Here is a 109,647-nt window from a genome sequence, read left to right on the forward strand (position 1 = left end):
TTCCTTCTGACAGTGAGCGTCTGTGTTCTCTCCCATGCAAAATACAACTGTCTTCACAAGGAATTCACAATGTTTGGATGTGCCATAGAGATCAGGCACATTAGGAGGAGGCAATGGTCCTCTGCAGAGAGTTCTGGTCTCATGAGATGCTGATGCCAATCCTGAGACTTCAGTCTGTCAGTGAGCCAGTGTACCTAATGAGGTAGTTGCAGCACAGTCTCTAGATATCATTAACATAGAGGAACAGGCTTGAAGCAGGCATTCCAAGAATGTCCTCTTTCATTTCTTAAAGTTTCTGTTCTCCAAATTGTTAGAAGTCAGCTGCAAAGTTCAGTCTCTGTATTGGGAGAGAAGGGAACAATCACCTTGTTATTAACTCAATAACCTTCTGAATTAGACGTGAAATGATAGCACATGCTCTGGAAACAGAACTTGTTTCCACTTAGTTTGCACACACCATCCCTATTATTTAAAAGCAAGGCCTTCTACTGCAGCAGTGGTAAAACCAAACTGCCTGTCCACCCTGTCTTATTTCTCCTGCTGGCCTGTTGATTCAACTCAAATTATTTCATTCTGAAACCAGTGTTTCCTGTGCTTTTCGAAAACTTATTCCTGAACAATTTTGCTTAAAGGCAGGAGCAAAGCTTTTTCAAAACTGCGTTTAATCACACCACAGTGCAATGGTAGTTGAAATGGCTTAACTGCAGTTCTGAGATCACACACATATAATGGGATGTGGGAGGGAAGGAATATTCTCAGTAACAAATCAGGAAAAAGGCTGATCTGAATTTTAGTAGACCAAACTTTTTGCTTGCAGGTCATTAATGCTTTTAAACACTCTACTGTCTGGTTTCAGTGAAAAGAAATAGGTAATTTTTGCTATTACATTCAGTGATGGTGAGTAGAATTCATCCTTGTCTGACAGACTTTCTTCAAGGATGGTATAAGCAGGGCTGAGGCCATAGTCAACACTAACATGACATGAACACAACAATAAACACAGCCCAACACAATGCAATTCAACTCCGAAATGCCTGCTAGACACACTATTCCAAATACATATGTTCAATCTTGTATGCAAGAAGCAGTTTGTGGTTATCTGTTACATCAAAAAATTATCTCCAAATCACTGGCCCCTAAAAATGTTGTGAGCTGTGCTGGCTTGCATGAAAAACCCTGATAACGTAGAAGGCTCTTGAGGTTGGTTTGTTAATGGAACGTTTCTGCTATAGCTCATGTTTCTTATCCTTGTGTTTACCAGCAAAAAGTATCCCAGAAGAGGATCTAAAACTAATTTTCATTTCAGTTCAGCGATAATGATATCAGCACATGTAAACTGAATCCTTCACCCTATCATGGTTTAACCCCAGCTGGCAACTAAGCACCACACAGCCACTCGCTCACTCCCACATAACCAGTTGGGGGAGAGAATCAGAAGAGTGAAAGTGAGAAAAGTCGTGGGTTGAGATAAAGACAGTTTAATAGGTAAAGCAAAAGCCACACACAAGCAAGGCAAACCAAGGAATTCATTCAGTACTTCCCATCAGCAGGGAGGTGGAAAGCAGGACTTCACCATGCATAATGATTACTTGGGAAGCCAAAATGCCATTAATTCCAAGCATCTCCCCCTTCTTTCTTCTTCTTTCTGCTTGTTATTGCTGAGCATGATGTCATATGGTATGGGACATCCCTTTGGTCAGTTGGGGTCAGCTGTCCCAGCTGTGTCCCCTCCCAGCTTCTTGTGTACCCCATCCTACTTGTTGGTGGGGTGGTGTCAGAAGCAGAGAAGGCCTTGACTCTGTGTAAGCACTGCTTAGCGACAATGAAAACATTCCGAGTGTTATCAACACTATTTTCAGAGCAAATGCACAACATGGCCCCATACAAATTACTATGAAGAGACTTAACTCTATCCCAGCCAAAACCAGCACACCCCCCCAAGCTTTTTCTCAAGTTTGGCTTACTATCAGTATTGTGATTATTCCTAGAAAGGTCTGTTGTGGGTAGTGCTCCCTACAGCCACAGACAGGATTTCCTATTAAGTCTTCCAAAGTGCTGGAAATTCACATTCTGAATCATGTTTTTCAAATAAATGCTAATTAATGTCTTGCTTTAATACTAGTGACTTCGGACCTATAATGATTAGCAGCACCTCTAGATTTCACCAAACCAAATGAAGAGACACGTGTTATAGTGTGGCACTGTTCATCAGGTTCAGGTATTCATTCATTAGGTTCAGGTTTTCAAAGCACAGTGGACACATTGCAAACATGTTATCTGAAATGTCTAGGTTATGCTTGATTCAGTGATGATCCTAGAGTATTTCTGGCCTCATTTAAAACCGGACTTTTACTCTTGATCTTGGGTTCCATTTACAGTGGTTGCTGAAAAATACAGTGCCAGTGGTTGCTGGAATGAAAAACCAAGCATCTTCAAATAACACAATCTTGGCAGTCTCTGACAAAATTCACACAAGTAATGTTTTGTGGCCAAATATGAGTAAATATTTTTTTTAAAGTATTCAGCATGTTCTAACTGAAGTAGAACATGTAGTAGTAGTAGTCTACTAGGCTAAACATTATGATATTAGACTACATTCTTTAAATGAGAGCTCTATTCCTGTGGTGTTCTATGCCAAAATAGTCCCAATAATTAAGATATTTAGTTTGCATGTCAAGGAGTATGTTACTGAAGCTTATGTTTACTCTGACTCCTCGTGTGACTGAAAGTTCAACTGAGTTCAGGTTCTAATTTTCTGTTTACCTTGCTAAAGCTTCTACACCACTTTGAGTAAGCTTAGTTTTCTCCAGTTCCTTATGGTAAGTAAAATCTTTGATGAAGTTTTAAAGATGACAGCACTGCAGATCAGGTTTGAATACAAAATTTTATAGCACATCTCTGTATTTTAATTACCCATGCCTCCTGAAGGGAGTTTCCTTTCGTTCATTGCCTCTGTGGTCTTTCTGGTGAATTTGCTATCTTGACTCTTCTTTTTAAAGAAAGATGTCCAACTTCTCATTTATCCCTGTTACTAATCTTTTATCCCTACAGTATGAAAAAGAGCAGAAAACCCATACAAGACAGTGCTTTTCTAAAGTTGAGTATTTATTGCAGATTAAAACTACGCTGTGACAAGTGAATTCTACTTTACAAACCGACATTTTACTCAGATGAAATGACACTGAAGTCTCTGAAAACTGATGCCTTTCCCAGTGTGCTGAAGTTCTATGTAGAAATTTTTTTAGAACTGGTCTTCAGGTATTTGCTCATGGAGGTACACAGAGTCCACACGCTTCCAGCAGTTGGCTGCTGTAGAGGGTGTGAGTGACATTCTCTAATTTGGGTTCCCGCCCAGCCCCTCCAAGGGCCATTGGATCACCACAATAACAGGCTTAGAGATTGAGGCATACAGAGCTGACCAAAATAGACATCTACATACATGTAAAGACAGTTGACTGTATTTGCATGAAAATCAAATTGACAGTTGGATGCAAATCTAAACTATTCTTTAGGACTTTGCCTCTAACTTATAATGAAATTCAATCAGCAGACAGATGTCGTAGCAGTTTAGCTATACTGGCGTATTATGATTTACACTTGTAGCTACAGTATTTATGTTTATAACAATAAAAATGCATTATGGTCTTATGCCATAGATATGGGGGTCCCTATTTTAACTAATGCTGAATTTCACAGCCCTTAATTTTGTACCTGGAACTGAGTTTATTAGTATATGGGCAAATCCATTGAAAGCAACAAATCTGGGCCTACATTTCCTCATCTTCTGACCATCAAGGAGATCAGTGTTATACAGCAGTGTTATAGGCTCCTTTTGATCGTACCTTGTAAATTCCTACACTTTTTTTTTTTTATCTTCTCACTGTGCCACCTAATCCAGTATAATAAGTTACATGATACATAGATATAACACACTGGAACACCAATCAATCTGAATTTATATACATAAAACACACTAACCTTAATGCAAGTAAAGTACTCCCACAATAATGTGACATCATTACTCTGAAATTATTACTTTTAAAATAAACAACAGGTTTGTAACATGTAATATAGATTTGAAAGAACCAAATTAAGTTCTAAATTTTCCAATTACTGTATTTGTGCTATAGAGGTCACTGTGAATAAGTGGCTGCACCCTTTCATTACATGGAATAAACTCTTCTATTTCTGACCTACTTGCTAGTACAAACTTTCCAAGCATGGGTCACTGTCTAAAGAATCATGCCCATGTTTTACTGGAATATTTTATACAATCAAATCCCAGAACAATTCCATTTGGATACAAATGGAAAATATTTTTAAGGGTCTTGATATTCTTCTTGAAATTTACATACAGATACATCTTGAAAGAAGAGACAACTTCATTGACAACTCTTACACAACTGAACTGGGACAAAAATAAATGTTTGGTTTTTTTCTTTTTGTATTTTTGATTTTGTGTGTTAGAGCTGAAGAAATTAATTTACTTTATTAAATCACATCTGACTATGAGAGAGAAGAGGAACAAAAAAGATACTGCCATTATGACAAAATTCCAGAATTCAAGAGCTTTCAGGTCATCAGAAGTCTATCATATCCCAACTTTGTAATAGCAAGACAAGACTTTCAAGCTTTTGATGTCTCATTTCCCTACACATAAACTGTGCTGGAAAATGGGGTTCTGACCTGACAGGGATACTAGAAAGCTCTAAATTAATTATTCCAGACTGTCAACGTGTTATTCTCATGGTAGATACAGAAAGATCTGGAAATACAGATTGTGCATTCCTTCCAACCACAGCACTAGGGAGTAACTGCTAGAGTAAGTTTCAGGTTTCATTCTCCCCAAAACAACAACGGAGAAAAAATCTAATATAACATTGTTGATGTAACAAGTTCTGGATTTCACCTTGCCACAACTTGGACCGTGAAATTATATGATCTCCGGCAAAACATGTTTTTCATGCTGTCACGAGCTTAACTGGCCTGTCCAGAGAGGATTGTGGAGGTTCTGTGACTCCCTTGGGCTAAACTAAGGTGAAACAACATCAAATGATCAATTAAACACTTCAAAGTTCTGAGGGAATTGGCTGATGTAGTTGCCAAGCCACTCTCCATCCCATTTGAAAAGTCATGGCAGTCAGGTGAAGACCCTGGTGACTGGAAAAAGGGGAATGTTGTGCCCATTAACCTAATATTACCAAGTCCACACTAGACCTATTAAGGGTAGACTAGACTAAACCATGTCCCCAAGTGACACGTCTACACGTTTTTTGAACACTTCCAGGGATGGTGACTCCACCACCTCTCTTGGCAGCCTGTTCCAATGCTTGACTACCCTTTCCATGAAGAAATTTTTCCTCATATCCAATCTAAACCTCCCCTGACACAGCTTGAGCCCATTTCTTCTTGTCCTATCACTAACCACTTGGGAGAAGAAACCAACACCCACCTCACTACAACCTCCTTTCAGGTAGTTGTAGAGAGTGATAAGGTCTCCCCTCAGCCTCCTCTTCTCCAGACTAAACAATCCCAGTTCCCTCAGCCCCTCCTCATAAAACCTGTGCTCCAGACCGTTCACCAGCTTTGTTGCCCTTCTCTGAACATGCTCCAGCACCTCAATGTCTTTCTTGTATTGAGGGGCCCAAAACTGGACACAGCATTCCACGGCCTCACCAGTGCTGAGTACAGGGGGCAAAGTTCTACCTGAAGCCATTCAATGCTTAAATGACCAACAAACACCCACTGGGTGCCCAGTGAAATGAGCTCATTTTCCAACCATCCAACCCCACAAAATCTCCAGACAGCCCACTGTCAACTTGTCTTTTTTCTCAGGGTGACATAGTTCTTATTGACCACTCTTCAATGTGTAAAATCTGTCACTTTACTCTCTCCCCAAGAAAAAGGCATATGGATAGCCATTTCCAAATGGGCACTCTCTTTCACTATCACTGAGGCTTGTGTAATCTTCAAAACTGGATAATCTCTTATGCCTTTCAGGTAACAAATTGTATCTGGATGGATTTTTTGGCTTGCACAAGACTAGAGAGCACACAGGAAATCATAACCTTAGGATGCCCATGACATCTGTGGTACTGTGCTTATCCATATGTGTATGTTGTTTTTCCTTATCCCAAGAATGGAAAAATAATCCTGTCATTCAATTTATGAAAACAGTTTCTTAATTAGATAAAGTATCAGATTGCCTACACCACCCTCAATCATTTCTTTGGGTGATTAGCTGAACCTATTTCTGAAGCATCTTGGTATCAACTAAATTTGGCACACTTACTCCCCAACACTCCAAATTATCAACACCAATCTTTTAAGGCACATTCTTATGACAGAGCCTCATGGTGCATTAGAATGCCCTAGAGCACAAATTCAACCTGGGTGGGAAAAACAAGCAATTGTGATTACAATCTGTATTATAATCAAACCCAAACATGGTTTTAATTTAAATGTAACACAGTATAAGCTTGTATGGTGTCTGACCTGAAACACTCATGGACCTGGAATAACAAGTCAGCAATAATAAATTATCATAGTTTTGCTAGTCTAAAACTCTGGAATCTTGCACAGAATACTAACAATAAAAATTGTGACAGATTCTACTATTTCAATGGTCCTAATTAAACGCATGGTCCAGGTCACACATCTGGCTGTTTAGGTTACTACTCCTTTTGGATAATCCTATTAAGCCAAACATGCTTAATGAAATTTGATTGTCCTTCCTATCCATGCTGTTCACTTTGCCGATATTGCAAAAACTGCTGGCAAAACTGGAGACCTACCATATTGACAACCGAATTGTTCTGTTTGTGCAGCACAAGTGCCTATAAAAATCTGCCACCACAATGGGCAGGTACATGTCTTGCTCCCTATGTATTTCAATTAAAAAAATTAACTTCTACATTTTTATGCAACCATTATCTTGTACACAATAAGTATAATGTGATTAATTCCTTCATAGAAAGACCAGCCAAATTCCACCAATTTATACACGTATTGTTTCCAACTTTGGGTACTGTTGAACTTGAAACATCTATTGTAAATATTTCTGCTATGCTTGTTATCCAGAATGCTACTGTATAAGCTTTAAAAGATTTGCAATCTGAAATTTACTCACTTTATGTAATAACAAAGCTCTAATTATAACTACAACTTTGTGGCCAGTTCTCTTTCTACAAAGGATTCTTAAAAGAAGCTGTCCCTGTTGTGTTGGGGAGTGTTGGGTGACACACACCACACGGTCAGATGCCCAACCAGCAACCCCAAGACTGGGAGATGCTTCCTCCTGTGGCAGGAGGTGCTGTCACTTTTTCCTTCTAAGCAGAAGTAGAACTGTGAGGTGGTGGGGGAGGTGGCACTAGAACCAAGGCTCAGGGGTGCCTGTTGGGATCCCAGCCCTGAAGCTCATCCAGGGCTGGATTCCAAGTGAGCCACAGCTTTGGAAGGCCTGACTAGCTCTGTAGGGCCCCAAAGCAGCTGGACAGTGGCCCAGGTCAAAGAGGACTACCAGACCTGTTGGGTTCATAGCATGCTCCTATAGTAGTGTTGCCCTGCACAGGCATGGTGGCAAAGCCCCTGAGAGAACAGGGAGTGGAGACAGAAGCCCACAGAGGCAGGGTTAAGATCTTAGCTTCATGGTAGGACCTGGCTGAGACCCCTAACATGTGCCCAGGCTTTCCTCAAGTCCAAGCTGGCAGAGCATTCCCTGGCACTGGGAAGTGGCAGCTGCAGGTTGCCTGAATGGAAGCTTCTTAACTTCATCAAGGAATACATGGCCAGAAACTGACTCAGGCAGGTAATCCACTCCATGGCACTCTCACATACAGCTGCTGGCTGTAACTCAGTGAAGGGCAACAGGACCTGGGAAGAGAGAAGCTGTCAGTTTGCTCTGCAAACTGACAGCTGCTCCAAGAGGCAGCTCTGCTAAGGGCCTGACCATGTTTATAGTTTGTCTCCTTGGAGCAGGGGCAAAGCCTGTAACCCAGTTCTCACCTCCAGAGTTGCCGGCAGCCATGGGGGAAAACCCCCAGACTGACCTGCTATGGCCAGACAGAGAGGTAGACCCCATTCCTGCTGCAATTTTTGCTCCTTTCCAAAAATGGCCCAGGGCCAGAAGGTTCTGGGGCAAGCACACCCCTGGTGAATGCAACTCTAGGCCCATTAGGAAGACAAAGGAAAAAAGCATCAGGGCTGGGACAGGCAGGTCCCAGTTGCTGCCCTGCTCAGACCTGGGGAGGAAAGTACAGTGGAGAGTGGTCAGCAGTGCCAATTGCCAGCTGTGTGGGGCCAAGGAAAGAGTTTCCAATGCCTTCCCTGCTTTGGTGGAAGGGAAGGGTTTGGATGAGTGTTGGCCTGAAGTGGTAGAGGGCAGGGCTTTCCCCTTACACTGCATGGGTAGGGTGGAGGGAGATGGGACTCTTACTGCAGCTGGGGGACACTAGATTCACAGATGAGCAGGGGGACACTAGATTCACAGATGAGCATGGTGGGTGTGTTGGGTCTGGCTGGGATGGAGTTAACTTTCCCCATAGCAGCCATTATAGAGCGGTGCTTTGTATTTGTAGCTAGAATAGCATTAATAATACATCAGTGTTTTGGTTGTCAGTGAACAGGACTCGCACAGCATCAACACTTGCTATCCAAACCCTGCCCAAAGGCTAGTAGGCTGGGTGTGGGGCAAGAGTTTGGGAAGGGACATACCCAGGACAGCTGACCCAAACTGACCAAAGGGATATTCCGTGCTGTCATGATCCAAACTGGGCTGCCCAGGGAGGATCATGGCAGTTCTGTGATTCCCTTGGGCTAAATTAAGGTGAAATGACACCAAACGGTTGATTAAATACTTTATTGATAGTAAAAACCAACCTGAACCTGGCAAGCATAACAGTAGGCAACCTGAACTAGAAAAACGTAATGGTAGGTAATGTGGGTTCTAATTGAAATACTTACAAGAGGAAAGGAAAAAGGAAGTGGGGGGGGGGGGGGGTGGGGGGCAGAGAGAGAGAGATCACCACCCTTGGATCCCACAATGTCATTGGTAAATGTGGCAATCCTCTGGTAGTGGGCATGCATGTGGCTCCTTGGAGTTGTGTCTTTTATAGGCCAGTCTCTGCCCCTTGAGGACTTATATGGTTCTTTTTCCAGAATGTTCTTTGCCTTCTGTGCAGGAGCCATTGGGGGGGTTGGTTGCAAGGGGTCTTTCAGGTGGTCATGACCTCCTTCCTCAAATGAAGTCTATATGACCTCTGACCATACATAGTGAGTGAGTTGCAAGGCACATCAGAAGGCAGAACTGTGCAACCTCGGACAGACCCTCCTGGCTCTACACTAATAGGCTTCTCACCTGTGGCTCAGCAGTGCTATGCAGACCCTAATTTGTCGCTATAGAGACCTTAACTTGTCTCTATGCAGACCTTAACTTGTCGCACCACAGTATTTGAGACATCAACGTACATTAACTCTTTCAGTCTCTCACACATGCCATATGAAGTTGTGTTTAGCAATAAAACAAAATCTAAGGGTGGAGGGAGGGATTTGTTATTAAGGCGTTGGTCTTCTGAAGAAACCACTATGCATACTGAGGCCCTACTTCCCACGAAGTGGCTGGACGTTGCCTGCTGATGAGAAATAGATAATAAATCTTTTTGCTTTGCTTTGCTTCCATGCATGGCCTTTGCTTTTCTTCATGAAACTGCCTTTATCTTGGCCCACGAGCTTTTTCATCTTATTTTCTCCCCTGTCCTGTTGAAGAGGGGGAGTGATAGAGCTGCTTGGTGGGCACCTGGCAGCAAGCAAAGGTCAACCCACTACAGTCCTTTTTCATGTCCAACATGTGGCTTGAGACAAGAGGAGGTTTTAATTGAGCATGCTATAGCTCTAGCAGTTATTAATTGGCAGGCTCCTGTGTCTGTGGAGTTTGCTTTCTGCACTGAACACCCCTTTATTTTGCTGAGCTTGGGAACATGTTCTTACAAACAATGGCCACATGCTTGGTCCTGGCACTGATGCACTTACTGTGCTGGTGGAACTACATTCTGAAGAGGATGAGACAATACACCACCCTCTTCTCATCTGACGTTGATGTGGGTGGTTTTATTGCACAGGCTCCTGAGGTCCTTGTTCACCGTTATTCTGAGCTGTTTAATACTACTAACTAACATTGTTGGCTTGTTGGGTTTGTGACAAAAACAGCCTATTGTGGCCAGTCATGGAGGCCCCATGTATCCTTGGCATAGACTACCTGAGGATAGTGTACTTCAAGGACCCAAAAGGGTACCAACGGGCTTTTGGTGTAGTCACCATGAATAAAGAGAAGATTAAACAGCTGTCTAGCTTGCCTGGCCTCTCAGAAGAGCCCTCTGTTGTGGGCTTACTGTGGGTTGATGAACCACAGGTACTGATTGCTACCATGACAGTGCACCAGCAGTGACATTGCACCAATTGAGACTCCCTGGTTCCTACCCATGAGCTGATTCACCCATTGGAGGGTGATCAGAAAGACTCCGTCATCTTTTAAATGTCCCATATGGCCAGTGCAAAAGTCTGATGGAGGGTGGAAGTTAACAGTGGATGATTGTGGCCTGAACAAAGTCACGCCACTGCTGGGTTCTGCTGTACTTGATGTGTTAGAGCTCCAGTATAAACTGGAGACAAAGGCAGACAATTGATATGCTACAACTGATATTGCCACTATGTCTTTCTCAATTCCTTTGGCAGCAGAGTGCAACAGTTTGCTTTCATGCGAAGGGGTGTTCAATACCTGTGGAATTGACTGCCCCAGGTGTAGAAGCACAGTCCTCCATTTGTCATGGACTAATTCAAGCTGCACTGGAACAGGGTGATCCCCCTGAGCATCTACCATACAATGACATCATCATCATGTGGGGCAACAAAGCAGTGCTAGGTGGGCAGCAGGGTCTAGGGGTGGGAATCTGGGATTTGATGTCTAAGGAATTGAGTAGCAGGGTCTCTAGGGGCTGGTGAAGCAGCCAAGACACCTGGGTTCTTTTGGTACTGGGAAAGCAGTTGGGGCTATCAATTAGAGCAGAGCAGGGGTAGTAAGCAGCAGCATACCCAGGCTTCCTGGAAAGCAGCAGGATCTAGTGTTCCTCTCCCCAGCCTCTCCTCTCACAAGATGGGGATCTCCTCCCACAAGATGGGGATCTCCTCCCAGTCATACCTGTGCTGATGGTTGAGGGTTATGCTTGCTTCCCTGGTGTTGCAGGTAGTTTTGCATCTAGATCCCATCACTCAGATGAACCTGGAGCTTCAAATGGCCCTGTTGAACCGTGGCCCATGGAGGAGCTGTGTCCCCAGGACAAAGAGATTCCGGATGTGGTGATCCTCCAGTATGTCAGCCCAAGAGACCTGGAATGGGGCTGTGGGGAAATCTTCCCTCTTCCTGCACTCACTGCCCAGGGTGTGTCTCTACATAGCCCCCAGTTGTGCCACAGAGAGACATAGGGGCAGGGAACATGAGGATTCAGGGATGTGGGGGACAAGACAGGGGCACATGAGATTAGCAGAACGAGGGTCAGTGCCTGTAGGAGGGGCTACACCCCTGGAGGAGTTTCCTTGTGCTCTGCCCCTACATCAAACCAGGGCCCCTGGTTCACTGCAGGTGAAGCCTGGGGAAGTTCAGTCCTTACAGGGTCAGGAGAGACTGAGCTTTCTCCAGCCCCTTCCCCTCCAACCCAGCAGTGTCCTGGCCTATCCCAGCTTGGAGACTGTGAACAGTTCTGGGCAGAGCATGCAGCCCTACCCACTTCAGCCCCTCCAGAGTCTTGAGGGCTGCAATGTCTGGCCCCATCAAGACCAAATGGACTGGGAGCAGCCACACCAATCCAGGCTGCTCTGGAGTGGATGATATAGATTAAAAGACAACATTTTCATTCTTGCATGAAAACTTTTTTTTTTTTTTTTTTAATTTTCCAAAACGGAAACCAAATTATTTGGCATTTAGATTTGCGTGTTTCCAGTTGGTGGCAAAAGGAGGAGGAATGGGAAATTAAGATAAGGGAAGGAAAGGAGAAAGGCAACTGGAGAGACAAACTGCAAAAACTGAAATGACCACAAGCAAGCTAAAGAGTTTCTATTTCCTCGTTGCTGTTGTCAAAATAACCAAAATGCTAGGATTCTGTAACAAGAAAACTCAATATGAAGAAAAAACTGGAATAAGATGAACATTAAGTTAACATTAAGCTTTAATTTAAAAAAAAAAAAAAAAAAATCCCAGTAGTCCCCGCCATAATTGCTCTGGGCTTGGTTAATGTGTGGTTTCTTTAAAAGCAGGAAACTTCGTTTTGCACGTGAACCAGCCTCACTCTTCAGCCGCTGGGTGGCACCGGCTGTAAACTAGAAAAGTGCAAACCGTGAAGAAAGGATGCACACTTGAGTAGCCAGCGGCTCCACGTTGAAAAAAACCACGGTAGCTCCGCAGCTTTGTTGATCCCAGAACGATGTCACAACGCGCGTTTTCAGGAAGGCTTTGGGCTTTGCAGAATGTGAAGGTACCTAGAGCTGCGCCTAAGAACTCTACGGAACCAGTTTGCAGTATGTCTGATGATGGGGGGAAGGGCTCTGTCCTGCAGCTGAGGTGGTGATTGATGCTATGTTGGTTGTTCTGTGCGTTCCAGCTCTCTGATAACACCACCTTCAGTCCTACATAGTTCTGGAAATAACAACAACCACACACACACACACACAAAAAGAAGAAACAAGGCAAAAAGCAGTGGACCCTAATTTGCATGATTTTAGTTCAATCTCACATTTAAATAACTAAAGGTATGATTCCCTCTCATTTGCACAGAGTTGAATCAGGAGAAATTGAAGCTAATGCAGTGAAATTAAAAAGGACAAACACAACTCAACAGGGACCCAACAGACATGAAAGGAGCCAAAGTTCAATTTTCAAGGTCAACAGTTTTGTGTTGAGCCTCTCATCTGCTGAATGCTTATTTCTGCATTTGGAATTTGACCTGAAACAACCTCCATGTAACAGACAGATACTGGCAGAATATAGTTATCCATTTGAAATAATTGCTTAGGGAAGCTCTCTTTAAACGAGCAAACAAACAAGCAAGCAAACAAAACCCAACCAACCAACCAAAACAACTTCACAATTTGCAATTACAATAATTGTAATTCTTTTTCTCAGTCTCGTAAAACTAAACTTAGGAAACATTATAACAGGAAAATTAGCACTTCACATCATCCTTCTTGAGCAGAATTTCTCCCTGCCTAGTTTTCCACCTCCCCGGAATCAGTGATGTGAAAAAAAAAAAAAAAATTTGAACAGATCAGAAACACCACTTCACTAGAATTGTTCTAGGCTAACTGAGGACACACAGAAATATTGTTTCTGGTGCCACCAGAAAAATTACAGTAGTTTTCACCAAGCCTTACCTGCAAACAGGAAGGAAGAACAAGGCAAACTTAGAAGGATGCTTGTACCTCCCAGCTGCATGTGAAACGGCTATTTCATAGAAGTGTATTAATCTTTACTGAAATGTGATCACACATCCAGGAAAAGCACCTCTACAAGTGATCTTGTTCAGGTCGCAGTTACAGTCCCATAAAAGAGAAGTGAGTTTCTGAGTTGGTGAAGTTGAACTGGATCCAGCTCTAGAATTGCAAGTTACAGCACAGCAGATTCTGTGAGTGTGGATGGGCTCAAACCATTGAAAACAGAGAATAAAAACAGCTGGCAGGAGAAAAAGGAAAAAAAAAGATAGAGAACTGGCGAACCAATTAATGGTAATGAAGGCTGCCTGAATACCTCTTTCCTGCTCAGCAGAGTGCGCTCACTGCAGTCCAGGGTTCCAACAGCATGTTAAAACTTGTGACATATTTTCCGGCTCCCACAGTTGCCTTTTTAGACAAGATTTCCTGTTTTCATGGCTGAGCCCTGCTACCCTACCATGGCAGAGGATTGCAGTGACCAAGATGGAGAACATGCACAGGCCTGTCATTTATCTTGCTCTTTCACGCCACTTTCTTCCAACTCTGCCACAGCAGCACGTGATGTGTGTCACATGTCACAACGCCGTGACAAGCAGCAAACCCAGGTGCCTTTTAACTCACTGTCTTGACACTGTTTCCTTGAGCTTCTCTCCACCCCTCTGACTTTGGTCCTGGTTTCTTTGAGCCCTCCCCGCCTCCATCCCCTTCCAGGTCAAGCAAGCATAATAAACAGACTGTGCCAACTATGCCAAATTATGCCTTTCTCACTGCACAAAAAGGATAAGGATTGGGAACCAGTGCAATGGGGATGGCTACAGTGCTGAAATCTTCTCTGTCAGTGCACAAAGAACCGTTTGTTGAACATGGATGGAAGACAGGGCATTGTATGGAATTAACAATGAGATTTTCCATCAGAAGTTCTTCCTTTCTCTTATGGCTAGATTAACTCTTCAAGTGCTACCAGGAAAAAAGTGGGGGAAGCACTATGGCAAAATTAAAATCTTTCAGACTTATAGTAAGAAAGACAACCTCCTTATCTTGTTCTCATTGAACATCCTTCAATACAGCCAAAATCCAGAAGTTGCTTTGGACCAGATTTTCTGGGGAGGCTCAATGTGGGATAAAGTTCTTCCTTCCCTCCTTGCACAAACACAAGAATATCAGCCTCAGATCTCTGTTTCTGGTTTCTTTATGGGAAGCAAAGCTTAAATAAAATTTTAACTACATTCACCACAATTTCCTTTTCCAAACAGGCTCAGATTTAGTGCAAAATATTTATTTCTGCAAGTGAACTGTAAATTTAGATTTATGTAAATATGTGTTTAATCCCATGTAAATAGGACTTAAGGCTTTTACAGAAAGCTTGCTGTTGATCTGGCTAAGTACTACTTAGCTGTTCTATCATCCAGCACACTGTTGTGGCTCCTGCAGAATATCATATATGTGTATCTTGATATACTTGTAGTAATTTAGAAAAATATTATTTATTGCCTTGGCCTTGTTCATAAATCAATATACATTGAAGTGATTTTTTAAACTCAAGAAACTTGTCATGGATGTAACAGGAATCCTTCAGAGTACAAAGCCTAAACATTCAGTAAAACAGTGGTGATCTTCAGCCAACTAGAATGAAAACTATTTGCATGGCTGTCTTCATTCTATAGTGATTAGCAGGAGCTGCATAAGTACTCCTAACTACAGCTGAAGTCAAGAGGAATTCCACACCTTATGGGTCTAAGCTTGGTAATTATGCAGAGCTCTGCAGCAGAAAAGATGAACAATCAACACCTCTCCCACACAATAACATAACAGTATAGTGGCATTTTGATCTGATGTCAGTATTCAGCTCAAAGATTCAGACTAATCATTCCAGTCTATGGGTGTTCCACAGAGAGGAAACTGTAAGGGAAAGTCTAGGACAGATAGACTACTTGCATAAAGAAATATTGCAGTATTGAGCCTAGACATATTTGGAATACATTTTCCTTTGAAAAAAATTAATCTAAACACCACCAACAATTTTCTCTCAGCAGAGAATATTCTCAATTTTTCCACTAGAAGATGTAAGGATATTCTAGAACTGTATCAATATCACAGTCCTGCCCTGTTCTCATTATTTGGGATGTGGTCTCAAATTCAGAGGGGGGTGGATGCGGGTAGACAGAAGATTCATTCCTCACCCACAATTATTCATGCAAATTTTTATTTCAGCCTTTTAGACTGTGGATACTTTTTCAGATATTCTATATATCCAGTTCATCAGCAAGAATGAAGAAAACAAGAAATTCGTATGCAGTCAGTTTATGAACCAAGTATTTGGGAATTAATGTAAAGAAACAAAGGTGATCATATGCATTTGGTTTATGTGGCAAGGTTTTGGTATCGGGGGGCTACAGGGGTGGCTTCTGTGAGAAGATGCCAGAAGCTTCCGCCATGTCAGGTGGAGCCAGCTCCAGCCAGCTTCAAGATGGACCCACCACTGGCCGAAGCTGAGCCAATCAGTGAGAGTGGTAACGCTTCTGTGATAAGCATATTTAAGAAGGGGCTAAATCTGCTGTGCAACAGCAGCCAAGAGAAAGGAATGAGCGAAACAACTCTGCAGACACCAAGGTCAGTGAAGAAGGAGGGAGAGGAGATGCTCCAGGCACTGGATCAGAGATTCCCCTGCAGCCCGTGGTGAAGACCATGGTGAAGCAGATTGTCCCCCTGCATCCCATGGAGGTCCATGGTGGGGCAGATATCCACCTCCAGCCTGTGGAGGACCCCACAAGAGAGCAGGTGGATGCCTGAAGAAATCTGTGACCCATGGGAAGCCCACACTGGAGCAGGTTCCTGGCAGGGCCTGTGGCCCTTTGGAGAGAAGCCCATACTGGGGCAGGTTTTCTGGCAGGACCTGTGACCCTGTGGGGGACCCATGCTGGAGTAGTCTGTTCCTGAAGGACTGCACCCTGTGGAAGGGACCCACATTGAAGAAGTTCATGGAGGACTGTCTGCTGTAGGACCCCACACTGGAGCAGGGGAACAGCATGAGGAGGAAGAAGCGGGAGGGACGATGTGTGATGAACTGTCCACAACCCTCATTCCCTGTCCCCCTGTGCCACTGGTGGAGGAAGAGTGGCAGGAGGTAGAGAAAATCAGGAATGAAGAAGGGATGCCCAGGAAGAAGGGATGGGTAGGGGGGAGTTGTTTTTCAATTGTTCTTATTTCTCATTATCCTACTCTGATTTAGACTCGCAATAAATTTAATTTCCCTGAGTCGAGTCTGTTTTGCCTTTGACAGTAATTGCTGAGTGGTTTCCTTGTCCTTATCTTGACCTACAAGCATTTCATCATATTTTCTCCCTCTGTCCCCCTGAGGAGGTGGAGCAATAGAATGGCTTGTTGGGCACCCGGCGGCTAGAAAAGGTCAACCCACCAAATCATATCAGCAAATGGAAATATATCTCTATAGCATAAATTGCCAAATAAAAATCAGGATGAAGTAAATTGTTTGTGCGCCAACTAAATACCATGAATAAATGCCTACATATTTGAAGAACAGGGGAACAGAAAGAAAAGCATGCTCCAAATTACATCTTTGCCACTGTTCTACCTTGTTTGCTATACTTTTTACTTTTCATGCAATAGGCCTGGAGAAGTCCTAAGTAATCCATGCAGGTATTAGTGTACATACTTCAAAGTTCGGTTCATACCACACTGCACAGGCAGGAGAAGAGCTCCTCCCATATATTTATGCTTGATGTGTTTCCTATGGAAAGGCTCCACAGCAAATTAATCTGCTCAAAGTTGGAGGTGTCAGGGCCCACTCCTGCCTTCCCTTGTCACATGTTTCCACTCCTCTCTTGGTCTGCTGGTGCAAGGAGAACCATTTGTGAAAACTCTCCTTGCTGAAAGCTCACCTGTAAAAGAGTGATGAGTTTTGGTTGAATTGCCTTCCTCAGGCAGCTCAATCCATGATCAGACCAGTACCAGTGCCCTGTTCAGGAAGGGTTGGCACCAGCAAATGAGGTATGAGGGAGCACAGGGTCACACAAGCTCTAGGTCTAATTGTCCAATTCTATCATGGAGCCACCTCCTGCATTAAAAACTGCAATAGCAGAATGGACCTTTTGGCAACAGGATTCTTGGGGATGCAACCAAATAATGGAAAAAAGTACTGTGTATAGCAGATAAACAGCTGAACACCTGAGGAAGGAAAAAGTGCTGACTTTGTGTTTTCTTTGGATGCTGGGTTTATCTAAGTTAAACTAAGGAATGAGGGGATGAAATTTTAATTCCTACTAAAGAGGTAGATATGGTCCAGCCTTCAGCCATTGTAAACTGACTTTCAAAGGAATATAATAATTTGTAACATAAAAAGTTTGATGTTGTGTGTACTACTTCCTCCCTTAAATATTAAAATATTTCTTTGCTTACATTACATGTGGAATATTTATAGTCATAGAACCCCTGCTTGAAATTCCACATTAATTTTAGCACACTGTTCTTCAGGATTTCACAGGCATATATATTAAGATACATAAACTTTTAACCTGTCACAGGATTTCATGGACTTTTTCTTCAGCTTGTCTTAATAAGCTGTATCAAGGGTTGTAGGAAGACACAATCAGCGTAGGATCCTGATGACTAGAAAAGGGTAAGCATCACACCTTCAAGAAGGCAAGGACTGTGGTCTGGGGAACTACAGGCCAGTTAGTCTCATTTCAGTCTCCAGGGAGCTTATGGAGTAAATCTTCCTTGGAAACCACTCTATGGTGAGATGATTGGCTGACTGGAAGGGGAGAGCAGTGGATGTTGCATACTTCAGCAAGGCCTTTGACATTGCTTCCCATAGTATCCTTGTAGCCTAATGGATAAGGCAGGGATTGACAAGTGATGTGTAAGGTGGATGGTGAACTGGCTAGACCACTAGGCACAAAATGCTGTGATGTGTGGTACAAAGTCCAACTGGCAGCTGGGTACAGAGGCATACCCTTAGGGATTGATAATTAGGCCAATACCTTTTAATGTCTTTATTAACAATGGGGGTGATGGGCATAGCGCCCTTGCAGCAAATTCACAGAAAGTACCAAACCTGGTGGGGAGCAGTAGGTATGGAGGGCAGGGCTGCTGTTCAAGAGGGGACATGCTGGGGGAAGGGACAAGCATGAACAAAGGGAGATGTTGAAGTCATGCACAACCAATGGATTGAGGCGCTGTACGAGTATAGATTTGTCACTGAATGGACAGAAAGCAGCTTTGCAGAAAAGAACTAAGGAGTCCTGTGGGACACATGATTGTACATAAGACAGCAATGCACACTTGGCAGCAATGAAGGCCAACTGCACCCTGGGGTCTCTTAACAAGAGTATAGCCAGCAGATTCATTCCAGAATACATTTCCAGAATTAAGGGATTCTTCCTCTCACTCAGCCCTTGTGACACAATATGTGAACATTGTGCCCATGGGGCTGACTGTCCCTCATTAGCTCACTTCCCAGGTTATCTGACTTGCAAATGCCTTTGGGTGCTGTTTTCTTTTTCTGTAGTTTTGATGCCCTTACTCATGTCTCCTCATACCTGTCTGTGGAAAATCCACAGGTATCCAAACGTAACTGTTATTTCAGCAACCTCCTCTCTAGACTATTTGTAACCTGTAGGCTCCATGGGGATGGGCCCCGAAGAGACTACACATCCCATAATGGTCTCCTTAAGCAAGTCAAGGACACAGCTCCATACTTAAGCTTTTCTCTTCCCTAGGACTTGGTCAAATGCAGGTTTCCCACCTAGAGCATGTTGAGTATGGAGACAAGACCAGCCTGAAAGTCTTGTGACACAATTTATGCTTCCAGAAAGCGGTGTGCCTACCTGTGAGCTCAAGGATACACCACCCCGTATGGTGTCACAGCTCAGCTCCTCACAGCTTTTCTTTCACTGCTGTCATTGGAGAAAGTCTTCCAGCTCACACTCTTTCCACATGGGTGGTAGAAAGAGTGGCCAGGAAATGGAAATCAAGTTATCTCCAGCAAAGCAGGCCCAGGCACATGGGGGAAGCCCAGGACCCAGGTAACAATAATCCCAAACATCTGCCCTGCTGAGGTAGAACTAGAGCCTCTGCCTGAGACAGGAAATAAATACTCAAACCCAGGGCTGCTTAGATATTACTGCTCACCTGTCACACTGTCACCCCGTCCCAGGAGAGCAGGAGCTTTCAGCAGGTGTTTCTTAAGTGTGCAGCTGTTTCCTAGACTGCCTGAGCACCAGATCCCAAAGCCCCTTAATGCAGGCAGCTGCCAGAGAAGGGCAAATGGGCTCTGCTCCCCTTCTGTGGAAGAGGTCCCCCTGCCCATGGGCATGTCACTCCTTCCAGCAGGGTGCAGGGCAGGAATATTTCTGTCTACTGCTCCTTGATCTGGTGGGGGTCAAGAAGACAGCACTGCTGGGATGGGGCCTAACTCTTGCTCTTGTCATTTCCCTGTCTTGAATGCACCCTTCTCCTGCCAGGGGTAGCTGATAGTTCTTTGCTTCATCCATGTCTCCCCAGGGGATCTTTTTTGGGTGCTCAAGATGTGGTGTTGAGCACACTAGTGGGTGCTAGCAACATGCTTTACAATGCAGCCATGAAGTGAAAGTCACTGTGGCCAGTGTGGTGAACATGCTTAAGGCCACCCTTTATGTGAAGTATGGAAAACAACCAGAGCAGTGGTGAGCAACAGTGTCTGGTACGAAGCAGCTGTGCTATCCTCTGCCAGGGCATGAGAACGGACAGTAAAACTTGAGTCCTTTCCCAAGGAAGGACACCACTGCTGACAATATCCAACCCCATCATTTCCACATAACCTCTACAGAAACAGAGCCTATAGCTGAAACAGGATGCAGGGTTGGGGTTTTTTTTCAGGCATGATTCTGAGTCAGCAAGTCAGCAAGTCAGTCTCAGTCCAGTGAATGTGACTGACCCAGAGGCTCTGTGCATCCTTGGCGTAGATTACCTTAGGAGAGGGTATTTCAAGGACCCAAAAGGGTACCAGTGGGCTTTTGCTATAGCTGCCTTGGAGAAGGAGGAAATTAAACAGTTGTCCACCTTGCCCAGTCTCTCAGATGACCCTTCTATTTTGGGGTTGCTGAGGGCTGAAGAACAAAAGGTGCCGATTGCTACCACAACAGTGCACAAGTGGCAATATTGCACCAACTGAGACCCCCTGATTCCCATCCACAACCTGATTCGTTGACTGGAGAGCCAGGAAGTGATCAGCAAGACTTGCTCACCTTTTAACAGTCCCATATGGCCAGTGTGAAAGTCTAATGGGGAGTGGAGACTAACAGTGGACTATCACGGCCTGAACGAAGTTACACCGCCACTGAGTGCTGCTGTGCCAGACATGCTAGAACTTCAATATAAACTGGAGTCAAAGGCAGCCAAGTACTATGCCACAACTGATATTGCTAATGCATTTTTCTCAATGCCTTTGGCAGCAGAGTGCAGGCCCCAGTTTGCTTTTACTTGGAGGGGTGTTCAGGGTGAAAACACAGCCCCGTCATTTGCCATGGACTGATCCAGATGGCACTGGAACAGGGTGAAGCTCCAGAATATCTGCAGTACATTGATGACATCATTGTGTGGGGCAATACAGCAGAAGAAGTTTTTGAGAAAGGGGAGAAAATAGTCCAAATCCTTCTGAAGGCCGGTTTTGCCACAAACCAAAGGTCAAGGGGCCCGCACAGGAGAGCCAATTTTTAGGAATAAAATGGCAAGATGGACGTTGTCAAATCCCAATGGATGTGATCAACAAAATAACAGCTATGTCCCCAGCAACTAGCAAAAAGGAAACACAAGCCTTCTTAGGCATTGTGGGTTTTGGAGAATGCATATTCCAAATTACAGTCAGATCGTAAGCCTTCTCTATCAAGTGACCAGAAAGTACAATTTCAAATGGGGCCCTGAGCAACAACAAGCCTTTGAACAAATTAAACGGGAGATAGTTCATGCAGTAGCCCTTGGGCCAGTCCAGGCAGGGCAGGATATTAAAAATGTGCTCTACACCTCAGCCAGGGAGAATGGCCCTACCCGGAGCCTCTGGCAGAAAGCACCAGGGGAGACTCAAGGTCAACCCATAGGGTTTTGGAGTCAGGGATACAGAGGATCTGAAGCTCGCTATACTCCAACTGAGAAAGAGATATTGGCAGCATATGAAGGGGTTCAAGCTGCTTTGGAAGTGATCAGTACTGAAGCACAGCTCCTGCTGGCACCCCGACTGCCAGTGCTAGGCTGGATGTTCAAAGGAAGGGTCCCCTCTACACAGCATGCAACTGATGCTATGTGGAGTAAGTGGGCTGCACTAATCAGACAACGGGGTCGAATAGGAAACCCCAGTCACCCAGGAATCATGGAATTAATCATGGAATGGACAGAAGGCAAAAACTTTAAAATATCACCAGAGGAGGAGGTGACACGTGCTGAAGAGGCCCCACTATATAATAAACTGCCAGAAAATGAGAAGCAATATGTCCTGTTCACTGATGGGTCCTGTTGTCTTGTGGGAAAGCATCGGAGGTGGAAAGCAGCTGTATGGAGTCCTATGTGAGAAGTTGCAGAAGCTGCTGAAGGAGAAGGGGAGTCCAGTCAGTTTGCAGAGGGGAAAACCATCCAGCTGGCTTTAGATATTGCTGAAAGAGAAAAGTGGCTGATACTTTACCTCTGTACTGACCCATGGATGGTGGCAAATGCCCTGTGGGGGCAGTTGCAGCAATGGAAGCAGAGCAACTGGCAGCGCAGAGGCAAACCCATCTGGGCTGCTGCACTGTGGCAAGATATCGCTGCCTGGGTAGAGAACCTGGCTGTAAAAGTTCATAACATAGATGTTCACGTACCCAAGAGTCGGGCCACTGAAGAACGTCAAAACAACCAACATGTGGATCAGGCTGCTAAGATTGAAGTGGCTCAGGTAGATCTGGACTGGCAACACAGGTGTGAACTATTTATAGCTCAGTGGGCCCATGAGACCTCAGGCCATCAAGGAAGAAGTGCAACATCTAGATGGGCTGGTGATCGAGGGGTGGACCTAACTATGGACAGTATTCAACAGGTTATTCATGAATGTGAAATGTGCTGCAATCAAGCAAGCCAAGCGTTTCAAGCCCCTCTGGTATAGTGAACAATGGCTAAAATGTAAATATGGGGAGGCCTGGCAGATTGATTACATCACACTCCCACAAACCCACCAAGGCAAGCGCTATGTGCTCACCATGGTGGAAGCAATCACCGGATGACTGGAAATACATCCCGTGCCCCATGCCACCACCCAGAACACCATCCTGGGCCTTGAAAAGCAAGTTCTGTGGTGACATGGCACGCCAGAAAGAATCAAGTAAGACAATGGGACTCATTTCCGAATCAACCTCATAGACACCTGGGCCAAAGAGCATGGCATTGAGTGGGTATATCACATCCCTTATCATGCACCAGCCTCCAGGAAAATCAAACAATACAATGGACTGTTAAAGACTACCCTGAGAGCAATGGGTAGTGGGACATTCAGACATTGGGATAGACATTTAGCAAAAGCCACCTGGTTAGTCAACGCCAGGGGATCTGCCAATTCAGCTGGCCCTGCCCAATCAAAACTTTTACGTACTGTAGAAGGGGATAAAGCCCCTGTAGTGCACATAAAAAATATGCTGGGGAAGACAGTCTGGGTTACATTCCCCTCTGGCAAAGGCAAACCCGTTCGTGGGATCGCTTTTGCTCAAGGACCTCGGTACACTTGGTGGGTGATGCGAAAGGGTGGGGAAGTCCAGTGTGTACCTCAAGGGTATTTGATTTGGGGTGAAAATAGTCAATGAACTCAATTGTATGATGTTAATTGCTATATAATATTGTATGTTAGCTCTTATTGTATGTTATCTCTTAACTGTATGTTAATATAATAATATAGTATAATGTTAATATAATAATATAGTATGTTAATGTTAAGTATATAATACTTTATGTTATGGTTGCTATATGCCACATCAATGGCATTACAGTAAGAATTGCCCAGCTTAATGAAAATGAACTTTGATGAAACCATGTTGGAATGAAAACTGGCTTCCGCATCAACGATCTAGATGAGGGGATTGAGTGCGCCCTCAGTAAGTTTGCAGATGACACCAAGTTGGGTGGGAGTGTCAAGCTGCTCGAGGGTAGGATGGCCCTGCAGAGGGATCTGGACAGGCTGGACCGATGATGGGCTGAGGCCAACTGTATGAGGCTTAACAAGGCCAAGTGCCAGGTCCTGCACTTCAGTCACAACAACCCCATGCAATGCGACAGACTTGGGGAAGAGTGGCTGGAAAGCTGCCTGGCTGAAAAGAACCTGGGGATGTTGGTTGACAGCCGCTGAATATGAGCCAGCAGTGTGCCCAGGTGGCCAAGAGGGCCAACAGCATCCTGGCTTGCACCAGAAATAGTGTGACCAGCAGGAGCAGGGAGGAGATTGTCCCCCTGTACTTGGCACTGGTGAGGTGGCACCTCGAATGTTGTGTTCCGTTTTGGGCCCCTCACTATAAGAAAGACATTGAGTTGCTGGAGCATGTCCAGAGAAGGGTAACAAAGCTGGTGAAGGGTCTGGAGCACAGTCTTATGAGGAGCGGCTGAGGGAACTGGGGTTGTTTAGCCTGGAGAAAAGGAGGCTGAGGGGAGACCTTATCACTCTCTACAACCACCTGAAAGGAGGTTGCAGAGAGGTGGGTGTCAGTCTCTTTTCCCAAGTAACAAGTGAGAGAATGAGAGGAAATAGTCTCAAGTTGCACCAGGGGCGATTTAGATCGGATATTAGGAAAAATTTCTTCATGGAAGGGGTTGTCAAACATTGGAACAGGCTGCCCAGGGAAGTGGTTGAGTCACTGTCTCTGGAGGTATTTAAAAGACGTGTAGACATTGCACTTAGGGGCATTGTTTAGTGGTGGACTTGGCAGTATTACATTAATGGTTGGACTTGATGATCTTAAGGGTCTTTTCCAACCTAAATTATTCTATGATTCTATGAAAACAAGAATACTCTCAATGTGTGGACACAACAGGCAGATGGCAAAATCTTACAGGCCATTCTCTCCATTAATTGATCTACTAAATGGAGCTAATTAATAAAATTGTTTCAAAGGGAAGTTTACTTCACTTGTGCTGAAAGGAAGTTATGAATGAACAGCAAAAATGAAAAACGTTGTTTAAATGGCCCTTACTTTCACAGAACTGATGATACCCAGGTTGAAAACATGGAGGCAGCAGAATGGGTAGCATCTTCCAGGGCTTCAACTCTGAGTCCATCCTGGCCATGTGAAGTCACTCTCCAGAATCTTTTTTATTCTGAAGATTTTATACAATTATACCACATACATTTGTATTTGATAATAATTAACAATAATTAAAATTAACAATAATTAAAAGTAATTAATTGATAAGGAACTCAGGGCTGGTTGTTGCAATTTAAGACAAAATTGACAGTTCGGACTAAATGGAGTCAAATACCAAAACTCTAGTCATGGATATCTGTGATGTTAACAACAAGTAACATGACTTCCCTGTTCTGCAGGACATATTGTGCAGTCCAGGAGAGAAGTTGCATTGGTCACTATAGCAGTTCCTGACATAACTTCCTTGTCCTGTGTGGGAGGCCACATGGTCTGCAAGAGAAGTCAGGTGGGTCAGTGCAGCAGTTCCAGCCCTGCTGGGTGTAGTTTGGGTGTAAGGATGTGGGGTTCCCTCTGTTTCTCACAAGATATTCCTCTATTATATATATATATTAAAAATATATATATTATATATATACGTACCTCCCAAGGTATTCCATTTTCTCTCCAGGGTTTTGCTTGAGATGTCTTCTGAGTCTCTCTGGATTCTCTCCAGGTTTCTCTAGTCTCTTCCCATATTATCTGCCTCTGGGCTCTCCTTTGGAAGTCTCTTCCAGGTCTCTCTTGAGTGCCTCTGGACAATACCAGTTATAAACTGGTAAAGAATGCCTCATTTCTGATTGGCCACCCAAATTCTCTCGGTGTCTCACACTTGGCTCTTGCCTCACTAGCATTCACAGTCTGCCTTTTCTAAAAGTATCTCCACAAATTCCCCACATTTGAAAAGTTCATAGCAATTAACAGGTTGCTTATTCTTAAATTATTCTTTTATTATTCTCTATTAATTTATAGATAAATTTCAGCCAGGGCCAACACGGAACACCTGCCACACAATCTAGCCCTTATTCTGTACACAATCCTGTAACTCTTCCTACAGATTCATTCCATGTTTTTCCAGTCATCCCCATGGCTTGTGCAACCAAATGAGTTTCCGCCCATCTTGTTGGTATTTCTACCATGGCTGGGACCATTGTTCCTTGGAGGCAGACTTGGGGAGTGGGTTAATATAACTTGCCAACAAGCTTTACCAATTTTCCACATATTCTTTCAGGTGTAGGCAACAAGTAATTTCCTCTGCCAGGCTTCCTTTACTACAGCACATACTTCACAGTCCTGAATGACCTAGGTAGTTATTGCTAGTGGAAGACCTGTCCCTCGTTTTCTGGCCCAGTGACAGGTATCATCTTGGCCTCTATGGCCTGCCATCTCATGGGCCCCTTGGGCCATGATGGATTCTCCTTTGTGTTGCCAGCCTAGGTTCATTGTTGTAGCCAGGACTGTGATATCTCTCTTTGTACATTGGGTGGCTTTAGTGTTTTTGGCACTCTTCTGTGGCCCAGTTGTTTGGCATGTGTGCACTCACATGATACATGAATACTTATCTTTGCAGTAGGCAATTTGTTGCCATACCTTGGTGGCCCAAATGGGTTTAATTCAACCTACCTACGCCTGTTTCTTCCCATGGTTCTATCCATCCCTACTCAGCATTGGTCGCCAACAAAGAGTCAGTGTAAACATACATTGTGGGACACTTTTCCTGTTAGGTATTTTTAGGGCTAATTGCATAGCCTTGGCTTCTGAAAACTGGCTGGAGTGCCATGTTCTACTCCATACAGCCACATAATAGGTAAGGGTACTCCATACTATGGCTTTCTGTGCAGGGTGTTCTTCATTTCCCAAATGTGCTCACTAGGACATCAGGGCAGTTCTCTTGTTCCAAGTACGGGCAGTAGTGTGATGGACGGCTGCCACCCTTTCTTTGAACATCCAGTGCAGTACAGGCAATTGGAGCACTTATGTAAGCAGTTTAATTTATCGTGGTTTCACTAGTTGACTGTATCCAGGAATGTGCAGGTCAGAATACTACTATTCCAAGGGAATGCTTGAGCTTCCTTTTTGTTGGTAGCTTTGGGAAACGTGCTAATGTTTTCTACCACCTCACTGGATATGTCATCTTCCATCCATCCATCTTACCCCTAGTAACTGTATTTCTGTATTAAACTTCAGACTTCTTGATGCAACACCTTGCAGTCAGCAAGACTTTAATGACAGCTTAACCTTTTTTCAAATATTTCATCTTTTGTTTGTCCCCGGAGTATCATGTCATCAGTGTACTGCTGGTGTTCAAGGGCACCGCCCATCTCTAAGGTTTCTTGAATCAGTCAACAGCATATGGTGAGACTGTGCTTTCACCCCTGGAGTAATCAATTCCAGGTGCACTGGATTCCTTCCCAGGCAAAACCAAACTGAAGTCTATGCCCTTCCATTATGGGAATAGAAAAGAACATGTTGGTTATATCAGTGCTGGCGTACCATTTTACTACTCTTGCCTCCAACTCTTACTGCAGCTGGAACATGTCTTTTAAATTACACCCTGAAATTACTCCCCTCTTGTCTACTTTCTTGTAACTAAAGTTTAGCCAAGTCCAACCCAGGTCAACTGCCACACTGGCTGAAAAAACAAAGCTTGTTTTCAAACCTGAATTGTGGCTGGGTCTGTGTAGTGTTCCATATGCCCCCCAATGCTAAACAGAGTGCCTTGCTCCAAGCCCACTTTGATAGGTTGCTCCCTGCTGCCACTTCAAACCAAATGGTGGTGATGAAGATGGGGAAGGTGCTGGTGGTAGAAGATGCCTAAGCAAACTCCCACCCTCCATCAGACTAACTAACAGCAGAAATGTTCTGCTAAAATCCCAACCGCCCAATCCCCCACACTGAGCTTGGAGCACCATAACACCATCACTGGGCTCCAATGACACCTTCCAGAGTTCCAGTGGGGAAACTAGAGAGCAATACAGGAGGGAGAGCTCAAGCCATCAGCAGCCAGAGGTGACGCAAAGCACCAGACTAGAAGTAGCAGCAACATTCCTCTCCTTGTAGGCCAGGTAACCAGGCCCTGGCATACCCCCCTTTTGCCTTGTCTTCTTCTAGCTAAACCAGCCTGATTGCCGCTGCGGGTCCTCACACCTCATGTGTTCCAACCCCCAGACCATCCTAGAGGCCACACTCTAGACTTGTTTCAGTTTGCTGACATCTCTCCCTCTCCTTGGGAAGCACCCAAACCAGGCACAGTATGCAGATGCAGCCTCACCAGTGGTCTGTAGAGGAAATAATAATAATACTTACTTCCACCTGCTGGCTACACTTCCACTACCATCCTGACTGCAGTAGGCCTTCATGACTGCAAAGGCAGACTGCTGACTTCTGTTCAGCTCCTTGTTATTCTTCTCCCACTGGTGATCCTGCAGTCTGTCCTTTTGCAAGGGGTCAGTGCATCCCAATGCAGGAGTGCCTTTATGGAACTCCAGGAGGTTCATGGTGCCCCATTTCTTGTGCCAATCAAGCTCCCTCTGAATAGCTCCCTCTGAATTTTCCTCTAGTTTATCAACAGCTAAAAGTCATCTCCAAAATATGGACCGCCAGATGGAGCCAGTCCAGGATGTCTATTGGAGACGCAGGCATAGGAGAGTCATTGGATTTACTCTTGAATAAAATCCTGGTCTACAAGCTTTGTAAACTTTGTCCTTTAGCTAACAGGTAAACAGTCCCTTTCTGGTGGCAAAATGGTTAGACTCAAACTAGGGTAGATGCTGATATCAGTCCCCCAAAAGTTACTTCTCCGAGTGGTGTGTCTGCCAGTAGGAACCTTGAGATTTTTCTGTGGCTTGATAGTGCTGCAGGCTATGCTGTAGTAATTGCATAGACCCCAGAAATAGAAGTCAGTGACAGAAATACCACATCAGCTTTGCTTATAGGTAGGCATTGAGGGCCCTGTGTGCCACTTGGGGCAATACCAGAACCAAGGAAGGCTCTGATAGTCTGGCATAGAATGCAACATTTTGTTTTTCCTATGCTACTACTGCAGGTATCAACACTTAACTGTTATCTGCACCCAGTACGAGGTCACAGTAATACTAATCCCCAAATCAAGCTTAGAAAGAAAATTGAGCCCTGCAAAGCTGCAATTAAGGTACTGTATTTGTGTCTTGGAACTGTTGTCAGCAATAAATGCAATCCAGGGACCCTGAAAGACAATTGAGAAAACACACACAATGTTTGGATTGATCTTGTCACTGAACTAACTATAAGGTCCAGAGTACTGAGGTCAACACAACAACTCTGAATTGTAAGTGTATGGTTCTCTGAGTAAGCTCAAGGCCTGAGACAGGCAATAACACGCTGCAGAAAATGGGACTGTGCATGGTCATCCCTTGCAACCTATGAACATCCTTTTTCAGTAGGACTGCTATTTGCTTCATTTCAGACCAACAACATTGCTTAGCTGCTGCCATTTCCTTCCTTCCTTTCTTCTTCACCTTTTACTGGGGAATCCAGCAAGAAGGAATAAAAGGAAGTAATTTGCAGTGTTGTATGTGGATCACTGCAGATCATTAAAAAGGAAATAAGGTATGAAAACCAGTTGACTCTCCACTGTTCATTTCCTTCTCCCCTTGCTCAGACCAAGAGTGCAGACAGGTCCGTTTAATTTCTGCTTTGGTTTTCCGCCTCTCCAAGAAGCTAGGGCAGCAGTGTGTTGGATGGGGTTTATTTATTTATTTAAACAAGTGTTAAGACCTTGCTTGTTCTGTTCACCCTAGGTACAACCTGAGGACAGCATGAATAACTAACAGCAGCAGAGGACCACCCGAGTACCCCAGAGTGTAGCTTAGCAGCGCAGCAGGGTGAACATGGAATCAGAGTCTGGATGAAAATTGGCATTTGCAGGCTCCACCAACATTGCCACACAGTGTTTGTGTTGCTAACTTGAGCCATGACAGCAAGAGAAAGGACAAATCCTGAACCTCAATTGTGATGACAAGGAGCAGCACATAAATCTGTCATCCCCCAAGCAGCAACTGGTTTTCCTCAGAACATAGACTCAGGCCATGTTCTTTGAGAAGATGGAAATGCGTGTTTCATACCTTTGCACTTAAGAGAGTCCTGCACTTTGTGTCCTGGCTCTAAAGACTTAATTTCAGAGTCACAGAAAAAACAATTATCAAGTACAGAACCCATGGTAATGACTGTACTTCCACAAACCTTAATAATTTTTCCAATTATGGAAGGAGCTGTGAGATGTAATCTTGGCCACTAAAACTCTCCTACCTATCATACAGATGTTCACAGCTCAGGAGCTTTCATTATGCTGTGAAATACTCATCAAAATAGAAGCAATGTCATTCACACATGCACCTGTGTTGCTTTGGCACAGCCCTTGCAAAGGTGCACATCATCAAGAGAATTACTCAGGGCAGAACGGAGCCGTATGTTTTCCAGACTCCAAACCAGATCATAGCCTAATGATTACTTTCAGTTAAGACACACAAACACAAGTTGTTCTGAAAGGCCTCTTCAACTATTAGCTGTTCAAGACAATCTGAGTACACATTGACAATTAGAGGAAGAAAAGGGAGAGGTTTATAATTTTTTTAAAATAAACTTTTAATGTGCTATATAGGCATGATCACTACAAGATCTCCCACCTATATGCAATACTACACACTGCAACACACCGTGCTTTCACTGTACATTAAAAAGTCTGGGAAGAATATTCTTTCACTGGAAAAATATCATACATTCACTTAAATAAAGACAACATTACAGTGCAAACAAAATCCTTGTTTTATTTATTCTGCAATTGCCAAGTACTTTCTAAAAGTCTTTTTAAAAAATAATCTGAAAAACCTTCCCACAGACACCCATTTTCTGAGATTATTTCCTTTTGCTGAACCAAGAATCCTGATCTAATCCTTGAAGCTGTAATAAACCGTATACACATTTGTATGATGTATATTGACTTGATTTGTATGAAGCAAGGGATCCCAAACCAAAATCTGCAGACAGCAATAAAGTGGCACCTGTTGGCTTCAGCTGACTTTCAACCAGACCCATGACAAGAAGGGTTTGGTACAACAGTCATCTCGATGAGCTAAAGACAATGTGCTTTACAAAAGCCTGGCAAGGCCTTGGTTAACGATAATGTTGGTTTCTACTGGTAACAGCTGTTAGAGAGAGTAGGAGCTTATTTTTCTATTACAGAAGAAGAAAACCAGACCATAGAACAGCAACAATGCCAGATTCTCAAAAATGCACTTTGACATGCAAAATAAGAAATATGACATATTTCTGTCCCAAGGGGCATGATGGAGTTGCCAGAGCCCACCTAGGGAAAGACTCAGACAACAGCAGGTGCAATCTGATTCCTAATCTCTGCAAGGTCTGCCACCTTCATGAACTCCTACTCTGGTGAGAGAAGAATATGCTAACTTAAAAGTGCCTGTATGCTCTTGCCAACTGGGTCATGTTAAGAAGAGAATGAAGAGTTCTCCAAAGACTTCAGGGAAACAAAAGGTGCATGTAGGTGAGTATATGAAAAAGGGGATGTTTGGTTTCACTTGGAGAGGAATTTTGTCTCTTTCTACTCCATTGTGTCCCCCGTGTCTCAGAAAACCAGTAAGAACCTAGTCCAATGCAGCTTCAAATTCTGGGTGAGGTAGGGACAGCTTGACCCACTATGGTCACTGCACGGAATGACACTGGGCTCATCACACATGTGTGATCTACTCCTCTTCAGACTGTGTTGGATGTCATATAAAGAACAAGGCAGGCTTAAAAGGAAGCAGAACATTCATCTCCAGTAATGTTACATGGGACATCCTTGACATTCTTATCAGATTAGACAATACAATGAAGCACTACTTTTACAGGCAGTAAGCGGTTATTCCATTACAATTTTCAAATTTGCATTTCTTTCTAAGCATACATAAAAGGGAATAGTAGGTAAGAAAGCTGAATTAAATAACACACAATTTCACAGTCTTACTGCAGTCTGTAAAATACATAAACTGCATATAACCAGTTTGCTACTACAATAGCTGATGGGTTAATGCACAATATTGTAGACATAGGTGGGAGATGGCACAAAGTGAGGACTACCAGGCTATTGATTCCCCAGTTCCAATTTCTGCACAATTTTTTTTTTTCACTTATCCCATTCAATGAGCATGCAGAGCATGTAGAAAGTATCTCTCAAGTGGATGGGCACTGAGTTGGCAGGACTAAGGTACACAGCCTCTGCAGTGCTTCTGGCTGACAGTGACTGAAATACAGCAGGGGGATTCTGCTCATGGTGAAAATAAACACTTGCCAGAAGGTATGTGTCAAGGGACCATGTTTTAAGAATGCCTTGGTACACCAGAAAAACAAATTCTGCTCTGCTACATACCACAGTTCTCATTTACACAGCTGCAGAAGCCAGCTTATGGGAAGGCACTGTGACACACACTCGTTAGTCTGCTACCTCAGTGGGACAACTGTTTGAGTTGAATGAGCAAGTGAAGATTTTGCCTATTAAAGCTTTATAAAAGGCTCTGACCACGCTCATGCATAAATACTAACCCACATATTAAAATGACTCATTCTCAACTACTTAAAAAATTGTGGTGTAACTGCCCCAAACAGAATTAGCTGCCTGCATCTATGAATGAAACTTGCAAATGAAGACAGTAACCCTTAAGAGATTATTGTACCAAAAAGGATAAAATATATAACAAACTACTTTTTAATTACATTCCCTATGCATAAATAATTGACCATGATTTGCTTTCACAAAATCATTTTAAGATTGTGTGCCTAATAGGAGTTCAACATCTGACTACCCCAAGAAACTGCATTAAAAAACCAAAACCCACCAAGCTAAGTGACCAGAGCCACAGCGACTTGCCTGCTAAGCAGCTCCTTCTCAGGTCCACCAAGAACACCCTAGGGTCCCTCAGAATCAGGTTAATCTTTCGCATGGAGAAGTTTCTCAGGGTAGCAAGAGAATAAAAGTTGCTGGTGTTTTACTGCTGAGAAGAACTTGTTGATTGTGCTGAAAACATGGAGGAAGAACTTTCATTGGGAAGAACTTTCATTCATAGAGAAGCTCTGAGAAGGTTATCTGTTGTTGCACTAAAATAATATTTCTTTCTCTTATGTAGAAGCACAGTTGTAGAGGCATGCTGCAGCATAAGAGTACCATACACACAGTCCCATACACAACTCTGCAGAGCACCTACATTCCCAAGGCTGTCACTTTCCATCACAGACTCAAGCACTGAATTCCGGCAATGAATTCTGTGCAATCCAGCTTACCTCTCACCTCCCATCCATAGGAAGGGGTGGGACTAGGTTATTAGAGTGTCCGCACAGCCACAGGGTAGAGCAGTGACAAGTGTTCTGCTCCTTTGATAGGCAGCTTTTTTGTGGTGTAATAGTGGATGACTTCAGGAACACTGTCGAATGGAGGGCTGTTCTGACCCAGGATGTATTTCTCTTTGGTTTTCATCAGTTTCATGTGCATAAAACCTTGACTGCTCCTGCAAAGAAAGAAGAGCATTAGTTCATGCTTGTGCATAGGGAAAAGGGGAGCAATGCCATGACAGGCTCTCCTTCCTGATGTAGGGGAATATAAGAGAACAAAATGCAAGTAACTGCTAGGTGACAGGCCAAGACAGTGGCCAGACTCTAACAGGCAGTGACTGCTACCTACAAACCCCCATGCACAGTCCAACACAAAGGCAGCCTAAGCTAATATTTTGTTTTCAATACCTGTGCTCTCTGGATCCAGGTGCAAGGCTGTCTTACCCTTGAATTGATGAAGAGGTTTGCCAGAGGACAACTCCTTTCCTTTCCAGTGTTCTCCTGTGAGCACTTTTCACTACAGCCAATCACTACTTCTGGACCAAAAAGTTTCATTGGTTTTGGCTTGTCAGAGGCTCTCTTCATAGACGCATAGGCAGGCCATGAGCCTCACTCAGATAAGGCAAGGCCTGCCCTGTCCTGTAGAGACCTCAGGACAGACCACACCCATTCCACCCTGGCAGCAACTGCCCAGAACATGGCTATGTGCAGAATCTGGTGGCTTCAGCTGGAAAAACTTCCTCATATGAGCCCATTCCCAAGATTAATGGCATAAGGGCTTTCACTTGCACTGTACCGATCAAAGGCTGCTATCCTGCAGCCTTTCTGCAGGCAGAAACCAGTCTGTGTCTTCCACACCAGAAGTGTTCAATTCCTAGATGACCTGCCTGCCTGCACAGCATGCTGCCTCTTTGAGGAAAGGCTCCTGATTACACAGGGAAGAGAAGAGTGGCATGGTAACTACCCTGTCTGCTCCTGCAAAAGCAAGCCATCCAACATAATGCCACTCTGACAGGTAACACCCACACTGCCACACAGTACATTAGGTAGCAGAGCTGACCTCATCTCTTCTCAGCAGTCACCCTTCAGTGTCTGCTGTCTTCAGTATGTCATACCAGCTATTTTAAGAGTGTAGAGTTTAGCCAGGACAAAACAAGAACAAAGGACAGCTCCTACACTTCAAGATGTTAAATGAGGCCTAGAGCATTTTTACCACTTGCTTGATGTCCCACTCCCCAACTTTCTGGCTCCAAACCACTGTTTCTTCGAAGTGTGTCCAGGCACAAAGACAATAGTGTTAAAACTGGAGTTGGTCTATGTCATCAAAGACACCCAGTTTAAGATGACACTGAAAGCTACAGCAGGAGAACAAATCACACGATGTTAAAAGTAGCTTCTCTAAAATATGCCATTTTCTAGTTAGCAGGTGCAGCATTCCCTCCATGAGTGCTTGTAGCACAATCAAGCTTATAGCTTTCAGATATGTTCAACAATTGTCTGATGAAATGACCCTTCCTAGTGAGCAGAAACCACTGTAGGCACTGTAATTACAGCTCTACACACTTAAAATCTTGCTTTAAATATCTATTTCTTAGAGGAAAAAAAAAAATCTCATTTGAATCACAATTGTTCTCTGAATTATTTCCTTTAAACAAGGGTGGTATCTTTAATATTTTATTATGAGCACAGATGTATTGTTCCCTTTCTTTGGTTCACTATGCATCTGCTAATTTCAGGAGTATAGCAAGAACTAGAGAACAATCTGCCAAGTGCACTTTAATGCAGAAAGGGCAAGGACACATGTCCTTTTTAAAACAGAAAGAAAACACATATAATGTAAACAAACTGCTACAAGCCATGTATTCATGACAGACAGCTGTTGCTTCCCTAGTAAGGACCTATGTAGATACTTCGGATTGGGTAGTACATACTCATTGAGGTTACAGTATATGAAATTTAACTAGAATGCCACAAATGAACAAGAAGCATCTCCTCTGTATCATGACAGGTCAGCCTTTTGGGAGGCCGTTCTGTGAAGGTGAGTGAAAAAAATGTGACCTAGAAGTTATGGATAGCCGCCTAATGGAACTCAGCCACAACAGATAGAAAACTGCCCTTGGGATGAAATAAACCCAGGCAGCAGTGCAAGTTGGGGCATGACTGGCCAGAAAAGGAGCTATGGTGGACAGGACACAGAACATGATTTAACAGTCTGCCCATAAAGGCCTACTGCAGCCTGGGCCGTGTAGCAAAAGTGTAGCCAGCGGCTGGAAGAAAGTGACTACTTCCTCTACAGAGTGCTGGTGAGACTGCATCTGTATCTGTAACTGGTGTGAGGGCCCCCCATAAAAAAAAAAAAAAAGAAGCCAACACTGGAGCAAGTCCAGAGCAGGGCCACTAAACATGGTCTGGGGGTGGGAGCACATGAGGTACCAGGAGAGGCTGAGGGAACTGTGTCTGTTCAGTGTGGAGAAGAAAATGTGAGATGGAGTGTGTCAGGTTGCAGTAATCCATTGCCTAAACAGGAGAGTTAGGAGAGTTATAGAGAAGACAGAAGTTTCTCAGAGGTACACCGTAAGTCAATAAGCATAGGCTACAACAGAGTACCCACTGGACATAGCAAAAAACTTGTTCCTCATGAGAGTAGTGCAGCCCTGGGACCAGGCTCAGACAGGTCAGGAGGTCTCCATACTCACAAGTTTTCCAAATTTGCCTGTACAAAGTACTCAGCAACCTGATGGGTGTGTCCTGCTTGGAGCAGGCAGTTGGACTAGACACCTCCAGAGGTCCATTCCCAACTAGATCTCTCTAGGAATCTATGATTAATCTTTACCATTTGTATATTTTCAGAAACCACCAAGTAGAGCTTCTAGTTCAACAAAAATTTTTATTTTAAATGTTTGCAAAAATCTATTATTAAAGAAAAACAATCAAAAAAAGATCAAAGAAACCTGTGAAATTAAATTTCAGGATTCCTAAGTAAAACTTTCCTGAAATTGAAAATGTGGGTTTTGTGCAATTATTTCACAAGAAAGCACAATAAAATCCACCTTTATTTCAAGCTGGGCGCTAAACACTGTTAACAGGAAGACCTACAAAGGGGACAAGTTTTGACACCCGAGGGGTTCAAGAAAGTGAGAAGTCAATGCAATGTGATGGCAGAGATTACAATGTGCAGGCTGCATGGCAGATTGCTCACTTCCTGCTCTTTGGATTTGCCCTTTGCCAACCAACCAGCAGGGGTGACATCGCTGTGCAACTGTCTGTAGAGAAATCTTGCAGTTAATGGGGACAGGACCATAGACAAGCTAGTGTCCTGCATGCAGGTCTATCCTAGTCTGACACAAACGCTGAGGAGCCAGCTCTGGACAGAAGAGTAACTGCTGACTCCTGGAAGCAGGGAACATGGTACTTTCCTGTTCACTTGTGCATTTTAGAATAATGAATCTTCCCTTTTTTTTTTTTTTTTTTTTTTTAGTTTTGTTGGTGCCATCTGCAAATTGTCAGCTCAGGGATGGGAAAGCAAAATCTGATTGCTTGGAGAAAGGATGAAAACACTTCAGCATAATGGGCTTGCCAGACAAATGGCAGTGGAGACCATCTCCATCAATAAGCTAAAGCCATGGCCAGCTGACAGCCAGCTCCTTTGGCCTAAGTAACCTATTCTATTCTATTTGCCGCTTCACCTCCTTTTGGACTAGTGTTCTGGCTTGGCAGTCAGAGCTTCAGACTATTTGCTTACAGATGAGGGAACATTTCTGCTGCTGTTTTTCTTCCTTCACCGCAAAGCAGCTGAAGTATGGCATGAACTAATAGTTCTGTGATCGTATTTTTTCACCAAAGCAGTGTCTATGGCTCATAGTGATGCTTCACAAGGCAGCTCCAGCAGCCCTACTTCTTATCAAAAGAAGAATCTTGCAATTTCTCTTCCTTTGATAAAACATGTTTGAAGAGCAAACTGCAATCACAGAGAACTCCCAAGCAGGTAACACATCTCATTAATGTATGCAATCTTTAATGCAATTCACACCAATGCTGGATATCATTCATTATCAGAACAAAAATAAATTTTTGATCAAGATGACTATGAAATATTGTTAATGAAATTGAACCTAGTAAAAAAATCACCCACTCCTAAAAAGCAAGATATTTAATAATATATTATGCAATTTTGCAGCTGCTGGTGCATATTGCTGGCAGCTAGTATGCACCTTTTACACCTCTTACTTTTCCTGCTAATTGCTCAATGAATTTTTCATGAAGAATATAGGGCAACACTTATACTTAATCAATTCCTGTCATGATAGATAACTTAAAAACACTTGCATACAAAACTGGTATGACTGGAGGTAGAAAGGTCACCCTCATCTCTCATAAACAGTAGTAAGTAATCCACATAGTTTGCATTTCGAGGACCAAAACTCCATCACTGTTTTCTGAGATTTCTGTCTTATTTCATGACAATGGGATGTCACCCCACATCCTTTCTTTTCAGGCAGTTTGCATTACAATTTTTAAGGGGTGTAGTCCTGCAATGTTAAAATCAATACAAATGACTTGTGGGGTAGAAGGATTAAGCTCAACAAATGAAGGACCTCTCACTGCATTCACTGAATCATCATTTTATCAATCACAGCCCTCTGTGACATTTGGCTCATTTAGCCATTGAAAGCTGACTGCCTAAGACTAGCAAACCTGGAGTTATTGTTTGCAAATAGCTTTTCTGTTAAAACCAACTGCTAACCAGGATCTTTGTGGAACATCCCAGATGATTCAACCATCAACTGGCCATGTGCAGATGAAAACCTGTCAGGTTATCTTCATTCAGTTATCAGTAATCTTCAGTCATCTTAATTCTTAGCTATATCACCTGATTAGTCAGTGACATCTCTAGCAGCCCTCAGTCAAGCACTACCTCCCATTTTCTTTTCAAGGCAGTATGTTGGAAAAATGGGAGGAAATGGTGGCCATCTAACCTAGCATTTTGACTGTTGAAAAGTGGTTATATCCCACCTCCATACTATTGCCTAAATAGTAATCCCAAATTCACATATGTGAATGCTGATGAAAGGCAGTGCCTTGAAGAGATGAGACATACACATTTTGGAAAAGAAGATGCTGGGACCTGACCTAATTCATGTGACATTTTTACTGTGTGAGTTCGAAATGTCACTATGGTTTCTCAAGTGTTGCAATAATTCTTTCCCAAGTTTTTGTTCAACTGAGGGAAAACAGTGACACCACAGAAAATATTTACTCCTTCCTTTCCTGATTTGAAACTCATGGGAACAGTTGCAATAGAGAACAGGAGAATTCCTAGTTGCTAATCCCTGCAATAAATTGCTTTGGAACTCTGAAGCACAGATGTTTACACAGACACAATACTTGTTGTATGACTAACAGTCACACCTTGTTTAAAATGTTTTGCAACAAAACCATAAAACCAAGTAACTTTGAATTACGGCTTTCCCACACATTTTAGTTCAGTTTTCAAAATGCAGTGAGGATGGGAAAGGAATTGTGCAGACAGCTCATCAGACTGTGCTTTTTTTTGTTCTTATGCCTGAAGTATGATACAAAAATGTTGAAGAAATATGAACTCGATATTAAACCTAGTATTATTTTCCAGAAAATTTGAATGGCTTTGAAACATCATTGATGTTCACAATCAGAAAAATTAGCCTAGCCTTCCGAACACTGTTTTTGCTGAAGAAAGTGCTGTTTTGTCAGAACAGATTTTCTGCATTCATTTTGATTAAATGTCACTAGGACAAGGTAAAAAGCAACAACTTTGTAGTAACATCAGAAAAAAAACATTCTAGCAATGTAGGAAACACATGTGTTTTTTTGTTTCTCCATTCTGAAATGCCTTTCCATTTCAAAATTTTATTTTATATTATATGCTGTCATTTGAACAAAACCTACAACGTTCATGCCAACCTACAGCAATGAAGAAATAAATTAAAATCTCCTCTGAAAAAGAAAAACTCTTTTTTTTTCCCCCCAGCTGAGTGTTCACTTTGAAAAATCCTTTACTGGAGATATTCAGAGGCTGACTTGTCCTCTGCTTTTCCTGTCTCAGCTCTCTTTTTCAAGGACAGAATACACGACAGTATCATTCCATCTGACAGCCACTGTCTCCATGGTACAATAAACAACGTCTCTTCCCCTACTAGCAAGGGTTAGCAGTGTCCATTTCAACAGCATCCAACATGTGTTAAGACCACTCTATTGAGCCCAGGCTCCGTTCTCTATAACCAATTCCCATCTGCTGCTTTGAAGGTAGGAAAGATGTTTAGCTTGTTGGAGTTCTGTACAAGCGACAGAATCCTTGCTGCCTGCAAACAGCCAGGTCCCTATGATTACAGTTTAGGCCAACAGCAGACTTTATACACTTTAAAATAATTTTATTCAGTAGACAAGGGAAAAGCAACAGATGTCATCTGTTTGGACTTCTGTAAAGCGTTCGACACAGTCCCCCAAAACATCTTTCCTGTAAATTGGGAGATATGGATTTGATGGGTAGACTGTTTGGTGGATAAGGAATTGGCTGGATGGTCCCATCCAGAGGGTAGTGGTCAATGGCTCAATATCCACATGGAGACTGGTCACCAAAGTGGAGTCCCTCACGGGTCCGTACTGGGACTGGTGCTGTTTAACATCTTCATCAATGACATAGACAGTGGGATCGAGTGCACCCTCAGCAAGTTTGCAGACAACATCAAGCTTAGTGGTGCAGTTGACACACCAGAAGGATGAGATGTCATCCAAAGGGACCTAGACAAGCTGGAGAGGTGGGCCTGGGTGAAACCTCATGAGGTTCAACAAGGCCAAGTGCAAGGTCCTGCACCTGGGTTGGGGCAACCCCCAGTATCAGTACAGGCTGGGGGATGAAGGGATTGAGAGCAGCCCTGCAGAGAAGGACTTGGGGGTACTGGTGGATGAAAAGCTGGACATGAGCCAACAATGTATGCTTGCAGCCCAGAAAGCCAACCAAATCCTGGGCTGCACCAAAAGAAGTGCAGCCAGCAGCTTGAGGAAGGTGATTCTGCCCCTCTGCTCTGCTCTGGTGAGACCTCATGTGGAGTACTGCATCCAGCTCTGGAGCCCTCAGCACAAGAAGGACATGGACCTGTTGGAGTGGGTCCAGAGGAGGGACACAAAAATGATCCGAGGGCTGAGGGCTGGAGCACCTCTCCTACGAGGACAGGCTGAGAGAGTTGGGGTTGTTCAGCCTGGAGAAGAGAAGGCTGCGGGGAGACCTTATTGCAGCCTTTCAGTACTTAAGGGGAGCCTATAGGAAGGATGGGGATCTTTTCAGCAAGGCCTGTTGTGACAGGACAAGGAGTTTTAAATGGTTTTAAATTAAAGAAAAATAGATTTAGACTTGATATAAGGAAGAAATTTTTTACAATGAGGGTGGTGAAACACCGGAACAGGTTGCCCAGAGAGGTAGTGGAGGCCCCATCCCTGACAACATTCAAGGCCAGGCTGGATGGGGCTCTGAGCAACCTGATCCGGTTAAAGCTGTCCCTGCTCACTGCAGGGGGGTCGGGCTAGATGATCTCTAAAGGTCCCTTCCAACCCAAAGCATTCTATGATTCTATTCAACTGCTGACTTAGAGAACCATCAAAAATCCTGCTACCTCTTTATGAATTATGTTGACTCTAAGAAACTCATATTTTTTTACTATCACAACAGTTACTTTCCAAGAACATATTACGTGTTTCAAATCAACTAAAAGGTACTAAGTCCAGTATTAACCCAAAACCCAGAACCTGCCCAAAGTTTATGTTCTCAACCTTTGGACCTCTTCTACAGATCAATCCTGCATTTTCATGATGACAAAAAATTTTGCTTGTAGTTCCCTTTGCTATTTAGGGAAAACCACATGGCTGGTTATAAGTCCACAGGATCAGTATGTCAGTAGACACCATCCTCTCATCAGCTCTGTTCTCCCTCCAGTGGCAATGATTGTGCAGAAATTGTGTCACAGAGCAGAAAGCAAAGCCCATTACTGTTTTTACTCACAGTTTGCACATTTAGGTGACTTGTGAAGTAGTCCTCATCTAAAATCGAGAACAGCCACGTTTCCCAAATTGAAATGTGAGTCAGGAAATGAAGTTGTGCAGGCATGGTGCACACTGCTGAAAAGAGCCTTGGGAAGGGGAAATCCTGACTGAAACAATTAGCTATTAGATCCCAGCCTGTGGCTGGTCTTCATTGATTAAGATTGAAACATAATACCCTATACTGAGATGTTTTTCTATTGTTATATTAGGAAGGCACTTCTATGAGCTTGATGTGCAGTGAAGTCATTGCTGAATGCCTAAATCACACTTAAAAGTGAGAGATGGCTCTCCCCTTTGCACATCTACTTCCACTTCCTTCACCAGCCTGCTTGCTAGTAAAGAAGACGCCTAACAGAGGCATTTCAATAGCAGACAGAGACTGGGAGCCCTTGTCATAACACAGTTACCACAAGTATGGATCTCCAGTTTTTACCCAACTTTACGTAATTAAAACTGGGTTTAAGGAATGAGTGGGAGGGTATGAGTGAGCAAAATACCTACAGCCCTGAAGGAATACAGAGAAGAAGAAACACAAGGAACAATGCAGGGCTGCTGGAGGAGGTACAAAAGAATGCATAGCTGCCCCTCAGGCCTTTGGGATCATTTTGTTCTGGGAAGGGAGATCATATTCCTTCCCTCTTCTGCTAGGGAGATTTAAAATGATGCTGACAAGAAGGCCCAGCTCTCTGGATCACAATCCATAGAAAGATGCTTTTTGCCTTGAACACTGATCATCAGCAATAACAATTACTTTTTTCTGAGATGAGCAACACATGAAACTGTACATCATAAAGACCTTCTTTGATGTCTCCAGAGGTAGCCAATCCACATGCAATTAATTTTCCCTGGGTAAACTATGGTATCTCAAAATCACGGATATGGACATGGACATGAGCAACTTAAACTACCCTGATGAATGTTTTATCTACAGATGCATTTTAATTTGGTAATGAAGCAACTTTGATGCTTGTTTCATACATTTGGAATGGTCATTTTTGAAATTTGAGTCAGACAAACAACTGATGTGCAAATTCCCCATGCCATTTAAGCCTGTCTGGCCCTCTCAAAGTCTACAGAACACAGAAAGCTTTCCTGCTATTGGAAAAGATGGTCTTCAGAGACATTGTGTAATATTCAGTTATATTAAGTGGAATTGAACAAGTGCTACCATCTTTTGACTTTTCAAATACAAGTAATATTTGTCTAGATTCTCATTGCCAGGCATTGCTGTGTTTTGGGAAACCTAGTTAGTCTTTTGTTACTAGTGAAAAGAAAACCATAAACCCAAAAAATAGAGTAAGAGCTTTTTTTTAAAAAAAAAAAAATATCTTGCCACATGAAGCTGAAGAATAGACTTTAAAGTGCTGTCACTTAATTTCAATAAAAAATCAGGGTGTCATTCATTCTTTTTCCCTGAATCAGAAATGTATGACATTTAACTGAAAAAGATGTTGACTGACACATGCTGGTGAAGGTCCCTGAGAAGCACAAACACACCTAAAAGACAATGGTGAATATGAATGCCTGGAGGATGTGTGCAACATTTATACAGGAACAGGTGCTGCAATTTTTGTCCAAGAAAAATCTTAGAGACACACAGCTACACAAATACCAGAGCTTACCTCACCCCACAAAGCAATTCCACATCCCACTGACCTACAGATCAGCTACTTTCCCATTTCTATAATTAAGTAGAATAATTTTGTCCTAAACAACAATAATAATAAAGAAAACACAGGGTCATTGATCAAGAATGCAACAACAGATGACAAAAATAAATCACTGGATTTCAGTATCAACCCATTCAGATATCAGAAGCCTTGCTTTAATAAACCAAAATGGAAAAAGGTAGTGCTCCTACATATTGAAACAGAAATGCCTTTGGCTCCCATAGTACTCAGGTAGGCTTGGAACTGCATTTTAGAAAAGTCAGGTTCAGCTGTCTAATTTTGTCCAGTTGTAGCCAGCATTGTCAGTCTCTTGACATCCTATTTCCACAGGGTGATTTTTTTTTTTTAACCTAAATTAAATCCCTATCTTTCTACCCTTTAATGTGATTGATTTATGCAGTTACACAACAAAGACCATTTTATTATTTGCCCCAGAATGTGCCAACAATTTTTACACATTTTGCAGTGAGAGTGCTAGTAGTACAGAGTCAGAAACTTAATATTGGAGTTCATTGCCTTTTTCCAGTCAATCTTCATATATATAAACATACAAATCATCTGCATTCACAGCAGTTTTCTCTCAACACAAATTAAAGAATTTGCCAGGAGATGACAATTTACAGTCAAGTGCTCCACACGAAACAAAGGGGAACTGTGAGTTCATTCCTGTGTATGTGTGTGGGTTTGTATAAATTCAACTTTTCAACAATATTTTCCCTAGATGTTACCTCTCCCTCACAGATACTTCAATAGGCATGACGCTTCATTTCATGTATCCACTCATGGATATACAGATATTCTGCCCACCCCTTACATATCCCTATCACAGGCTGAGGTATGTCAACTATCCCATTTACTGTAAGAGCCAGCTGGAGACTAATGATCTTTTCATATTCATTGGATCATGGGTCATCCATAGAAACATCATATTGCTGCTGTTTCTGTTGCTGATCCACTGCCTTGATCCCAGAGATGTCATGACCTCTTTGCCCTCATCCTCCTGGTCATACAACATACCTGTGCCACTTCTGGCTTCTGGACCTCTCCTGTTGTGCCTGCCTGCATATTATGATGGTAGAGGTGCAAAAGCATCAGTCCCAACACACAATAGAAACAGCAGGCTTCATCAGTTACTGGGGGGAAAGGGAGAGAGTGAACCCCACCACCCCAAAAAACCCACCAAACAGGGGACTTGCACTCAGTAGAGTTTTCCCACCAGTGAATTTAGCGTGTCCCCTGCTCACGAATTGCTGTGGAAAGCTTATATACTGCACAAAACACTGCAAAGGCAACATAGTTACTGTTATTAAACACAGCTTCTCAGGCCTGCCACACTTGTACCAGCTAAACGCATGTAATAAAGTAAAAAAAACCCTACAGCCAGGATGCTCAGCCTGATGGGAGGATGCAGGCTACTGACAGCCAAGTGCTTTTCAGAACACATTAATTAACAAGTCAAAGGTGACTACAGTCATTTGAAAGTACTTCACTAAGGCTTCTACAGCCAGTCATAATTTTTAATTGATGTCTCTAAATGGTGAAGCAATGTCTGCTCAAATTTATTACACTTAAAGAAAGTAACAGCAAGACATCACACTTGAATAGATAACCAAGAACAAATTCAATAATCACTTTAGGACTCTAGTTCAATACACTGTCAGAGCAAGTCTGGATGGCTCATCGCTGTAGCCTCACAGCTTAATCTTCAGCACCACTTTCCCATGTTCAGAGTATGGTCACAGCAAAGACCCATGTTTCAGGGCTCTGTTGCTGCCTGAATTTTCATTTCACCATAGCTAAATTGGGGAGCAGGCCTTAGGGGGCACCCAGAAGCAGCTGTAGTGTTCCTGAAGAAAACACCCAATCAAGCTGGACTCTGGGAAATGCAAATCTAGCATATTTCTTAGTTCTCCTGCTGTAACATGAGCACCTTCAGTTTGGCTGGCGAACATTTGCCTTACACCAACAGGTTTTACTTAGTTTACTGTGCCCAGCTGTGTAGTACTCCTTTCCCTCTTATATATCAGAGTTTTCCAGCCTCTCATGTGGAAGGTCCTAGCTGAAGACAACCCCACCTGCTTTTACAAGTTTGACAACGTCCTTTTTTGGGGGAGTTGGTTTTAACACAACCAACATACATACGGGCCTTAAGGTCCCATTCAGTGTGCCATGAGACTACACAGCTGGTAGAGGACTTGGTGCTCTACCCTGGCAATTCCCTTGCCTAATGAGTAGGGGGAATATTCTTAGGAACAACATAGGAAGAAAAGCAGAAAGTCACAAGGAGATTTGACAGACATGGGGAAGCTGAGAGGTATTATGTCAGATGTTCCTAGGAAGCCTTTATTCTCCTCTCTCTTGCTTCTGACAAGGAACGCAGCCAAGGATGTGTTCTTGTGAATTACAGGCAACTTACTATTTGAACACACACATCAGCCCAAGGACATACAACAGGAGCAGTGGTCCCAAACCCCAGCCCCCTGCCTTTGGTTTCAACAAGCCAACAGAAGGAGGAGCTATGTGCTTTAATGTGACTGAAAAATAAAACAGAACCCAAACGAGTTCATCCCAGGCAAAGGTGTTTAGGACAACCTTGTTCCATAGGGCCTTCACAGCACTGTGCAACAGCCCATGGGAAACGCATTGCCTCTAGTTGCCATTGCACCACCACATGTCCTGGCACTGACAGAAAGCACCAAGCATGCAGGTGCAAAGGAAAGACAGGCTTCAAGTAGAGGGAGAACTGGAAATAGCTAAGGATGGTAGCCCTTCAGTTCTGTCAGAGAGTAAAAGCCCCTGCTGCTTTTATGCTTCTCCAGACTACTTAAGATCTGCTGTGTGGCACACAGCAGCCTCTGACTAAGTAGTGTGGAGAGCCTAAGGATAGGCATGCTTGGGCCTGCTATCATTTGGAATGGATCAGACTGCATGGCACTTGATCTAGAGACCTTTAGTCTCCCATGAGGACACTTACCTATGCGATAACAGGCAGCCTTGAGGCATTGCTGAGATCATTCTGACATTTTAATTTACAAGATCAGAGCTCAGTCACAGCCTGCCTGTGTTAAGTTTTTGAATGTTTTTTTTTAATCAATGCACTGAAGAGGTGGGATTAAATTATGAGATGAAGGCATAAGGAAAGTATCTAAATATGCAAAGCCTGCTGCGGTAGACAGAGGGTAGCCATGGGGCATAAGGAGCCTTACTGGCTGTGATAAGTACCTGTTATACCTGTGGACCTAGCAGCAAGCCAAATTGAGATTCACTGATCTTTTCTGGGAGACTGAGCTATACAGAGCTATAGCTATAGCTAGCAATAAAGGCCTCAGTACTTCCTGTAAAATATACTGCCACGGGGCTGGCAGTCAGGACACCCCTTAATTTTCAGGATAAGAAAAATGCACTGACAAGAAGAGAGAATAAATAGTAAGGTGTGGAGAGTAACATGTTATCTCACAGCTTGTGGAGAAAAAAATCGAATAGAAGTTACTGTAATTGTACCAGAAGCATGGACACTTGCACAGTTTTTGGGAAACAGGGGCAGTATGCCCCTAATCAAAAGGTATCTAAGAAACAGCTATCAAACACCTGGCAGCCACTCCCACAGGACACAACAACTAGAACAGAATCACAAAATGTGGGGCTTGAAGCCATTGCCTATATTCCCTACAACCTCTTATCATCAGCTTCAATTTGTATAGCAATGAATTAGCTGAAATTATGGCAAGAAACAGTTAAACTACAGTCAGCTTCAAAGCCAGTAGTTGCATATTAGCATATGCCTGCACTCTCTAACATTATTGTCACAGAGTGCTTCCCAAGATGTCATTCCATGCAAACATAGGCCATACAGTGCAAGCTAACCAGGGACGCTGTACAGACCGTATCAGAGTGAGATGTAGGACAAGGACTTAGGGCAAGTATCAGCAGAAGCAAGAAGCAGAGTCCAACCAGCATGGACACTCAGGAATTACTCACAGAGAAGAGCTGCTCATTTTTCCCACTGTAGCATCTACCATCTCCAGAGCTAAGATACAAGAACCATATCCTAATTGCACTTATTGTAGGCTAATGAAACAACTGTCAAGGTTGCAAATTTATAACAAGAGTAAATTACACATGGCTGGTCAGACTTAATTTTGTGCTATAACTTTATTAACAAGTATCCCCCATAAGTACCATGTGCCTTTATACTGTGCTACCGGATGCTCTGCAGCCAGTGCTTTTCATTCTACACATCATAAATGCACCAGCAAAATAAAGCAGAAGTTTGATGCTGAAAGGATCTGTTCCAAACATCATTTGACGATGCATATTCATTAGCAACATTCAAAAGCCTCCATCTTTGGTAGGTGTCTCACACCTGCAGAAGACCTCAAGTATCCTCAAGCCTGCCTGTCAAACGAAAAGTGAGCAAAGCCTGCTTTTATACCATCCTATGATGCCAATCCTGATCCTAGACCCTTGTTGCAAGGGGGGCACTGGATTGGTATATCAGCACATGGACAGGTTCTGTGCAGCAGTTGTAGGACAAGTACATTATTACAAAGAGTCTCTTATTCAGTTGGCATTATCACTGCAAAAACACTGCAATGAGGCACCTACACCCAACCCCAACCATGTTCATACCAGTAGCCCACTTCCTGCAGCTCCTTTATGATTTTTTTAAAAGCAAAGTCCAGTTGCATATCCTACTCATATCCTAGTGATCATAATGGAAATAAACTGCCTGCCAGTGACATCAGACAGCAACTGGAGTCTACAGTTGAATGTTTCAGGGGCTCTATACTGTAAAATGAAGTAATTTTACTTCCAGCAGTGGGATCACCACCATGAACTAGGTGATCACATCCTCAGTACAATCTTGAGGAGGGGATGGCTGGTTGCGATTGTGTCTATGGTTAACTCTGCCAACTACCCCATGCATGCCTTGTTTGAGCACTTCTATACAAGCCATACATCTGTCCTGGTGAAAATGGGAGGTGAAACAGGGCATCTTATATAAATATCCCTGAAAGGTGAAGCACTGGGGTCACCTGAATACTGGCTGCACCACTGGTAGACTTCTTACTCTATTCACTGAAGTCAACAAAACTGTGAAAGAACAGAGGCTTAAAATCTCTCTTATTAACTTCACATACTGCTTAAGCTAGAAATCCTCTGGGAAACAAAGTACATCAGGAATAGAATCATAGAATGGTTTGGGTTCGAAGGGACCTTTAAAGGTCATCTAGTCCAACTCCCCTGCAATAAGCATGGATTTCTTCAACTAGGTCAGGGCCCAGTCCAACCTGACCTTGAATGTTTACAGGGCATCTACCACCTCTCTGGGCAACGTGGTCCAGTGTTTCACCACCCTCATCATAAACAAATATCTTCCTTCTATTTAGTCTGAATTGTCCCTCTTTTAGTTTAAAGCCATTACCCCTTGTCCTATCGCAAGAGCCCCTACTAAAAAGTCTGTCCCCATCTTTCTTATAAGCCCCCTTTAAGTACTGAAAGGCTGGAATAAGGTCTCGCCAGAGCCTTCTCCAGGCTGAACAACCCCAACTCTCTCAGCCTTTCCTCATAGGAGAGCTGTTCCAGCCCTCTGAACATTTTTGTGGCCCTCCCCTAGCCCCACTCCAACAGGTCCATGTCTTTCCTATACTGAGGACTCCAAAGCTGGACGCAGTACTCCAGGTGGGCTCTCACCAGAGCAGCAGAATCACCTCCCTTGACCTGCTGGCCCTGCTTCTTTTTATGCAGCCCAGGATACAGTTGGCTTTCTGGCCTGCGAGTGCACATTGCCAGCTCATTTCCAGCTTTTCATCCACCAGGCTTATGTCCAGCTTTTCATACACCAATACCTCTAAGTCCTTCTCTGCAGGCCTGCTCTCAATCCCTTCATCCCCCAGCCTGTAATGATACCCGGGGTTGCCCCAACCCAGGTACAGGACCTTGCACTTGGCCTTGTTGAACCTCACTGTGTTCACATGGGCCCACTTCTTGAGCTTGTCCAGGTCCCTCTGGATGGCATCCCATCCGTCAGGTGTGTCAGCCACACCACTAAGCTTGATGTTGTCTGCAAACTTGCTGAGGGTACGCTCAATCCCACTATGTCATTGATGAAGATATTAAACAGTACTCGTCCCAGTATGGACCCCTGAGGGACATCACTCATCACTGATCTCGATCTGGACATCAAGCCATTGACACACCATGGACACAACATGACACTCTCTGGACACAACCATCCAGCCAATTCCTTACCCACCGAACAGTCCATCCATAAAATCCATACCCCTCCAATTTAGAGAGAAGGATGTTGTGGGACACCATGTCAAAGGCCTTACAGAATTCAGATAGATGACATCAGTAGCTCTTCCTTTGTCCACTGATGTAGTCACTCCATCATAGAAGGCCCTAGGTTGGTCAGGCAAGACTTGGTGAAGCCATGCTGACTGTCTCAAATCACTTCCCTGTCCTCTGTGTGCTGTAGCATAACTTCTAGGACGATCTGTTCCATGATCTTCCCAGACACAAAGGTGAGGCTGACAGCTCAGTAGTTCCCAGGGTCTTCCTTTCTTCCCTTTTAAAAAATGGGCACAGCATTCCCCTTCTTCCAGTCACCAGGGACTTCACCTGACTGCCATGACTTTTCAAATATCATGGAGAGTGGCTGGCAACTACATCAGTTCATTCCCTCAGGACTCTGAGATGCATCTCATCACGTCCCACAGACAGTATGTTCAGGTTCCTCAGGTGGTCTCGAACCTGATCTTCCCTTACAGTGGGAGAAGCATTACCCCCCGGTCCCCATCTTGTTGTCCATGGACTCAGGAGGGGTGAGGAGAGAGGTTGCCGGTGAAGACTGAGGCAAAAAAGTTGTTGAGTACCTCAGCGTTCTACTCGTCTGTTGATATTAGGTTGGCATTCTTGTTCATCAGGGGAGCAACACTTTCTTTGACCTTCCTTTTCTGGCTGACGTGCCTACAGAAGCCCTTATTATTCTTTGTGTCCCTTGCCACATTGAGCTCCAGCCACGTCCTAGCTTTCCTGACCCCATCCCTACACAACTGGGCAACGTTCCTATACTCTTCCCAGGACACCTGTCCCTGCTTCCCCTGCCTGTGCAGTTCCCTCTTGCTCTTTAGTTTGACCAGCAGGTCTCAGCTCATGCATCCTGGTCTCTTGCCTTCCTTTCCTGATTTCTTACACTGAGGATCGAGAACTCTAGCACTTTATGGAAAGTGGTCTTAAAGATCTGTCAGCTCTGTTCTGCTTCCCTGTCCCAGGGGATCCTATTGACTCACTCCCTGAACAGCTGGAATTTTGCTTTCCTAAAATTCAGGGTCCTGACTTTATCCTTTGCCTGGCCTGTATCCCTCAGGACTGCAAACTCCACCATTGCGTGATCACTGCAGCCCAGGCTGCCTCCAATCTTTATGTGTCTGAATAGCTCACTTGCATTAGTGACCATCAGTTCCAGTATCGCATCCCCTCTGTTAGGGCTGTCTATTATCTAGCTTAAGAAGTTATCCTCAATGCACTCCAGAAGTCTTCTGGATTGCCTACAGCTTGCCGTGCTACTTTTCCAGCAGATGTTGGGGTGGTTGAAGTCCCCCAGAAGGATGAGAGCCTGCAAGCACAATGCCTCCTGGAGCTGGAAGAAGAAGGCTTTGTCAATAGGCTCCCCTTGATCAGGTGGTCTGTAGTAAACACCAACCACAAGGTTCCCTTTCTTGCCTCTGTCTGTGATTCTTACCCATAAACTTTTGACCTGCTCATGGCTATTCTTCAGAGAAAGCTTTTCACAATCTATCAATTTCTTGAGGTAAAGGGCAACCCCTTCATTCTTCCTTCCTTGCCGGTCCCTTCTAAACAGCCTGTAGCCATCGATAGCCACACTCCAGTCATGGGATTCATCCCACCAAGTTTCAGTAATGGCAACTAGGTCATAGCTTTCTAGCAGCACAGTGAATTCCAACTCCTCTTGTTTGTTACCCATGTTACATGCATTGGTGTAGAGGCACTTCAGCCGGGCTGTTGGCCATGTCACCTTCTTAGGGCAACACACCTTAATTCCTTTGAGGTATTTTACCAGTATTTTACCCTGTTGGCTCCTATTACCTCAGAAGCCCCTGGCTCATGTCCATAAGCCTTCAAGTGTGCTCCAGTGTACCCAGCATGGCTCAGAGCAACAGGCTAAGTGCCCTCACTAGCACTCCGTCCCTCTATAACCTTGGTGTGTCATCCCACAGCTTGTTACAGGCAAGCCTGATATGTTCCCCCTCCCCCTTCAAGTCTAGTTTAAAGCTCTGTCAATGAGCCCCACTAGCTCATCAGCAAAGATCCTCTTTCCCCTTTGAGAAATGTGACTCCTACCTGACACCAACAGGCCTCATGCTGTGTAGACATTCCCATTATCAAAAACCCCCAAATTGTGGTGGTGACACCACCCATAGAGCCATGTATTAATAGACTGTGTCCATCTGTTTCTTCCAATGTCGCTCCCCGCAACTGGAAGGATAGAGGAAAAAATTACCTGTGCTCCAGATTGCCTTACCAACTGTCCCAAGGCCCTGAAGTCTCTTTTGTTTGCCCTTGGACTACATATTGCAGCTTCATTGCCACCCACATGGAAGAGCAATAATGGATAATATTCTGAGGGCCATACCAAGCTAAGAAGTTTCCTAGTGATGTCCTTAACCCAGGCCCCAAGGAGGCAGCAGACTTCCCTAAGAGGTGAGGGGCACATTGGGCTCTCTGTTCCCCTCAGAAGGGAGTCACCTACAACTATAACCCATCTTTTCTTCCTCATCAAGGTGGTCATGATATGGGGGATAGGCGTCTCTGACCTTGGCAACACCTCTGGTGTAGATGGACCATCATCCACATTATCCATTGACTGGTCTTCCTCATCCAGAGCCTGATATTATATATACCTGTTGTACAGAGGCACCTGGGAAGGCAAGGTAGGCAAGGAGGGGGTTCACCTGCCACCCTAAGCGTGGACTTGCCTCCATTCACTCCCTTCCTTTAAGCTACTGCCTTTTGCCTGGTGGAGGGAGGATACAGGATCCCCTTGATCTTGGGGTTTTTTCTGGTGACTGTTCCTATTTCTGTCTCAGGGAGGGCAGAGCATGGTTCCAATAGTCTATCTCTTTCTCAGACTCCCTGATGCTCTTTAACCTTTCTACTTCTTCTCGTAGCTCTGCCACCAGCCTGAGCAGACCATCCATGTGGTCATACATCATGCAGCTGTTCTCACTACTGCCATCCATTACTAGTGAAAGGCTCTGGCACACCCTGCATTCACATTTCAACAAAAGAAGAAGGAAGCAGGAGGTCCTGCAAGTCAAATAGTAATGAGGATGTAAGATTGCATGGTAATTAAATGAATGAAGGGATTTCTTACTGACCTCAAGGTAAGCATGCATAGTTGCAAAATAACCTCATCACAGACTGATCAGATGCCTCTAGGCAAGGGAATCAGAACACAGAATAGTATCATGTGTTTTGCACTTTGAAGGGGTAGCTTTCCATAGCTAAAGGTAGTCATGAACCAGGCTGATAGCGAAGAAAACTTTCAACCAAGGATCGTGAGTGAAACCTGAGAACTGTCCAATAACTTAACTCTCTGAGCTTAAGGAACAAGATCTCCACAATTACCAAAACTCTTCAAAACCTTACTTAGACTGGGAAATCATCTTCATTAAGGAGAGGATTAGAAAACAACAATAAATTATAAATTCAATGTCCTAAATGGGGGAAGAAGGGGAAAGACAGCCTTATTGCAGTGAGGAAAATTCAGATGTGAACAACAGCATGAAACATAACTTTGTCAGTAATTTGCAGACAGTAACGGTCAGTGAGATTGCAAGTAAAACAGAAGCAGGTTTCTAGCAAAGGAAGCAGGTTTGCATGATAACTTAAGTGCGGTTAAATGACATGATCCTTTATTCAGCTAAATACTTTGAGAGAAACACTGGTTGCATTTGCAGAATGTCAGGAGAGCTCCTGGAAAAAAAAGAAAATTGATCACTGGCTAATGGGCAGAACATGAATTCTAACTGCAATACCATGGGCTTACGAGGGTTATGTGAGCTTTGAAGGGGCCATAGGAGAAAAATCATGATCACGGGGAGCTGGTATACAGAATTAATAGACTGCATCAAGACACCAGAGTCAGCACTAGTTTTGCAAATGTATGGCAGAAGAGCTGAAGAGTACTGAAAGAATCTTATGCTCCAGAAAACACTGATTGGAGGAGGTCAGCCATTAGCTACCTTACCACAGAGCAAGTTACAGGGAGACTTAAAATAACTACCACCAGGAAATCTGGTTTAGAAAACTTTGGAATACAACACGCAGAGGGACTACAACACACAAAAGGACACTAAGGGCCTGCATCTAGATGTCTGAAATTGCAAACTATAAATTTAACTGCCACCTTTTTTTCCTTGAAGTTGTGCTTTCATTGAATAACAAAAGTCACTGTGCTGATGCAAGAATTAAGTGAAATACTTAAAACCAAAAGTCTTATTCCAAGACTCACAGGCATTTAAGGGAAAATTTAAGCCCACATATATCTGAAGCACGTGCCATTAACACTTTAATGTTTGAAAATATCTAGAGGACTACTATATCAGAGAATACACAGATCAAGCAACAAAAGGGACAACAGAAGCTGAACAGCATTTCCAAAGCAGGTGTGTTCCAGTTCAAGGCAGACCTCTGTATTACAGAGAGATGCCAACAGTAATAGAAAAGGAATTGAGATTTAAAATATAGTCCTACAAAATATTTTTCTTAAAACTTAGAATAGAATCTTAAAACGAGGTTAACAGTTATACTTCTACTCAACCTGTTATCTAAAATTGATGCTGCATAGAATGTCCATTGTAAAGCCCTACTCTGTCTATGCCTTGTTTGGTTAATAGATTGCTAATGACAAATTGTCCAGGAACGGGATACAAGGTGATGTATTATTGTCTTGACTAGTAAACCATGAAGAATTTCTAACAATCTGCCAAGAAGGAAAGTAGGGGAAAGGTAATTTCGGCAAGGGGAGATTGCGACCACCAACTCAATTAAAACTAGAAAGACTACACCCCCCCACTCTCCTTGAGCATGTGTAGTAAGTTAAAATCATACTGTACCTTTAAATTTAAGCGAAGAAGATATGAACCTGTAAGAGACAAGTATGCTTAGCTAATTTAATGATTATGTAGTAGATGGGTGTGGTGTGTTAACTGTAATGTATAAAAGTTAGAGAAAACTTTGGTAGATGTGCTAGCTTTGTGGAATTATCACCTAGCACCCAAACTTGCACAACTTTGAGAATAAAACAATATGTCATCTCAGTGTGTGAAGGTTGGCTTATTGCACACCAGGTAAATGAGACCTTTTTGGGACAACAAACTCAAAGTGGAGATATAAAACCAATATGAAATTACTCTTTAGATCATCAAACTAAACCAGGGTAGAGTAGATGTGGCCCTTTATTTCTAATAAACCTAAGAATGTAAAGAGGATCAGGTTTGGTGCTGTCTATGAAAGTGTTACCTTGTTACCATCAAGGATTACCATCGTCCCAGCAGTAAAATATGTCTCCAGAACAGATGTATGAAGAAACCAACTAGAGCCAAACTGTCAGGAGTAATGCTAGTAAAAAAGGCAAGTAAGCTTGTGTCCCAGATCTACTTGGAAGGGTAGGTTCCACATCACACTCTATCCTCTAAGAAGGAAAGAAAGGAAACAATTCTCTTTGCACTTAATACAGCCTATACCAAGGTCGAGGTTCTCCTTGTTCTCCTGCACGGAAAACCTGGAAACTTTTCCTCTACTGGAAATGCAAGTGAGCTTATGTCCCTGCCCATGGCAGGAGGGTTGGACTAGGTGATATCTGAAGGTCCCTTCCAACGCAAACCATTCTATGATTCTGTTCTGTGATATGTTGAAGCCAACATCTGTAACATACCCTGATCAGCCTGAGGTAGGTGAGGCAAGTTCAAAGCAGCACTGAGGCTGGAACAATGCTCATTTCCTAATTCTGTAGATCTTTCATCCTTGTTCCTGGGCTTTTTACTTTCAAGAATTGTAGCAGTACTGTACAGCTCTCCCACAGTAAACTGCACAAAGCCTTCCTTCCATGTATGAAGCAAAAAGAGTAAAATCCCCAAAAAACCAGTTGCTTATTCAACCTGAAGCAGAAGCAGGAAGAGCATTTCAAATAAGAACCAGAAAAAACAAACAAACAAACAAAACTACCCCCCCCCAAAACCCCAAGTTTGTTTATTTAAATGGGCACCAAATAAAGACTAAAAATCTCTTAACATCCTCAAATTGCAATGTCCTCATTCAGTGACTGTCACTATACATCATGTAGACTGACAGTCTCAAACTCTCTGTCTGCTCTTCTGAGCTGAACCAGTGCAGCAGACTGGATCGTTTTCTCTTCTTGCACCAGAGAAGTTATGGCTTATAAATTACATTTATTATGTTTTACTGGCAAGTACTTACTTCAGTGAAAGAGAATAGTCATGCTTGCTTGTTTGACTATTTCTTACAAGGTAGCTACACTCTTTACATAAACGTAACAGGTTTTCTGCATCTGTCCGACTGATTGCTCCATGATACCATCTAGGAAAAAGCAGAGAGATTAATATACATATTCCAACTCATACTCCTTTCACTACTTCTTTTCTCTAAGGTATGAATAATGGTTCATATCACATGGATATCTTTAAGATCTAACATATTATGGATAAAAACCACATTGCTCGCATTATCTGAAGTTAACTTTACAACTTGTGGAGACCTGTAGTCCCTGTCAGCTGAAGGAAAAAACTTAGGTCAGGAGAGCATGCAACAAGATTGGTGTACACATTAATGTAAGAAATTCCCATGCAGAGCAACACATCATAATCTCTATCTTGCAAGCAGTAAATACACAATATATATATTTACTCTATTTCATCCCTGTGATATATCAGTATTTCAACCAATATACAAAAGAACAAAAAGAAAGCAAACAAAAGCAAACAAAAAGAAAATCACATCTGAAGAATATAAACAGTTAATAGTAGAAAAGATTTGCTAAAATAAATCTTTGAGAAAGGAGAAAAGTTATAAAATGTGAAGATCTATAACAAAGACACTTGTCCTAAACACAGCTGTAACAACTCACAGTGCTTTAAGTAAATCTCTGGTGCAGTGGGTGTGATCAATTCAGGGAAGAAAGGAAATGGGGAAAGGAGTGGTAGGTCCTTCACTAAACTGACCACTGCAGACAAAGAACCTCCTCAGCACATGCTGCTCTGTATCAGCAGTTAAAATCTCAGAGACCAGAAGTAAACACTTTGACCCTTCCCCCAAGTTTCCCGAGCAATGTAATGTGCCTAGTCCTGCACTGGGTCAGTCACATCTCAGAGGAAGATCTCTCCCAGCAATAGCCAGATACATGTTCAAGCACAATATGACACTACCATGCCTGCCTAAGCAGGATAATCCATACATCAGAAGTGCTCTCTGTCTATCATTACCAGGAACTGTCACTGGCCCTGTGCAAAAATATTTTCTTCCGTTTTTTATAATTTTATTTCTCTGCTGAACTTACTCTAAGGGAGATGTTCCAACTAAAAGGTAAGTGAATAAAGACCAGAGAGATCCCTTTGACAGAAATCATGCTCTTAACTACCTTGTGCTGATGTGAGCTCCATTGTCAAATCTAATGAATGTGCTAAAAAAAGTTGGTGCTCAGCTTAAAAATTCATTGTGTGCCTGGTTACAACGAAAGTCAGCATTAGAGAACGCTAAAAAGAGGGTTATACTATTGTATATTCAAGACAGACTAGAAAAGGAGGCCCTGACAGCTCCATCACTTCACAAATAAAATTGAGGCACAGATGTTTTCAGGCAATGTTCCCCCTATCCCCCATTAGGTATTTACTGCTGAAAGATATTTCTCAAAAAGCAGTTTAAAGACTAGGTTGTCTTCTGAGTGTAAGGGAAGAATATTAACACTAAATGTAAATTAGAAAATGGATTTGGGAGAGTCTAAAAATCAGTCCTATCAGCTATAAATAGTTTTTATTTCTTTTCTACCCAAAAGGCCACATAAAACCAAAATAAAATATGACCTAGCCAAAACCAGGGAGATACCCTGGACTCTGATATTTGGAGGGAAGTATTTCATATATTCTTCAGATCTGCTGTTCCCCAGGTGGCAGAGAGGTTCATGGAAACAGAATGCAGGGCTGGTTCCAGGAAGCAAAACCTGCTTTTAAAACAGTTGGAAGAAAACCAGTGCAGTATGAAGACAATTGCTGATGGGAGAACCTCTGATTCAGAAGTGATGCCTGGAAGCTGTTTTGGCTACAGCTGAGAGTAAACAGCAGTATCCAGAAGTGTAATTGCTTGTGAATCATATGCCCATGTAAATGGGACACTTGGATTGCTCCTGTTCCAGCTAGCTAGAGGAATAAGCATAGTGCTATAATCAGCTTAAAGTTCATGACTAATTTGCTGTTTCAACTGTATTGGGGCTGTTTGCCCTGGGTGTGTCTATGTTTTAAGTGTCAACATATAGGTATTTGTGCAGAAAGGTCAAAGATTCAAATATCAATGATATGGTCACAAAATAGTGAAATGACAACTTGTGAAAGATACCAATGCAAAAGCATGGGACATAAAAACCTGAAGACATGCATGTCTTCTAAGATATGCTGGAAAGCATAGGCACATAATGAAAACGTGAAAGAAAAATTCCAACATAATCGCACCCTTTGACCTTTATCAGGATCTCCTCCCAGGACTGAAAGTATCCTGACTGTAATTTATAGAACATTCTTCCTGATGTCCCTTACTTTCTCAGTGGTCAGGTTTCAGCCACTAAGTAGCCACAGCTCTACTGAAGACAGGACAGCTGCATCAATTATACAGTAAGTATAATCACTTTTTACAGCTCATATAATGCACAAGACTAATCTGTTTCTGAATTGATAGGAGCAAAACAGGAAGTGACCACATCCTATATAAGACTGGGAGGGACTCACTTTCAATAAGGCAAAGGAAACAGCAGAACACACTTTCTTTTTTTCACTGTTATTGAGGAAATGGAACAAATTAATTCAATTCCCGTGAGTCCATGAATTACTAAGTTCATAGTTAAAGATTCCTTAATCATAAGCAACTAGAAGTATTTTCTTGATATATTAGCACACCTTGGTATTCTTGCCTGTTTGTGAAAGTTCCTAACCTAACTATTAGAAATCCATTTGTCAATTTGCATGCTTCCTTTCCTGTAGATCTTTGTAGATCTCTGTTCCTCTTTACAAAAACAGACTCCATTTTTGTAGAGAAAGGTGGAATGGCTTGGCATGTGCTGTGGAGAGGTCTCACACTACTAAAACTTGAGCAATTTGAATGATTATGAATAATCTAAAGTACAATAAATCTAAACTCTTCCATTTTCTGAAATGTTATTGTTAACTGTGCATTCATTTCTGGTTTGATCCTGCATAATGAAGAATCAAAAAGAATCTCACATGAGTAACACTTGAATAATTAAAGGAAGCAAAACTAGCTATGCAGTTTTTAATTGTTATTATCAATTGCAGTTATATATAACCGCAGTTATAGTAAAAGAGAGAACCACACAACAATATATTTATGAGTCAAAAGTTAATTAGTAGATACTCAATTTCCTGCAGTATTTTAAATGTATTTTGGGGGGGTATGGTGGGCTGGAACTACCCAAATCTGAGGACCAAGTTTTACAGTCAAATTTATAGCCTTTTAGTCATTTACCTAACAGTATCACTGAGTGATTTCACAATAGTGGTTGCTACTTCCTCTGTTGGAGATAAGTCTACAATCTTTTAATGAGCAGGTGATTTAAAGGCTGAGGTTGATCAGGGGGAATATGACACCATGTGGATGATATTATTCCCTGTTTCAAGCTTAAGTCTCCAAATATTGCACATAAAAATAGAATGTCAAAGGAAAAGGAATTTCTGGAACTACCTTCTCTCAGATGCAATTGACAGAGGGGATTCTCTTGTACTGAAGATCTGACCTTGTACTGAAGTGCAAAAGGATTGCTAATGCTCCCAGTATTACGAGCATTCAGGAACAAAGTATTTTCACAAAAAGCACACTCACATCCATGCAAATTATGGCCTCCCTTCTCCTGTGAAAATAAATTCTGCATCTAACTTAGAATGTCAGTGTCTTGAGTGGGACTGCCTTCAGGGATTCAAGACACAGCTTCCTCACTTTACTGTGTGAATCCATTGGACTTCTCAGTGCTGAGAAATATCAGTGTAACCTGTGGAAATTGCTCCACAATAAGATTTGTCTGTCTTTGTGTAACAGAGGATTCAGGCCCCCTCTATGAGGCTGCACCTTTGGTATGATACCGGACAGTGGGTCTTTCCATCACACAAGCCAGTCTGTCCAAATGGTTCGAGGACAGGTAACAATGAGGCAGGACAGAGGCCACCCTTGTGGGTACCAGACATTCACTCCAATACAATACTGCCTCCAGATACCACCCTCAAGTTTGACACCACCAGAGCTGAAATAACAGTCTCTTTTCTGAAATCTTTGTAAGTGGTCTTATCAATCTCTCCCTGGACCAGTACTGCAGCCAGATGCAAGGCATTTCTGAGGTACTAGAAACTGGAAACTATGCAGTTGCAAAGAGATGGAATTTGTGCAGCTTTAAAGCACAATTTGTATATATGTGATATACACTTGTTTTCCCTAATGCAATGTTATCAACATGGTTGAAAGTGGAATAACTGCCCATACTTGGCAGATAAAATTCACTGTTCCTGATATGAGTTTCCTGTTTATCTCTATTTTGTTCCCCACAAAAGTTACTTACACCTCGCAGGATTAATTAGAATATTTTTTTTGTGAGCACTGACACAGGGAATACTGAGGAGGGGGAGCTGGATAGCAGGATCTGGGACACCTTGCTGCTCCTGTAAGTGGGGAGGCAAAGAGCTAGAGAGCAATTACTGTGCTTACTTACATCTGCTTTTCCAGTTGAATAGTTGGATCTATTCTCTCTCCCAGGATCCCATAAAACTCTGGACTGCCATGTCTGATGGGTTTAAAGCCTCCTCCAGGTGCTCTTAACTGCCTGCGCTGGTCATTTGAGGGAGAAGGAGATGCTTGCCGTTTCTCACTTCCATTAAATTGGGCTGCAAGATACACAATAATTACCTCTCCAGGCAAGGTTAACATGGAGGAAAATAGCTGTAGCACTTAGAGAGGTTTCACACTTCCCAGGGAGAATAAACATGCATCCACTAGCATTAAGATATAGTGGTTTAACTACAAAGTTATATGTATCATGAAAACATGCTTCTAACTATGCAAAATACAGTCCTAAAACTCTCTTGCTTTTCCAGTAACAAAACCCACACTCTCCTAAACCTTGTTGCGATAACTAGTGCTTATCTTAACCTTTGATACTTTCTTCCCCAAGAGATGATACTGTTAAACAAATAACAGTAACAAAGATAGGCATTCAGTCACCTGCCATAATTACAATAACAAACAAGCAAGGACATCATGAATCCTGCTTGCTTCAGTTTATGTGGAATCATCCTGACAGTGGTCTGGGTGCAAAACCAGAAAGCTAACACCCATATATCTACATCAGAAATACTGGGAAGCAGCATGAATAAAAAGTGTATCCACTTATACAATACTGGCATAAAGCTTTTGTCTTGAAACACTAGGGTACAAAGTGATGAAAAGGGAAAATGGCATTTGTTAGTTTCTCTTACAAACTATATTATTCCAAGAAAAGCAATATGACTCATTTTGCAAAGCTGTAATTTCTTAGAGCACTGCAACATCTGTAGCAAAGCACACTCTAATGATGTCAGCATCCTCATTGTACACCTACTACACTTACGCTTACAGATTCTACATATCTATAATCTCAAAAAATTAAAGGACAGAATATTCACAGAAACAGTGAACGGAGCTACCCATACTATCCTCCTGACTCTCACTGCCCTCTATGGTTGTTTTCTTCATCAAAAACTAACACTCCCAGCTGCAGATGGATTATTGTTTTAAGATCATCTAGTGAGGACCAGGAAGAAAAAACTGCACTGTATCAGGAGGCAAACATCACAATGCACACAAACACACACAGCACAATCAGCACCTCTAAGAGTTTCAACAGCAATATCAGAGAAAATGCTACAAAGACAATTAAAGGGACTCCCTACAACAGCATGTTGTACATCTCATGCATTTAGAACTGCGTGCATAACACACTGTGTGCATAACACACAGCCAGTTAGGCATGTGGCTGGTAGTACTTACTGTTTTAAAGCAACTCTATACAACAGGAAGACAGCTGTAATGTTAAAAAAGATAATGCATAGAGAATGGAGATGTGTTGGATGTGGGAAATGTTTTGGAGCATTTTTTTGTTATTGTTATATGCTTCCTTATGGGGCTTGGGACAGTTCTAAATTCCCCCTCTACTCAGAGAAAGTAGACACAAATTATTGCAAAAATTGGGCAAATGTATTAAATAATATTCTGAAGAATGCACAGCAGAAATATGCTGGTTATTTCTTAAAATGGAAACTCAGATTTAACCTCATTACTGGATAATTAAAACTAATTAGCATAACAAGGAGAAACATTGCATGTGTGTACTTGCCAGTAACATATATGAACAGCGTTATTACAACTGTAAGAAAAACACCTGGATGTAATTTGGGAACTCTGTGAATACTGGTGAACTTGATGTCAGCTTCTGACCAAGCAACATCTTTCAGACACCAGAAAATTCAGTTCACAAAACAAACATGAAACTCAGTTCTGATTGTAGACAGCAATATCTTTACAACATGACGGTTAGAAGTAGGGTCTGTCCTCCAAGAAATGCACAAAATTAAATTTCAGATACTTTTGAACATTTTCTCTGTCTGAAAAGCTCAGACATGTCTCTGGATTCCTGCCCTATTTCTTTTTTTTTTTTTTTTTTTTTTTTTTTTGGGGGGTGGGGTGGGTGGGGGTGGGAATTAAATTGGCAGGAAGAAGCAGTCTGAAAAGGATATCCAAGCAGATTAAACTGACAAGCAGTGTACCCAGTCAAGCACCAAGCCATGCAAGGCTGTTACCAGGACTGAGTTTCAGCTGCTATAAATTCCCTCTTAACCAAAGCTACAGTATATACAGTGATGGTTCAGAAGCTCAATTCCATGCAGCTGGTAAAGTTTCTTTATTGCTTCTGTTTACATAGCCATTACAGTTATGGAACTGACTGCATACCTGAGCCTTCCTCATTCTCCTTGTGGCCTCTCTTCCTCTGGCCTGTAGCTGGTGCCATGCCCCTCTGGTGCTGGCATGCCAGAACTCTCCAGCTTTCTGTGCAACAGAAGTTGCAGCCAGCAGAGGTGACCAAATCTGGCATCTACAGATCTTCCTTCAAGGAGTCCATGATCAGTGCTGAAAACTACTACCAGATGGCCTGATTTGTAACAGAGGTCCCATTCATAACTGAGGGCCACTTGTTTTGTAAGGCAATACTGAGATAGGCTCTACAGACTTCACATGCATTTCCTTTACCCAAAGGTTTGCTATCTCCACATGAGAGCCTGGAAAGGCCTGATTTCTCACACACTCAGACGGAAGCCCGTGTCAGCCTGACATTCCTGAATGGGCTCTCCAGTGTTGCTATCTCCTTTTGCAGATTTCTGTACCAGAAAGCTACTTTGGTCCTGTTACTTTGCCAACCTCATCTGTTCTGGGCAAACCAGTTTGCCCAGCTCAGCAGGAGGTCTGACAAGACCTGCCTACTTCCTATAACAGCCATCAAAACCACATTTCAGCTTCAGCTGTACAGCCTCCAGTGAAACAAAACCAAATTTGTTTGTGAAAGAACTCAAGCTGCAGACAGTCAAAATGCTGCACTCCAGCTCTGCTCTACAGAGACACATCTTTCAGCACTGCAGTTAACAGCAGAAGTCCCTGAGGAAGGCTGTGCATAACTTGCTCCACAAGTGTCTGCATGACACCAGCCGCAGTCCCATGCTTAGGATCCACAGTGCAGACATGCTCCCCTCAACCTGGACAAACTTCACAACTTGCGCACACTTTCAGTCTAGTACATCTCAAACTCCAGTTTGGAGATAAACAGGTTCTATCCATGCTTCGGCAATAAATCTTGAAATCATGTTTTCCTTATTTAATTATCTATTTACACACAGGCCAATCATAAAATCTCATATTGGACAGATTGTACCTTATTAATTTACAGTCACATGTAGACAAACTACAAACTACAGATGAAGGGAAAAAAAAACCAACAAAACTAAGATTCTTTTCTTTAAAATCAACACTCAAAAAAACTATTTCAGAATTTACCTGATAAAGACCAAAAAGTGGGTATGGAGATGATTACAGAGCTCAAAGAGTTTACAAACAGCAAACGAGTTGTGCACAAAAAAGTATGCAGTAGAAAGTAATAAATCTGTTCTATGGATTCAATGAATTAAAAATCAGCTACTTCATGTAGTATGCACAATACATGAAGAATACGGTCCAAGATTTCCATATGCACACATATGACTCAAGACAATAACTTTTAAAACTAATAATTCCATTTCTGTGGCTGCTGTGTTACTAATAGAGAAATCTGTAAAGAGTGATCTCACTGCAGACAGAGGTGTACTGGTCCCACAGCTTATATCTCAATGTTGCTAAACAATGAAGTTTCCAGTCTAGGAATTTGCATACTTTAAAAAAAAAAAAAAAGACTTCTGGGTAGCACACAATCACCATGCTTGTGTGTATCACAATAACTCTGATATTACTCTTAGTCTTTGGAAAATTATCAAAACTGGTATGTAAGGATGTCCTGGTTTTGGCTGGGATAGAGTTAATTTTCTTCATAGTAGCTGGCATAGTGCTGTGTTTTGGATTTAGTAGGAGAAGAATGTTGATAATACACTGATGTTTTTAGTTGTTGCTGAGTACTGCTTATGCTAGTCAAGGACTTTTCAGCTTCCCATGCTCTGCCAGGTGCACAAGAAAGTGGGAGGGGTCACGGCCAGAAGAGTTGATCCAAACTGACCAAAGGGCTATTCCATACCATATGACATCATGCTCAGTATATAAACTGTGGGGGGTTGGCCGGAGAGCAGCAATCACTGCTTGGGAACTGTCTGGGTATCGGTCAGCAGGTGGTGAGCGATTGCATTGTGCATCACTTGCTTTGTATATTATTATTGTTATTATCATTATTATATTATCATTACTATTTTACTTTACTTCAATTATTAAACTGTTCTTATCTCAAGCCGGGAGTGTTTCTCACTCTTACTCCTCCGATTTTCTCCCACATCCCATTGGGGTAGGGGGAGTGAGCGAGCGGCTGCGTGGTGCTTAGTTGCTGGCTGGGGCTAAACCATGACAAAGGAAAATCTCAACTCACGGAATCCCTGTGCTATGCTAAGCCACAGAAACAAGCTACAAAGAGATAAGCAGCCCTAAAGAATTCCACCTTTGAAGACTTAAGTGTCACCTGCTCAAGCATTTGTTCCCCCCTGACCTTTTATGCAGTCCAAGGGCAAGCCCAAGTAATACTTTCTCACCTTCAAACAAAATATTCTTTGCTCAAAAGTAGCTCTAACCTCAAATTGTCCAAGAACACATGCAAGAATGGCTGAACATGCCTCCAGGCAATCAAACACTGGACAGGTTGGCAAAAATAACTGGAAGCCTTTCAGCTAACACAGTCAGCAAGAATCAACTGTTAGGTTCCTTGCAGGAGCTCTTCAACAGCAATCTGCAGTCACTGTAGCTCAGACATAGCATCTGGCCTAGCTGAGAGGGCTAGAAGGATGGGGATGAATGAGGAAGCACACCATCCTTCTCCCTTGTGGGCAAAAATGCACACACAGCTAATAGGAGAGGGTCTTAGGTGATAGAGAGCAGGCGTCTGAAGGTGAGAGAAGAGAAATCCCGAGGAGACATAAGAAGGTAACACAGTGGGAGCAGGTGTCAGGTCAATGAGAGAGTCTAGACATAGATGCAGTTCTGTGGGACAAAAGAAAGGGGAAAAGAAGACCACAGAAAAAGTAAAGAAAGATGGGCAAGATGTAGATGTGGTAGCAGAGGGAAAATGGTGGAAAACCCTCCAGAATCTGGAATGAAGAACAGAGAAATTCCCTGGAAAACAATGCAGAGAGCAGCCTAAGACCCACTGCAAATCCACTACTTGTGGCTCTGCACAGCCCCTACATGTGCTGCAGGTAGCTTGTGGATCCTTCCAGGTAGCAACACCCTACCTTTACAACAGAGTTACTGTGGACAATGCTGCTGTGTAGTAAGGCTCATCTGTCAGCAGATGAAGGCTGCACAAAACCAGCCAAACCAGGACATCCTTACATACCAGTTTTGATAATTTTCCAAAGACTAAGAGTAATATCAGAGTTATTGTGATACACACAAGCATGGTGATTGTGCGCTACCCAGAAGTCTTTGCCTAGAGCGTATGCTCTAGGCAAAGGCAACATTGCTGCCATCATAGGGACACATGAAAAGGCATTGAAATATCTACTGAACTGGGGCAGATACCAATGCCATAGCATAAACCCAAAGCAGAAGACTCTACACACATACACCAGACTGATATTCAGCATCTGCATAACAGCCATTGTGGCACTGGAAACCTAGTGATACGTGTGTCTGTTGATTAGCCTATTTTGACACACAATAGATATCCCAAATCTTAGCCAGGATCTCACAGCCAGGCAATCTCCCAGCACAAGTCTTGCAAGCACTTTAATTGGTCCAGCAAAGGGGCTGAGTAAGCTCAGGCAAGCCTGAACCAAAGCCTGCTTCCACCAGAAAGAGCTCAGCAGCAGAACTGTATATCCTACTAGAAGGCACACAAGCAGATTATACTTTTGTGTTGGAGTTCATGCTCTTTAGGGAGAGAGACTACTTTATCCGCACAGCATCCAGCAGAACTGGATTAGATCCAGGCTTGAAAGAACTATCAGCATATGCTTAATGGGACAGTAACTGAGCATGGGACACTGCAAGATTATTAACAGCTCACATGCCAGAGCAAACCATGCTGCTAGGAAGAAGTAGAAATCAGTTTTGTCTAACCTCCTCTTCTGTTCCATAGAAGCCCAATAAGAGGAAAGGGGATACCAAGCAAGAGGTTTCTTTTTAAGCAGCTGCTTCAGGTTCATCCATGTGTCTCTTGCTCCTACCCATATTTCACAGGATGGATACTGCAGACATCAGCTTGGCTTGGAAACAAACCCAAATCAACCACAACCTAAAGATGTAAGAACAAATGAAGCAGAGAGGCAGAATCACTCTTACAGATCGCCACTGCTCTACTCCACTGTCCTAGAAGAGAACACATTTCTGTCAGCCACATCTGTCTGCCTGTTGGGGGATCAGGTCAGAAACACCCAAGAAGGGTATTGTCACAACAGGCTCTGTTTACAGAACAGTAGCCCTGTATAGCTGTGGAGAGAAGTAATTTCTCGTTTCTGTAGTATGGCAATACCATGGCACACAGAATTGCAAAATCATAGAATAATTCAGTTAGAAAGGGACTGTTGGAGGTGTCTAGTCCAACCTGCTTAAGGCAGGGTCTGCTATGTGATCAGATCAGGTTGTTCAGAACTTTATTCAGTCATCCCTTTACACAGGATGAAAAAAATCTAAAGATGGAGCCTGCAAAAGCTCCCTGGACAGTTGGTTTCAATGTTTGACTGTCCTTGCACAGAAAAAAAAAATTTTGCCGTATTGAGTCAGAACCTCTCCTGATTCAACCTATGTCTCATCTCTCCATTACACACCTGCTCATTTGTGAAGAACCTGGCTCCATCTTCTTGAAGGTCTCCCCATAGGGATTGGAAAGTTGCTATTACAACCCCCCAAAGCTTTCTCTTCTCCAGGCTAAACAAGCCCAGTTCTCTCAGCATCTCCTCACAAGTCATGTGCTGCAGTTTCCTGTCATTTTGGTGGCTCTCTGCTGACATCAATATTATCAACATCTTTCTTGTATCAGAATACTGGACACAGCATTACATATGCTGCCCAAGACAGGCAAAGTAAAGAGGAACAGTCACTTTGCTTGATCTACTGGCTATGTTCCTGTTCACAAAGGCCAGGATGCTGCTAGCCTTCATTCACTGCCAGGGAGCACTGATAGCCATATTTAGTCCAGTTTTCCCCAGGACTCCTTAAGCCCCTTCCAGCAGAGCTGTAACCCAGCAAGTCAGACAGTTCTCAGTCTATATCACTGTAAGAGGCTAGTCTGCTCCAGATGTAGGTCTTTGAGTTTGTCCTTGTTGGATTTTGTAAGCTTGATGTCAGCCCATTTCTCCAGACTGCCCAGGTTCCTCTGAATGGCAGCTCTGCACACACATGCCCTCTCCCTCATTTGATATCATTCCAAATTTCATGAGGTGCATTTCCTCTCCTCCTCCTCTGAGTTACTGATAAAGATGCTGAACAGGAAGGGTTCCAGAACAGATGCCCTGTGGAATCACACTTATAACCACACTCCAGGAAGAATATGAATCACTAAGCCCTACCCTTTGCGATCAATGACCCTGACAGGTTTTCATGCATCTAGCAGTCCACCCATCTAGGCTATAGCATTCCAAACCAGGTAACACAGCTGATGCCACAGCAAAATGTGCTGAAGGCTGAAGTCAACATAGATGACACCTACTGCTCTCCTTCCATTAACAGATCTAGTAGTTTCAATGCAGAAAGCAAACAGGTTTGTCAAGCAGGATTTACCCAGGGTAAATGCACACTGACTACAAATCATTGCTCTCAGGCTTCTTCACTCTCCCTCCCAGAGCCACATCTCTTTTCTTCCCTCCTCATGTCCACAATCAGCACCATACACAGCTCTCATTTCCAAGCTTTCTGCAAACTGACACCTAAAAAGGAAGGGGAACAACCCTGCTCCCAGACACAGCTTTTCACAAGAACATGCCATTGAGGGGAAAATCATAGAGCATGTATGACTCTAGCACTCCACAAGAGCATCCTGGAACATGGTCAGACCAACTGATACAGTTGGGTAGCACACAGAGACTCTGTGAAAGAAAAAGCCTTGGCCTCTAGAATCACATCCTCACTGAATGAAGCCTGCCTCAGCCATTTCCGCAAAGCAACAGAAAGGAAAATGAGAAGAGCAGTGTAACCAACATCAAGCACAGACATTCACAGAGACAGAAAAGAGTTTGTGCCAGGTCTCCCTGACAAGTTCTGATGTGGGAGAACTTCAGCAGTTCAAAAGGATTAATCCAAAACCAAGTTCTACATATCCATAGAAATGCTTGCAATTATAATGGAAATACTCCAAATACCAAGAAACTCATCGCTGAGTAGAAGCATGTTGCTGCATGCATGTTACACAGCTATTTTTTGTCCTGTCCCTTTCAGAATTGCCCCACAATTTAAGGACCTTGCAAAGCAACTCCCTCACCACAGAGCCATTGAACATAAACACTATCTACATCACATGCATTAAAATGGGGGCAGGGGCAAGGAGTGGGAGAAACAGAAGTTTTACTAACATGAACCAACTGCTGAGGCTGTTGACACCAGGTCAGCTGAAGCACCAAACAAAAAGTGCAATGTTCCACATTTCTAGAGCAGGTAAAGATTTGAGACTACCTGCATTTGCTTTTCAGAGATTTCTCTGCACACTCACAACAGAAGAGCAGAAATACTTGAATTCTCCCAAAGGCAAGTATGTATGCTATGAGTGTGAGAGAGAATTTCCTGGTTTGGGATCTAGGAATCCTACCTGCCAGAGCTGGGATGGTGACCTTGTTCCACTCCCATGGCTGATCATATTCATCTGCAGGCCTGTCATCATCCTGTGGCAATTTGCTTTCTCGTAAACGATGACTCACCACACTTTCAGAATCAGATTCCACACCACTGCCTTCTGGTTCATAGGGTGTGTCATAGAGCTGCATGTTTTTCTGATGGGACTTCATGCTTTCCTGCTTCTGAAACTCTGTTGGCAAGAAAGCAAATTGCATCAGCATCACTACTAACTATGCCTTATCATCACAGTCAATAAATTTAGAGCATTCAACTTCTATCCCTTCCTTAATAGCCACATAATTATACAGATGGCAAGCTTGTACAAGACTTCAGAATTTTACCTCTACAGTTGGTAACTGACTGGAAGCAAAAGTTTGCTCCAGTTAACAACAACAGCACAGTCTCATGCCTCCACCAACATTCCCCAGCTTGCACAGAGCCAGATTACAGGAAGCACAGAATCCCTGTCAGCCTGTGTAAAGCATGCTTACAAGCAACTGTACATAAATCCCCAAGAATGCTGAAATTGTGTATGCAGTTAACTCTTGAAGAGGAGATCATTCAGAATTACAATTCGAAGATACAAAGATCACAAAAAATAAAACCTACAGTATAATTATATATGCCGATTAAAAAAATTCTATGCAGTTACCTCTACAGAATATCAGCAGAAAACGAGCTTGGACTAGAGTAAGAACACTAATCAAAAGCACTGGTAACTAGAGCTTAGCTCACATTGTATTAAGGAACATGTACTTTAAATTAACACTGACCTTATGAAAAAATAAACATGTTGAAGCTTCACAGAAAGGAACAGTGTACTGCCCTCCTGAATACAGCAAACCAAAAACTGGGCTTTGTTAGGAGGAGCACAGGTAGCAAATCAAGGGGCAAGCTGTCATGTCTTCACCCTTGGCCCCAAGGAGGCTATACCCACCAACAGGTGGGTCCTACTGAGTCCACTCTGCAGGCTCCCTACAAGGAGTATGCAAGGAGCGAGCTAGTTCGTAAAACTAGAAAAGACATAGTGCAGAGCTACCAAAATAGCAGGGACGTGAGGCCTATGATAAGGAGAGATGATTTTGGTTAGTCTGCTGAGGGGAAGGTCAAGGGGGGTGTAACAGCAGCTCTCAGCTGCCTGAAGGGCAGTCAGAGCCACACCCTTCTTGAGCAGTGTCAGAAGATGCAATAAAAGAGAAACAGACATAAGATGTAGCTTGAGAGATCCAGGTGGGACATTGGGGGAACCTTCTTCGCCTGGTGTGTAGTGTAGCCCTAGGATAGGTCACCAGATAGGTCAGGAGGTGTCTCTGTTCTTTGGAGTTCACAGAGCCTTGGCTAGACAAAGCCAGGGTTGCTCCATCTACTGATGCAAAACTGGATGGAGTGGGTGATAGACTAGATGGCTGTGCTGCCATTCAGGGGGACCTGGAGATGCTGGAAAGTTGCAGGCTAGCTGGCTGGAAAGCAGCTCAGCAGAGAAGGACTTTGGGGTCCTTCAAGTTGAACATCAGCCAGCAATGCACCCTCATGGTAAAGAGGGCCAATACTAACCTGGGCTGCATTAGGAGAAGTGTTGAAAGCAGGTCAAGTGAGGTGATTCCTCCCCTTTACTCAGCAGTGAAGCTATATCTGGACTGCTGGGTCCAGTTCTCACCTCCCCAGTGCAAGAAAGACAGAGACATACTGGAGCAAGTCCAGCAAAGGGCCATGAAGTTGATAATGGGACTGGAGCATTTTTAGTATGAGGAGAGGCTGAGAGAGCTGGGACTGGTCGCCTGGAGAAGGTAAGTTTCAGTGGGGACCTTATCAATGTGTATAAATGGAAGAGAGCCCTGTGACAGGACAAGAGGCAATAGGCATCAATCAAAATACATCAAATTCCATCTGAACACAATAAAACACCTTTTTACTGTGATAATGATCAAACACTGAAACGGTTGCCCAGAGAGGCTGTAGAGTCTCCATCTGTGGAGATATTCAAGACCTGACTAGACATAGCCATGGGCAACCTGTTCTAACTGACCCTGCTTGAACAGGGTTTTTATTAGATGATATCAAGAGGTCCCTTCCAACCTCAGCTGTTCTGCAATTATCCTGACCGTTGCAAGGACAAAATAAGGATTCCATTAACTGTAGCAAATAGCAAAGTTAGTTTAACTAAAAAAAAAAAAAAAAAAAAAGAGAGAGAGAGAGAACTTTTTAACCTACAAATGAAGAGTAAAGATTTAGAGCAGTTCTCTCCATTACTATAGCAAAATCCATTCATCCATTCATCTATCAGCAGAACATTATAGCCAGGTAATTGCTCCAAACCATTTCAAAAGTACTGTGAAATGTCTACAATATGACAGTGCCCTTATTGCTTGGAAAAAAAATACTAAGTTTATACATTACAAATACCGTAAACCTGAAGAAATATACACCAAAACCAATGATGTAAATACAAGCAAGGTATGTTAAAGTAATTTCTAGTTCTGAATGCTAACCACATTACCACATTTCAATACAAGCAAAACCTATGAAAGGGTATCTTAAAGGGCAGTTTATTTGAATAAAGTGCTTTACACCTTTCAATTAAAACACAGTCTTTGTCTTTCAGCTACCTTTTGAAAATAATTTTGCTCAAGATAAAACGTTGCATTAGGAAAAAGGTGTATTAGAAAGAACACACAGCTGATACCCTCTTGAATGCTCCTGGATCAAAAAGATAAACATTTTATTTCTTCTAACATCAGAAATGTGGTATGTATCTGTCTGGCTTTAAGTCGTGTGAAACCAGCCATTGCTACACCAGGAAGTGTGCTTTTCTGAGGAACAGAAGCCATGATCCTATAAAATCAAAGACTTTACAAAAAAAAACCACAAACCAAACAAACCCAAACTATTCATTTTAAGTGCCAAACACAGCTAACACAACTGGCTCCTGGTGTGTGAGTATATTTCAATACAGGAGCCCATGATCAACATTTTTCTTTTACCCACAGGACCAAAAGCATCAGACCATACAGAAAAGATTACAAGGCGGTATGCTACTGATTCAGGGACCATAATTCGAAAAATTGCAAATATTTGACCCTAAAGCTGAAAAATTTCTCTAGGAAAACCTAAAACCTAGGGACAGTGAAGAAGTGGAAGAAGGAGAATATATTATACATGCATACATAAAAATATATGTGTGTATACATATACACAGTTATACACACATACTGACATACAGCCTCTTTTACAAAGCTTCCTACAAATGTGCTTGAAAGTCCATCTTTTACTTGATATATTGGAAGAGTATTTGTAAAGAAAAGTAATTTTACTACAAGTTAAATCAGAAACAGTTCCTTTCAATAACAGTCATCAAAGCTGAATCTGTACCATAAGCAGTATTACCATTATACACACTGATAGTTCAGTGCAAACTTGATCTTTAAGAATTAGGTAGTTGAAGACAACAGAACATTTGTGATCAAACATTTCTCATGGTTTTCACACAATCTCTAACAATGACAGCTCTAAGTGCTAAAATAGTTACTGGAATGACCAGGAAGTCCAAAACTGTGTTATTTGACTTTTTTTTATTTTTCCACTTTTGTTAATTGTATCCTTTGAACTCCTATTGTTGATAAAGACAAGTACTTTTTTATAGAATTATGCTCATTAATTTAATTAGCTACTAGAAGAAGAAACAACTGAAGTTTTGAAAGAACTTATTTTGCTAGCAGGCTGGAAGACCCGTACAAATAATTCTTATTCTCACAGATTAGCAGTTACAGCATGATCACATTCCAGGCGTCTGGACTCCTGTGTAAAACCAAGAACCTGACCAGCAAGGTACAGAAACTGAGACGTCTGGGAACATAAGATTATAAGATACAAGACTGAACTTGACATTCTTCCCATTTGGTAAACATTTCTAATAAACACTCACATACAGAACAGATAAAGCTCCATAGGACAAGCAGATAACCTCATGGTAACCTTTCCAGCAGCTACACTAAACCTCTTAACAGTCTTAAATAATTCAACAGCATTACTCATAGATGCACCGTATTCCTGAGGTAAGTTTGGAAAGAATTAGGGGATATATCATTAAGAAAACAGAACAGCTATGAAGCCAACAAAAGGAAACTTTGAAGACAGTACTACTTGCTTACAGAACCCAGTAGGTGAGCTTCTACCACTTTCCTTCCAAGAGGATGCAACAGACAACAAAACAACCAGATTCTTCTACAATGTACAGATGCCAGTAGATATTTCCTTCATCTCAAACTAAAGCACACAGTAATAAGAGGTCAAACAATGTAGTTGCACTCAAAAAAAAAAAGTTTTGATTCGCTAGTATGGCAGATTCCAAAGCGTACTGACCCACATATATGAGGTGCAACTGTGATAAAACAGACCCATCTCCACTTCAGCTACGGATTTCAGGATTTAAAATGACAGTCCTACCAGCTCCTTAGCTGCTTTCTTTACCACCAAAGCCTTATCCTAGTGAGCCAAATCTACCTTTGAAGGTAACATGCTGGAAACATTATTGCCATGCAAGACCAACTTTTGAAAAGCTAGCACTGAAATTGACTTTTAAGCAAAGTACAAGGGCCATCAACACCCTTTGTACCTGAGAAGCCTAAGAGTAGAACTCAGGACAGATGACAGAATTCTACTGCTGGGATTTTACGCGGCACAGTTGCACCCATCTGCATTCAACAGTACAGAGCTCAATGTAGAGTTGGTCACAGTAGCGGATAAAGCTTCACCCTATTTCGTAAAGCATGGGACAAAATACTTGGCAGTGCTCCTAACTCCAAGAAATAGCTGTTGATAGAAGACCTTGAATGAAAATACAATGATTTTTCAAGGTCATTTGTGCACAAACTTTGTTTTGTTCAGATACATAGCTATTTGAAGGAAGCCCAGCAGATTGTTCATTCATTTCTTTAATACACATTAACATATAAACACTGTGCTGGAATAGGATTGTACAGAGCACAGCTGTCAGTTTTAAGAATTTCTGCCCCTCAGCCTCTGGATTCAGACTACAGGTCTCCTCCAGATGGTTGTTTCACTTATGCCCTCTTCCCAGAAGTCAGCATTTAAACTGCTTCAGTCCTAGTGACCTGAATTTAGCTTCCCACTAACCACATCAAAAATGCAACCTGCTATCAACTACACAACATACAAAACTATAACCAAGCTGAAATGAATGCCACTGTGATGCTATGCTCACTTAGTACATCTGCATCTGCCAAACCTACTAGATAATTCCAGCTACAAAGATCTTAGTATTAATGCAACTTTATCTGGAAATCACAGATCTTTCTGGTATCAAGTTTTCAAGGCACACAGACAAACTAAACATTTATAATCAGAAAGATCTGGATGTCTAATTAAAGCAAACAACAATCCCTTGCTAGGCTCTATGCTTTGCATCTTCTCCTGTATAAGCAAAATGTCCCACAGGGAAAAAGAGTGTTTCAGCAGTTAGGGAACAGGCTAGCCTGTCTTCAACTAGGATAGTCAGAGCAGACTTATGAGCAGCACAATTTTTGAAATGTAGATTCAAACATCTTATATTCAAGAGTCCCAGAAGGGCAGTCTATAAAGTGTTTGGAGGACTTTGTGTAGCACACTGGCTTTCTATAGATAAGCCTGGGATAACTAGAAGAGCAGCAACAGACACTTGTATTCCTTGTATTCTCACCTGACACTGAAAACCTGAAGTTATCAGTGGGAGTAGAAAGAAACTTGTGAAGGCTCAAGCTTACATTGAGAAGTACTGGTGTACCTGATGCATCTCCTCAGATATTATCCTGACAGCCTGGCTGTCTCTAGCAGGTGAAGGCCACATCAGAGCCAGGTCTGAACAGAGGAAGCCAAGTCTCATCTGGAGTTCTTCTTGCTCTCTGTCAGGGAACAGGTCTTGCTGAACTGGCCCAAACCTCTGCCTTCCATGTGCTCTGCTCTTGAGGCTTCCAGTGGAGAGCCATGAACTGGCATGTAACCACGTTAAAGGGCAGTGAGCAGTTTGCACCAGGTGTATGGGTAGGCTACACATCAACCAATAATGCTGGTTTGCCAGAGGCAAAACAGATGGCTAAATGCAAAGATCACACTGACACAAGAACATTTGCTCCCATGGAATCAATTTCTTTTCTCTCTCCATAATTCCAACTGCTCCAACTGCTTGCTTATTCCAAGCCTCACCATTAATGTTTCTTTTCACACTGTGGTGGTGCATCTCGCCCCCCACCCCTCCTTCCTCTTTCTCTTCAATGGCTTTACGATCTCAGGAATTCCAGGCCGCTGCTTTTGTGTAGCAAGTTAGTCAGTTAAGTGCCCCTTAATTGTACTAGGAACTCCTAGATGGCTGAAGCAGAGAGTGGCCCTGTCCTTATCAAAATCTTAGTATTATGGCTAACGAGGGTAGCAAGAACAAACAGCTACCCCTGACAGCCTTGAAACAGAGTGGTATCATCGTTACTGGAATTCCAGCAACTACCGACCCAAATTGTGGCTCGGATGGAAATTTACTGGTGACTAAAGTCAATCATCTCACAATCCTATAAACAGCAGTCCTAAGTGAGGCCCTTTGAGCTCTCCTGGACTGCCACAGGCCGCACCAGCATCTCCCCCTGATCGAAATGTCTCTCAGAGTCAGCAAAAACTAGCAGATTCTGAAAGTCTGCTGCCACCAGAACTCCATTGCTGAAGATCGACAACGGAGCCTGGGCTGCTGATATTCTTCTCTCCTCGGGGCTCTACTCTCACCCATTGAGAAATGCCAAGGCATTAGACGTGAGTATTTCACTAAACTCGAGGGGAATTTTTAACAGGTATACTATTTTCATATATGCATTCCTATTTGTGAGTGTGCATGCATGAATCAATTTAAGTAGTCTGTATATGTATGATTTAATTTTAAAGGGAGTTTTATACTACTGTATTATTATTATAGCATTACTCTCATAAACCGTTGACCAAGTCTGAGACTAAGAGTGGGCCCAGCCGCACCTAGGCTCCTCTCTGAGAAGGAGTTCAGAAAGCACGGGGGTTCATTCTGAACCTCATGACTCAACGGGAGGGTCCCCCTTATTCCATATATACACAATCCCTTTATGAATCATTCTAACTCAGTCTGATTTAATTTTCTTTTATGCGCTTCCGTGTAGTAATAGAGTGAACCTTGCCATCTTCTAATCTGTAACTAAGTCACTGTTTTGATCAATTTTGTCTAATCACTTTATTAATCAGTGATGATTGAGTGCTATTAAAAATATTATAATCAAATTCTGCGATTTGCTACAAGTAAATTCTAACTATTACTAAATCAAACTGTGTAAAGTCACTCATTCATAGTGAATTGACATAATCAGCAGGATTCACAAACCTGCATTCGTGACATACACCCATCTTGGCAAGATAATCTGGAAACTTTTTACAACTCATGCTGCAGAACTCATTGTATTAGTGCAAAGCCTATTCACGACAGAATCTAAGTGTTACCTCAGCTCAAATTTCACCTCAGGCCATCAGAAGTCAAACTGCTTTCTGCTCTGCTTCTGGTTCTAGCTGGATGCCTCCAACTGCTAGGACACAAGAGAACACCAATAACATTCCAATAACCTGCTGTTGGAGGGCTGTTTTCTTTGAGACTGCAGCAGCTGCCTCCCAATGATCTAATTCCAGATTTTGCTGCAGGAAGAGATGGATATGGGATCTTCCCTCATTTTTCCTTCTGAATAGAAGCCAAGTGACTCAGAAGTGAGCCACTTTTGAGGAATGAACAACAGACAGTTGTTTCCCTGCATTGGTGTGAGAGCTTGGCATAACTTCTTGATGTGAAAAGCAATTTCTTGAAACAGCCTGCATCATGATGGAAATCCTACTGAAGTCCAAGTATAGGTCATTACCCCATGAAGAAGCATTCAAAGCAACTTCACATTTCAACAATGCTGATAAAGAAAGACTATTAGGCCACTCAGAGCAAGGGCAGGAGGGGATAAGTCCCTTTATGCCGAGTATCAAAAAACCAGCAACAAACAACATTAATAGCTTTCACAGAAAGTACGTACTGAAATAAAACAAACAAGCAAACATACCCTACCCAAGAAGACAGTAAGTACACCTTTTTCTTTGGGAGTGGGGAAGGGTGGGGAAAACGGGGGGCGGGGGGATGTTGCTGGAATAGAGGGAGGCTGACTAAACAAAAAAACAAACACGGGAAGAAAACCTAAATCCTGGTGGATTGGAAGAACAGCAGTACTGTTTCCAAAGGACATGAAAACTGTCCTTGGAGATTTATTTCTTTTATGGCAGAGGCAAAGAAATAAAAAATTAAATTTCTTTAGTTCCCTGAAGGCAGAAGTGTATTCTACAAAGCCTTCCTCCTCAACACCTAATCTTCTGTTAAATAAGCAGTGATTAAACATTATAACTGCCGTCTTAAAATTCATAATTTCTGCAGATTTTACCTCTTCAGGAGTGTTTTGATGCTGCTTAGCTACTTCCTTACACATTTCTCAGAAAGACATAGAAGAGGAGTAGGGATGCCCTGTTTTTTTAGGGGACAGGAAAAAGAATCAAAAAAACCCTCCACAAGGTTCAGTACATTTACTGCTGCTTGGCCAATAGGCAACTCCAGATGTTGCTACAGCGGTTGCTTCATAATACTACATCCATGGTTTGCTTATAGGTTCTCTTGACCTTTCTGATCAGGAGCACTGACCTTTGGGATTCAAGGATTGTTGTTCCATGGCCTAAATGGAGCAATTCAAGTGGCAACAATGCAAACCAGAGACTTCAGCTCAATCAAAATCCGTGATTCTCATTCTATACTCCAAAACTTCTAAGCCGTGTAAAAGAAGATTCATTCCTTGTGGTAAGTGGGAATGGGAGCCCTCTTGGAAACAGAGTGCAAGTGCAGGTATTTTCATGTACACCTGTTAGCACCATGGTTCTCACCAGCCCATGACACAAACTACAGTGGCCAAAAAAATTTATTCTAAGATTAGCACAAGCAGAATCAATTCTCCTTGAAAGACATTCTAACACCAATGTGGTGGCTATTTTAAACAAGCTAACACTCTCCACTGTCAGGACAGAAGAGCTTGCAGCAAATATGACCACTATTTCCTGCAGTTAGATCAGTCTTGCTACTCATGGCTGCTACAGATGCTCACAACACCCTTCCTAGCTCTCTTCAGGCACACAATCTCACCTTTTCACAGGAATCACCTTGAGAAGGGAAAGGAGTGGAAGAAGAAACCATTCATAATGTAAATGCCATTCAATGCTTACACAGAAGGAAGATATTTTCTTGAATCTTGTCTGCCTGTAAGAGTCTCTGCTTACCGGAAACTTACTCAAAAGCATTGAATGAGTTAAGCACTGATCAAAAAGATTTTTAGTGAGTATAAATATTTATCTATATTTATACATTCAAGATGATATTGCAAGGGATATCTATATGTGAGCAAAAGTGAATTTATTAAAACCAAGACAAAATATGCAACTATTTCCCTGATAGCGGGAGGTTTAGGTTCAATGAGAATTACCCAGAGAATAGTTATCCTCTCTGCATATAACTAACTTTGAACATGGCCTTACCTGGGATCAGGGAGGGGCCAGTGAAGAAGGGGAAGTGGATAGAGGACTCCCTCCAGACTTAATTGCCCTGTGATACACAGTGGGAAAGAAGTTGCCTACAGGAACAACATATATGGCAAACTGAGACAGTAGACCTATGTAGCCAGAAGAGCTGCCATATCTGATTTAAAAAAATCAGATGAGATGTTCTCTAAGCCAGATGAGATGTGCTCTTTTAGACACCTGCTAGCATTCCACATAGAGAATACAAGGCAGGGAGAAGAACTGCTGCTTAAAAACTTCTAGTAGAGATTCCTTCCATAAACCTGGTGTCTACACAGTGAAAAGCAACACAGAAATGTGAATTGCACATTGTTTCTAAAGAAACATCTAGCCTGTTTGTGTCACTATGATTAAAAAAACAAAACAAAACTGAGACCTCAAAACATAGCCTGAAGCTTCCCTGATGACTAATTAATTATTTTATCTTTGTTAGTCATTTTTCAGAAAAATGCCATGAAAACAAAGAGAAGTCAAAGCTTTGGAAGTGATATCTGATGCATCTACAAGAGATCTTTCCCTCTTCCAGGATTCCAGGAAAAGCAGGCGCTATCAGTACTCTGTTTCCTCCTTTGGCAGGACTTAAAAGCCACACAGCATCTGCATACTAAACCATCTGCTTTTTTCCTGTTCACTGCAAGGAACATCCACAACAATTATTTGCCACAGTGATCATCTGGAATTTTGCAAATGGCAAGTTGCAAGAAACAGTGATCAGCCACAGTGATTATTTGCAATTTTGCCTACTTTGAATTTCTTTCCCAAGGAAAGTGTTGTCCTAGTCCTTTCTGTTCTGTCACTCAAGTTGACCTACTGGCACAATCTAGGAACTCTGATCAGTACCTAAGTGCCTAATGAAGATGAATCGCCATCTGTTGGATGTAAAAGCCTTCAGATATGACTCCAAATGTTAGGGTGGGAGATTCAGTAAATTCAAAGTCCAGCACAGTCCTGCACATGCATACAGCAAGGATCATTAATGTAGACATGAAAGATGGTCTACATTTGCTGTTCAGCCCTGGAGATAAAATGGGTTTAATTTAGAATTCTACCTCCGCATGAGTAGGCCAAGAAAGTTGCTCAGTTGTTATAACATCCAGCCATAGATTTTTGGTTTTTCACAATCCAAGGCCTTGCATGCAGTAAAAGACAGATGACTTGTTAGCACAGAACAAGTGACAGGGATATGAACACTGAAATTACTGGGAAAATATTTCAACCCATCCCCTTTGGCTTATGATCCCTTTACTTACTGAGTCAGCTCAGCAAGTGATTGGTGGAAGGAGCAACTAGTACCTAGCATTTTAAGACTTCAAGTACTCTAGACTGAGCTGTCCAGCTGCTAATATTCAGTACCTTGCACTTGTTTGCAGATTTGTCTGCAGTTATTATACTACTCAGGCAAACCCTGACTAGACGCCAATTCTTAGTTGAAAGCCCACTTACAGAGTAATCTGCCAGTAATGCAGTGTTGTTTTTTCCCCCTTGGACAACACTTTTATATAACCGTACAGAACATGAAGTGGTGTTTGAATGTATGCAGCTATTGATAAAATGCTCTAAAGTATATAGTCTGTCACGTCATCACTCAAGAGCACTTGTGCTTACACAGTTATCTAACCACAGCAAATAAATCTGGTTAGCATTCAACAGAGCATCATTAAGAACAGACCCTACTGTTAAGGAAAGCAAGCCACAGTCATGCGAACACCATAGATCTATCGTCTTCTTCCCTTCTTGCAACAGAAGTATAACAAATCATGAAGAGTAACATCTGGTATTTTCCACTTAGAGATCCAGAAAATGTCATGTTATAAAAATTCATTCCAGTCATAATCTTGATGCATACAACTGAGTCAACACTTTCTGGTAATTTTTCCATTTACACTCTTATTTTCCAATATGCATCTCTAAACCACTAACCAATGCGTATGCAAACATTTTCAATACACAAAGCCACACTCAGAGAAACAATTGTGGAAAGATGGAAGTTTTGCTGAGCATTCTGTTGTTTGTCTTTAAAGAAAGATACAAAAAGATCCTTAAAAAAAGTGATTAGGAGAGGCTGTCTGTTAATATGCTCTATATTCTACCACAACGCCAAGCTTTCTCAGTGATGGTGCATCTCACAACCAAAGGAAAGGGCAATAATAAGTGCTACTCAGCTTAACATACAAAAGCAATGATATATCTGTAAAGACACCACATTTTTTTCCTTTGTCTCCCTCTTCCCTTTCTATTGCAATTGAGACAGCAACACAAACACCTTCTAGCCCACCTCAGGCTGCATTACAGCCGTAATAACAGCTGCTGCAGGAGTTGCTTAGGAAAAGCTCAAGAGTGCTCAGCTATGCCATCACAGTTTCCTGCCTTGCAGCCCATCCCAGCCAAGTGTAACTGTTTGAAAGTATACAAGAGCTACAACAGCACAAAAGCTGCAAAACTCACTGCTTCTTCACACTGCTTTTCAAAGTACCCACTCCACAAAAAATGAATGCAGAGCTCAAAGCAAGCCCAGAGTTCCTCCAGGCTGGCCTCATTTCTATCCAGTTTGCCTGGTTTGTTCTTAATTGCTAGTCTGACCTACAACAGCATCAATTTTGCATGCCTACATGCTGCTTCATAAAACCAAGCTGTATGCAAACTCTCCCCCACCAAGCCAGCAACACATGAAACTGAACAAGGCAGAACTGAAAGCAAGCTCAGATGAAGATTGAATATTTCCATCTTCTTTTTGCACACATTGATATTGCTCAAGATATTCAGTCACAGTAGCACAACATGGTCCAGCAGCAAGCAGAAACACACTGCAGGCTTCCTAGATCGTTGCTTGCATATTAACAAACAGCCTCTCCTAATCACTTTTTTTAAGGATCTTTTTGTATAACAGAAAGAAATGCACATATCAGCGCAACAACACACACTAGAACAAGATGAGGCTTACCTGACCCCATCCAGAAAGGGCAGGCTGCGCTTGCAGAAAATAGCCTCTAATAATTTTAGCAACCAGATGGTAATGAACAGCTGAGTTTGCACAGGTATTTGAGCTCCCCCAAAAGAGCACTTTCAAGCAGAGTTCTTCATAGCCAGAAACCAGAGAAGGAGAGATGTACGTTGTTGCCAGCCTACATAAAATGCACAGTGCACAAAAGAAGTCATGTTTCTGACCACTTCCCACTGAAGTTTTAAGGTCATTTTATGACACTGCTGTGAAGCCACATTAAAATGTTGGCAAACTGATATGGCAAGATGTTCAGTCTCTGTGGCAAGCAGACACAGAACTGGCTGAATCTTCAACCCTCATTTACTTTTAAGGATAAGAAAAATCTCCTCTGGTTTGGGTTACAAAATGAAAAAAAAAATGCAGAGAAACTGTAGCTACCATATTACAGCTGATGTCAGAAACAGACTCCGTTTACTTAAGGTTTCATTTATGTTTTGCCAATAGAGACTCAGAGTTTGGATGCAAAGCCAGGAGGCAAAGGTTTTATCCATTTACTACCAAGCTAAGCACAACAAAGATGACAAAATGTCACAGTTGTTCCTCATAAGAAGTATTATGTTTACTTCATCATATGCTTAACTAATACTTTAGGTACCATCTTGTTTGAGCTTACTTAACTTTTCTGTACAGTATACAGACAAAACCAAAGTGATTGGAGTAAGAGCAAATGTCATATGAAGGGATTATTGAAAAACTACTTCTAAGAAAAAAAAATCCTCACTATTAAAAAAAAAAAAGAACCCCCAGTAGGACCTTTGACTTGACCACAGCTAGCTGGGGAAAAGGTAGAAGAAATAGCACATATAACATCCACTGGTTTTCTTTTAAAAAAAGATAAATCCAGGTTATGGTAGAAATATTTATTCCTAGGGTTGTAATTTTGATACTAGCTTGGTTATTAAAATGCTGCTCTTAAACATTTTCACATGGGCTTCAAACACTTCCTTTGGCTAAAAGCCTCTTTGCAAAACAACAAGAGGAAAGAAAAGAGAAAAACAAAGCATAACTTTGAAGAAGAGGCATATGAGTGCAACAAGGGATGGTGTTCTCACTTTTTGTCCCAAGTGCTGCCAGTATAATTTTTTTCTTTTAGCATCACTGTTCCAGCTCCAATTAACAAATCCCTGTAAAGCTCATCAGCAACAGTCCACGTCTCTCCCAGGCTGCTGACTCTTCATATAACAAATTCTCTCCATTCTGCTTTTGAGCAATTTGAAGAAGAGCAATAGAAGTAGGACCCATTTGGGAAGATTGAGGGCTGAACTCATAAGTCAGTTAACCAGTAAGATGTACCACTGATGTCCCCCACCCAATAAAGTAACACTCCTCCCAGTCAGAGCCAACAGCAAAAGTTTACAGTGCTTCCTTCCTTTTCCATGCAGACCACAGTGGTATCAGTCACCTCCACTTTCATCACACTTCCCCTGGAAAGCAGCCAGAATTCCTGCCAACAGAGTCCAGGCATGCACAGAGGCCCCGTCCAGCCTGCCAGTCCATCTGTCCAGCCTCTGCTCCTTCATCCCAAGAAGGGATGGTGAACAGCTCTCAGGAATCATATTCACTGTGGCAACAGCATACTTTCAGCATGCATATTCCCCATCCAGCGTTACCTCCAGAAAAGTGGGATACTTATGGATGAGCCCCTGCTCAAGCTATTTTTCAGCAGGTTGCTTCTTTATGCCTCACAAGCACCTGTCTGGTCTTTTAAGTGATTAAGTTTAAAAAGACCAGTACTGGGAGCATATTAACATGGTGGCAAAGCTGGAAATGGACTGAGACCAAACAAACATGGATTCCCACAAGCTAGCCTGGGATATCCCAATTCTCACAGCCATTTCTCACTTTCACAGACCAGCTACAGATTAGCCTCACAATCATAGGATAAATTAGGTTAAACAAGATCTCAGGAAGTCATCTTGTTCAATGTTCTAGTCAAAGTAGGGTTGCCTATAAGGTCAGATGAGGTTACTCAGGTTCTGTTTCCTCAGTCCAGTCTTGAAAAACTCCAAAGATGGAGACTACACGACCTCACTGGGCAACTTTATCCACCATTTGACTGTCCTGACAGTGAGAATTTTTTTTCATTACATTCAGTTGGAACCTCTCATTTCAGTTTATGTTCAGTACCTTTCACCCTTTTCAGGCATGGAAAGGACAGATGGAACACTAATGAAATCAGAAGGAATCATAGTCTACAGAAGGTCTACAGAGGGTGTTGAAGTGGGAGGTGGGAGGGGAAGAAAAAAAGACTTTTAAATCTTGGCTTAAACCCATTCTGGACAATATGTTTGTACAGTGAAACTAAGCAACAAGATACTGTGCATGCAATTGATGCATTGAGTGGCAAGACACAGGGCCTGTCTCTTTCTTACTCCCACTCCAGACCAAGGTTGGGGGATGGTTACTTTTTTCAGGAAAAGGCCAATTTTACATTTACCCGGCTGTACAGAGTAGACATAAAGAGTTAGTTTTTTATTTTCACACATTTGTAAGCTGGTATGCACTATCCAGAGCAGCAAGCACTGCCATAATATTAAATATTAGAGAGAATGCCTTAAATTACTTTAGGGGAGGAAACATATTTAAACAAAGAGAAATGCTATTCATTTTATGCACAGATGGTTTCCACCCCCAGTTATGCATCTACTTATAGCAACCACAACACACCACAGTCTGTCCCACCATGAGAAATAAGACTATACATTCTGTCTTTATCATCTTGTACTCACTGATGGGGTGTGAAATGCTCCATGAAGACAGGTGGAGAAGTACTGATCATTGTGGCAGCTGGGCATGGATCTAAAGTGATAGTTTCACAGCATATGTGAGATCTATTGCTTTGCTCAGAGAGAAGGTAAGGAGATGTTGTGTTGAAGCAGATCCAGCATTATTTCAAACATGCCTCAATTCATGCACATCAAACCTAATGCAAAGGAAGAAGTCCTCTTCTATAATTGTCCCTACACAACTACTTTCCTTTAAATCATTGCTGAATAAAATCTCTGTCCAAATTTCTAATGAAGTAAGAAACAACTTGGAATAGAATGCTGAAGCCCAGGAGGTTCCTAACTAGCATTAATTCTAGCATACTTTAAAGAAGGAACACAGCTGTTCAGAATATATGTACAATCAGGCCAGCAGCAGGTGAGAGCCAACCTCTATATAAACACACACAGTAACACTAGCACTATGCTCCAAATGATGGGTATGCTCAGGACACATCAGAGTTCCCCTTCTTTGTCAGCTCTAGGAAGAGCTCCCCAAGATTTCCAGTGCAGTCCTTTAGAAAACTCCCAAAATTTAAAAAAAGCCATCTTGTTATCAGTCGCAAACTTACTTCTGTGTGCTATTGAACTTCTTCACATCTCATCCAGTGGCTCTCCACATTGTTAATGATGAGTTGGGAGTGCATACACATCAAATTTCAGGAGTGAAGAGTTACCTTGCATTTTTTCCCACTTTTTTTTAAGGAAAAAAGCTTAAAATTTTTTGTGATAGAATGACCAGCATGTAGCGTTATTCACATGATCTGGCAACAGGACAATGAATGTAAGAGTTCTAAGTGAGGAACCCATGATACCATATGAGATGGATTGATGATGGATAAATTCTCATTTTGGGCTGATTTGTAGTCATGACTAACTTAGTGTTAGATCATCTAATAGAATCTAGAATTGGAAGACACACAAATGTAGGAACAAGAGACGAAGCTTAAAGTCTTTTGAAAACTGTGCCAGCTAAGCTCAGTAGGCAAATGCACTGCCTCTTCTGTGTTGGCTACAGCTGTTTGCCATGTTCAAATACAAGCAGACAGCAAACCTTAAACAGAGCCAATACAGTGCTTAAAGATCACAGGTTGGCTTGCTAAGCTCAGTGACCTTCAATGTTCTTTCTAAATATCCCATGCTGTTTGTGCTAATCTATGTGGCCTAACACTTATCAAAGTAATTAACATTGCTCTTTTTACATTATTTGCAGTGGTAAACTCGGCACCAACAAGCAAGATGCCAGAGGCCACCTGGTAAAGGATTTTACAAGAACTGACTCACCACCATTGTGCTGTAGTGACTATTCAGATGAAGTTACATGTCTGAACAAAAAAACGGCCTCTCCAGTTACAAGGGAAACTGACACCCAAGACCTTTTGAAGTAGGTGCAGGTTCATGGGAATGCTGTTTTCCCCACACTCCCAGCACTTCTGTGATAGCTTGCAGCAAGACAGAGCTACTGCTCCCAGCATGTCCATGGGGAGCTCCCTGTTAAGGCAGGTGCACTGCTTTTGCTAGGCTGCCTGTCATGCATTAGAGATTTCATTGTGATTCAGGCAGACTCTTACCGCAGTCCCTAGAAAGAAGCAGTCAAGTACATGAAGGCATTTGCTCTTCTAGCACTGGTTGCACCTAGAGAGGAGGCTCAGCTTTCTGCATCCATGGGGAGGGAGGCAAAGCCCAAAATGCCTAGGTGTGAGCTAGTTAAACTTGCTCATTACTCTTCTACTGCATAGCCAGGATGATGTACATAGAGACAGGATGATAAATACACAGAAAAAGAAGGAAGGAAGGAGGATGCTGATTTTGTAAGCCTGTGAACAAAGCTGTGAATTTTCCTTTGGAATTCTCTCTAATATCCCCCTTGTTTAACATCAGAAGAGCTCCTGTTGATAGAATCCTCACATTTATTAAGGCCCCTCTGGATGGAGGCTCTGCCATCCTCATCAAGCACTCCCCTTAGTTTATGTTTGCCTTTGCTGAAAGTGCAGATGTGTAATCACTCATGTCATCAGTGTTGATGAATGCATTGAACATAGGCAAGACAACAGGTATCTCTGTGCCATGATTAAAATACTCTAGAGCATTCCTAGAAATAATTTACAGCTCTTCAGGTCCAGCACACAGATCCTTCTCCTGTACCAGTCACCCACCCCCAGAGCATGTACACAAGCTCGTCTGTTCAGTCTGCCATACACAGACCAGGCTTGTATGGGGAAGGACTTGTTCTTTTCAGATTTAACTACACCTGGGAGACTTGAATTCAGCTTTCCATTTATGGCCAGAAGCCCTTTTGCCACTTACTTAGATCTTCCAGTCTTCAAGATATACTGGCAGCATGCTGCTGTATTGATTCAGGACTGACTCAATGCACATCGAGCACTTCCCCTGATCTCATGGGTCAGCATATCCCACCTACAAGATCTAACATACCCTGGTCTCAGAACAACTGTGTGACTAGCCTCTTGTGAGAATTGCATCAATAACAAAACTGAATTCCTGCTTCCTCAAACACCTGCCTTTGTCCGAAGGAGATTTTTTTATGCCCTGGGTAGTCTCTAAAGTTACTCTGAACAGAAGAGAGGCATAGTGTATATTTTATCAATAGTGTTATGACAGCCTTCTGAAGACTGTTCACAACACAGCATTTGCTCCATGAGGATTACCACATGGCATGTTACATCTCAGGGAAAGTATTTACAGAAATGCTACCCATTGAAGTCTACAGAATTCTGAAATGCAAGAGGGGTTTCTCCCTGTCTATCATAACCCTGAGGCAGATGCATGATATGGAGGCCAGAACCCCATGCACAGGCCCTGGCACAGTGCTAGGTGATGCCTATAAAAGCAAAGGAAAAATATGGTGTACATTCAGACTTCCAGGCAGGGCACAGACCTGACGCACTTCTAGGCCTCAGAGAAATCAAGTCACCAATGTACCATAGGCTTACATCAGCTTTCAAACCATTGTCCTAACTCAAGGTCCTAGACTGCCCCAACTCTCCTTCACTACCTGTTCTAGAGCACAAAAACCACAGCTCCTGATCTGGAAAAGACAGCAGTGTTTTTGCCAACACACATCCGTCAAGGTAGGCATGCCCCTCAGATAATGCTTTTTACTTCCCGTTTCACAGACAGCCCCTCCCCCACCTCCAATTTTTGATAATGTGGTTCCAAATTAGTTTGAGACTTGAGCTGACCTTAATTTCACTATTGTTCAAGTAAATTGATTTTTATATTATAACATGTATCATGCTAGGCACCTTGTACGCAAAAAATTCTGAGTTGGCAGTAAGGGGCAATCTTCAAAGCCAAGCAGCAAGTTAAGAAGGGCAACAGATGCATCTATTATCTCATTCTTGTAGCCAGTATTCTTTATCATACCTTAAAAGGATACAGTTCTTTGTGCAACAACTTGGCTGACACTGTATCTCCATCTGAGTGATGATCCAAAACTATATCCTCCTCCAAAGGTGAGTTTTATATGCAGTCTATGATCCAGCACACAGATGGCTGTCACATAGACTGCTTTGATTTGGCATTTGATTGCAAATGTTTCATGCAGTCTGAGGACTTAATTCCTTCTGAGAGGCAGAGATATCTGGAAGAGCTGTCAACATGCACAGTTGTCAGGAGAAAGTGGAAAGGCACTATCCCTTCCAGCTCACAGACTGGGATAGGGCTTTATGACATTAAGGGGATTTTAAAGGGAAAAAAAAGATACCCACATTTTTATGCAGCATAGCTAGATACATGAATTGAGGGCACCTTTCCTCCTCTCAGGTAAGGGATTACCACAGAAAACAGACAGACCGCTCTCCAGTATTTAACATCCAATGCAGGCTGATGGGAGTAAATACTCAGGTGGAACCTAACTTCTCTTCCCCTAGCATTCCCTGAGAAGAATGGATGATGGAACAGCCTGGATGTTATGGGCACCACCACTCTGGCCTGACAGTATCTCAGCTATTCACTTCTGTTCAAATGCAGCATCTCCAGCCAATGCTCCTCTGGACAACTCTCTCTCAAGCATAAAGTACCTCCTACACCTGATCCAAGCAACGATGCTTGGTTACAGGCTTGGTAAGGCAGCACAGGCCTGCATCTGTGACGGGCCACATCTTATTGCAGCAGCTACAGACTGACGCTAGGGGAAAAATAAGAATTGAAACCTTGCATAAGAAAGCAGTGGAAACACCACACTTACAACACACTTAGATAGACAGTCTAGCCCTTGCAAAGGAACAGTGGGGATTTATACTGCTTTCCAAGGGAACAGAGTCCTTTCAGCTGTTAGACAGCTCAGATGTAAATCAGCACATGGGGTTGCAGCTTTATGAGGAACCCCAGTCACTTTATGTTATCTTGCATTGTTTCTTCTTTCCTCTTCTCTTTGCCTCCAATCCTTCCTTATCTATTTCTTGCTAGGATGTGGTTATCCAGGCAGTATCAGCAATGCCAGTATCTTCTTAGCAGGTTACTTTTTTCTCTGTGGTCCACTACTTCTTAGGATCCTTAGAAATCAGCATCACGTTAGCTATCTCTACTTGTTTTAATGCATGCATGCATGATAACAGCTAGGCCAGGATCTCACTCCATGCATAGTCCAGGATACAGTATGTCAGATATTAAGACCACAGAGAACTATCTTCATACATCTGAATTTACCCTGGGATATCCAATCCCCAAACAGGTTGGGGATAAGGCAAAGATACAATACTGTTCCTGTGGCTTTGGGTGCACACACACCCAAGCTGAGACTCACACTGTACAGCACACCAGCAACTGGATTCCCAGGGATTTTCTCTGAACCTCTCACACGGACTTCCTGAAGACAGGACAGAGACTTATGAATATCAGCACGGGCCAGCAGATGTGTTTGGCTGTCAGGAGATGACAGCTTCTTATAAACATGCATTCATTCTCAATATGCTCTACCTTAGCTTCAGGTCAAGTCTTTCCTTGAAAAGCCTTTCCAAACCTTGGTGTAAAGGCTGCTTCCCTTCAATCAACATAACCGCAAATCTGGGAAGACAGTATTTTTGGGGGACACTATCAGCAGAAGAAACTTCAAGCCTGATTAAACCCAATTCTAATCACAGAAAGCATGGAATCAGATAGACCATTCAGTAGTTTACTGAAATCACCAACTTCAAGGCGCCTTTTTTTTTTTTTTAAATTTAACATCAGCTGAGAACCAACTGCATCACAACTGCAAGCCCACAGATCTTTCAGGGAGGAAGAATAGGTTTTGAATGAAGACATTAGTTATTTCAGACATCATACATTTCTATTCAGGTGTAAGCTTAACTTCTTAAATTGTACTAATAGGGTCTTATTTCATACGGGCAATTGCTTTTGCCTAATCCTCTACTAACTCAAGGAGCATGCAGCATGCACAAAAACTTTAGGCTTCTATTTCAAACTAGCCCTTACACCTGGTTTCCAGAGTTGATCAAGAGTTAGGGTACATCTGTAAACAAGGAATAACTGACAAAAAGCTGTTTTGTTTTCTGTCTCTCCTAAAGAGCATTTTGCTGGGGTAGGCAGATTTCCCCTGTCTGGGATTAACCCATGTTAAATACAGTCAGAAGGACTTCACCAGATAAGTTAAGCTAAATGGACAGCCATATAACATTATTCTGTCCACCAGACAGCACAGCTAACAAACAAACATAGCAAACAAAGCAGTAAGCATTCTGAGTCCAACCAAACTGCAGTCCAAAGGTCTTGTTTAGAAGTAGTAGATACATAATAGAACTCACCTGGGAAATATAAACTGAATCTTTAAAAACTCTCCAAAAACATGCCTTTGGATTTTCATTTGTCAAGTAAAACGCAAAGGCAACATTTGTGTAATAGAAAAACGAAACATAAAACCACATGCTTGAATATAGGGGAATGTAACCTGACCTCACAGAAGTTTATGGGAAGACTTTCTCTATTTCTGCCAGCATTAGGACAAGATGACTGGAAAACAAATACCTGGATCTCAAAACACTAAACATCTTCAGGGAGATATCAAGCATCTTCTACTGGTTCAATGAAATGCATATTCAGAACACTTGCTATTATTATACTCAATTAAACCCCAGTTTCAAAAGTGCCTTTAGCATCTTCAAGAGCTCCTCATGTTTGTTTTATAACAACACATGGAGGAAATAAACAGCTTATCAGTTGCTCCAAACACGAATTTGGCAAAATGGTGTCTTGCAATTGCAACGGTACACAAATTTACTGTCTCTTACTTTAGCTAAGCCATTCAATATTGTCCACTAAACCATCCCATTTATTATGGCTGATCTGGAAAAGGAGATAGAATAAGCTCTTATCCTAAACAAAGGAAGAAAGAAATCAACACTGTAAACTTCATAGTTAAAATTACAAATGTTCATCACTGCTGTATAAAAAGCAAGAACTTATTGCGTCTAACTTGTTTTTCTGAGAAATTACCTAACTAGAATGAATAGATTTACACCAACAAGAAATAAAATTTCTCAGCCCCTCTATAAGACACAGAACACTTCCAAACAATATAGTCTACATGTAATTTCCTGTGTCTTTCTTCAGAAATGCTATTTAAGAAAAGAAAAATAGGAACACTTGCATGAAAAAAGGATCTTTGCATCCAACAGCCTCATCTTCCCCCACTGATTAATCTTTCCTGAGGGCCCAACACAGGAGCTGCCAATAGAAAAGGAAAGCATACAATCAACTTAACTGGGCACAAGAGTGAGTTTTACCTCATAATGAGAAAAAGAGGACCTGCTGTACAAATCCAAGAAGCGCACAATTGATCTGCACAAAGATGTGTGTTGACTGAGTCATATCACCATAAATTAAAACCATATGGCCCCATACCCCAGAAAAATTTACATACTGTACGGCTAACAAGTAGGAAATGGATGCAGATAATATGAGGAAAATACATGGACAATACAGTCGCATAATGCCAGGACAAGCAGCTCAGTCCAAACTCCTACAACAATACTACCATTAACCACCTTCCTACATGACAGAAAAGGAAGAACGCTACCAAAAATAGCAGTTAAAGGATCACCGGCATCCTAAAATGTCTCATTTTGACCACTGGTACAAAAAAAACATCAGAAAATTGAGGAAGGAAGGAAGGAATCTACACAAAATGTAGCTTTGCAGCCCTCCTACAACAGAAGGAAGACCCAGAAGTCTGAATCTGATTGAGGAAAAAAAGTCATAAGCAAATTGATCAACTGTTTTTAAGTGAACTAACACAATGTCGTATTTTGGCCATCCCTACTACGTACACAGATGACAGCCTTGACATTGCCCAGCTGAGCAATACACACTCCAACTCCCACTGCTCACATTTTCATCTTCCCACATGACAGTACAAAACATCTATATTCAATAGTGAGGTCCAGAGCAGTACTTTTAGATATCAAGGCATGTGCAGGCACATGAAAAACCTTCACAGCATTTACTGTTGACCACCTAAGCATCTTCAGAAACATGGTTTTCCATGCCAAAGGAGAGTTCTGTTTCATAGCAGCTGTAATATCCATGTGAACTGCCATGCAATTAAAGCTCACATGTGCAATTGTCTTTTCTTACCAGTCATTATTCTCTGGGCTTCATATGGTTCCATATAGCCAGTGTTCTCCCCTTTTCCCATTCTGTTCAACTCATTTTTGGCATCAAACGGATCTGAGTAGTCATCAGCTATCAATACCTGAAAGACAGGAAAGCAACTGTTACTAGAATCTCCAGTCAGAAGTGCAAACTAAAAGGCAGTAACACCCTACCAGCAAAAAAGCCAGTTCACACAGCTGCATCCTATGCCATCTTCAAAGCACAGTCTGACAAACACACAATTGCCACAAATCAGTTACTAAATGGTGCCGAAATAGAAGTGTGCTCCTGTTCATACCAGACACTTCACAAAGGTAGACTCTGTGTCAAAAGATTTCTGACTAGCGCAAGATATGGAATAATTGGGATGGACAAATTAGAAAGATCCAATCAGTCAGCACATTCAATCCAGTGCAATTCTTATCGGAGACGTTTGCTAATAGTCAGCAAACAAGCACATTTTCACATACCCTTACTTCACCCCCTCTGCTTTTTAGGTTTGTCAGCTACAACTGAAAATATTGCTAAAAATTTTTCAAATACTCAAAGGCTATTCTTTTGACTGCATTAATAAGAAGCTTTGTAATTTTAGTTCTCAGTTGAAAAGGAACAAGACACAAAACAAACTTCTTGTTTAAACTTAGTTCCTTGAACCCATCTGTGCCAATCTTTCTCTCAAAGGAACATTACATTTACCTGTGTTTTGTGAACTAGGATGAAAAGCAGCAAAAAGAAATTATCTGTCAGAAGAACAAGTTTCCTTCCTCCATTAGAAGACTAGAAAAACCTGAAGGTTAGAAAACGTTACCCCTTACTCTACATTACCATGCTCCCCTGACCCCTGCAAAATCATTGTATGCTGTGTAAGTCCCATTGGTTATATAGGCTTTTTAATCAGCTCATTAAAGTAACAGGAATCATTCCCCCCTGTTACTGAACAGGTAGAGTTAATCTTGGTTTCTAGAAGCTGACAAGGGGACCAGGGCAAAGAAAAATTCCTTATGTGAGAATTACTGCAGAGCACAGAGGCAAAAGGACAGGCAAAAGAGTCTGAAACAGAGAAAACAGAGGCAGACCTCAGCATCAGAATCCCCACTGAACCATAAAATAATTCAGGTGAGAAAGTACCCCTGGAGATCACACTGTTCCACCCCTCACTCAAAGCAGGGCAAGCCCAAAGGATTCTGCCCTGAAGGCTCACTCTCTTTAAGAGGGATTTTTTCAACCAAGACTCTTTCTGTCCCACCAGTTACTTTATATCTTTTAAGACCAGAACCAGTAAGACTGACAGCAGACTGCTATTCCAACAGCTTCAATATTTTCAACAATGAACTAGGAGTACATTGCCTGCTATGAGACTGAAGCTGCATCTACTTTTGTCCCCTGCTGCCAGCATACCCCACCAGACAGAGCAAAAAACAGGACACGCAAGCATTTCCAGATCAAGCACCTGTACAAATGCCACAGAGTAAATGAACGCTGTATTACAAAAGGCAGAGATCTCCTTTAAGATTAGGAAACAAAATATCTAACACACTTTGGAGTCACTACTCAGGTCCTGCAACATTGCCACACTGCATTTTTATATTACTTATTTTGCTTACCAAAAAAACCCCCAAAACAAAACAAAAAAAAAAGTCAACCAAGAAAACCTCACCACATTCCTCAGCATAAGCTCCAACCCTGGACTACAGACCACTCACAAGCACATCCCAAAGAAGGGACATTTTAGAAGATGTATTTCTTGTCACTGAACGCACAGATTCAGTCACAGGTTAAGAGCTGGGATACCAAAGCACCTGGGATTGATGTTTTAATTATAAACTAATTGTCTTTTCCTCCACTCAAATTTTAAAGTGACCAGAAGTTTCTGTTTGACCAGAAACCACCAGATTGAACATGGGTAATAGAGGAGGGAAAAAAGTTCTTTCTTTCACTTAGCGTCTGAAATTACTGCCTCATTATTGAGAAAAACAGTTAACCCAAAGGAAAAAGTACCCTCCCCCATGTCTGGCAACATATGTCCAAGCAGCAAATCAAGTAACAGCAGCTGCAGACACTTAAGACAAAGACAACAATGCATATCATGCATCAGTAATTTATCCCTGTCACAAAGACAGGTTTATCTGCAAAAGTGCTGCAGTTGAAATGCCCTCCATTTAGTCTTCTGATGCTATCCTGTCAAGAGCTTCTGGATGGCAGCATGGGCTCTGTGCTGCTCTCCTATTAAAAATGTTGACAAGTAATACTTGCCAATCCTTAGCATAACTGTACTAAAAGGTGAAACAGAAAGCAGTCTAACAGCTATTTGATATTTCTTCTTCTCCATTTGCCAAAAACATACTAGGAGGAAAATTATACATATAAAATGCTATCAAACAGGATAAAAATCAAGACTTATTTTCTTTAAGCATAATAGTAACATATTCAAGAGCTTACTGTACCTAATATGAACAGAAGGACTGAAGCAATTAACTTGTTTCTCAGAAGAGGTCTAACAAAGCAAAAGCTGCTTTTTAACAAGGCAATGAAAAAAATGTAAGGAGGTCCAAACCCACATTATTTCATTATTGTATTTATGATAATATTATATTACCTGTAAATCTGTACCAGATCACATTGAGGCTGGACATGTATCCACTATAGTAATCCCTAGAATGAAAACCTCCCCTAGCTTGGACAGTGGGTGTAAACTCCTCCTCTTCCGATGAATAATAATGTCACAAGCACTATGAGATTGTATACAGCTCATCATAACTATGTTTTCAATCAGATCACCTATCAAATTTGTCAGATTGGGCAAACCGGCTCTCCCAAACAACCACACCCCCCCCCCCCCCCAAAAAAAAACCCAACAAAAACCCCAAACAAATCCCAAACCCACTTTTCAGCACTCAGGCAGGCAGAAAGAGCAGTCTGCTTCACCTTCCTGAAGCATTCTATCTGTGTTTCCTTATTAAAAGTAGCTTTGCAGCACTGAGCTGTCAGAGGGCTCCCCAAGTGACTGTTACTGTTTCCATATATATTCAAATTTACTAATTCTCAGCCTAGATATATCAGCTAGCCAGTGCCAACATGTGATTTCTTCTACACTTGCTAACAGCTTCTAGGAAGGCTCAAGTTTTTCTACTTCTTTCAAAAAGAAGCCCTTATTCAAAAAGGCTTGAAAACCTCAAATGAGTATGCTTGTTAGTTCTATTAGAACATACCTATTGTAAATGTCTAAACTCCTTTTCACAATCCCATTATGGAAGGTTATTTCTCCTATTCTCAGATATCCCAGACAGAAAAAGGGTTCCTACTCTGCAAATCTTTGTGCCATCTCCCCAGCAATAACTTTTACCTTAGCAAGCTCATCTTCAAAGCCTATATGCAGTAGGTCAGACAAAGTACAGACAAAGTCTTTTGATGAACAACAGAGATTCTGAGAACAAGAGTTTTCTAGTCTTGGTACACATAATAAACAAAACACTTGCTGCATGCCAGAGGGTATGAGTTGTGGTGGTGCATCCCCCCCACCTTATTCCTCTTTCTGGTACACTGCTTTACAACCTCAGGAATTCCAGGCCATGGCCTCTGTGTAGCGAGTTAGTCAGTTAAGCGCCCCTTAGTTGTACCAGAAACTCCTACATGGCTGAAGCAGAGAGCAGTCCTGTCCTTGTCAAAATCTTTCTCTCCCAAGCGTAACCTAATTTTCTTTTATGCACTTCTTCTATGTACTAGATATACATATATATATACACACATTATCCTTATTCACATAAACCATTGACCAAGTCTGAGATTAAGAGTGGGCCCAGCTACACCTATACTGTCTCTAAGAAGGAGTTTAGAAAGCAAGGGGGTCTATTCTGAACCTCGTGACTCAACAGGAGGGTCTTCCTTATCCCCTACATATGCAATCCCTTTGTGAATCATTCCAACTCAGTATAATTTAATTTTCCTTTATGCACTCCTGTGTAGTATTAGAGTGAACCTTGCCATCTTTGAATCTGTAACTAAGTCACTGTTTTGATCAATTTTGTCTAATCATTTTGTTAATCACTGATGACTGAGTGCTATTAAAATATTACAACCAAATCCTGCAACTTGCTACAAGTAAATTCTAAACTGCTACTAAATCAAACTGTGTAAAGTCACTTATTCACAATAAATTGACATAATCAGCAGGATTCATTACATGAATACATTGTCCCCATACTCCTTTCATGCCATCCTCACAAAGCACAAGCTTGCCAATCTTACATGCAAGTTCTGTTCACAAGCTTATAAGTATCTCAGGTGCATCCCTTGCATGTGCAGTGAGGCTCTGCAGATCATAATCTTAATCACCTCCATGTCATGGGGATGAGAGCACCATGCTGTCACCTCTCCCCGACAGGCATGTAGGAGCAGGCCTTTCTGTGTGATAATCAAAGTGCCTCCATGTTCCCCAGGGCTCATCAATGTTCCAGACAGGGATATTTGTGTTGTGGTTTTTCTCCCAACTCAGCCACTGCCCAGCACACTGATCTCAGTCAGTCATTTGTTTTCTGTGGTCCAGAGGCCAAGGCCAGCACCGAAGATCCCAGCTTACAGCCTGTATGCAGTGCCCACATCTTGGGTTAAGTGCACTTGCAAGGCAAATGGCTACATTTTTTCAGCTGCCCCCCAAATTGATCTTTCATGCTAGTGACTGATGAAGATATGACAAGAAAGAGAAGGGAATGGATGCCATCCATCATCTACCAATGCATCGCTCCCAGAAGCCTCAACTAGTCAGGGTACACAGGATCCAATGCTGTACCTGCCACACCTGCCTTAGACACAGAGGAGTGGCAACATGCTGAGGTTTTGTAACTGCAGGCTAGAGAGGACATTTCACACACAGGGTCTGACCTTTGCAGCGGGACACAGTTAACTTGTGTCTCCTCTCTGCCAAATCTAGCCACCTTTCATGTGGGTCCTACCTGTCAAAATGAATCATGGTTATCAGGGAATCCCCAGAAGGCCTCAGGCAGCCATTCATATTCCAAATTCATGTCTCAACTAGCTATTGTTAAAGAACTGTGGCTTATCTCTTATCAGAATGCAAGATTATCAGAGTGAACTGTGAGCTCCTACAACTGCTGATTCCTGTTCTGTATAAGCCCATCCTATGGCACCCCATACACATATGATATTATTTTTCTATCCTGTAGATAGTAATAGTAACTTGAGGCATGAGTAACTTCAAGTGAAAAAAACTCCAAAACATAAATAGAAGTGCACTGATCAAAAGTAAGTGAAAGTTGTATTTGAGCTTCCACGATCAGAGAGAACAAAGATTTAGGGAACACTTACAGGAGTTCTCTCTAGCAGGTTGTCTGTTAAAACTCAAAGGCAAAAGAAAAGGAGTATAGCTCAGTTAAAAGGAAAGTTGACAAATTCAAAACCATAGCTCTAGCTAAAAAGCCAGTTAGCAGATACAAGACCAAAAAAACCCAACAACACCACCACCTCAAATTAAATACAAGTTGAGATTCTGGTTTACCCTTCTAATATATATTAACTAATGTGCACACTTCATTGTTGATGCATAGTCTTTGTTCTTCTGCAGTCTTAAAAAATAGCATTTAAGACCTACATCTATTATTACTATAAATACAAGTTTAAATGAGTATTTGCATATCCAAGAGCATGGTTTGCATATGCAGCCACAGGAAGAAAACAAAGAACATACCTAATAATAATAATTTTGCAGATAATTTTGCAGATACTTCCATCTGACTAAAAACCACTTTTTAATGGGAACAAACAAAAAAAGAAACCAATGAGAACTTACCACACTGAAATAAATGTAGTCTTTAGGGATAACCCCACTTTGAACTGAAAGGAAATACAAAAGATCTGTCCTTGAAACAGCAACTTCAGCACAGAACTGTTATTTGACTGATTTAGTGGCCATCATGATTAAGGATAAGCTATTCCAGAAGAATCCAAGAGGAATTACAGTAAATAACATGAAGTGAAAAAACAAAAGACCTCTCGTGGCAGCCAAACCTTTGGGACACTTACTACAGGAGACTATTTTGGGAGGAGATTTATTATTAAATCTTATGTATTATAAATATATTATTAATATATACTTAAAATTAAAATAAAGGCAGACCATATAGTCCTCTCTTGGCTTTTGTGACTGGCAGTTATGTCTACCAATATCACAGACAAGAACATGTGACTGTCAGCAGAGATACAGAAGACAAGAGAACTTAGAAACTGAAATTGTGTCAGAGAACACCATAGTTAACACATTTAACAGAATGCAATGAAAATTCCCCATCCTCTCTAAGAATTTATAGTCACAAAAGACCAGTCACCAGCTACAGTAAAATTCACTCTATATTAAGTGGTTTTTTGTTTTGTTTTGATTTTTTTTACAACAACTGTGTGAAATTTTTGACAAATACCAAATTCCTCTCCTTGTCCTCAAGTGACCTCCAGGGCTCACATGCCAAACATGCCCTAGGCAGATATGTCCTTAAAAATATAATATTTTCACTTAATGCTCAGACAACTGTACATCAGAAAGGTGAACCTTGATGAAGCCTGGATAAAGCCTGGATAAAGCTCAGCATGTATACAGAAGGACTCTGAAGTTTGGTCTGGATTTGTTTTCCAAATGAATAAAGACTTGCACTTATGCTTTCTTCCATGAAGTACTGAATTCAGGAACCTGTGGAGTAATCCTCCCCATAGCCTCAGTACCGCCTTTTTTCAAAATAAAGTTCACAGCCTTGGAAAACCTGCAAATACAGTGATCTGTACATGCTTGAATTCCCAAAATAGTCAGCAGAAGGATCAGGAAGAGTAAAAGAATGATTTTTAATATATTAATGAGTCAGAAATTTAGGTCATGATTCTAGAGGACTACTCTGCAGATGGAACTGTGTACAGAGCCTTTCTTTCTGCTCCTAAATTTGAGTGTTGGGAAGACCTGCATCAACTCTGCCCCTGGAAGAAATCACAGGCCTTATTCATAGCTTTGATTTCTGGAGAGGGATGCATTCCCTTTCCAAAATGTAACTGAAGCACAAATCAGGAAAGGTAGCTTCTAAATTTCTGAGACAGATGTGGACTGATAGTGAGGTGCTGGGGAAAAAAAAAAAAGGCAGTGTTTAATAACAGGGTTTCAAGAGCTACTCCCCCATAGACAAGGCTTAGTTTTCAGAGAAGATAAATTGCTCTTTGCAGTTTCTACAAGTCCACATGCTCACAGTGACAGGACCCAACTGCTAACCACTTCTTGTCGTCTTGCCTCCCCATTTCTCTCTCCTCTGCCCTTGATTCCCCAGGCAATAATTGCAGTTCCCCATGTGTGTCCCTACTTCACACAGGGCAATGCAGGCCACACAGATGCTACTGCTGAAAGCTTAAAAACAGAGTTCTACTTGCTTTCCCCTCATTAAGGAAAGGGTCCTTCCTTGACCCATCCACGCAACTATTTTAAATTTGAAAATACACACTCCAGCATCTGCCAATAGATCCAAGAGTTATGGAAGGATGGACAGACAAAGCAGTTAATAGGCATTGTTTCCTTCAGAAAACCAGGTAAAAAAAAGCCCAACAAGAACAAAAAAATTGTATCCCATGCATTGTTATTAGCAGAATATGTTTTGTAAAACAATTTTCTACACTTCGTGCACAATGCACAACTACTCCAAAACCACACCTTATGTCTGTTTCCTTGCCGATGGACTGTTTTACAGTAACATTTACAGAAACAGTGACATACCCAGGAAGATCTGTACCACAGTCCTTTTCCTATCACTAGAATCCACCGTATGCTATTTCAGCTGCCAGGTCTCATATTACTTCCTCCACCACAACACAGTGCCTAGCATACTGTTAGTCAAGGATACAATCACACTGACACAGGGCAGCAAAGGAATAAGAAGTCAAACCATATTCTTTGCCATGGGGCAGTTCTCTTCATCAACGTCTGAGAATCAGACACTATAACCAACTGCTGGTAGGCAAGAACATATACAAAGGTGCTTAGAGACACAGACATCTCTCCTATACCAAACAGTGTCAGTGAGCTTGGGGAGCAAAATAGCTTGTAAAAAAATATAGAATAGGCATTTCTTCAGTGATCCAAGCAAATACAATGGCAAACTAGCCACCAAAAGATCAGATTTCAAACCAGAAGTATACTAGCAAGCTTGATGGTTAAAAAGAGAAATACAGATGCACGCTTTTCCTTTCTAAATTTTCTCCTCATTTATCAGGCTAAATAAGCTCCAACACATGTTCTTACTGTGTCTAATTTCTCATTTAGAGTTAAAATGTCCTTTAAATCACAATAAACTGCAGAACCTTATTCTGTCTATAGAAGGTTTCACTTCCACATATACATTACATTAGAACAGTCATAATGCTAACACTTTGCTTGCAAGTTTGCCTTAAGTTATCCAACTTACAAAAGTGTAGAAAAGCGTAATATGGACCTCTTTCCTCATCTGAGCAGTTTTGAAGGAAAGGCTGCAGATCTGTGCTATCATACAATAGTAAGAAAGCTGGATATATGGTGGCCCAAATGTTGAAAACAGAATTGTATAATGCTGCTTTAGCTGTGCTTAGTGTCTCAGTGCTTCCATGTTCACATGCAGACTTAACTAATTCAGCTCCTTCACACATCCATGTGAAAATTCAGAGGACAATCTGTAGAAGCCAACATAATTCATTCTTTCTTGCTGATCAGCACCAGTATTCAGCCCTGCTTTGTGTCCTCACAATATGGTTCTCTCCCATTGACTCACCCAGCCATGCCCAACTGTATACACACGCACTTGATCTGAACAAAGGTCTATTCATTCTTCCATGCTTTTGCAGAAGAAGGTATGCTTGTATGCTTTAGAAACTATTGTCAGACTAACTCTACATTCACTTACTGCACAGATTCATCTATGGAAGGGGAAAAAGCTTGACAGAGCTATACCTTAGATCCTGCACTTAGTCCTTACAGGAATGCACTATATTAACATAAGTCTGTTGGCAACACTCAGGCTCCAGGGCGATTTTTGAACATCACATTTACATCAAGACTTAGGTTCCATGAGATCTCTGAAGACAATTAAACCACTTTTCTGCTCAAAGCAGGGGTAATATGAAAGCTAGACCAGGTTGTTCAGGGTCTTGTCTGCACAAGTTTTGAAAGTCTTCAAAGACCTCAAGGTCCACAACCTCTTTTCAGCAATATGCATGCTTATGTATATAAAATAACATGTAATAATGATAACTATGTATTTTATATATTTATCATGTTTTTGTATATTTACGTGCATACATATAATGTAGATTTCAGAACTTTACAAGCATTTCAACATATGTAACAAGAAAACCTAAATTTACCTAAATAAAACTGGTAGACTACAGCAATAGTTTGAGGTCAGACAGAAGATGCATAAACCAGAGAGACAGAAGATACGTAGACCAGAGGATGTGATTAAGTAGGCATTTGGATTCTATTCACAGATATTATGGTTCCCATGAAGATGGAAGACATGCAAGCACTACACTGATGGACTGCTCTGGACTCAGCTCAACAATTTAGAAAAATCCTTCTACAGGCAACATGTGGTATCCACCATGTAGTTTCCACCTGTTTCTAAAATCAGAACCTGTAAGGCAATAAATCTGCTGTTGGCATTTTGACTCTTTTCACCTGCCTTCTTTTGCCACCCATGCCAACTCCAACACTACATCCATTTTTAGGTAGGTTTTTTTTTTTTCTTTCACTATTCAATTTAGCCTTATCTAACATTTAGCTACTACATTGGGGCCACTTGTGACCTTTCTTTGAAGATTTAAGACTATCTTTTGTTGCTTTGGGTTTTATGGTTTTTTAAACCTTGCAAGATTAAAATAGCTCCTTAAATATCTCAGAAGAGCAGAGATCTGAATTCCAGGAGGGTAGTCAGTTCACACACACTCCTGCAGTTCCCTTCAGCACCCTTTAGTCCACAGTCATAAGGAAATACCACGTTATAAATCGCAAGTGGCTGAAGTCCCCCAGTGGTCACTATCACTCACACATAAAGCCTGTGAAACGCTTTGAAATTCTTTGGGAATACAGCCACTGATAACCCAATATCTAGTACTTTTGCAAAGCCATATGGAGGCAACACAAGAACTCAACTATTACTGTTTGACATCAATGTATGGATTTCAGCTACAGAAACAATGCAGCTCTGCAGGTTTTTTTAATCCTGACCAAACAGACTGTAGCTATTTTTAGAGTCAAATATTAACAAGCAGTTAACTTTAAGCTGGCCTTCCATCCCTCCAATGGAAAACATCCCAAGTACTTGCAGTCCACTGCAGCCATGAGTGCTTCTGTTAGTTTTTCAGCTAGAACTGAAAACTATGGTCAGGAAGTTGAAATGTCTGGCCTGGTAGATGAGAGGAGAACTGTGTATATTTTCTGCCTTGACTTCAGTAAGGCCTTTGACAATGTCTCCCGTAAGACCCTTGTGTACAAGCTGTTGATGTATAGGCTGCATGAGCAGATGGTGAAGTGGACTGAAATCTTGCTGAACAACGGGGTCCAGAGGGTCATGATCAGTGGCACAAAGTCTAGTTGGATTCCAGTGACTAGTGGTGTACCCCAGGGGCAGATACTGTGTCCAGCCGATGGTTGTTATGTTAAACATAACAACTTCATTAATGGTCTGGATGATGTGGGAAGAGTGTACCTTCAGACAACACCAAACTGGGAGCAGTGGCTGAGATACTAGTGAGTCATACTGTGACCTGGAGGACCTCTACAGCCTGGAGAAATGGGCCAACATGAGCCTCATGAAGTTAAACAAGAAGTGCAAAGTCCTGCACCTGGGGATGAGCAACCTCATGCACCAGCATATGTTGCGGGGCCACCCAGCTGGAAAGCAGCATTGCAGAAAAGGACCTGGAGGTTCTGGTAGACACCAAGTTGAATATGAGTCAGCAATGTGCCCTTGCTGCAAAGAAGGTGAATGGCATCCTGGGCTACATTAGGCAAAGCATTGCCAGCAGGTCAAGGGAGGTGATCCTTTCCCTCTCCTCAGCACTGGTGAAGCCACAGCTGGAGTGCTGGGTCCAGTTCTGGGATCACCAGTACAAGAGAGACACGGACATACTGGAATGAGTCCAGCAAAGGGCCACAAAGATGATGAAGGGAATGGAGTAGCTCACGTATGAGGAAAGGCTGAGCAAGCTGGGACTGTTCAGCCTAGACAAGAGGAAGCTCAGGGAGGATCTTATCAACATGTATAAATACCTGAATGGAGGGTGCAAAGAGGACAGAGCCAGCCTCTTTTCAGTAGTACACAGTGACAGAACAAGAAGCAATGGGCACAGACTAAAACACAAGAGCTTCCATCTGAACCTCAGGAAACACTTTTTCTGCTGTAAAGGTGACTGAACACTGGCACAGGTTGCCCAAAGACGTTGTGGAGTCTCCACCTTTGCAAATATTCAAAAGCTGTCTTGACATTGTCTTGGGCAAATGGCTCTGTGGCCCTGCTTGAGCAGCGCGGGGCTGAACAAGATGATCTCCAGAGGTCCCTCAACCATTCTGCAATTTTGTTATTCTGTCCTTGCAGTAAAGGCTAAGCTCCTGGTGCCAGTTTCAGTCATTACAAAATGTCTTTTGGTAACTATTTAAAAATGTGACTTTCAGTACAGATAGAGAGACAAAAGTTAAAGCACCAAGCTCAGGCTAGCTCTGCTCCAGAACACACACCAGCCACCTCTCATACCATAGGATGCTCAGAATACAGGTTGAAGAGACAGAAAAACACACATGCTAATTCTTGATGTGCGTTAATAGGACAGGGACACAACACCAAGATTGAAGTGTCTGTGACTACAGATGCAACCAAACAGATTACAGCTGGACAATGCAAGGAAAGACAAACACAGGAACTTTTAAAAAAGAAAGATGTGTCCCATCTGATGTTTTGCCTTGAAGTCTTAACCTCATACCTAATATCCTGTATCCTTCACCCTCTCAGTCCAAAAGGAATGAGCACTTTGTACCATGCAATGAGCTCAGAAATTAAGCACATGACAGCTCAGAGCCTGTGTTCCTAGGAGCAGTGTGGATCTCTTGGATTTGGGAAGGTAGCCTGGCAGAGAAACATGTTCATCTTGCATGCTCTCCTGTGAAGCAACAGACGGTACATATGAAAGAGTGGTGCAAGCATGTGTTCTTGCTCATTGAGGGCCAAGTAAGCGTGGTTCAGACATTAGATACACAGGTTGCATGGAAAAGGGTGGAAATAGGACAAAGGTCAACCACCCTGCCCAGTTCCCTTATGGGCATTTGCACTGCAGTATTAGCCTTTTTCAGAATAAGGCCATGTGGAACATGTTCAGTCACAGTCTCCCAGTAAATAGTTCAATAAGCACATCTTAGTTCAGAAACAGCAAGTCAGTCTTCTTGCTTGAATCCAGTAACTGAGGTACTTTCTTTCAACAGTTTGGATCTGTTTACTGCAAGGGTATACACATGATACACTCTTCCAGAAGACTACCACTCCCTCCCTCAATCTCCATGTGTCTAATTGCTTCATACTCCTTCCTGATAAGCCTTTCTTTGCTTGGATCTGTCTGTGTCCAAGAGTCTGAAAATCTCAATTGTTCCCAGAGCTGACACTGTTCCAAGCTGGGCAATACACTGCAGATGCCAGGCATACTTGCAACTGAACAGCCTACCACATCACTTCAAACAGCCCTAAAGTCACTAAGGCTCCACATGTTCAGGTAATAACTGAACGTCTTCCAATTCCTAAGACTGTGATAGTTCCTTAATCATAAGACTGACGTATGTGAAAAAATTCCAGCTGCATTATAGCTGCATGACAGCAACATGAGATACATGGAAAAAAATGCAATGTTTACTAAAAGCTACAGACATTAATAATGGTCCATGGAGCCTAAGTACTTTTATGGAAGACCTTAAAAGTTCAAACAGCATTTCCATAGTCTATTGCAATGTCAGAAAGGTACTGGTCTCTTACATAATGGGTGGAAAGCTTTCAAGGCAAGCAGGTTTAGCCCTCATGCTTAGCTAGTGGCCAGATCTCTGTTCCACACACTTCTGAGGTGGATCCCATGGAAACAAAGGGGTTTTTTTCTTATACAAGTGTAGAATTCACACGTAGACATTGTTTTCAGACCTTTGTAAATCAGGTCAGCAACTATGCTGCGCCAAACAGTTTCCTGTCCAATTGCTGCTGCCACACAACATTTACATGCTTTTGCACTGGATCAGCTCTGCCTGTGCAGAACTGAGCTATTTTCTACAGCATCAGATATGTCCTGTCCTGTGGAAATGGATCTTGTAACTTGCAGTGTCTTCTGCATGCAATATCCAGAACTGCTGCACAGTTCTGCCTCCACTGCACAGAGGGAGTGCAAAATGCTGCTTATTATTAAATAATTATTTTTTTAAGGACAGGTACACTACAATCCCAGCTTTTAAATCCTAAGAACTTCCAGCAACAGAGTATGATATGGTTGCTTTTTGAAGAGCATTTCAGGTTCTTCAGCTGCAAAGGCAGAGCAGAGAATGTTTAGGTTCAAAATTGTGTAATCGGTGAGAAAATACACAAAGTATCCTTTCACACAGACACTTTCCCCTCAACTGTTACTACTTTCACTACACACACCACACAACGCCAGATAGAGGAGAGTTGCTCAGGAAGACTTCAAGTCATTCTTTTAGATCCTCAATTCACCAGGTGGTTTTTCTGTTGAGTTGATGGTAAGCCAAGTCTTGCATTTATTCTTACACAAATACAGTAGCTGCCAGGTTGTTCCAACATATAGCCACACGTTGTTCCAGCTTGCCTACACTCATACGTCTGCCACAGGAGAGCTAAGCAGTTAACATCTCCCAGGCCAGCACTAAAGATTGAAGCCAGTAATTTCTTATCCTCCATACTGGAGGAACTGAGCTGCTTCTGCCATGAATTCTAACATAGTCTTCTCTCCCTTGTTTGAAGATGAGCATCACTATTAAAGCCCCAAAACCTGCCTGATTGTACTACCTATATAAAAAAATCCACCCACCAATTTGAAGTCAAAGACATCTGGCAACAGTAACTCTCCCTTGGGCATCTGTTATAAAGGTTAGTCACCTCACTATTAAAGATGCATAGCAATTTGAGTTTGTCTGCTTCAACTTTAGTTGCTACTTCTACCTCTACACATCAAAGCTTCCTGAACGCCAGATACATTACATCTCTGTGGTTACTTTTACAGCCTATGCTTGGAATCTTGCAAAATACAGTCATGCTTACCATTGTTTTTAATCTCCAACTCCTTTACTTCCTGAATCAGCTAGTCTATCATTTCTTCCTGGGAATTCCAAATAACCAGTGTGTCATTATTCATACTTTGCCATTTGTCCTTTATAAGTAACCACACCAAACAAGCACCTTCCTGAATGTCCTTCCCATTCAAGTAACTCAAGTTTAACACACAACTTAGGTCTTCAGCCAATTCTTTACTGATGACCAGTCACAAAAGTTATAAAATTGTTTATTGAATTTGTTGAAAACCATACCTCTCAATTCTCAGTTAACACAAAAAAAACCCCAGCACTCTATCCTTGTATGTGAAAAGGAAAAAACCAGAGGTGCTAGAATGGAACACAAGCATTTAGTTAACACTATTGGATCATTAAGCACTGACATATTTCTATGATGACAGACCTACATGGCAACCAGATCTTTTTTTCATTCCCTTACTAGCTTAAGCTATGCTACTCAGATTTTTTTTCCCCTCAATGTTTTTAACATATCTATCAACTCTTCTGAATGTCGGACCTCTAGCGTTTTTTTGATACCATCTTTACTGTCCCCTCCACTATATCTTTCTTACAGAAGTTTGTTTCCACTTGCTTTATTTGCCATTGAACTAGACACATTCTCTTAATTAAATTCCTCATTTTTTCTCCTCAGTGAATGACAGGTGTAGGAGAGAAGCAGTTCTCTGCTTGCCCACTATGACCACTGCTTACCAGGTTCACCTGTCAGGCTTTACATTTCAGGACTGTGAAATAAGAGAGATTTCATTTCCATTACTGGGAGGAAATAACACAATTGAACAACAGGCAAACTATGTAGCTCCTCACAACCAGATTCTGTTGTGGGTTGGGGCAGGCACACTTACCTTTTGAGGTGTAGGGACGATTTTATTTCTCAGACATGTTAAGATTTCCTGCTTGTCACATATAGTTCTCTCTCTCAAAAATAGAAAGAATGTGATTATGACATGAGTGTTCTGCATCTTTAAAAAAAAAAAAAAGTAGGCTGCTCATTCAAAACAAGTTTTAGAACCTTCAACAAGGCCTTGGGAGAAGCATACAGATTTATGACCACACAAGGTAGCAGGTTACCTAGCAACAGATGTATTTTGTGCTTCTCAAATTGCTTTAGTAGGGTCTAAAATTGAAAGATAATGTAAAAAAAAAAAAATCATGCCCCACTCAAAAAAAAAAAAAAAAAAAAAAAAAAAAGAATAGCAGTTGCACTTGGAAGCATTTTGACCCAAGCAGTTATTTCCTCTGAAGTACAAAGTTGCTGAGTATTTGCCTAAAAGCAGATACATGGTATCAACACAGGCAATTGAAAGAAAGCTGAATATACTGAGACTGTAACATAGTCAGACTCTAACTTCAGTTGTTCACTTCCACAAAAGAAGTTGCTTCCAGTTGGGAACTACAGCTAATATTACATACAGTGTAATAAATGCTAGACTTTTAATCTTCTATCATCACCGTTGCAAGCTGATTTATTTAGAATTCCACCTGGACAGGATACAATTTATCAAGTTGTCATGGAAATGTGTCACCACTCAATGCAATCATGTTACATATTTAAACAAGTACACAAAGATAATTTAAATTGATAACATTCAGCACATACTTAGAATTCCTGTGATGTGACTATTACACTCAAATTGTAAATGCCAATTTACAAAATGGAGAAATACTAATTTCCAACACATGAAAAAAACTAAACTATACTTACAGGACCAAAAGAGGTGGGGGGATATGTGCTGTGCTTACAAAATAATTAACGCTACTTCACTCTGCCAAGCTTTCCCAGCTGTAATCTGAGTTCCTGAGCCTACCACTTTCTAGTGCTGTGTCTACAGCATTTTGTTAATATTTGTAGAGAACGACCAGTAAAAGATGGGAGAACATTTGCAACTGAGCCAGAAGCTATAGAGTTTTTTTCAGGTACCTGGCAGTTGGAAACACAGTTATGATGCTGTTGTAACACAGGACTTTGAACTACTTCACCTTTGACACTGAACTAGGAGGCAAAGAAGTTACTACACTGAACTAGGAGGCAACGAAGTTACTACTGAACACATGACAAACTGTCTCCTTAAAAACAGGCAGTCAGGCATGGCATCAGATTTTTTTTTTTTTTAATTTTTTATATATGACTGCTCCATACCACATGCAATGGGGCTGAGGCCACAACTTTAGGGCACATGCATGGGGCTTCTCAAGTGACTCTAGGGCTCTCCAAGCACCCCCTCAAAGACTGACATCCTGTTCCACAGGAGCATGCCAACCCAAGAGCCTTAGCACCTGTCATGAGGTTGGCAGTGCACTGTGCCCCAGAGCAGGGCTGGCACACCAGCAAACCTGCCCCATCAGAAGGGAGGCGAGTTTGAAAGGACAGGGCACCACCACTTCATGTGCCAGCCTTGCACACACCCTGCCTGCCCTGAGATATTAAAAAGGGCCAGGCCACCCAGTGAAGCATGGTGGAGAGCAGTGGCTGCTCCAGATGCATTCAGAGAGGAGCTAGTCCCCTCACCAAAAATCCTTCCGGGGACTGATAGAGGCCCAGTCCTACTACCTAGCCCATGGGGGTAGGAACAGGAGCACAACACTTACCTTATCTTTCATGGCAGAGGGGACAGAGCTCACCATCTGCTTGGAGCCCTTGTTGAGCTTCTTGCCTGCACCATCTCTGCCACCGCCACTCTCAACCTTGATAAGCCGGTGCTTGGGGGAGATGTACTTCACGTCGGGCGGCGTCACCGGGCGGCGCTCACTGTGGCTGCGAAAGAGGTGTGGGGAACCAGCTGTGCAGGTGGCAGGGGGTGCGGCACAGCACGACGAGGAGGAGAAAGCCTTGGAGACCACCTCACCCAGGTCCTCGGGCACGGAGTAGTCCGGGCGGCACATGGCGCGCAACTTGCGCAGGGACGAGCCGGGCCCACTGTAGGGGTCCTCGAAGTCGCGGTCTTTCTGGGCGCGGTAGGCGCGGAGCAGATCACTGGTGTCGTCGCGCAGGCAGCGGTGCGGAAAGCCGGGCGACGTGTGGTGGTGAAGGTGGCGGTGCGGGGGCCCGTCGGGGCGGGGCGCGCTGCCAGCACCGTTGCGTTTCTCTCTGTAGTCGGGCCGCGGAGGCTGCGGGGGACTCTTGGTCTTGTTATTGCCCAGGCTGAAATACTTATTCAGCCATTTGGCCATCGTCTCTCCAGGCCGCGGCCTCTCAGCACCACGCGCTGCCCCCGGCGCCCCGCGCCCCTGCCCTGCTCACAGCCCGCATGGAGAAGAAGGGTGGCGGGGCGGGCCAGCCGCCCCCCTCCGCGCACACGCCGCTCGTCCGCTGACAACGACTGGAAGGGCCCCGCTTAGGCCCCCGACTTCCCGGTGGGACAGAACCGTTCCCGGCCCGAGCCAGCCGCTCGTCGCAGCTCCGCGCCCGCCCCCGCGGCTCCGGGGCTCTCGCGAGCGCAGCCCCCGCTCCTCCGCGCTTGCAGTGCAGCCCGGCCTGACCTCAGCACGCACCGGGGAGGCGGGGGACGCATCTGCATTGAGGCCTCGCCGCCAGGGCCCGCCCACCGCCGCGGCCGGGGGCGGGGGGAGCCGGGCGGGGCTGGGCCAGGTGCCGGCGGGCGGTGGCCGTGCGGTGGGCTCCGCCCTGGCTGCGGTGGGAGAAGGGGGCTGGCCGAGCGTCTCCCTGCAGGGGGCC

The 109,647-nt window shown here is 42.4% G+C and overlaps 1 protein-coding gene across 1 annotated transcript; it reads right to left on the bottom strand.

Moving 5' to 3' along the window:
* Positions 1-33,009: 33,009 nt before the first annotated feature.
* On the bottom strand, positions 33,010-109,157 carry SHB (SH2 domain containing adaptor protein B). Its single transcript, XM_075726855.1, has 6 exons — positions 108,561-109,157; positions 91,619-91,736; positions 68,589-68,804; positions 59,787-59,958; positions 55,268-55,387; positions 33,010-33,193 (listed from the first exon to the last, which is right to left on the bottom strand). The coding sequence occupies exons 1-6, from the start codon at positions 109,140-109,142 to the stop codon at positions 33,010-33,012; spliced, it is 1,392 nt and encodes a 463-aa protein (XP_075582970.1). The 5' UTR covers positions 109,143-109,157.
* Between the last annotated feature and the right edge of the window lie 490 nt (positions 109,158-109,647).

This window comes from Pelecanus crispus, chromosome Z, assembly GCF_030463565.1.
Source record: "Pelecanus crispus isolate bPelCri1 chromosome Z, bPelCri1.pri, whole genome shotgun sequence".
Taxonomy (NCBI): domain Eukaryota; kingdom Metazoa; phylum Chordata; class Aves; order Pelecaniformes; family Pelecanidae; genus Pelecanus; species Pelecanus crispus.

Excerpts from the sequence above, each read along its gene's own strand:
- SHB (XM_075726855.1), bottom strand. The coding sequence starts at position 109,142 with ATGGCCAAATGGCTGAATAAGTATTTCAGCCTGGGCAATAACAAGACC. Across the intron at positions 68,805-91,618 it reads AGCCCAGAGAATAATGACTG|AGTTTCAGAAGCAGGAAAGC; the intron begins GTAAGAAAAGAC and ends TCTTGCCAACAG. Across the intron at positions 59,959-68,588 it reads CACCATCCCAGCTCTGGCAG|CCCAATTTAATGGAAGTGAG; the intron begins GTAGGATTCCTA and ends TGTATCTTGCAG.